Source organism: Mus musculus, chromosome 5 (assembly GCF_000001635.26).
Source record: "Mus musculus strain C57BL/6J chromosome 5, GRCm38.p6 C57BL/6J".
Taxonomy (NCBI): Eukaryota; Metazoa; Chordata; class Mammalia; order Rodentia; family Muridae; genus Mus; species Mus musculus.
This window is the reverse complement of record NC_000071.6, coordinates 33,324,487-33,468,015: the sequence shown is the minus strand read 5'-3', so window position 1 is coordinate 33,468,015 and position 143,529 is coordinate 33,324,487. Positions and strand designations below refer to the sequence as shown.

Here is a 143,529-nt window from a genome sequence, read left to right as displayed (position 1 = left end):
CCTGCCCTGTCTTTGAAGCCCTCTCCATTCTCAATCCTCCCAGATGTAAAAGAGTCTGGGGTCTGACGAGGATCTGGGAGGGTGGCCAATGGTGTGAGAGGGGTTCACTAGCACTGGGGTCAGGAGGAAGAAACAGGGGAGGTGGGGGGGGGGGTCCTGGATATTAGGGCTGTCTTAGAAGACTATAAAAGAGGCAAGCTGATGGGTGCCTTGTGGCTAGAGACACTCCTGATAGCTTCTGCCTTCTTTTACAGACAGTGGAAACTGGTAAGAAACACCCAACTTTGCAGCAGGTGATGCCTGTCTGATTGTCTCCTTCCCTGAGCAGCCGTGAAATTGATATTTAAAACTAATTGTACGGCACCCTGGAGGCAGCCAGGCCGGGGTGTGGGGGCAGGTAGTCAGACTGTGGCCATGCTCATTCCATCATGCTTTGGGCTCTGCTCATGACCCTGGTGGGAGATTAGGGCTGAGGATGAAGGTCTTATCTCCAGCGGCACCCCACCTCCACCTGCCAGCAGAGCCCCACCCCCGCTGCCCGCGGCCACTGAACTACCCCCTTCTCCGAGAGTGGCACTCCGATTTCATAACATCCAATTACTGTCCCTACTGCTGTCTGGAGCGCAGATCAAATCACTCAGCTGCAGAAAGGAGTCCCAAACAGGTCAATCTTGGTCGGTTAGACACGGTGTCCAGCTTGAGGCCGCATACTACCCACTTCAGGAGCCAAAGGCAGCAACCAAGAGGGTCGCAATAGCCACGGTATTCTCCCCCATGATTCGGGGTTCTGGCTGGGTTCAAGTCAGATAAGAGGACATCACCTGGAAGTGACTTCTGGGAAGGGTGACCAGCAATGACCTCTCTGGCTACCCACAGCTCCAGCAGTTAGCACTCTGGTCTTTCTGGGCATCAGTCCAGGCAAGGATATCCTTGCAGCGACTGACTGCAGCAAAAGGTGTTCTCCTAGAATCCATGTCCACTGGAACCTGTGGAAACAGGGTCTTCACACATATCATCAGTTAAGGTGAGGCTACACTGAAGCAGGGCAGCCTCAGCCATTGGCCAGTTTCCCTGGGAGACACAAAGACACGTGGGAGGACGGTATGACAAGCAGAGATAGAAACAAAGATTGCAGTGATGCCACTACAGGTCAAGGATGACATCATTCTCCCTTTCATGTATACACTCACCATCACGTACCACCCTCACCACCATTATCATCCTGGTCACTACCATTGCTATAATCACCATTGATCTCCTTGTTACCACCATTATTACCACCACTATCACCACTAGCACTACCACTGTATCATGATCACCAGTACAATCAAATGACCATCATTGTCTTTACTGTCACTGTCACTCACCATCATTAATCATCATCACCATTATTACCACCATCATCACCACCATCATCACTACCACTGTCATGCTCACCATTACTGTCATGATCACCACCACTGTCATGTTCACCATCACTTTCATGATCACCACCACTGTCATGATCACCATTAATGTCAGGATCACCACCATTGTCATGATCACCATCACTGCCATGATCTAGTATCATTGTCATGATCACCACTGTCATGATCACCACCCTGTCATGATCACCACCATTGTCATGATCACCATCACTGTCATGATCATTATCACTGTCATGATCACCACTGTCATGATCACCACCCTGTCATGATCACCATCACTGTCATGATCACTATCCCCACTGAGACCATCTTCACCATCACCATTAATCTCTCAGTGAGCTCCTGAATCATCGCTGCTGTCAACATCACTGTTGCCAACATCACCATCATCTTCCAAAACCAATTTCTAGCTGTGATGTCAAAGGCTAAAGTCACTAAGGGGCTCGTACACAGCCACCCAGCTGATTGAGGGTCGAGGACTCATCACTTGATTTCTATCGACCTGACTTCCCAGTCCCCACAGTAGTGCCTCCTAAGCTGCTCTCATCCCATCCCTGCTGCGGACCCGCTGTTTTCTGCCTGGTGCCCATAATATTTTGCTTGCGGCTTCTGATGCTCTCACTCCACAGTCATGCCCCATCTCTGTAAGGCCAGAGAATCCTTTTTCATAATACCCAATAAATAACCTGGATTTAATTGAATTAATATCGACAGCATGTAATTGCTCCTTGTTGCTCAAGCCTGCTGAGGAGGGGCGTGAGGGGGTGGAGCGGGGAGGTTATTGCTTTAAAAAATGCCCTCGGCCCCGAGCAGCATTTTGGCCTTATTATTATAGTAATAATGAGGCAGCTGATTTGATCTCTCCTTGCACAATAGCGCAGCACAGCCCCGCTAAATAAACAGCCAAAGTCCTTTGTCCCTGTGGGCTGTTTCTGGGTAATTAAAATCAATAGGGTCTTCCTCGAAGCCCTCCATGGCCTCATCAAGGCTCAGAGCTTGGGGCTGCCAGGTGAAAGACAAGCAAATGAACTCGCAGCCAGGCGAGGGGAAGAGCTGCTCACAGGGCGCTTTTTCCAGCTGGTGGCAGTCTCTCAGAGGCCTTCCCTGGCCCGGAGAGCTTCCTGCCACTGTCCCTAAAGTAAAGAGGTAGGCATGGATTCTGAACAGCTGGGCCTGAGTGGTCTCAGGCCATTCTCCCCACCATTTGGGGAAACACGCTTCCTCCACACAACCTACCTTCCCCACGGATCCTCTCAGATCCCTGTTCAGAGATGGATGGTAGCAATCAGTGTCTCAGCAGATAAACATCCAGTGGCAGCCAAATTCCAGGTTCTGCCCTGGGCTCCAAGGGGCCCTGCTCTTGGTAGCTCACATGGAGGAAGGGCGGCTTATCTGGCACACATGAAGCAAATGGAGGTTACTGGCTCCACACAAAGCAAGAGCCGGAGTGGGCTTGGGAAGCAGGGACTGGGAAGCTGCAACACAGGGCAGCTGGAGGAAGAGGGCTGGGAACCACATTAGCGGTTACACGGCAGCAACAGTGTACATGATGTGAGCAGAGCAGATGCTAGCTTAGGTACATGGACAGAGGGTAGCTGCCCACGGAGGTGCAGCAGGCAAGGCAGCTCGGGATATGCCAAGGGCAGAGACCTGCTGAACATTCCAGGCATCTGTACGGCTTTGCTCAGAGTGAGCTTTTGCACTAGCCCTGGGTCCCACAGCGGGCATCTGTACGGCTTTGCTCAGAGTGAGCTTTTGCACTAGCCCTGGGTCCCACAGCGCACACCACACACACACACACACTGTGCATACAGATTTAAACCTTGCCTGAGAAGGCGAGGGAGGACTCCAGCCACGGGCCCTTCCTGGTGTGAGGCAGCAAGTCTAGCCTCCTACTCCCCACCTCCCTCCTGCTGGTGGCGGCGATGGTCAAGGACAAGAGCTGCCTCCTTGCCCGGGTATCACAGAATTCCCTGTCTCCATTTCCTCAGTCTGCATTTAGCTTGTCAGTGGACATTACTCCCTGGTCCAGCCTGGAAGCAATTAGATTATTCCAACTGGGAGGAAACGAGACATTCGCTATGGCAGAGTGGGCATGACAGGTTTCTTTAGCTGGCAGCTGGTCCTGCAGGCTGCAGTTGTCTCCCTGAACCCCAGGCTAGGGTGGATTTAGACTGCTTGTGGCTTGTTTAGCAGGGGAATCTGCTGTCTCTAGGCTTGCCCCTGGCCCTGAGAGGCCCTCAGATCTGGCTGGCTCTAGGGTCCCATCTTCCAGCATGCTGGGATGAGATTCCTGGAGCCCAGTACAGAACTCTCCTCCACTCTGCAGGACCGAGGGTCAGGCATAAGGGGATGTAAACTCTCTCAGTCAACCTCAAGAGCAATTATAGTTGTTATGGAGGGTGGCCACTGCAGGGACTACCCTGAAGGGACCCTGGCTTGGCCCAAGTCCTTTACCCAGCTCATGTCAGCCTTTTTCTGCTGTCTCAGATATGCAGAGTGAGCAACAGTGACCCACAGAAGGACCCATTCTCTCTGTCCTCAGCAGCAGCTATAGCACCTTGAAGCCACGCAAGAAGGGCTATGAAGGATCATCTGCATGACAGTAGTCGGCCAGCTATCCTTGTCTACACTCCACACAAGGCAGTACTGACTGTAACCTGACTGAGGCTGCGACCCGGAGCCACTCAGCATGAGGGCACTGCAGGAAGGCCTCACCCCTGGACGGCCAGCAGCTACAGGCAGCTCTGTGCCAGTAGATGGAAGATAGACCAGGAAGTTCCATCCACCCAGGGTCCTTGGGGCACTGCAGAGGTGGTGGCTGGGTGACTAATCCAGTCCCTTCCCTTTGCTACAGAGCTGTTCCTTAACATCCCCTCTGTTGAGGCTGTCTTTGCAGGTCTTGGGGGCAAAGGGGAAGCCAGGCAGGAGATCTGCAGAGCCCAGTAGAGATATCTAAGACTGAGTGAGGATAGCATGCCCATACAGAGGTCCAGCCGGAGACCCCCACACACTAAAGGGCAAGGCGTGAACCATGGGCACGGAGGCCACTGCCAGACCACCAGCCTTTCTGCTCTGTTCAGCAGCAAATTCTCCATGGAGATCTAGGTCCAGCCCTTGACCTTCTAGCCACACAGCCTAAGTGTCCCTCAGAGACCCCAGGATCCTCACAGCCTGTGTGGCTTAATGGAAACCATGAAAGAGTCTAATTCCGTTCCGAGTTTGCACTCTGCTGCGTGATCTTTTCTTAATTAAATGCAACCTGAATTAAATTGCTTTCTGGGCGGGGGCAGGAACAGTGCTGGCCCGCCACAGGGGTACCTCTTCCCATCTGGGCTGGGCGGGCAGGCAGCCCTCGAAGGACAGTGATCCATGGACCAATATCCCCAGAGTCCTCGAGGCTGACCTCTCAGCAGTCATTAGCTGTGTTTTAATTAACTGTCCGCTCACCCTGTCCTGGCAGGCACCAGGGAGGACAGACAGCACTGTGGTGTCACAGCAGCCAATCCTTCCACAGCGCAGGCTGCAGGTACTTGCTGGACCAGCCCCCAAGGCTGCTGCTCCCATCTAAACCACTTTGGAGCCAGAAATCTCACATCTTCATCCTGTTTCTTAGTTTTCTGGGATGCAACAAGGCTTGAGTCATCTCTGAGAACACGCAAGCTAGAAAAAAGAATCTCTCTAGAGCGGTGACTTCTGAATGCCATGGCCTTTTAACACTGTTCCTCATGTGGTGGTGACCACATAAATTCATTTCCATTACTACTTCATAACTGTAATTTGTTGCTGTCATGAATCATGATGTAAATTTCCAATATGCAGGATATTTGATATGTGACCCCCCCCCAAAGGGGTCAAGACCCATAGGTTGAGAACCACTGCTCTAGAATCCCATTAGGAGTGAGGAGGCCTGAGGGAAGGAAGACAGAGGCACCTGGGGAGAGACATGGGATATGCATATGCCCAAAGGAGAGTGGGGGAGGGAAGGGGCTCAGGCCAGCCCACAGTGCAGAGAGGACACTAACTACCTTGGGGACTGTGGGAAATGTGAGCACTGTCTGTCCCTTCTTCACCAGGACAACACCTGCTGTGCTACTGTGGTAAAGAGTCCAGAGGCCAACAGGTCAATCAATAAGACCTAACTATCCCTTATGGTTCCAGAAACTTCCTTCAGCAAAGACCATCTAGATTTGAGTCTAGGCCCAGACATCGTCATGTACCTCAGTCCTGTCCCTTCATTCGCTGTGAAAATGTTGTAGGCTCCATGCTGGGCCACAGCCCTGCCCTTCTGGCGTCAGAAGGGGAAAGGAGGCCTGGGAAGGAGGAAGAGAGGTTTTAGCTCTTATGGAACAGGGGCTACACAGAAGGGCTTCTGTCGAGCTGACTTTAAATGGGTTTCTGAAGAGGCCTCGGGGAAGTAGTGGGGAAGGAAGGGCAGGACTGAGGTCCAGGGAATGACCCACCTCAAATAATTCAGTAAACTGGCCTTTCTTTGGGAGATTGTAGGAACCTTTTTTTCCTTAAGGTGAGGGAGCACAGATAGCTCAGACCCACAGGATCCAGTGAGTTCTGGACCTAGAACCTCTCGGGACCTTTGCCAGCACCCATTGTCTCAGTACCCGGGAGCTTCCTAGAAAGCTAGCATGGATCCTGTGTTTGGAGACTTCGCGCGCGTGCGCATATGCGCGCGCGCGCGCGCACACACACACACACACACACACACGAGCATGAGTGCACACGAGCATGAGTGCACATGCACACACACACCACACCAGCTCACACTAACCATGCCTACCATCAGGTGCACATGTCCTTTGCACACATGCCCTCTCACACTGTCCTGCACAAGTGGAATACTATCAAACGACAAGGTACACCTCTGATAGGCAGGAACACTCTGGAAATCCCTCCCTGGACACCAGGCTTTCTAGAAAGGTTTCAGGTGGCTACTGAGCTAGTGGTTCATCTCCTCAAACCTCCAGGCTATTCAGTTACAGAGGAATAGCCAATCTGGTGGCTCACTGAGGACTGACAAGATAATTCTCACATTTCATCAAAATGTCACTCCAGCCCTTGGTTGAAAACTAGTTGGAGTTCTTCTCCAGCTTCCCCCCTGCTTGGAATCCCAACTACAAGCAGGTATGGACCCCACACAGTCCTAAGGTCAGCCTGGGTTTGTCTGAGAAGTCTGAGTAGGTCTTGTTACCCCAGTGGAGCTGGGCTTTGAGTGGCTCCCCAAGGCAGAGTGAGAACTGGACCTTGGGAATTATGGAATCAGCCCAGGCCACAGGCATGAACTAACGCTTCTCTCCCAGGTTGGGCCCAGTGTTGCAACAGGGATAGGGCACAGTGTGGGTGACTTGTCCCTTCAGGGACCAGTGAGAGCCTCTGTTACTGTCCACTATGTGTACCAGGACCCTATGCCCACTCCTTTCTCTGGAGACTCAGGCAATGCCTAAATGAGGCATCCTGAGAGAGCAGGCATCAATATGGCCCCAACTACACCAGGCAGTATCCAGAATCCTACGCAGCAACTTCTCGCCCCAGGTAGGAGCCACGGGATGAGTCTCCCAAAGATGCCCCCCTCCAGAACCTCCTGGTCACAAACCAAAACCAGGCTACACCACATGTGCCTCAACAGAGCAGGACCCAGAGAAGGCTGGAGGGGGGATAACCTCCCAACATGGAGACACCCAAGCAGGAGGGAGGAGGGGGATGTGAGGCCAGGCTTCAGAGAAGCTGACCCGTGCCATGCAGTGAACATGTCCTCATGACTTCCCGAGTCGAGTCCTCTGGTGAGCAATCAGAGCCCCTGCTAAGGTTCAGGGGCGGGCGCAGCAGCGGCCAGAGGGGGAGGCCTCTGCCTTCATGCTTTATACTCTGACAGTATCCATCTTTCCAAATTGATTTTTGATATCCATAGTGACCTGGAAGGGAGACACGGCGATAACTCTCAGAAAGTGGAAAACAATATTATCGCCACAAATATGAATTACTGGCCGCCAGGTTAAATCTACTGTGCGATGAATTATGTGACCCTGCACTCCTATAATTCTCAGGGATTTTATAGAGTCGTGAGATGCCTGTGGACGCTGACAAGCACTTAACAGCCAGAACAGTCCCCAACAACTCTTGGGGCCATTTGATTTAGCCATTGGGCACTGCAGGCCACTGTCTGCCTTGGAAGCAGAGCTGGAGCTTGGCTGTTCTTGCCCGGCTGGAACTGGGGACACTCAGAGGTGCTCCCCTGTGGGAACTGGGGACACTCAGAGGTGCTCCCCTGTGGGAACTAGGGACACTCAGAGGTGCTCCCCTGTGGGAACTAGGGACACTCAGAGATGCTCCCCTGTAGGAAGAGCGGGATTAGCCTTGGATTCCCTTCCAGAGCTTTGGCCTCCAGGAGTCCCACTTGCCTTTGAAGGAAGAAGTACATGCTGTTCACCCTTGGGGACACCCAGGTAGCCCATCTGGCTTAGCTGCAGGGGAAGACAGCTCAGAGTCGTAGAAGAGACCAGAAGCCAAACTGTCAGGTGAGATCAGCCTGGCCTAGCTTGGAGTGACTACCACATGCATGTGCTGGGTGGGAACTTGGCAAGCAGAACCTTGAACAGCCATGCAAGTGGGTCCCCAGGGTGTGTAGGACCAAGAAGGGAGCCCTGAGCCCTCCAGGGAGGTCAGCACCGAGTCCTGTATCAAGGGCTGTCCACAAAAGAACAAAGGTAGAGAGGGGAATCGGAAAAGGGGCTAAATGAGTTAATGAAGGGGAAACTGAGCAGAGGGACAGACAGGAGCATCCATGCCAGCCAACAGCAGGAGCCTGGTAGCCTCTGCACCAGAGCTGGGGAGAGAGGCGTTGCAGACCTGAGATCCGGTTCTCAAGTGCCCAAATGTGTGGGGTGGCACCTGTGGGACTCAGAGATCAAGCATTAATCAGGGACAGGGCAGAAGGACAGCCAGTGTCCTTGCTGAACTGAAGGCTAAATTGAACTAAAGTCATTGAGGCCCAAGAGTAGTGACCATATCCTGGATAACTTTGTGCCCAATATTGATTGAGCCATCTTCTCTCTAAGAACAGTCAAGAACCCTAAGACTGAGCATCTGGGTGCTATGCTGAGGCCAGGGCAGGGGGAGGCAGCCTGGTCAGGAGGGGGTGCTGGCTAGGAGCCAGAGCTGGGATGCCTTTGCCTAGTCATCAAGGTTGTGTGCTGACCAGGTTCCAGAGAAGGTTTCACTGACCCCTAGCATGGTTTCATGTGTGATGGTCACTTAGCATCTCTGGATCTGAGTTCCAATACCTTGCCAAGAGAGCAAACTTGGTCCCATTCCAAAGTCACCAATTGAGAACACTCCAGGGCAGTCGCCAGGGCAGGGTCAGTTAGGGCAGTTCCAGGGGAAGAGAAGTGGAGAAGCCCCTGTTAGCTCTGCCCTCTCCAGTCAGGTCCCCAGGCCCTAGAAGGACAGCCATTTGCCTGGGCGTCAGGAGCCTCTCCTGATGATGGAGAGAGCCTCCACATATCCTGCAAGGTAAGCAGTCCTGGCTGGCTGGAAGCCCCTTAGTCCCAGAGCTTGGCAGGCCTGGCTATATGGAAGACTAGCTTTGCAGAGACTTAGATTTGGGCTTACAGGGGCTCATGGCATTTACAGCTTTCTTGAAACTAAGATGCAGGCACTTCCTGGGGCCCAAGCTTCACTCTCCCACTCTCAGGACACCAGTGGTCTCCCCGGTGTCTTTTCGATTGATGCCAACACCACCCATGGAATTGGTGCTGTAGGGCCCAGAGGTTAGGGCAGCTGAACTATTCTCCAGGCCCCTCATGCTCTGAAGGAGGGATTTCCAGGCTGCTGGGGTCTGACAGCGGTGAAAGGAGGCAGAGTGTCTACTGGTTGACTATCTCCCACAGTGTGGGACAGTAACAACACAAATGTCATTTAATTTACATGACAAAGTGCTGCCATTATTGCAAGCTGACAGAATAAAGCTCGGGGCAATTTCTGAAAATTATTTAAACAATGTAATGAGTTAAATGTCAGTGCTGGCTAATTATGTTTATGCTAATTGTTAATTAGCCCTATAATGGAGACAGTCTTAATTAACAATAGTTATGAGGGTGGGAGGTGGGCTCCCTGGGGTGGCACCAAGCCCATTCCTCCTGACAGCTTTGAGAGCCAAGAAGTCCTGGATAGGGTTGGGGGGAGGAGTTCCCACAGGCAGGTGTGGGACAGAGCCCACTACACCCACTTCCAGCAGGAAGTCCCCTGTAGTACACTGAGATTTCCTGAGCACGAACCCATCTACTCTGTCTGCCCCTGCTGCTTCACCCTTCCCCACTACCACAGGATAGGGAACAAGTGAACTCGGCAGCCACATGGTGGGTCAGACTCTGTAGGAGCTCTTCTGGAAACCAGAGTGAAGACTGTGGGGAGAGGGGGGCACACATTATTCCCTACACCAAGAGGGGGTGCTTAGTTCTATGCCAAAGACAGGAGACAGCCAGACAGCTGGGGGCAATTATCCAGGCCGCTGGCAGGGTTGGGTTAGTGGGGCAGGAACCTTTCTCTCTTCTGGTAGCACCCTCCAAATTCCGTCAGGAGCCCTGTCATTACTGGGGCCGGGCTTGACACTGCCGTTCTCAGGATTGCTACAGAACCTGTCACCGTGAATGCCCACACAATCTGGGAAGTACCAGGAAGGAGAGGAAAGAAGGGACCCCAGTGCAGCCTGAGGTCCTGGACTTGCTGCAGTGGCCAAGTCTTTGATATGGACAGGAGCAGAGAGTAGAGGGTACCCTGAAGCCTGGGGCCTGCCGGCAGGTCAGAAAAGCAGCAGGAGGACCAGGCGTACTCAGAAAGCAGTACAGAGAAGCGCTTAGCTGAGTGGGAAGACTGGCGGGACTGAGGGGAGGACCATGGCCTTAGCCTGATGCCCATCACGGTCCTGTGTCAGCTCCTCCCCTGTCACACAGAAAGGTACATCTGGACAGTTCAGAAACGTCCATGGGCACAGAGGCCTGGGGGGTGAGGGACACCATACACAGGTCAAAGGGTGTGTGTATCGGGCCCTGCTTCTGAGATCCCATCCAATCTGGCCCTGGAAGAGGGTGAGGTTCTGCAGGTCGCTGGGAGGTAAGATGAATGTCCAGCCAAAGGCCCTGAGGACCTGGCTGCACCATTCTGTCACTGTTCTTGGGCTCCGAGGCCGTCAAAGTCTCCCCAGAAGGGCATCCTTCTTCTCTGTTCCTGACACCACTGCCCTTCTGCATGTTGTCCCTCTGGTGCCCCCCTCTGAGCATAGGGACTTATCAGACTATAATCACCCAAGGCCCTGACTCTGCCAAGACATCTGCTCAGGGCTCTGTTGGGCAGGAAGGAGCCTCCTAAGACCTTGCCCTACACTGAGTCCTCACCTTCTCTCACAAATAACAGTGCCCCCACATCCTGAGACCTCCTCCTTGTCAACCGATCCCTGAGGGCATGAGTGTAGCTGTCCTTCACAGACCAACATGGCGATGGCCAGGAGCTGAGGGAACATGAGATCTTAAGTGTTTACAGAACAGTGGTGGCTCCCCGAGAGTGTTAGGGTCTTGTTTTCTTGTTAAGGGTGTTTCCTCGGCAGCCACAGGCCTGGAAATCTCTGCTTCTGCACAGCAGAGCAGTAGGTAAGCTACCTCCCCTCCATGCCGGTCAGCCCAGTACCAGCGCCATGGATCTCGTGCGTAGAACACACAGCCACAGGCCCAGTTCAAATCTCACACATACCCTACATCAAGAACACACAGACACACATTGTACCCCATAGAGACTAAATCACCCTGCATATCACAGCCCCACCAGGGCTCTCTAGGTCCTGGACCAGAGCCAGATTCTACAAGGTTCGACATCCTTGGGACTGTGTGGGTGTAAGGACACCACTGTGCTTCCCGGTATCCAACCCCAACCTCAGCCCAGGCTCACTGCCCCCACACACTGCAGGATGAGTGACAGGGACAGGGAGGTGCATCAGGGAAGAAAATGCAGGACTGATTACTGGAAGGATTTCACCACAGGAAAGATAAAACCACTGCCAGACAGTTCTCTATAAAAATCTGCAGAACTGGGGGTATGATGCTGGAGGCAGAGGTCGCTGCTGGCATTGGAAAGAGAAGGGCTGCAGGAAAGAGTATGTGGGCAGCATCCAGGGGCTGGAAATGGCAGGGAAACTTCTACAACCTCATGAACAGTCTCGATGGCCCCTTTTAACATTTTGTGCCCAGTGCCAAACTCACCATGAGCAAGACCGGGTTTTCTCTTCCTTCCTGGGAGCTAGAAACTTCCACACAGCTGTGGCGTGCACGAAGGGGTGTGCATATTCATAGAAGAAGAGTCACCAGTACATGAGGTGACATGTCCAGATTTGCTCAGGCTGATTTGATGACCACTTTGTACCATACATGAATGAACAGGGCTGCTCCTTATAATTCAGTGGCTGTCACAATGTCCGGTCCGTGCAAAACCGTGTCAAAGACCAAGGTCCACATTGATGGAGCGTGGCCCTGCCTCAAGAGACTCTACTAGACCAGGGAGCCCAGCTGGGACCCCTTTGCTGCTTGTTGCTGCTTTTGCAACAGCAGTGAAAACACAGAAGAAAGCAGGAAGCAGACTTCCGCACGTGGGGAAGAGGTGGGAGGAGCTGAGCTGGCTCCGGCTGAGACCGAGAGGACTGGCTAGGAAAGAGCCACAAAATGTGTTTGAGTCAGTGAGATGAGTTCTGGACAAGGAAAAGTGGACCTAAGAGAGCCCAGCTGTGTCCCAAAGCCATAGGTCTGGAGCAGACTGCAGCAGGACCCAGAGGATGTGTGATCCTTGAGAGATGACAAGAGCACTCAGACTGTCCGCCCCGCTCTACCCACGCAGGTGTGCATGCATTGTGTGGACATATGTGCAGGAACTGAAGAACAACCTCAAGTGTTATTCTCAAAGACGCCACCCACCTCTATGTAACAGGGTCTCTTACTGTCCTGAACTTGGCAGCTAGGCTAGGCTGGGTGGTCAGTGAGCCCCAGTGCTCCTGGGTGCTGGGATTACAAGCACGCACACCATGATGGTGTTTTTACATAGATGCTGAGGACTCGAACTCAGATCCTATGCTTGCAAAGCTTTGCCAACTGAGCCATCTCCCCAGCCCAAGTAACTATTTTCAAAATAAAACATCAATGCTCAGCAAGAGAAATCTCTGTTACGATCTTATATACGTGTATCAAAGTTCTTTCATCTGGATAAAGGTTACTGTGTGTTCTTTATGGAATTCAGTAACTTCTAGTGACAATGCAGTTGTCATTAAGCAAATTCATGGATTTACAGATAAAATGGCCCCCAGGAACCAAACGTGAAAACAAAATCTTTAGAAAGACAGAAAACAGGAAATACAAGAAGGTGAGCGGGTCACGGGTCAGAAGGCAAGCAGCTGGGCCCTGGGCCTCCCACTGGGGACACACTGGGGACAATGTGAATAGAGCATGACCAGTGCAGGCCAGCATACAGCGTAGGCATCATTTGCCCTGAGAAACTACATCCCAAAGAGAGATGGGGAAAAGAAACAACAGACAAAGGGGACCAGCAATCACACTCCTGGCCAGAGCATGAGATAGAAATTACAGTCCTGAGCATGGGAGATGGCTCGGCAGTGAAGAGCACTGGTTGCTCTGCCAGAGGACCCAGGAGCAATCCCAGTGCCACGAGGCTCACAGCTGTCTGCAACTCCAGTTTCAGGGGCTCTGATGCCATCTCCTGGCCTCTGGGCACTATGTACATATGCTACACAGAAGCAGATGGAGGCAAACAGTCAAACACATGAGATACATGAATCTTTTTTAGGTTAAGAATGATTGCATGCATGTGCATCTGTGAGGGGCTTCATGTACCCAAGTGCAGGTGCCCTCAGAAGCCATCAGAAACCCTGAAGCTGGAGTACACGGGGTAGGGAGCTGCCCAAACTAGGGTCTTGGACTTGAAGTTGGATCCTCTTTAAGAGCAGTGCTCACTCTTAACCACTAAGCCATCAATCCAGGCTCCAGAGGATATTTTTTAGATGTCTACAAAATAATAAATGTTTTAAAGAACACAGCATCAGGAGTGGGGAGGTGGTCCCATAGCTACCTGTTTGTGTCATCATGGGGACCTGAATTCAGGTCTTCAGCACCCACATAAAAGCTGGGCACAGTGGCACACACTTGTAATCCCAGGACTGGGGAAATTGGGTGGGGGTACAGAAACAGGTAGATCCTAGGATCTTATTGGCCAACTACTCTAGCCCAAAGGTGAGTTCCAGACACAGGGAGAGAGCCTATCTCCAAAAATAAGGTGGAGAGCAATTGAGGAAGACACCCAACATTGTGTATACACACACACATGCATAAACACACACACACACACACACATGCATACATACATATGCATACACACATATGCATACACATATATGCATACATACACACAAATTTTAAAAAGAAAAAAAAATTTTATACAGGCCAATTAGCACTGACAATCTCAACATAGAGAATCAGACCCAAGGGGCATCCTGGAAAAAGAGAGAGAGAGGTGGGATGGGTAAGGAAGGAAGCAAGCAAGGATGCATCCAGTCACCCATACTGAGAAAATCCAGGCTTCCTCGGTTACTTCAGTGAAACAGCCCAGATGGTTTGTGTCCCTCAGAAAGCTGTGCCCAGGTGATACCTTCTAAAAGTGTCCCACAGAGCTTCCAAGTCCCACAGCCAGTTGGCAGACCACGAATACAAGACGATGCTGACTCCGAGCATGGCGGAACCATGAACAACCTTGAAAAGGTGGCCAGAGAACAGAGTACCACGGCAGGGGACTGAGCCTGTTAACCAGGGGCTGAAACAGGTGCCGGAGGCTAGCAGAGCCACCAACTCTCCCATCCCTGAGACAGGGAGGACAGGTGCAAGAGCAGCCAGGGTGGTCAGAGAGGGGAGAGGGCTGGGGCCAACTGAAGATGACTTCAGAGAGGGCAGTCAGCAGCCTTGGCACAGGCCAGGGAGAGAGAGAGGGCTCAGCATCCATGTGTCCCACTGCTGGACAATACCCACAGGCACATTACAGCTCACACCTGATCTTCCAAATAATCCAGACCAGAGGTGACAGGGCTTGCCTTGGCTGTCTCTGGGAGATTACTATGCTCTATTGGAATACTCAGAGATCTGTTTTCTGTTCCCACCCAGGTTGAGAGATGGATTCAGGGCACTGTTCTGCCTGGGCTGTGTTACAAATGAGGGAGAAAAGGTAGCAAGCATACAGTGTGTACCAGACACAGGATCCTTGATCAGCTGCTATCGCAGCATCAAGAGAGCAGTAGAGAAAGTGATGATCATGGTGCTGCTGCTGCTGGTGACAATGGTGATGGTGATGATACTGGTGATGGTGCGGATGGTGATGATGATGATACTGGTGATGGTGCGGATGGTGATATCCCACCAGAAACACTTGATCTCTAGTTCATTTTTTGAGATACGGTCTCACTATGCAGCTCTGGTTGACCTGAAACTTGCCATGTAGACCAGGCTGGCCTTGAACTCCCAAAGACCCACCTGCTTCAGCCTCCTTAGTGCTGGGAATACAGCTGTACACAACCATGCCTGGCTTTGAATTCAATTTTGATCATTCACATTCAGAATCCTTTTTATTGTTGCCAATTTTTTTGTGACCCTCCACATTAAGTTTGATAACCTACAGTTTAAGAAGCCGTGGTCTAGCCGGGCAGTGGTGGCACACGGCTTTAATCCCAGCACTTGGGAGGAGGAGACTGGCAGATTTCTGAGTTCAAAGTCAGCCTGGACTACAGAGTGAGTTCCAGGTCAACCAGGGCTACACAGAGAAACCCTGTCTCGAAAAACAAAACAACAACAGCAAAAAAAAAAAGCTGTGGTCTAGGCCTCTTTGTAAGTTCTGTTGTGTGAACACAAGGGTATTCAGCCCTGTGTCCAGCAACTGTGTGGGTCCTGCCCATAGGGAGTCAGAGTGGTCAAAGCCTGCTCCACTGAGACTGGGGCTGGATCACGTCCTGGTCCTGGGTTGAGGAATTATCATCACCCCAGCACATCCAGGCCTCCACCCCATATAGACAGCATCCTTATATCCTGGCAACAGGCCTAACATTCAGTAAGTTCCCTTGCCAGGGGTTCATGGGGGTCAACTGCCTGAGCACTTGGCCATATACACCAAGCAGCAGTTGCCAAACAGCATTGACAGGACGTGGGACTGTCCCCACACATCCGCAGAGTTAGGATCCTAATCCCTAGGTTCTATAATTCCAGAACGAGGCAAGATAAAATGAGAGGGTTCTCATAACCCAGGCTGAAAAACAGAATGTCCTGGCACCCTATGCATCAGTCTATGTGTTGTGTAGAAGGTACTGGGTCTCATGCTGGGGTGCCAGCTCCAATGGGCCTCACCCCCCCCCCCAACAAGGCCAACTCATGTGGAGTGCTGGAGATGGTCCTGGAACAGCAGAAGTCTGGACATCTGGGGGAGGCAGAGAAGTGCGACTGAGAGAGGGGAGACTAAGGTAGACCCTGACAAAGAAGGGGTAACATCTCAGTGTGTAGTAGCAGAGCTACTCAGAGAGATAGAGAGATGGAGCCAGGACTGGGAGGACACAGCTCTCCAGGAGTGTGCTGCTAGAAATGGGGTCTGCTCTGTGGAGGACTCCCTGTTCAGGGGCCAGTGTAAGATGATAGGCCTGGAACTCAGAATAGCTTCTGGGGGGCAGGGTACTGGGACCAGAAGACCAGGAGCAAGAGAAGACATTTTAGTTAGTCATCACAAAGGGGGACAGCAGTGTCTAGGGACAGGAAAGCCCCATAGAGAAGATGCGAGAGCAGCAGCTTCACAGTTGGGCCCCTATTCCTTCGGGGGGCCTAATGCAGAGCTGCAACCCACTGTGACCCAGAGCAATAGTAACACAGACAAGAACCTGACCCTACTATCCAGTCGTCCCTGTCAGAGAATGAGGCTCCAGGGCTGATCCTGGCACAGCATGTGTGTGACTTTACTACATGGGATTGTCTCAGAGTAAGTCTGTTCTGGTACATTCTATCTGGTGCAAGGTCTGCTGAGCGCTCACCCACGTGTACACACACCCACGTGTATCTGGGCAAGCTCACCTGAGCTTCTTTCTGAGTGTGTAAGCCTACTTAAGCATGTTTCTGAGTGTGTGAGTTCATCTGTGTGTGTGTGTGTGTGTGTGTGTGTGTGTGTGTGTGTGTGTGTGTGTGACTGCACACTCCCATCTGCATACACACATCCTCTGGCCCAGCCTGTCCAGTGCAAGGCTTGACCTTGGCTTTCATACTGAGCCTTCTCTTTGCTACAAAAGGCAATAAACTCCATGGCTTGGGGGCTGACGGCCTTTTGCTGCAGGCAATTGATGGATCCCAATTGACTCCTGGAAGCCTATCTATCCATCAATTCGAGACCTGGCCCTGCTTCTCTGGTCCCTCTTATCGTCCTTTCTGTAACTGCAAAATCAAAATAACCGTGTTCAGCATCGATGTGGACTCAGGCTTCGTGTTGTTGCTCTTTTCCTGTACATCCTCCAGCAGGACTCCCGACTCCCACTCCCCACATGGCTCTGGGAAACGCTAACAAGATTCTGATTTAAAGCCGGATGGTGGCAGGCCCCTGAGCAACTGCCAAGCAGCAAAGACTCTTGGTATCACAGATACACTGAGTGGGGTCCTCTGGGCTCTCACAGTATTCCCTCTGCTGAGATCTCAGGGTTCAAGGTAGTTACCACACATTCATGTCTGAGGACCTCAGAGTGACAGGGTCTGCGTCCTTTGAGGTGATCTCCGGTCCTAAGCAGTGTTTCCCACTGCTGCCTATACTGTAGTGTATCACACAGGAACAGTTCTTGAGGTAGACAGGTAGCCTGATAGGCTCGCAGTAGGCCCGACACCGGCTTGGATATGAATTTCTCTTCAGGGAAGCTGTTTTTCTCTACAGGACCTCAAGGCTGGTCACCTTTATCAGTTGACCATAAATGCAGTACAGAGCACCTTCCCTCAGTACCAGGAGAGAGACCCCTACACCTGGGCCACAGCCTTTCCATGGCCAAGGGACCACTGGCTCTTAAGGACGAGGTGTGGCCTGGGGACACTGAAATCTGCTCTCTGCCCTGCAGTTCTGGTATCTGGCTTGAGGAGGCAGCAAAGCTGTGAGAGAGGAGGGACATGAGGACCCTGAGGTACAAGGCACACATGATAAAGCCAATGGCTGGCTGAGATGATGGGGCCTCTGCCATTGAAGATGAGGTTCCGAACAAGCCTGCCGCTCAACAAGAACACTTCGTGTTTATTGGCTGCCTGTCACTCATGGCTGGGCCTACATAAGGAGCCTACATAATAATGGCTCCTAGGCTACACATCCAACCCAGACCCTCACCCAAGCTTCTGACACCCCTCCTAAATCTAGCTACCTCCTCAAAGTGACCACATGGCTAGACACAGCACTCAAAATGGCAAGAACTCACTGTGGCTCCAGAGTCCTCGGCCCCTCCCTGATCTCAGCTACTCCCACCTGACCCCACCCTCAGCACACACAGAAACGAACTCAGCCTGCCTGGAGACCAGAAACTTTGGCCACATCAATAAACCTATAGATGGTGGCCCAACTCAACCCTTGGTCACCTCCTCCCACCAGAGGGCACCTCTTGCTCTAATTACCACTAACAGTTGGATTTCCCACCCCCTTCACCTCACTCCTGCATGAGGCTTGTGAGAACTCTGGCTGTCTGGGATCATGGGATGAAATTTCCACTGCTTCTGCTGTGATCAGTGCCCCACGAGGGCTTATTACCTGACTGTGAGATGTTTTCGAAACAGCCTTCCACTCTACCACTGACTGGGAGCAGGGGATGGACGAAGTCCTGTGTACAGGAAGCCCAGCCTAGGAATGATCCACTGGTCTCTCACAGAGCATCTTCCTTTGGGCTGCAACCTCAAGCTCAGTCTCCTAACGTTCTCCAGGACCACAGAGATCCAGAGAGGCTCCACCTGATCCCATGGGAGCTTCCTTCCCACAGAAGAAAAGACAGCCCAACCACTTGGACATAAAGGGAAATCAATCCACAAAATTTTACTGCAAACTGGAACTAATGGGCTGAGCTGTACAGAAAAAAAAATAATTATGTCATGTGTGTGTGTGTGTGCATGTGCACACAAGCCAAACAGGATATTCTAAGGACAAACGGCGTGCAGAAATCCTGCTTGATGATGCTATGGCTAATGGAAACGTTGATGCTGTTATTTGAAATTACTGCAGGTACGCTGCAGGCTGAAGCATACAAGTAATTATGCTGGTATCATTAGGAACCAAGAATTTTAGCATAAAGGGAAAAAAGGATGAAATTACAAATCAAAGAAATGAAGTTTAAACCCCGTAAGTTAATAAAGCATCTGAAATGAAATTGGGGAAATAATTCTATTTACGGCAGCATCAAAAGGAACAAACTACGGTAGGAATAAGCTCTCCTGAGGATCTGCAAGACTCAAAAGCTGAAAACACAAAATGTCTGAGTCAGAAGAAGGCTGGGGGGAGGGGGCAGACCCTCAGGTTTGCAAACGGAAAGATTCCATATGGTGTAAAGATGGTGGCTGCCATCACTGATCTCATGTTCTGGGACACCTTCAGGATTCTACAGACAATGGTCCAAATGAATATCAGAAACAATGTTTACAAAGGAGAGTGCATTCTCTCAGCCTCCTTGATACAGAGTCATAGAATCAAGACAGCATGGTCTGGGGCTGGGGAGCTGGCGCATCAGTTAAGAACACACCAGCTACTCTTGCAGAGGACTGAGTTCTGTCTCCAGCACCCAAGTAGGGGTCTCATAACCACCTATAACTTTAAGGAATATGGTGTCCTCTTCTGGTCTCTGCGGGCCCCTGCATACATACCCTTCACCCCGTGCATGATGCAAATACACACACACACACACAAACACACTTAAAAATAAGATAAATCTGGAAAATGAAGAAAATGAATCTGGGACATAGATTAAATCTACAGGACAACAGAGAGCAAGGGTGCAGGTGAGCACAGGGATGAGCAGAAAATGGAAGGGAACACTTCTGAATAACATATCTGACATGGAGTTGTAACTAGAATAGAGAAAGAATTCTTACAATGCACTAATTAAAAAAAAAAAAAACAACTTTTAAAATGGAGACCTCTAGGTTGAAGCGTGGCTCTGTGGTAAGCACTTGCCCAGCATTATAGAGACCCTCAGCGCTACCTCAATATTTTAAAATAATAAAATAAAGTAATATAAAGAGTCAGTGCGATGACTCAGCAGGTGAAGTACTTGCCACCAAGTCTGATGACCTGAGTTCAGTGCTCAGAACCCACACGGCAGGAGAGAATCAATTCCTACAATGAGAGCTGTGGGGTGTGTGTGTGTGTGTGTGTGTGAGTGTGTGTCCCCGTGTCCGTGTGGGTATGTGCACATGTGTATGGACCTTGAAGACCAGAAGAGCACTTTAGATGCTGCCTAGGAGCTGGAGTTACAGGCAGTGGGGAGCCACCTGCTATGGGTACGAGGACTGACACTAAGGTCTTCTGCAAGAGCAACAGGGCTCTGCTGTGTCCGAGCCACCCTTCGTTTTCATTCAAAAACACTTCTTTTTTCATTTATTTGCAAGTTTTACCTTCATGTATGTCTGTGAACCATACAGGTTCTGGGGATCCAATCCAGAACCTCTGGAAGAGCAGCCAGTGCGTGTAACCACTGAGCCACCTCTCCAGCCCACTCTTCAATTTCTTGGTTGCGTTATCTGAAGGACAGTGTTTGCTAACCTCGTAAGTACCCAGTTCTTCATTGTCACTGACAAACCTGAGACCATGGCAATTTATCTCTGTTCAAAAATGTCATAGTTTTAGCTTTTACATGTTTTTACATTCATTTTTAAGTTCTATTCATGTGTAAGGGCTCCATCTTGTTCTTTTTAGTGTGGTTATCATTTTCTCAGGATCATTGGTTTATTTTTTAAAAGATTTATTTATTTAATGTATATGAGTATCCTGTCACTGACACACCAGAAGAGGGCATCAGATCCCATTACAGATGGTTGTAAGCCACCATGTGGTTGCTGGGAGTTGAACTCATGACCTCTGGAAGAGCAGACAGTGCTCTTAACCACTGAGCCATCTCTCCAGCCCCAGGACCAGTGGTTTCCTTAGCCACTTAATGCCCTTGTCAAAAGCAAGATGACTCTGGCCCACCGATGTCCATGTCTTTTCTTGTGTGTAGACATCTAACCCAGAACATATGCACACTAAGCAAGGGCTCTACCATCAAGGTATGCTGCCAACCCTGTCAGCTGTGGACACCTGTGTTGTTGCTTGGCCTTGGATGGCTCCACAAGATTCTATGTTGGATGTGGTGGGAACTTTAGGTGGTGTAATGGGGATTATGCAAGCCCTTGCCCCTTTTTGTCTCCGTATCTTCTTGGTCACCATGAGGTAAAGAGCCTCCTCTCCCCCACCCCATGCTTTCTTGTCAAATGCCTTTACGCAGCCATAAGCAGCCCGTCTATGTGACAATTCAAAACAAACATGTCCTCCTTTTAAGTTGTCTCTGTTTTTTGTCATGGTAACAGAAAGTTGGCATGTTATTCTTTTGCCAGGACTACAATGTTTGTTTGTTTTTTTTAATAAAACATTTATTTTTACTTTTACTGTTACTATTAATTTTATGTTGTATATGATTTTATGTATAACTGTATATGTAATGTCTACATTGTATATGATTATATACATGATTGTATATGCAACATCTATGTTATATGACTATATGCATGACTAATATGTTGTATATAACTATCTGCATGACTGTATATGCAACGTCTATGTTGTATGTGTATGCACATTAGTGTATCATTTTATGTCTGGAGAATGTGTTTTAAGGCCTCCCTACATAACCAAGGCTAGTTTCAAATTCTCAGTCCTCCTGGCTCAGCTTCCTCAGTACTGAGATTACAGGCATGCACGCTTGGCTTAGAAAACCTTTATAACTAACTCAAAAAATATATGTAAAAAGCTGTAAAATATATGTAAACTCTAGTGACGTTTAGTGGGAATTTTTAAGCATAAAATGTTCACATTTGGAAATCATATTCATGATCTAAGCGTCTACCATAAGAAATCAGGGGAGAAAAAAGAGCAGACAAACAAAAAAACCACAACCAACCTAACCAAAAGCAAGTGTATAACAATGCAGGGAGGTGGGTGAGCCACTGGCATGCGCTTGTGGCAGGGCATGGAGACCTGAGTTTGAAATCCCAGCACTCACATATAAGGGGGGGGGGGTGTGACTCTGTAGGACCAGCACTGTGGCAGGGGTGAGGAAGGGCAGGTTTGGGGGCTCAGTGCCTATAGGTTAGTCAGTCTAACTGAAATGGCAAGTTCTGGGTTCCCTGAAACCCTGTCTCAACAAACAAGGTAGAGAGTGATAGAAAAAGCATTCCTGATGCTGGCCTCTGGCTTCCACATGCACGTACACAGGTGAGTGAATGCTCAGAAACAGTCGACACAGACACACACAGACACACACACAGACACAGACACAGACACACACATAGACACAGACACACACACAGACACACACATAGACACAGACACAGAGACACAGACACAGACAGACACACACAGAGACACAGAGTAAAGCATAAATCAATTACTTTAAGAAGAAAACCCTTGTAAAAGATCAAGAAAATCAGAAATTGAGACTTTGGATAAATTAATAAAATGGAAGAGCCTTTCAGCCAGGCTGACAAAGAAAAAGCAGGAAGGTTACCAAAGAGAACAAGACAGAAGCAGTTACTACAGAGCCCACCCATAGCCAGAGTGCACACCAGGTGTAAGATACTCTTCCCCAACCGCTGAGGAGAAGAGCCATCACTACAGCACAGCATACACTCAGGGAGCACTCCATGAAGAAGAGAGTGGGTTTCAACTCCAGGAATAAGAAAGGGAACATAAGTTCTGAGCTCACAGTCATCAGAGGGCATTCCACAGGGAAGGTAAATGTTACCAACCACAGAAACAAGAGGGAAGCCATCATCAACTCAAGAGATCACAGACATCCCGTGGGTGCTCCATGCACAAAACTCAAAGGCTGAGCTAGCTCACAAACTCTTAAGCTTCCCCCAAGAAATGATAAACTGTTCAGTCCTGTGAATTCGTAGTTACTAATTTAAAAAAAAAAAAAAAGGCAAGGCCCAGGCACTGTCACGGGTGAATTTTAGTAGGGAGTGGCTTCACCTACAACAGGGCCGTCACAAGTCTGGGCACCTCATCTCTCCCATCACTGACTACGTGTTTATTCTGCTATGAGTCTCAGCACCAAGGGTGAGGTGCGACCTGTGGGGACAGACAGGAACTGAGCAGGAGGCCACAGGAATTCCAACAAAGGTAAGATTGCTAGGATTGACCCCTGTAGCCACCATCACAGGAGCCTGGTAGAAGCTGGAGCCTTACAACAAGCAGCAATTGCAATTTGAAGTTTATGTACATATAACATATGTCTGTGTACACATTTCATATATATATACACAAAAATTCTCCAGTAGCCACAGCAAGTATTTAGAACTAGACCAACACGTTTCTTCTTAGGGAGTGTCCATCAGATGCTTGGGAATCATAGTATGGGTGGCAAGAAGCAGACAGACTGGTCACCCGTGTGTGTCCTGGAGGGCACCATCCACTTCCTAGGCCAAGCATAGTCCAGAAAGCTGGACTGGCAGGGGTGAGAAAGGGCTACAGGCCCCAAAGGGGCTTGTAGTCTCCCAGGAAATTCCCTTGGTCCCCAGAAGACCACTGGGCAGGGCCATTGCTTACAGTCACAGCCTGGCCTCACCTCCGGCCTTCTTTCCCCTAGAACCCCACAGGTGAAGGGCTGTACTCACTAGAAAAGACAGAGAGCCCAGCTCCTGACAGCTGCTGCTCACAGCACTGCTGTCCCCAGGCAAGCAGTGGCCAACCCTTGCCCTGGACCAGGGTCTCACATCCTGACTTTAACAAGCGCAAGATAATTGTGCTTGCTGAAACACACACTTCTGGGAACAACAGAATCAAGGCCAGCCTCCCCTAGCTCCTCTGGGCAGTGGTTACTGAGACCAGCCAGTCCAGGTAGTCTCTGAAGGCATCATGGTGAGTGAATGAGAAGAGAAGGGAAGACTCTGGGAAAAGGCACATCTAGTGTAAAGGTTTGGAGACAGGAATGGGCCTGGTGTACTCAGTAGAAGCAAGAAAGCCTCCTGGGAGGAAAGCGGGAAATAGGAGAGGTGTTCACTCACTGCTGCTGTGGGCTGAGGCCTCAGCCAGGACTTAATCCCGATGCGATGATACTGAAGGGGTGCGAGGAAAGAATTGGGACCCCTCCATCAGAGAACACACCTGTCGAGGCCTTCACATCAGAAAAAACAAATCAGGAAGCAAGCTCAGGCCATAGAAGACACCCAGGGACCTGGCCCTCGCCTGACCAGGCAAGATCTCTGGGCACTCACTCCGTGGAGCCCCAGGAAGCAGAGACAGGCATTGTCTGGCCTGCTGACCTCGATTCTGTGGGGCCAGGCTTGGCCAGGACCCAGGCTGGTGGCAGGGCTGGGCACAGGAGACATCACGCCTCAGGCCCCAGCACCAGGACCACGGCACCTGCCCCAGATTAGATTCTCCTTTCTCATTACCGCTGTAATGGGTCCTTCAGACCTCATTCCAGCCCTAGATATTATCTGACCCGTATAATTAATTAATTATCGCCCAAATATTATAGATTATTAAAAATAGCATAACTAATAGTGTAATATCTCAAGCTGTCGACTTTAATAGTCAACATTGTCTTGGCAGAGCTTATCAGCCCAGGACACCCGGTGAGAATATTGATTCCGGGTAATTTTAGCCGTCATCTGCCATCCTGACGGGATTGTCAGGCCTCACCCAGGCCGGCCTCATTTGAAATCGTTAAACCGCTGCTCGGCTCACAGCGGATCTTAATGTTTCCTTTTTCTCCCCTTCAATATGTTTCAGCAACAGAGAAGGAAATAAATAGAGAAGTGGAGGGGGGAGGACGACGCGAGGGAGAGGGACAGCCTGCACCCCTGGAGAGCGCAGGGGTGACAGCCTCGCCCCTGCACTCGTATTGGTCTTTTCTGGGGTTCTCCGGTCTCAGCCCCCTGTGCTGCGGAGCAAAGGGTGGGGATCCCCACAGACCGACACCCCGTTCAGCCACGCGCGCTCGTGCCCAGGGACGCAGGCGCAAAGCCAGGTCCGGCCGCACCGGTATGCGGTACCAGGACTCTGGCGTGTTCTCTGCACGGTCCGATCCGTGCATGCCTGACTACACTTTAGGCGTTTGGATTCCAGCCTCGGGACCCCCGTCCTGCTCACCCAGTTCTCCCGAGCGCAGACACGAATCGCTGCAGTTCTGCGCCGTGTCGGCAGGGGGCGGGCGGGGGCCGTGGGCGAAGCGATAGTGTGTCTTCACCTGGGCAGTCGCAGGGCCCCTCAGTGGCGCAGCCCTCCCTCGTGAGCTGTCTCCTCTCAGTACTCAAGCACCCAGGTCTCCGACATCCACCGTTAAACACCCGCTACATCGCAGACACGCCCCCATCCAGAGGACACGCCTCTCCGCACTCCACACTCCTTCCCCAGAACATCTTTTACCCCATGACATGCTCCCAACCCCCTAACTCCCACCCCTGCAGACACTTTTCTCTTGAAGATAAAGTCCCCTGACACCTGGACATCCTCCTACTCCGACAACATGCCCCCTTCCCAAGACACTCTCTCACCCAGAAAACTTGCCCCTTATCCCCACCCCAAGGATATGTCTCTCCTCAGGACACCCCGTCAGGAGGATAACGTCCACCCTGACAATACACCCCTTGACCTCGACGACATGCCCTTGGATCTCCTTTCTCCTCCCCTTGGATCTCAAAATCCCCCTTCCTGGTTTCCTGTAATGTAAAATAGTTTCTCAGCCTTCTAATTATGATTCATGTTCATAGTAATAATTTAATAATCAAGGACTGCGCTAGAGCCATTAACCTCAATTAAGCTCATTGTTTGGTGACCAGTTCCTCTCCACATGCCCTTCTGACCCAAGTGGCCCTGTGGGCACTTAGGTTGTGTGTGTGTGTGCCAGCTGGAAGACTTCATTGTGTTCATTTACTGAGCACCTTCTGTGTACTTGACCTGAGCTCCTTCCCTCACCTTCTTGCCCCTCTTTAATGTTGGGGTACAGTCTCTAGAAGTCCTCCTACTCACCCCTCCCTTTCCCCAGGGGGCCTCTCTATTTACCCATTGTCCCAGCTTCCCAGACTCCCCAGTCCAATACAAGCTAGCCCTCCTCCACAGTAGAGCAAAGAACCCCCCCACCCCCACTGTCTCCATTCCAGAGCCTTCCCTAAAGCCAATGGGAATGGGATGACATTCTCCCTGGTAACAGGAGCCCCAGAGCCTCCCCCATAACAAAGACTGTGCCAATCTTACTTATCCCTGATCCCAGACTCACCCTCACAAGAGAAGCGCTGAAGGTGTCTAAATAAATGATAAATGGAAGAAAGCCCCTAGAGTATCATGTGAGTCACACTGTCTGTAGGGGTGTCCAGTGGCCCATAACCACTGGACAGGACAGAGATGGGCAAGTCAGTTGATGGACACATGGAACTGAGACAGAGAAGCCAGGTGAGGTGGGCCCATTCTCTACGCTGGGTTGGGTGCTGACAGGTCACATGCTGACTCCAAGCTGCTGGGCCTCCAGCAGCTAAGCTGCTGCTGTGGGGCTGCAGTGTAAGAAGCAGAGAGCTCTACAGCTTGAGCCTGCACTGGTCCTGTGGCCAAGCTTGGCTTCAAGAGTACAGGACAGAGACAATCTCCAGCAGGCTATGGTGCAGTACGAAGATGAAAAGAATAAAGAATTACAGACAAATAAACCAACCTGCTACATTTCTGACTAAAGCTCCCCTGGTAATGTAGCGAACACCGGGGAGGAGGGACAAGAAGCATTATCAGGGTCAGCACAATGCAACCTGACCCTGGAGGCTGTGTGTTAGAACTGTGTGGTGCTGGAAAGCTGCCTTCCACCCTTCCACCCCTGTGCAGGCTAATTCCCAGGTCTCTTATGGCCTCTGGGAAGGCTGAGCCTAAGGCAGGGATTCAGATGCCTGATAGTCCCAAGACCAACCAATCAACAAACAAACAAACAAAAAAACAAAAAAAACCAAACAAACCAAAATGAGGGTATAGTAAACTGTGAACGGATGTTTCTTTGTGAAAGTCCATGTAGTCTGATTGGAAGGGAACTCTGGAGTGACTCATGCCAGCCTCCTTGTTCCCAATTCTCTCTGAGAGCAACATCCCTTCCAGACAATGGCACTGACAACAGCCAGCCAAGATGGGCATGCCTGGATATAGGCAGGCCTCACCTGCAGCCATAGGTGCACCATAGAGTGCCCAGTGCCAGACTACTCTGAAGATGTGGCAAAGCAGAGTGGATGGCAGAGCCAAGAGTCACCAGGGACATTTTCTACCCACAGGAGCTAGGCATATTAGTCTGATGGCAAAGGTGCACGCCCTTGGTTGAAACCCTTGCCCAACGCTGACCTCTTTTCCTTGTGTGTGCAAGTTTGCAGTTTTCATTCTACCTCTATCTTAATGAGAGGCACAGGACCAAGTCACACACAGTGTTCAAGAGTCCAGTTTGGCCAGAGCCACGTGAACAGAGAAATGCCCCTGCATGTGTTAGAGTAAGGCATGGCCATGGTTTACTAACTGCAAGACAAGATAGGGTAAACTAAGGCCAAAGAAGAGAATGATATGCTCAAAGCTATCCAATCAGTAGGCAGAGGGGTTTTAATGTGAACACTGGTACTCCTGACCAGTGTTTAAAGTGAAAAGTTGAAGCTGGTGAGATGGCTCAGCAGGTAAGAGCACTGACTGCTCTTCCGAAGGTCCTGAGTTCAAATCCCAGCAACCACATGGTGGCTCACAGCCACTCGTAATGAGATCTGATGCCCTCTTCTGGTACGTCTGAAGTCAGCTACAGTATATTTATGTACAATAATAAATCTTTGGGCCAGAGTGATCGGAGTTGACCAGAACAAGCAGAGGTCCTAAAAATTCATTTCCCAACAACCACATGAAGGCTCACAACCATTTGTACAGCTACAGTGTACTTACATACATAAAATAATAAAGAAAGAAATCTTAAAAAAAAAAATAAAGTGAAAAGTCACAGATAACCCGTTTCTCAGTGCCAGGGGCAGATGTCCTGGGCAATGCAGAGACTGAGTCTGACAAGGGGTTGCGATGAGGGGCAGGTGATGGTGCCAGTCTCACTGGGAAGAAACTGATGTGCTCCCAGGTCTGATGTTTTTGGACAGCTACAGAAGAGTACTTCAAGCAGTTAGCATCAGAAAGGACCTTGGGGGTGGGGCTCAGATGTGGGTCATTCAGGATGACCCAAAGGGTCTCGTAGGTAGGTCATTCAGCCCAGGCATAATTCTCAGACCATGTCAACCTCAGGAAGCTGTGGTGAATCACACTTCTTAAGAAGGACGGAAGATAAATGGGGGAGGGGGACAGGCAGTAAGAAGTGAGCAATGGGGCGCTGTGCTTTAATCCCAGGCAGAGGCAGGCAGATCTTTGAGTTACAGGCCACCCAGGGCTGCTGAGTAAGACCTTCTCTCAAGGCCAAGCAGTGGTAGTGCACACCTTTAATCCCAGCACTTGGGAGGCAGAGGCAGGTGGATTTCTGAGTTTGAGGCCAGCCTGGTCTACCAAGTGAGTTCCAGGATAGCCAGGGCTATACAGAGAAACCCTGTCTCAAAAACAAACAAACAAACAAACAACAACAACAACAAAAAGACCCTCTCTCAAACAAACAAAACAGAAAGTTCATGAAGCAAAGCACCAAGGCACCCCCAGCTCCCCCTCAAGGAGTCTCCTGGCCTTAGGCCTTCGTACAACACAGAAAACTTTCCCTTAAGGGGAAGCCTGTGAACCAGACAGGACTCACAGCTTTTCACGGTGAGAAGTCTGGAGTTTGTGTACTGTTGGGAGCCCTGGAGAGTAAGGGCAGGTGGCACTCTGGGTAAGCTCTGACCTGGACATCTCGCTTAAAACCTTTCAAGGAAGGCAGTGGCTCTATCTAGCTAAGTCTAGAGTAGAGTAGAGGATGGTGATAACACACGGGGCAGATTCCAGTGAGAAGAGGACCCCTCTAAGCACCCCAAGGGAACCTAAGAGAGAGATCTTAGAGAAAATGAATGAACAGACTTGTCTCCACCCTGGGATTTCCAGGCTGGTAATCAGCAGGTTGTGCCACATGTTGGGGAGTAAGGGTAGAGAAAGGCACATGGAATCTCCTGACCCCTTGTCAGACTCAGCCTCTGCATCGCCCAGGCCATCTGCCCCCTGGCACTGAGAAACTGATTACCTGTGACCTCTCACTTTAACACTGGTCAGGAGAACCAGTGTTCACAATAAAACCTCACCACCTACTGGTTAGATCACGTTGAGCACATCATTGTCCTCTTTGGCCTCAGTTTACCCTATCTTGTCTTGCAGTTAGTAAACCTTTCTAGGTCACAAGTTCAACGAGCAGTGTCCAAGAGAGGGAGCCAGCTGGCTACTGCCTGTGCAGCCTTCTCTCCATGAACAGTACTTTACATTCCTGCAGCCCAGGAGAGGTTCCTGGTGTACACCTCTTTATAGGAGCCAGTGACTGCTCTGTGTGTGTGTGTGTGTGTGTGTGTGTGTGTGTGTGTGTGTTTACTTGAGCACTCATGCGTGGGTGCATGGCTTTATATATACATATATAAAACCAGCAGCCATTGATCCTGTGAAACTCCCTAGCCCTTTGGTGTGAGGTGGATGGGTGGACATCTCAACTGGGTGTGTAATGTACAAGGGGTCCAGACACCCACATTGTCCCCACAGAGATTGCGGGCAAGCTCTGAAATGGGCGGGTTTGTAATAGACAGTGAGGGCGGTGCATGAGTGGAGAGCAGAAACGTGCTGGCTGGATCCAGTTGCTGAACCTGTCTGTGACGTAGTCTCTTGGAAGCTGAGGTCGGCTAGGGGGTAGGAGTGGGACTGGGGAAGAGGGAGAGGGCGGAGCGGCTGTCCGCGGTACTGACCTGGCAGGAAGCCGAATGCTCTCACCACGGTTCAGGGAGCTGTCCGCGGTACTGACCTCCAGCCTACTAGTTGGGCGCGGTGTGCAGTGCTGATAGCGGTTCTTCCTCTGTGGCCTCCGGGCGAAGGCGACGCAGAGGTCAGCCGCCCGAGCTCTTTCTTCTGAGTTTCTGAATGTGCTGTGCTCATTCTTGAGGGGATAGAAGACCCAAGGGGAGATACATCTTAGAGAAAACGAATTAGCAGAATTGCTCATTCATTTTCCAGACTGGTGAGCGGCAGGGGGTACCATATATTGATATGGGTGGGGGTCAAGAAAGGCACATGGAAGCTCCTGTCCTCTTGTCCGCCTAATTTCCTGCATTGCATCCTTCAATGGGGAGGCAGCCCACTCAGAGACTGCAGAATACCAGCAGCCCCTCAGTCCACACATGGTGGGCCAGGTGACTAAAGTGCCTGCCTCTGCATGTTTCAGAAAGGTTTCGGGGGCCTGGTCACTTGGCAGAGTGGGGGTGGAGTTAACAGGACATAAGGAAAACAGCAGTCAAAGTGAAAGGCTGTCTGTGGTTGTGCCCAACCATAAAGACCCCGAACACTACAGCCCTTACAGCCTGTCCATAGAGCTCCCAGCAGCAGAAATGAAGGATATTCCACCAATCACCATTGCTTTACTCTGAGTAAGTGGCTGTTACTGGAGCCCTTGGGTCCTTGAAGGGAAGTAAAAGGGGTCTAAGAGACCACTCCACAGTGGAGACAAGTCATTATCCAAGGTGAGTTAACAAGAGAGGCTGGGGGTTCCTTCTCTTGCCTCTTTCAGAATTTCAAAATGAACAAATCAGGGGTAAGGAAGCTGAGAAAGTCAGCTTACGCCCTCCTTTTGCTAGGCCTACTTCTCAGACCTCTGGTCACAAGTCCCCTGGTCATACTCTCACCCTTGCCACATCTGTTCCTGCCTCGATACCCCAGTCCAACATGACTTATCACCCTGACTGACCTGCCACGGTGGGGGCTCAGCAGGAAAGGGGATGTTTCCTATCCTGCACAAGCAGAGCCATCTTCACTCGAGGCTGGGATTTCACCTGTCAGTGCCCACCTGAGGCCCCACAAGTGAAGCTGGTAGGTTGGAGATAACCTGAGATGGCAGATGGGCAGAGATTGCACAGATGAGGGTCTAATTGACAATCAATTGTGATTAGGAGCTAAAGGACGTCCTTATAGCCCTAGACAGTCTGGTTGAGGCTGAAAGAGGGCTGTTGTTTAGAGTTCTGGGCGAGGAGGAGGGGCATCGGGCAACCCTCTGACTTGGTTGTTCCTCAGAGGCAGGGTGGGAACAGAGGAAGAAGTTGTCTCAGTCTCTCAGTGAGCTATGTCCACACAGCATTGTCCCAGACCAAAGGAAGAAGAGAAGCGGTGGCCCTATTCAGCTCCAGAGGACCCTTGGGCTCACCTTACTCCTCAGAGTTGGCTGTAAGCTTGGCTGTTCATTACTCTGCCTGCTACAGCTCATGTCAGAATATTGAGGGGCAGGAAGGGCAGGGGAAGTAAACCAGGGGCATACAAACTTCTAGACAGCCAAGGTGCTTTCTCTGCATTCTGCCCAGCTCTGACCAGTCCCCTACCCATCAGCAGGCAGGTCATTCGGCAGGGCCAAGTGTGAGTTTCGGTGAAAAACAACAACAATGACAACAACAAAACCCAACATCCAGTTGCCTGTTTTTCTATAACGTGTTACTTTATCTCACTTCATATCCTCTGTTAACACGTTGTATTACATTGTCTGTGTCTTAGCTGCAGTCTACAACTCACGTTCTAGGAAACACCACTTTGCTTGCATTTGCTTGTCCTGAAGGAAGGCTGCACAGAAAGGGCTACACAGGTCATTGTACTTCCTCACAGGCAGGTGTCATGGCTGAGAGTGCAGCCAGGCCAGCTCCAACCCAGTAAGGTGTGGGTGCTGCAGCTGCTGTTAAATGTTTGCCAACATTCACCCCTCTGCTGACTTGTGCTAGTGACAAATGTGTGTGTGGGGGGGTGTGTGGGGGGGTGTGGGTGCTTGTAGGGATGTCCCAGAGTCTCCACTACCCAGAGCCAGCTCTGCACATGAGGCCTGTCCTCCCCTGCCCTCCCCTCCCAAAAGAAGCTCCCTTCTGCACCCAGTGGCTCTGCTTCCTGGGGAAGCAAAGAAGATGGGGACTTGGCAGCCGGTCTGTGTGCAGTCCTCACCAAAGGACTTAAAAGAGACAGGAAGTGGAAGGAGGAGCAGATGGGGGAGGGGTGACGGGGTGCAGCGCACTGCCCTTTTGAGCCACCTTCTGACTGGGTGTGGGTGCTCATGAATGAATTCCTGCTTGTGTGTTGGCGGCTTCTGAATGAGTGTGACTCTCTCTCTCTCTCTCTCTCTCTCTCTCTCTCTCTCTCTCTCTCTCTCTCTGTGTGTGTGTGTGTGTGTGTGTGTTTGTAAGAGAATGGGGCGTGTACATCTATATTCAAACTCAGTTGAGAAGAGGAAGGGAGCAAAGACCAAGATGGGGGCGGGAAGAAGATAATTACCTCACTGTGATGAGAGATTACCCACCCTCCTTCCCCAGAGGTGATTTATAATTTAAAGATAAAGAATAATCAGGTCCTGGCAAGGAAGGACACAGTGTTGTGGGTCTGATTAGAATCTCAGGATGGACCAGCGCGGTGAGGGTGGGAGGGGGCAGGGAAGAAACTGAGGGGAGGAGAGCCCTGCCCCCCTCCTTCTGCCTCCTGTCCCAGCCTCCCAGAGGCTCAGCATGTCCGAGCTTGGCCCAAATTACAGGCGATCGGTCCCCCATTATTTCTCCTAACTTTTAATTTCTGCTTCCGAAGGATCATTGCCCGCGGTAATTGCAAAGGACCGTCCTTGTGCAGAGCAGGCTCTCGGGACCGTAGTGGGAGGAGGAATGCATACCCGCTGGAGCACACGTCGTAGGCGCACACACTCACACTCTGGGCACGCCAGTTCCATCGCCGGGTCCCACCTGGGTCCTTCAGAGGCGGGTCAGCTCATTGGCCTGAGCGAGAGGAGGAGGAAAACTAGGAAGCGAAGCATCGGCTACCTGACCCTCATCCTCCAAAGCCGGGCTCGACCTTCCGAGGTCGTCCGCCGAGACTGTCCTGTAAATCTCCAGACTGGACAAGACGGTGCACAAACGCTCAGGCCTCAAACGGCCCTTCTGATTTGTTAGGGATGGGGAAGAGGACAGTTTCCGTATTATTTCTGGAAGAAACACATATTTTCCCGTTACATGAAGGGTATCGATCTTTATGTAGGCCACCTGCTATTTGTGCGATTTTTCGGTCACCCTTTGGGGGGGGGGCGGGGACTAGGACGGCCGTCTAGCCCTACTCATTTCGATTCCACTTCTAATGAGCGTCACTCGCGGGCGCCAGCCCCGCCTCTTGCGGGGGATTTCGAGTCGTCCCTAATTTGATCCAGCCAAGGGGGCGGGAGTCAAAGCCAGTGAGGATGGAGGGACAGAGATTCTGACCAGATTGCTCCAGACGCGGAAAAACAGCAATCGAGGGCAGCGGAAACCGAAACTCTGGGAACACGCCCCACAAGGGGCTGAAGACCCTGGAGAGACTCAGAACCCGCAAGAACCCCTCTCTCCCTTTCCGTCCTAGCAGCGGAAGGCGCGAGAGCCCCTGGTGCCAGGATAGCCCAGAACCCCGCGTGCCACGGCAGCAGGAGAGACCTGCCTTAGCGGTACCCTGAGCTGGGATGTCCAGGCCAACTCGGGGCGCGTGGGTTCCCACGTCCTGGGGCCTCTGCAGCCCTCCACAGCCAACTGATCCCGCAATTATTTAAAAGGCGACTGTCTCCTCCCCCTTCGCCAAGGAGGCGGGCACGCAGTTTCCAGCCCCGCGGAGGCGCAGCGGCACGGTGCTGAGCACCCCAGCCTCCAGTGGACTGTGCTCTGGCTCCGGGCAGGGCGTCTGTCTGTCCGTCTCTGCGGCTCAGTCCGTGAGTCCCGTACCGGGCCCGCCTACTCCGCTTGGGACCGTTCGCAGCCAATTAGGCGTGAGCGCTAACGAGGGAAGCGGAACCCTGCGGCCGCCTGCGGGCGCACGTGTGTGCGGCGTGTGGGCGCGTGGGCGCCTCCGGCGGGGCCGCCATAAATGCACTGGCCCGGCGCGGCGGGCGCCTGAAGCGGTGGCGGAGGCAAGGCCAGGCAGCACCAGCAGAGCGGGAACAGCTGGGCTGAGGCTGATTTTGCGGGGCGCAGGGATGGGATCCCAGTAGGTAGCGGGGGCCCGAGCCGCCTGAGCGGCCCGAGGCCCGCATGAGTACCAGCGGCCCGGCGGCACCCGGGGACGTCCCCGCGCTGCCACCGCCACCGCCCGGGCCCGGCTCGGGGCCCGCACCGCCGGCTCCTGCGGCTACAGCTCGGGACACTATGGACGGACGAGCTGAGCTGCCCATCTTTCCCCGGGCTGGAGTGCCACCGCTCGCGGCCAGCGACACTGTTCCCGCGGTGCCAGAGGGGGCTGGAGCGGCCCGGCCCGCCGCGCCCCCGCGCCCCACCTCCTTCTCCGTGTTGGACATCCTAGATCCCAACAAGTTCAACAGTAGGAGACGCCGCTGCGTGCTACTGGGCCCTGTGGTGCCCGCTACGTGTGCCCCATGCGCCCCGGCCGCGTGCGTCGCGGTCCCCGCTGCCTCCGGACGTTCGCCGCGCGCAGAGCTAGAACGCCGAGCCCTCTCCGCCGCCACAGGAGTCGCAGCGGCCGCGGGAGCTGAGCCTACAAGTGAGTATAAGGGGTTGGTGATAGGGGCGAGGACACCGACTGCTCCGGAATGTTTATGCTCCCGGCGAGCTGGGCCTGACCCAAGCGCCGCCGGGCTCTGTGGAAAGTTCGCAGAGCGCGGGGTCCGCCCCAAGCATCCGTGGCCTCCTCCCGACCCGGACTCTAGGGCCCTCACTGCTGCACGCTTCTGGAAAGGTTCTGTTGGGCCAAATCTGGGGCCTTGGGGTTGCGACTACGGTCCAGGATTCATCTAGTCAATCTTTGGTGTTGGAGGGTAGTTGGTGCTGGAGGCAAAGGGACATGCGGCGACTGACTTGGTGACTTACCCACCCCCACCGTGGCCTTCCCGGCCCTCCCCCTTTGGACAAATCAGACTAATTGTGACAAAACGCTGGTTATCTCTGGAAAAACAATTAAATCCCTTCGATTACAGTTAAAGGGAAATGTGCTTAGCGGCGGAAAGCGGCCGGTAATGGGGCGGCCCGCGCCCCCTTTGCGGTCGATATCCCATTACGGCGCATGCATATCTCTTTCAAGCACCTTGCAAACTCCCCCCGAACATCTAAATTATAGGGTCAAAATTCGGATAATTACTCGATTAAAACCTATTACACTTATTAGGGGCCGCTATTGATCGCGAATTGCATTCGACCAGCTCCTGATTGCTTTTTGTGCCCCTCCCCCGTCCTCCTCTAACTTCTTGGCCCCTGCGCCTCTCATGGACCAGAACGCTCAGGGAGAACTGGACTGGGGCCGCCAGCTCTACCAACGCGGTTGCATTGACCTTCCGTTCCTAGAGAGAGGAAGGGCAGGCCATGCAGGCTGCAGTTGGACCCCTCTCTCCGCCAAGGGGTTGGTCTACGAGGAACTCGCGGCTGCCTGCTGGAGCTGTGTAGGGAGGGAGCGAGCGCTGCACAGTTGGGAGAGGGCAGCCAGGCAGGGCTGGGGCAGGGATGACTGGCTACGTGTCGCCTGAGGGAATAGTTGTCCTGCTAAGACCTGGGAGTTGAGGACAGGACACCCGCACTCTTCATGCGACCTGGGTCATTTGAGCTGGGTTATTTTCGAGTTGCGATTTTATGCTCCAGTATGTCAGCGTCAACTCGATCTGAGAGCTGAACACCGGCCCTGGGTCGGAAAACGTGGAGGCCTCCTCTGGCATTTAAAGACCACCTGTGGGTGAGGGGCATGAAAGGTCCTCAGATTCCTGCAGAGCAGACAGACAGCCTTGCAAAATTTCAGAGGCAAAATGCAGTCATGGCGGCAGCATCTCTCTGGATGCAGCGGGATTAGCGCTCATACTCCCTCCCAGGGCCCTGCTTAGAGGTTCACAATACGCTTTCCCAGCCTCCAAACTCAACCAGCCCACGGGAAGCTGGAGCCCGCTTAAGACAGAGTCGCTGGGGAGCTGGTTGGTGGGCCCCAGAGGTCCGCAGGGAAGTCAGCACTTTGCGACGCCTAGTTTTCAGGGCCTGAAGCCTGAGGTAGGGACAGCTCCCAGACGACCGATTTTGGTTTTCAGAAGTGGCCTCCTCACAGCCGGCCGACCCCACCCCAGGCCTCGCGCCCCTCCAGCTATTAACTGTGCGGTAATTGGCTGGCCCCGCGCCCGCTGTAATTGGAAGGTAATATACGCCCAAATAAATTAAATGGACTTTAACTAGTTTGTACATTACACAAAATGAGTTTAATTAAGTTTGTATCTGCCCCGTGAATCGATCGGAGCTCTTTCTCCGCTGTACACTCCGAGGGCCGCCCGCGCACCGCAGCCCTAAAGGCCAAGGCCAGGACTGCGGATGGGGCAGCAAAGCAGCTCGACACGGAGTGGGTCCTTCCGAAGGAAGGCAGAGAGGAAATGCAAGCAATCAAGGAGGAACTGTGGCAAGGAGGAAGAAAAAGAAAATCTTTGGTGAGGGGGCAAACGAGGAAGAGGAGAAACACAACAGTTAAAAGAGAATCTCTCCTGGGGCGGAGCGGGCAGGGCGGCTGGCAGCGGGCCTGACCCTCTGTTCTCTTCCTTTTCGCCGCCCGCAGGTGCTGGGGACTCTTACAGGGCGGACGAGGCCGAGGCCAACGGCTACAGCAGCGGCAGCGGTCGCAGCCCGACCGCGGACAGCGAGGATGAAGCGCCGGAGGACGAGGACGAGGAAGAAGCGCCCGAGGTGCAGGATGCTCAGGGCACGGAGGAGCCTCGGGGAGGCAGCGGCGGTCTCGGGGCCCGCGGGTCGGGCTGCCCCGGAGCGGCCGAGGTCGAGGCTTCCCCTGTGGACGATACTGCGGCCCCAGGGCCCCGTGGGAACTCGCCCGGAGCCCCGGGCCCGCCTGCAACTGCTACGGGAGCGGGGAGCGCGGGGAGTACCCCGCAGGGCGCCGCCGTGACCACCAAGCCCAAGCGGAAGCGCACGGGCTCGGACTCGAAGTCCGGGAAGCCGAGGCGTGCGCGCACCGCCTTCACCTACGAGCAGCTCGTGGCGCTGGAGAACAAGTTTAAGGCCACTCGCTACCTGTCGGTGTGCGAGCGCCTCAACCTGGCGCTGTCGCTGAGCCTCACCGAGACGCAGGTGAAGATCTGGTTCCAGAACCGCCGAACCAAGTGGAAGAAGCAAAACCCAGGCGCTGACACCAGCGCGCCGACCGGCGGCGGCGGGGGCCCCGGCCCGGGAGCGGGGCCCGGCGCGGGGCTGCCCGGCGGCCTCAGTCCGCTCAGCCCCTCGCCTCCCATGGGCGCTCCGCTCGCCTTGCACGGCCCGGCCGGGTACCCGGCGCACAGCCCAGGAGGGCTGGTGTGTGCTGCGCAGCTGCCCTTCCTGTCCAGCCCGGCCGTGCTGTCGCCCTTCGTGCTGGGCTCGCAGACGTACGGCGCGCCCGCCTTCTATGCGCCCCACCTCTGAATCTCGGTGCCAGGACCCCGGTGGGGACCGCAGCACGCGGCCTCAAGGCCAGAGGACCCAAGGCGAGCATGGGCGTCTCTTTTCTAAGGTTTCAGTCGTTGGTCCTGTATATAGATAGCCGTTCCTACAGAAGAGAAATTTATAAACGAGTGTGCGCAGGGGCCAAACGGGAGGCTCCCGTGGCCTGCTCCAAGCACTTTGTAGAACTCTTAATAAAGCACAGGAAGCCATGCGGGCGTTTTCCCGAAGGCTCTGGCGCCGTAGGATGCCGATCCCGCCTTCCTGTCCGCTCCGGTTCTTATCCATCTGTGTGTCGCCCTGGGCAGGGACTTCAGAGCGGTTAGGTATAGTTTCCTGTCAGTGTTTAGTGTCTCATGGTCACTCTAGTAGCTTGCACTCTGTCACCTTTCTCTCTTGGGGATCGCCCTGGGTCCAGCACGGGTCTGAGTCCCCTTCCCGCTCTCTCCGAAGTGAGGCCCTTTCCCCTCTTCTTGCAGCCTGGCACTGCTGACCTCCAAATCCGGTCCCACCAACTGCCCCCACTCCCACCCCCAAGCAGGCTACTTGTGGGCAGGAAAAACATCCCCCTTCCTAGAGGAGGAAGCTGGAGGGTTGAGGTGTAACAACCTGCCAGATAGTCTACTAGCCAGAATGGAAGTGTGTGTGTGTGTGTGTGTGTGTGTGTGTGTGTGTGTGTGTGTAGTCCCTATGTGCTGAACGCATGGAGCCCAGGAGTGGCCCGAAGCTGTGGCCCACACACCCCAAAGCAGATACCGAACCACCTATGACTACAGGGAGACTACATGGCAGCCTGTTCCAGCTTTGGAAGATTTTGTATATCAGTAGGGGTGGAGACTGGAGAAGGAAAAGGGGGTTGACTGTGGAGAGGGACAGGGAGGCAACTGTTCTCTGGTCTGTTCCAGGGTCCCTGACTCTCCCTAGAAAGAACAAAAGAGCCTGCTGTGCTCCACTGTGGGGCTAGGCTTCTCCTTCAGGCGTCCTGTTTCCTAGCACAGTGAGCTTTTGGAGGGGTCTTGACCGCTAGTCAAGCGAGCTGCCTTTGGGAGTCAGGCTGAGAGTGAACTGCAGTCACTAGCACTGGTCAGAGTGCACAAAACTGGCTTCATGCTCATCAAAAGCCAAAGGCAGGTAAGAGCAGCATCTGGCAGTGAGGGGGCAGGAAGCCAACCTGCCCCTTGAAGACTGGTAGCTTCCCTCACTGACCAGGAGAGACCTGGTATCAGATTCCAGCCAGCCCACATTCCACTTTCAGACCTTCTAGGCCTAAAGGTTCCTGTCCTGACCTGATGTTTGACAGCCCTAGATGGGCACCTGGTCCAGCCTTCTAGTTCAGTGGTGCAATACTACTATCCCTGTGGTCAGGGAGTGAGAGCCATGTATGAAGTGGCTTAACTGTGAGAGGTGATGGCTTGGAGGATATTCACAGCCTTGCTGCTGAGGGCTGGGCCTCTAAGACATAGATTGCCGACAGGGAAGTCCTAAAAGGCCCCAGAAGATTCCAGAAAACCCTTGGAATCAAATCAAATCACTAGAAGCCTGGCCTGTGCAGGGGCTGCCCAGCCAGAAGCCACAGCCTCCATAAATAGGAGACGACATGCCATAGTCCTGCCCTATCTTGTCCCACCTCCAAAACGCATGGCGATCTTCTCTCCCAGGCCAACACAGGCAACCCTCGCCCACACAGCAAGATACCACTGAGCGTGAGTTGGGGGTGAGGGTGACAGTGCCCTCACTGCAAGTTTCCTCCATGTCTGTGCTCAGGGGACCCTGTGCATGAGAGGGAAAGCAGCTGCCAGCTGACCCTGGAAAAAGACCCAAGGCCCCCTTCCAGTCCTGTTTCCTTTTGCCAGCCATGCTGAGCTGAGCCGAGGATGCTGATCCAACCCAGAGTTCTCCTGGGAAGATGACTAGGTAGAGCAGGTAGCTGTGCTTCCCGGGATCCTAGCTACTCCGGCATGTGGTAATGAATTTTGGCTGAACAGGGCTCTTCAACATCCAAATGGGGGTTGGGAGTGGGGGTCAGCTCATTTGCCAAGGCTCTGTCCCAAATTCGGCTACTTGTACTCATGGCGCCCTTGGCATCTACAGAAGGCTTTGGAACTGAGCAGAGAATGTGGGTCAGGGCCTGTGAGGCTGGGAAGCAGTGAGCCCACCACACACAGCACCTCCCTTCCATCTCTGGGTTCAATGCCACAGGCTACGACATGGAGTAGTGGCTACTTCCTGGCATTCCCTGAGTCCCTGTAGTCTTTCTTGCTGGCCTCTGTATACAGCCCTTTGCCTGTGATAGAATGTTGTGCGACAAGACATTTCTAGAGAGATGCAATACACACATCTACACATCTACTCACCACAGATAGAGATCCCATGACAGAGCAAAGTCCAGGTACCACTAAATGTCAACTGGTGAGCCAGTGAGGTAGGTGTGTGTGTGTGTGTGTGTGTGTGTGTGTGTGTGTGTGTGTAGACATGGTTTCTCTGTGTAGCCCTGGCTGTCCTGGAACTCACTCTGTAGACCAGGTTGGCCTTGAAACTCAGAGATCTACCTGCCTCTGCCTCATGAGTGCTGGGACTAAAGGCATGTGCCGTCATCACCTGGTAAGCCAATGAGTTATATTGCGGTTACTTACAGGAGTGTGGGAGAGGAGTTATTTACAGGAGCAGAAATGACTCAAAGACAGCTGTATCACCAAGGTTCACCCCAGCATAGATGGCCGCTCTCAAAACGTGGGAGCCTGGATCACACTGCATAGCCTGCAGACAGCGGGACAGGCTGAAGAATGTCTTTTCCAGGTGCCTCAGTTGGTCTAAACCTCGTCAGGAAGCTTAGCTGGCTTAGGCTTCTTCCAGGAAGCTGAGCTGGTCTGAGTCTTATTTGTAGCTTGGTTATCTGAGTCTCTTAGCAGCTCAGCTGAGGCTGGCTCTCAGCTTTTATTGCTTACTGTGGGAAGGAGGGGCTTAGTGACTGTGGTCCCTCATAGGAACTTCCTGAAGCTATTTTGTGTTGCTCACCTTCCTGTTTAAATGGCTTCTTGAAGAATGGAATGTTTCAGTCTCTGAGGAAACTGTGTGTTACTCAGCACAAAACTATTGTCATCTGTCTGTGACAGATGAAATCTAGAGGGTTAGTGGATGCCAGGGCAGGGCTTAGGAGGAGCCTAAGAAGGTTGCTCAGTTCTGGCCTCTCAGCTGGCTTTCTCCACATGTGACATTTGGTGAGTTTTGGGGTGTAGATTGTACTGTTTCTGGGGAGGCCTCTAATTGTAGAGTCCTACAACTCTGCTTTGATCAGTTTTGTACAGGCACAATTTGTCTAGTTTTTAACTAGGCCTGAGACCCCTGGATATGGTAGCACATGCCTGTAACCCTAGGGTTCATGTTAAACCCCAGGGCTCACCCAGTGGCAGAGGCAGGCAAATTTAAAGTTCAAGATTGTCCCTGGCTACATTGTGGGTTTGAAGCCAGCCTAAGATACACGAGACTCAGCCTCAAAAACAAGACTAAGTTTTGCTTCTTTGAAGGGCACATGGGCTAAGTTCTGGCTACACAGCGATGTGTGCTGGATAGGACACCAGAAGGTGATTCATGGCAAGTCTCAGAAAGCAGATAAGATACTCCATTCTCTCTTTGTAGACAATGTGATGACTGAAGCCAGATCCCTCTGGCTGTTGGCGTAGCTTGGGAAGATAAAGCTTGTGTGCTTGCCTGCTGTCCCACAGTATGGACAGAGATCAGATCTTAATGGTGTCATGTAGCCTCCTCAAGCCCAGCATGACCTCTGACAGAAACATCTTAAACCTACTATTTAGTTTTCAAATTCATTCCGATACTCACTTTTATAGCGGTGTGCTTTGCCTTCCCTGTGGCCTGACCCGTTGGGTCTGCACCAGCCCCAGCACCTCCAGGTCTGCACTCTCCTATAGCAGTCCTACAGCTGCGCAGTCTGGCCCTTGAGGGCCGGAACCAGCCAACCCTACTCACAACCCTAACAGATATCATCTATGAACCTGCAGCTGGCTCCCCCTGACCTTCCCAAAAGCCTGCTAGTCCTGCCTCTTCCCATCTCCGAACTCCACCCTGGGGACCCACAGCCTTGAGCGAGTGGAGAAGCCGTTGAATTCCAAGGGTCAGCAGCTGCCTCTCTTCCAGCTCTGAGTACCCCGCCCCCATACACCTTGGACCCAGATACTCTGACCTGTTTCTCCTGACTCAGAGGCCATGAAGCACAGCAATGACAGTGAGCCGGGGGCAGGGAGGGGGGTGGTGGCGAGGACTGGGTAGAAGCCCTGTGGATAGGGTCCAGCTGCACAGACCCTTCCTTCCCCTTGTCCTGCTCAGGGTAGCTTCATCCTGACAGTCACACTGGCAAATCTTTTTTTTAATATTCACTAATGGGTCCCAATTATGGACATTTTATTACCAATTATGAGTTCCCGGGTAAAGGGCAAATGTATAGTATAGGTCAAGTTAACAGTGATCAAGTACTTCTTATTTGTTTTTTTTTTAAATTAGGTATCTCCTTCATTTACATTTCCAGTGCTATCCCAAAAGTCCCCCATACCCTCCCACCCACTCCTACTTCTTGGCCCTGACGTTCCCCTATACTGAGGTGAAGTCAGGGAGATCCACTGAAAAACAGAATATAGAAATGGCCAGAGTAACTAACCAGTTAGTCTTGAGTCACACCTTACACTTTCTCCTTCTACCCCATCCCTGATGCTGCAACTTCACCTTCAGACAGAAATATACGAGAGCTCTCTGACCTACAATTGCATCACGAAGCTACATAAATAAAAAGGCTGCATGTATCTCACAGGTAGATAGCTCAAGGGCCAGACCAGAACCACTGCAACCTGGAGTTTAACACATAGGGCAGGTGCTCTTTCAAACCTGGGAAAAGGTTTATATCAGCCAGCTACGTGAATTGTAAAAATGGTATTTCCTAGTTCATATTTTTTAGGTCAGTGATTTAAAGGTGAATATGGATGCACAAAAGTAATAGAAGAGAGAGAGAAAAAAAGGAATAATCGCACAAACCCCAGGGCTCAGCAGCTCCTATTCCACATTGGTGTGCACCTGTATGCAGAAATGGGTAAGGACGGATGCAAGGCAGAGACTGGGGACAGACAGCCTTACCATCTTGTGAAGGAGCACATCCACCCTCACAACACTGTCCTGCAGGAAGATCCTTCAAGAAGGGGGAGTGAGGACCACTGGGCACCATAGCAACCAACAAAAACACACCTCAAAGCTCCAGAAGCCAACAAGGTTTCTGATACCCACCCCCACCTGCCCACCCCAAGACCCTGCAGTTTATTGTGACGGGTAGGGTGCAGGTCAGTGGCAGAACACACACTCAGCATGTGCAAGGCCTTGGGTTCAATTCAGTTCAGGGCAGAACTGAACAGTGGCTGGTTCCCTGACACACGGCTCAATGTGCTTCGGATGACTTGAAGAAATCACTAAAATAAGGGATGCCACAAGTTTATGGAAATTAAATAACAAACTCCTAATCAATTGAGAAAACAATAACTGGAAAACTAGAAAATTCTTTGAATTAAAATAAAAAAAGTCCAGGGTGTGGGGGCCACATGCCTGGAATCTCAGTATTTGAGATGAAGGCAGGAGAAGCAGGGTTTAACACAGCCTGGGTAGCATAAGGCCCTGTCTCAAAAGCAAAGCAAAAACTTTAAAGGACAGACAGACACATACACAAATAAAACTGTGCCTGGTAACACACATCTGGGATCCCAGCGTTCAAGAAGCTGAGGCAGGATATCCCTGAGTTCCAGATCAACCTGAAGTACCAGGACCTTGTCTCACAAACCCTAAGCCCAGAAAACCAGAGCCAGCCCCCAGCCCAGTTCTGTCTGACTTCCATGAATGCCTGGTCCTCTTGGGCTCTGATGCTCCTTCAGTCTTCTTCATTGTATCTCCAACCTTCAGCAGAGTGGCAGGGGCAGGTGGCCCAGGCATGTTTAGTAGCTGAAAACCTCCACTATGTTACTGGGAATACAGTTGCCGGAACAAAACACACTTTCCAAGGAGCTAGTGTCAATCACCAGAAATTAAGTGTTGTGTGGTCAATGTCAAAGAAACTCCTCCAAGACAAGTTGTAACTCTAGAACAATAGCTTGTGTTTAGAGACTGGTATTAAGCACTTGGTTGGGGTTCTGAACTCCAGAATCTTGTGGAGGCAGGAGCTTTGGACTTGGGAGATAAACAAACATCTATGCTGTTGACAACCAAAAGAGAGGTCATGAGGAATTACAAACTTGTTTAACACAACACAGAAATACAGAAAACAATAGGTCAAAGTCCACACCTGTCCCCAACCCAATGAAGAAGAAAGGGTGGAAAAAGACACCATGTTAGCAGTCTTCCAGAGCCAGCAGCACAGCTACATTGTTACCAGAGGAGGGAGACTTAGGCCCAAAGCCCAGGGCCATCCATTTGGAAGAAAGGGCAACAAGAAAAGCACTAAACACAGGCCCTCAAATACATGAAGCTAAAATGAACAGAGTAAGGGGTGTCTGAAGACAGCACCCCACATCAGTGGACTTATAGGAAAGCCAGGCAGCCCACTAAGGCAGGTGAAGTTTGCAGACATCACAGAGCTTCCCCAGCAGCAACAGGGCAGAACTGAACAGTGGCTGGTTCCCTGACACACGGCTCAATGTGCTTCGGGTGACTTGAAGAAATCACTAAAATAAGGGATGCCACAAGTTTATGGAAATTAAATAACAGACTCCTAATTAATTGAGAAAATAATAACTGGAAAACTAGAAAATTCTTTGAATTAAAATAAAAAAAGACCAGGGTGTGGGGGCCACATGCCTGGAATCTCAGTATTTGAGATGAAGGCAGGAGAAGCAGGGTTTAACACAGCCTGGGTAGCATAAGGCCCTACCTCAAAAACAAAGCAAAACTTTTAAAGACAAAATACACTATAAAAAACATAAAAGATGAACATAAAATAATGTTAAGACCAAAACTTGCAGCTATAAATAACTCTACTAAAAATAAAGATTTTTAAATCAATAACTGTTTCTAACTTAAACAGGAAAAGAGAAAAATTATATCCAAAGCAACCCAAAAGAAATAATTAAAGTCTGTAGAATAAAAAAATAGAAAAATAACATGGACTAGTAAACACAACTAAAACACTATAATTTAAAAACAAGAAAACAAAACCCAAAACCTAGCCAGAGCCAGGCAGTGGTGGCACACACCTTTAATCTCGGGGGGGGGGGGGGGGGGGGGGGGAGCAGAGGCAGGTGGATCTCTAACTTTGAGGCCACCCTGGTCTACAGATCAAGTTTCAGGACAGAGAAACCTTGTCTCAAAAAATAAATAAACTAACTAACTAACTAACTAACTAACTAACTACAGGTGACCAAGAAAAACTGGACCAGGGATGGGTATATGGAAATCATTAGACATCATGAGCAAAGGCAGTTTATCCAAGGACTGCAAAGTTAGTTCAACATATGGCTAGAACATAATAGATCACATCTTTCTAAACAATCACATGTCCATCTCAATAAATAACATTGAAAAAGCTTTTAGCAGTGGGGGGAAATTATTTTACAAAATTGAACCTTTTAAGACAAAACTCTCAACAACACACATAAAAGTTGACAAAAATAGATTAAAGCCTTTACACATACAGTCTATAACTGTACAGCTCTCACAAGGCCCAGTGTAGTGAGTGCTCCAGGTCATTAATCAGCATTTGGGACACAGAGGCAGGTAAATTTCTTGAGTTTCAGGCCAGCCAGGGGTACATACTGAAACCCTGTTTCAAAACAAAACCAAAAAGAAACATTGACAAAAAAAATCGACTCTCAAAAACAAAACAGAAAAACCACCTGCAGCAACAACAATAATAAAATAAAATAAAATAAAACCAGGCAAATCTTTCTGGTTCTTAGGCAATGGTTTCTTTGAAATGACACCAAAATTACAAGCAACAAAAGAAAAAATAAATGACTTAATTGAAATGAAAATGAAGAAACATGAAAAAGGACATCTACAAAACTCCACAGTTGGTATCACACTCTGTGTCTATGTGGGAGGTCAGGACAGGAGATTCAACATTCAACAGTGGACTGGAGATGCTAACCAGAGCAATTAAGCATGGGGTGGATTGTGCTGTGCCTGCCTGCGTGCGTGCGTGCATGTAAAGAAACAAGCACACTTCATATCTGGAAAGGAAAAAGGAAACATGTTTGTTTAAGGATACCAGGATTGTGCACAGAAAAAATTCTAACATACACAAACACATAAGCTATTAACTAACAGATAAGTTTCATTCACAGAGCTGCAGGATACAAGAACAAAATAAAAATTAACTGTATTTCTGTAAGTTAGCAATAAATAATCTAAATACAGAATTCTGAGAACCGTCACATTTATAAAAGCATTAAAGCATGTAGGAATACATTTTTTAATATAAGCGACCTATAAAAAACTGTAAAATACTAAAAATAAACGACAGCTCAATTAACTAGAATGCTATCAGAAGTTCATGAATCCTAACCTGCCTTCAGGTTCCTCCTGTCCTGCTTGAATTGAGTCCTTGTCCTGACTTCCTTTGATGATGAACTGTGATCTGGAAGGGTAAGCCAAATAAACCCTTCCCTCCCCAAGCTTCGCCACAGTTATGGCAAACCCTAGTATGACAGTGGTCAAGGCTCCCAGTGGCTAACAATTAAAAGAGTCAAGGACAATGAAAGTCCCAAATGCAAACAACGAAGCCGACGTTACCTCACAGCACAATTAATTAAAAATGGATCAAAGCTGTACATGTCAGAGCTAAAAGTATACAATTCTCAGAAGAAAGCTGACTGTAGTGGCACACTCATAGCACTTGGAAAGCAGAGGCAGGTGGATCTCTGTTAGCTGGAGGCTAGCCTGGTCTACAGAGTGAGTTCCAAGGCAGTTAGGACTGCATAGAGACTCTATTTCAAAAAAATACAACAAAAACAAAAATTTCAAAAAAAAAAACCTATGAGTAAATCAGTGTGCCTTGAAGTTAAGCAATATGTGTGTTTATATGTATATAATTAGTGTATACATTAGAAATTATATCAATAGCACAAGAAACAAAATAAAAATATAAATGAACTTTACTAAAATGAAAACCTTTGGGGCCAGTGAGATGGCTCAGTGAGCAAAGGCACTTGCTGTTAAGCCTTCCCATTTGAGTTCAATCCTAGGACCTGTACGGTGGAAAGAGCAAATAGATTCTTGAAGGCCATCTTCTGACTTCCTTAAATGAGCACGCACAGGCACACGCGCACGCGCGTGCGCGCGCACACACACACACACACACAAACACTGTAATTTTAAAAGATTAACAACTTTGAAGGGCACTATCAAGGTGAAAAGACGAGAAAACATCTCCAATTCATTTAAGGATGCAGTGTTTAGAACATATATAAAACCTCTTACAAGACAACTAATTGAAAATGAGAAGTTATTTGAACACATATAAGTGGCTAATAAACACAAACACTACCATTAGTCACTAGAAAAATGAAAATCAAAACCATAAAGTAATACTTTCCACTAAGATTGTTAATATTAAAAAAAAAAGAAAGAAAAAAAGTAACAAGATGAGAGTCTAGAAAGATAGTTCCCGAGGTCTCAGGTTCAATTCCCAGCACATACAAAGCAGCTACCAACTGTAACTCCAGTTCCAGGCCATTTGACTCCTCTCTTCTGGCCTCTGTAGGTACCAGGATAGAAACATGGTTTAGACACATATGTGCAGGCAAAACACCCATACACATAATTTTTTTGAAATTCTTTTTTTAAAAAACCCACACCCATACACACTTTTTCCTAAGGAGCCAAGGACGGTGACGTACACATTTCATACACTGCCAGCGATACAGACAGGTGGGTCTATGCTGGGCTCGAGGCCACCCTAGACTACCCAGCAAGTTCTAGATCAGTCAGAACTACAGCTGCACAGTGAGCCCTTGTCTGGGAAACCAAACAAAAATAGGATAAAAGGAGGAAACGACGGCCCTAGCCTTCACGACTTGGGAGCTGAGTCCAGTGCTCTGGGTGTGAACTTCCCTCATTGCTAAAGATACTGAATACTTTTTAAAACCATTTTTTTTTCTGAGAAAGTCTAGATCTACATAACTCTTTAAAGTAGGTTATTTTGGTTTTTCTGTATATCCTGGATATTAATTGTCTACCAGATAAGGTCTTATCTCACCCTGTGAGCTTATTTTTGGTTTCCTTTGCAGTACAGAAGCTTTGTGGTTTTATAAGATCCTATTCATAAATTGTTGGTCTTAATTCCTGAGCAAAGGGAGCCCTATCCAGAGAGTTCCCTACAGCTCTAACCTGGAGGATGTGGACTATGCTTTCTTCAGCCATCTCAAAGTTTCAGGTTTCGTACTGAGGTCTTGATCCATTTGGAGCTCATTTTTGTGCATGGGGATGGACATGGGTCTAATTTCATTCTTGTTCATGTGGGCGTCCAGTTTTCCAGTCCTTGTCTGCTGAAGATGCTGTCCTTTCTCTAGTGTGTATTTTTGGGACCTCTGTTTGATATTAGCTGGCTGTAGTCATGTGCACTCATGTTTGAGTCTGTTTTGTTCCATGGACGCACATCTGCTTTTGTGCCAGTACAAGACTATTTTCATTGCTCTATCTTTGTAATACAGCTCGAAATGTGGGATTTCTTCATACTTTTCATCTAGGATGATCTTAGTTGTGGGCTTGTCATATATATCTTTTATTATAATCATAATAAATCTTTTTATTATTAATATTTCATTACAAAGCCATTTGGGTGGTGGTGCAGGCCTTGATTCTGAGCACTTAGGAGTCAGGAAAGCAGATCGCTGAGTTTGGGGCCAGCCTGGTCTACAGTGAGTTCAAGGACAGCCAGGGCTACACAGAGAAAACCTGTCTCAAAATAACAACAGCAGCAATAACAAAAGGAAAAGTTTTATTACAAAAAAACTTATAAAAAACATCATACAGTGAAATTAACCAGACCCAAAGTTTATCCATCTCAATGAAAGCTGTGGAGCTTCACACTGGATTCCACTTTCACCATCAAATATTGTTTTATGCACTTAACCACACACACAAAAGAGGTAAAACTAGAAAGAAGAGTTAACTGTCTTCTTTCATGACTCAAGTGTTCGTCACCTACATCCAGTCCTTTCTTGGGTGAACTAATATGGCTATACTCGGCTTGCAGTGTTTTATTAGATTTTTGCATCTATGTCCATCAGAGATATTTGCCTATATCAGAGATATTGTTGTTGTTGCCTACATGGTTTTTGGCATTAAAAATGTTCCTTCTGGTTTTTTGTTTATTTTTTAGTATTGGCTGTAGGTCTGTGAAAATCTGGTGGAATTTTCCTGTGAATCTATCTGGGCCTGGGTTTTTTTTTTTTTTTTTTTACTGTTCCAATCTCCTTCCTTGTGACAGGTCTGCTTAGGAGGCACTGGTGGTATAATGTTATAGGTCTGTTTAGGTTGTCACTTTCTTAAACTTTGGTAGTTTGGATTACTCTAGAAATCCATCCATTCCTTTTTTAAATTAAAATTCATGAATGTTTTGCTTGCATGTGTGTGCACCACATGCGTGCCTTGTGCACTTCTTCTAGTTTCTAACTTAATGGAGACTAGGTTTTTAAAGTACTCCTCTACAGGACTGGATTTCATTGGTGCCATGATGGTTCCAGTTCAACTTGAATTCTATTCCTTTGAATCACGTCTTTATTTTTGTTTATTTTGATTTTGGTTAGCTGGATAGCTAGAATCTGCCAATGGCTTGTCAAAGAACCAGCTCTTAGATTCATTGATATTTTTTTTCTTCCAATTTCATTAATTTATGTTGTTTTTACTAGGTATTCCACTCTACTCAATTTAGACTTGTTCCTGTTTTTACAAATCATTGAATTACATCATTAAGTCATTTATTTGTGCTTTTTCTGATTTTTAATAAGGTAGTTAGTGCCTCATAGGTTGCCATTCTATGTATCCAGAGGTTTTGTTGTTTTTAGTTGTATTTGACTTCAGGATTAAAACATTTTTTCTTGATTCTTTTTTGACCCATTCACTATTTAGTAATGTGTTGTTCAATCTTCATGAATTTATATAATTACCAGGAATTTGTTTGCTATTGATTTGAAGCTTTATTGCATTGTGGCTTGATAAAATATATTAAAATTTTTCAATTTTCTGAACTTAAGATATGTTTTGTGTCAAATTATGTGATCTAGTTTATTATTTTCATTTTTTGAGACAGGGTTTTTCTGGGTATCCTTGGCTATCTTAGAACCCATTCTGTAGACCACTCTGATCTCAAACTCAAGATTTGCTTGCCCCTGTCTCCTGAGTGCTTGAATTAAAGGTATGGACTACCACCTCCTGGCCAATATGATCTATTTTGGGTATTTGGCCTGCTGTGTAGAATGTATATTCTTTAGTGTTTGGGTCAAACATTTTGTACATATTTGTTAGCTCCATTTGCTGTATGACATCACTTAAATCTGATATCTCTATTCTTTTTTGTTGTTGCTGTTCAGATGGCCTGTATTCTGGATAAAGTGGGGTACAGAAATCACCCACTAATACGGAACTGGAGTAATCTGTGTCTTTAAGTTCAGTGGCATGTTTCTTATGAAATTGGGTGTTCTAGAGCTTGGTGCATACAGAACTGTAATGTATTCATGGTCAATTGTTCTCTTGATTAAAACAAAGACTCCTTGTCCTTAATTCCACCATTTGGAAGGAAGAAGCAGGCAGATCTTTGTGAGTTCAAGGCCCACCTGGTTTATATAGCAGGCTAGGACTGAGTAGGAAGACACAGTCTCAAAAAAAAAAAAAAAAAAAAAAAAGGTAGTGAGTGACACCTGCTTCCTTCCTCTTTGCACTTGCTTGGGATACTTTTTTCTATCCTTGTGCTTTAAGGTGGCCCCGATCTTTAAATCTTTGTTCTCAATCCATTCAACAAACCAGTGTTTCTTGACTGGGGAGCTAAGGATATTATTAAAACCTTGTTCTGGTTAAAGGTGTGTGCTGGCTCCTGGTTCTGGTTTAAGGTGTGTGCTGGCTCCTGGTTCTGGTTTAAGGTGTGTGCTGGCTCCTGGTTTGCTCTTTGCATTCATCCTCTTTTGTGCTTCAGCAATTACAGCTTCACTTGTCTTCCTTGTCCTTTTTCCTCTCTTCAGTCTAAAGAATTGCTTTTGGTATCCTCTCTAGGACCAGTTTGGTGGGCATGAATTCTTTTGGCGTGTTTATACCACAGAGCATTTTCCTCTTTCCTTCAACTATGGCAGGAAGTTATGCTGGGTACAGTACTGTAAGTTGGTATCCATGGTCTTTTAGACCTTGAAGTACCCTGGTCCAGACTCTTCTGCCTTTTACAACTTCCACTGGGAATCAGCTGTTGTTTTGATGGGTTTCCTTTACATGTTCCCTGTTCCTAGTCTCTCTAGGACTTTTATTATTTTATTATATTGGATTTTGTCAAAGGTGTTTTCTGCATCTATTGAGATAATCATGTGATTTTAAAAAAATCCTTAAGTAGACACTATTTAACAAAAGTCCATGTATACGAACAGGAAATCTCCTAAGTTGTGGCCAGGGAGTTAAGAGACTATCAAAATGACATAGGTGAATGTTGTTGCCCTTAGCTGCCTCCCAGAACATGACGGTGAGAATGACTGCTAAAGATAACAGCAACTGTCTTCATATGTGATGACAAAGAAGAGATCATGAATTTGAAAAAAGGGCATGGGAGAACCTGGAGAAGGCAGGAGAGGTGGAAATGATGTGAGCACAGTCCTCTTGTATAGAATTCTCAGAAAAGCAAAAGAAACAAAGACACCAGTGATGGCATGAAGCCCTCAGGAAGCAGAGCAGAGTGAGTGTAAATGGTGCAGCCACCATCCAACAGCTTAGCCCCTCACAAGGAGGTTACTATACGCATCGGTGATGTACAGAAACAGTTGTCCACACACAAAAAAGCACAGATATTCACGGTAGCCCTAAGGTAGGAACAGACCAAACATCAATAACAAATCCATGGAGACAGGCCATGGTGGCGCCTTTAGTCCCGGGGCTTGGGAGGCAGAAGCAGGAGGATCTCTGAATTGGAGGCCAGCGTGATCTACAAAATGAGTTACCGGACAGTCAGGGTTCCAAAGAGAGACCATGTCTCAAATGAGAGGGTGGGTGTGGCAATGACAAAATATGACTCCATTCACTGTGATTTTGTGTGTGTGTGTGTTTACCTATGTGTGGGCAGATGTCTATGGGCATATGTGAATTTTCATATTATAGGCCAAAGGTTGTAGTTGAGTGTTTCCCTTCACTGTTCTCCACTCTATTTACAGAGGCGGAGTCTCTTGCTGAATCCAGAATGCACTGATTTTGGCTAGTCTCCTTACTGAGTTTGCCCCAGAGATCCTGTCTCCTCTCACCAAGGGCAGGATTACAAGCAGATTACCATAACCACTTGACTTTTATATGGACTCAGTCCTCATAATTACATGCAAGTGCTTTACCTGCTGAGCCACCTCCCTTGTCCTCTGCTGAGGTCCGTGTGTGTAAGAAGCAGGACTGAAGGACTGCTATCACAACATGGAAGAAACTTCAAAGGCAAAGAAGCTGGAACAGAAGGGCATACTCAGCCAGGAGCCATCGTACACGCCCTTAATCTCAATACTGAAGAGGCAGAGGCAGGAGGATCTCTGAGTTGGAGACCAGCCTGGTCTACACTGTGGGCTCTAAGACTGCCAGAGCTACATAAAGAGACCACATCTCAAAACAAAAACAAAAGCCGCAGACCCAATTACTCTAAATGCATAGGCATGGAAAGAGAAAGCGGGCTTCGAGGTGGTCAGGCAGTTTGTCTGAACACTAAAGTTCTGGAAGCCAGTGGAGTCACTTGTTATACACTGTGCATAACCTGGGTGACTACATGGTATGTGAGTTAGGGCTCAACACACCTGGTCCAGAGTGGTGCCAGGAGCTGGACATGTGTATTAAACAGCATATGCATGAAAGGGTGGATTGCTGAAGGCATCATAAAGTACATAGCACCACTAGGGACACACTTACTGCCCAAGGGCTGGCCAGATGGAGTGCCTGCCCCTATCCAACTCCAATGCAGGTACGTCATCCTGAAGGGATATTTTTTTCCCTCAGAGACATACTCTGCTTATGTAAGTTTGGCTGGCTTAGAATTTACAACTTAGACTAGCTTAGCTGTTTGTTTGTTTTAAAGACAGGGTTTCTCTGTGTAGCCCTGGCTGTCCTGGAACTCACTCTGTAGAACAGCCTGGCCTCAAACTCAGAGATCCACCTGCCTTGCCTTCTGAGTGCTGGGATTAAAGATGTGCCTACCATGCCTGGCAACTAGGTTAGCTTTGAACTTGTATTGATCTTCCTGCCCTGCCTGTTAAGTGTAAAAATTACAGGTGTGCGTCACCTCATCTGGCTTTTTGTTCTTGTTTCTCAAGCAGTCTTGCTCTGTTATCCATACTGGCCTAGGATTCAGGTCCTGTTTATGTCCAAGTGCTGGGATTACAGGTGAGGTACCACATGTGTGGTTAAAATGGTTGGGAATCAAACCCTGGCCTCACCACTAAACCATATCCCCTGGCCTCCTGGAGAGTATTTTAATGCATCACTACATTGTTACATACAGAAAAAACAAGCTCTGATTCTACTCAGACTTAAGTCTATTCTCCTTCCTATCCTAGTAAGCTAACGAACGGAGAAGAGCTGACGGCCAAAGGGGACCACAGCATATTCAGCACACCCACACCCTTTTACTTCAGCGCATAATTAAATTGGTTTGCAAACTTCTCGTGTTTCTTCTGGTCCATCTGGTTCATGGCAGCAACTACTCTCTGCACGGCTGCCCTATGGAGAGAGAGCACAGTAAGAAGTGACAGGACTTGACAGACTTGACAGGACTCTGGAGTCCTAGTTTGGCTTGCTGCTTCTGGACCTCATAAAGGTTTCCAGTGGAACTTCTGTAAGGTAGTGCTCAGACAGAGCAGGGGAACCCGGTCTGTTACCCACCACAGGTCTTGGCTATGTCTCCTTGCAACTGAAGGCAGTTGCAAGACCCCATGCTTGCTAATCCCAGGCTGCACTCTAGGATGAAGGCACAACTGAACATGGGTTGCAGGTCCAGAGGTAAGGGCCCCAGAAAGGGCTGTAGGAAAAAGCAGGAGGCCTATGTGGACCAGCCTCCACCCCACCCCAAGGCTGACCAAGGAGCTTACCGACTAGTACTATGATAAAGTATCTGGCTCCAGGAGTTCCTGACACCGTGCCTGTCTTCTCTGAGGTTACTCCAATAGACAGCATGGCACTAGCCCAGCATGGCACAGCAAAGCCAGCACTTGGCCTCTTAGGGCCATTTTGCTGTACCCAGCTCTACTTACAGAGAGGTGGCTGTAGACTCCTAGGAAGAGTGCTCAGGCACACAGCTGCAGCTCTGCTCCCCACCAGCTCTTGGTATGGCCTGTCCCTGCCCATCACCTTGACTAATACAGTCACCAGAAGTGCCTAGCAACTCAATGGCTCTCCCCCAACACATCCTAAAGCCTAAGGCCTTGGGCCAGTGAGTAGCTCTTACTTGGCAAAGACCTTCTTCTCAAGGCGGGCCCGGGCGGTGTTGGTGCGCTCTCGCAGATCCGTGAGGTTAGGGTGCTTCTTCTTTTTCCCTTTGCCTTTCTTGCTGGACCTGGATGAACCGAGGTCCACCCCTGTGGCTGCTTCCACGTCCTTCAGAAACTCAGGGTCCTGCCAATCTGAGCACAACTTGATGATTTCAAAAGATGTCTGGCACCAACCAGGAGTGACCCTTGTGGATTTCTTCTGGATGCAGGGCTGGAGCCTGCCTGCTGCATGCCCTGGTACCATAGTCTGAGAGGGTCTGTGCTGGGTGACATAGCTATCTTGGAATGAAATCCACTCAAAGACATCTCTTTCCTTATTCCCTTCTGTCACTTAGTCCCCTAGTATCCCAAGGGTCCCCTCAACTTGAACAAGCTGAAAGGATCCGGGCAGGCCTACCCCAACCGCCACTACTCCTGGCATTCCTGACCATTCAGGTAGGACAGTGGTCAAGGCTTTGGCAATGGAGTCAGAGTGTCTTCAGGCTACTTCCCTGCCACTCAGGCCAACCGTGGTGCTTTCAGACATATCTGGTACCTAACTGGCATGTGAAGCTAGGGTATCCAGTTGAGGTGCATGGTAGGCTACAGATGGGTTCTCTGATTCACAGCAAGGGTGAATTCTGGGCCTCCGAGTACAGAGCAGAAGCTGGGCACTGGCTGCTGTAGTCACAATGGTGGAAAGTGAGAGGGACTGAACAGCACCCAGCCCACTGAGCAGCCTCATCAGTCCCGGGCCAGCTCCCTGGTGTGATCACTGCTCATGTGCAGGGCTGGTGAGATTATTAGCCATGTAGATAAATACGAGGCCCTTCTGGGAGTCAGCGCCCAGGACTCCTGAGTTCCCTGCTCAGTCTGCTGGCTCACCTCCACAGGCTCCCCTAAGCCCCATTAGGATGACACCAGTCCAGCCTGGCTTGAGAAAGACAGTCTAATGAATCAGATAAAAGCAAAGTAAACCGAACTCTTTAGGCCGATGGGTGAGCCTAGCAGGCAGAGACCTGGCATTCTTTACTACAAGGGCATCCAAATGCTAAAGAGGTCCCATGGGCTGGGGCAGAGTGGACAGCATGCCTGGAAACAGAGTGGCCACAAAGCCAGACTGTAAGGGGCACGTCCACTGAGGGAGAAGCAAGCACACCAGACAGACAGATGGCGTGGCCTCTCCAAGCTGATTTTTTTGAAGTGAAGGAACTCAGGACTGCACGATTCAGATACAGGGACGATTAATCCAAGATTAAGGAAAACTGTCTAAACAGTTTATCTCCCAGTAATAAGAAGGCGTCACAGTTTAGGAACCTGGTGAATGGAGCAATTGTTTAAACACAACGAAAAAATGCTGGCATCCAGTGGAGATGGAATGAGCACCTCAGGAAAATGAAGGAGCAATTTAAAAGCCTTTGAAGAAAATCAATAGACGCTGGGGCTGTGCGGCCTTCCTGGGCGCTGAAGGGCCCTGGAGCACCGTGTGCATTGTCACTGAGGTTAGCACCAGGGAAAAGAAAATTGCCCCGTGTGCGAGGGAGGCGGGATCAATACTGCAGTTAGTAAAGAGATGCTATTTCACATCTGACTGGCCAGCACCAGGCTTGGCCCGTGGCCTGATACCTGTTTGTTAACAAGCCACCAAGGGCTGGAAAACTAGATACTCTTCAGGGTTGACACAAAAATAGGCACTTAATTTGCTCCTGAGTGTGAGCCACCAGGGAAGGTTTCTCCTGCAGATGAACAGGTCAGGCTCTCCCCACCGCTATACAACCCAGACTTGTCTCTGGGCACAAGATGAAACAAGTATTTGTGTCTTATAACCACAGGGCAAAGAGCTATGAAGGGACCTGCAGACATATCCCCTTATAGAAGGGCCTTCCAGGGACTGACTACAGCCCCTAAAATAGGTTTAGACACTAGACTGAGTTTGACCACCCATATAGGTGTGTGGGAGCAGGAGAGGGGCTGGAGCTGGTCGAGTCAGAGATGGCAGATGAAACCATCTAGAGTCTAGGCACAAGAACTAGAGTGGATGACTGTATCAGGAGAGAGATAGCCTGCTGCTCATCATCTGCTCAGGAAGCAGGAGTAAGAATCAGAACCTGGGGACTGTAGCTCAGTGGTCAAGTGCTCATCTACCATATGAAACTCTGGGTCCAGTCCCTTCATGCAGAGGTTGACAGGGTGGTATATGGAGTCAGAAGTATCTACTTCTTGTTGTGAGCCTTGAAGATAAATACCTCACCAGCCATGTGTACCCAACCTTGCCCAGGGAGCCTCCAACCTGCTACTCAAACAAACAGAATTTGTAACTTGGTGACCACAAGTTCCAGGGCTATGCCTGCTGCCCCTCTCCTGCTCCCACACACCTACCTGGATGTGCCTGCTGCCGCTGAAGCTGCTGCCTTTGTTCACGGGCTCTGTCTTCTGGGTTGAGAGGCTGCCCCTTGTCATCTCTGGGGATGATCTTCCCATGGAATGGGCACTATACAATAAGCACAGAGCAGCTGATGGCTAGGAGATCACACAAATAGCTCTAGGGGAGGGTGGTACAGCCAAGCCCTCTAATTGTGTGCCCTCCTCACAGAGGGGGAGATCTGGGGAGAGACAGCATCAGGAGTCTAAGAACTGGTCTGCTTATCCAAAGCAACTTCTCTCTATTCTGCTACTTCTGCATCATGTATGTACTGCCCCAACCTCAGGCCGCAGACCACACACGGCTCTAGCTGAAGAAAAGTACTCTGACTATTACAGATGGTCTCTCAGAAGTCAATGTCGGGCACTAGGACAAAGAACCCCACACATGATTCTCTGATGGCCAGTGGCTAAGCAATTATGACACTGCTTATAAACCTTCCACTACAGGGCTCCTCAGGGCTCACGAATATCCCTGGTCTAGAATGGAGGCAAAGAGGGCCAGCACTTCCCAGGCCCCTAGTCATGGCCCAGCCTCTCCTTGGGTAAGTATAACTTCATGTCCATAGCTTTGCCTATTGGCCTTACCTTCAGTCGATCCTGGCGCTCGCAGAGCCTGCCATTAGGCCTCAGGGCCCGGCACTTGTGCTGCACAGGCTCAAACGTCCCTGAAAAGGTAATGTGTCGGCTATGGAGCATCTCAGAAACATGGGCACTGTCCACCTCTTCCTCCACCTCGCTGGGTTTCCAGAAGCGGTGTTGAGAGTCAGATCTGCAAGGTGCACCAGAAACCCTCAAAGTAGCTCCTCTGGACTAGAAGAAGGGGGCTGGCCCAATCCCAATGCACCCCAATTACCCCTCAATCCTCGGGGAAGCACTGGTCTCTGGTGGCCTTGAGGACTTCCTAGACTAGAGAACATGATCAATACACTTGGGTTCAAATCCTCATGTTCATGAACCAGCCAAAGATGGTAGGTTTAACTACTAGCCTAGGGCTAGATTCCCCTTGCAAAGCAGGGCAGCAGCTCCAGGGCCTTGCAGCCATGGCTTTGCTTTTGCTCTGTGCCCACCTCCAAACCTTGTTTCTTTCTTTTTTCTTTTTTTTTTTTTTCCTGACAGTGCTAGGGATTGAACTTAGAGCCTCATGGATGTTAGGCAAGCACTATACCAGTGAGCTACGGACAAGTTAGTCCATCACCAAACCTTATGAAGGCCACTTTTCTCTGAATGCCACAGCGTGGCAAAGGCTCAACTTCTGATCCAACACACAGAGCATATTCTTTGGATATTCTCTGGGCTCTGCACATGGATGCCAGCTGCCTCAAGAGTGGCCCTCTGTGGATTGCTCAGAGATGATGGGGCACATGCAGACAGAAGAGTGATACGGCCCAAGATCCTGAGCAGTCTGGACTGTAGGTGGGTGAAACAGCCCTGACCAGGGAACACAGGCTGGCTATGATTTGAACTTGGGGAAGTTCCTCACAACTAGCCTAGCTGTACCAATATTTAACATCATGGAGCCTCAGGGCAAAGCCATGAACCAGGACTCTCGCATGGGGACCTGGCTCTCTTCCTTAGGCGTCTCAAGGTCCCAATTCCTGCCTTGTAAGCTTAGCATCCAGGCAGCCCAGCCTGAGGTTCACACATCATTAGCTTTACTGGTCTTAGATTCCCAGTGCTAGCTCTTCAGTACAGTGCCAACAAATGCAGCCTGGGCTTTTCTAGCCACCCGACTCCCTCCTCCTCGTAGGTAAGCTTTCGCCTGTACTCCTAGATGTGTCTTTCTCCCTCTATTTCCCACTAGCTATCTGCAGCCTGGTTTGTGCTGGGGTAGACCCACTCAGAAGGCTCTTGGGAAGAAGAATCCAGCTTCTGACCCAGTTAACCCTGGACCCATCTGCCTCCAGCATCTTGAGAGCCACACTTGTTAGGAGGATCTCAGAACTGAGTTTTAGCTATTCCTTCACACTGATTAATAGATAACCTTCATGGGGACCTCCTGAAGAAGCAATAGTAAGGCTCAAGTCTCAGCATCCTCAGGTTGTGCTCTGAGTCCTAGGAACCAGATACCATAGACTCACTTAAGAATCTTTCCAGCTGTTAGCTGCTCCTGGCCCCAGTAACACAGGTCCACTCCGAAGGGTACAATGGGTGCTCGGGCTCGCTCTGCTTGCTTCTGGGCTTCCTCTGGCCCAGGAAGTACCCTGAAAACAGATCAGTACATGTGGGCTACCCATTCCTTATGTGGCTACTTGCCTTTCCCTTCCACATCCCAGTGCAGTTCAGAAGCCTGGGATCAGCATTAATATACTACATTGGGCCTGAGCTGTCAGGTTGGCTGCTGATGTCCAGCAAACGACCTGGCCCTGCTGAATACTGGCTCTGATCTGTGATGTGAACCTGTTTAGAGGTCACCTGACATTTCCTTCAAGAATATGGTTTGGCTACGGGATCTCCAGAGGGCTGCTACAGGCCCAGCTAAGCACCATGCCCCACATTAGCAGGTGGGGTACTTGGCTAGGGCTACACACATTCCAGGATACCTCTCAAAGGAGGGTTCTTGGGCAACCTGTTCATACCAGCCAGTGCTTCTGACAGGTGGTGGCAGTACTAGGCTGTGGGCCCAGTGACATGGGACATCTAGAGTCACCTGGTAGAGGAGGGAGAGGGAGATGATAAGCAGTCCTGGAGCCGCAACATCTGGGCAGCTGCAGAGGTGGGGTCTGAGGCCTCCTCTTCTCTTCTCATCCTGGTCCTCTCCTGTAACTTACATACAGCTGTACCTTTCTCCAGAGTCTTCAGTGGGGCCTTTGGCTCCAGCCCTGAAATGACACATGTCCACTCTAACATCTCTCTATCACCCAGGGAAGACTGGGGAAGCACCATGTGGTCAGGCCTCAGATGCTTCCATGCATGACAGCACAAGAGATGCCTGTCATCCTGACCAGTCAGATACAGGCCACACTCTTATGTAGGGTACAGGGCAAAGAGCAACCCAGTCTCTGTGTGAAGTTGACACAATTCAGAAGAAACACGCACCACAGCAGTTCCTAACTTCTGCCCCAAACCTCAAAAGCCACAAGGATGGCTATAGCCAGGCCTCGGTCATGTGGCTGTAATATGTTTTCTGTGGCTGTAGGGCAGATGTCAAGCCCCTGACTAAAGGATGCCACCCTGAAATACCTGCCCTACCTCCTACCAGCTAGAGGAGGTTGTGATGTTGACACCAGGATTTCTATAGGATGTGGCAGATGACACCAATCTTAGCCCATTTTCATTCTCACATCCCAAAGGCAGAATCCTGCCACTTTGTTCCTGCCCACTCTTGGGTCTGGCTCCTAGCAGGTACATATAGGGCCAAGTCTGACCCTTGCTGGCCCCAGAGCATTGTCGGAACTGGGACTCCAGAGGCACCATCCACTTGTTACCTGACTTCTCACATTCAATGCAGGAGCAACCTCAGCTGGACACTAGCCGTGCCTGCCAGCAAGACCTGCACTGACACCAAAGCTCAGACTTCTGGGTACCCTGTCACCAAAGGCAGAGAAGATGATGCACCATTTCTGAGACTGGGCAGACTTCACAGCAGAGGTTGGGCAAGAAGGAAAAGTCACCTGGGGAAGACAGCACAGCACCATTCTGGCAGTCAGAAAGGAAAGGGGTATTGAAGACATCTTCTATCAAAGTCGAGGAGCAGGAGGGCTAGAAGGATGGCTCAGCACTTCAGAGCAATGGCTGTTCTTTCAGAAGACCCAGGTCCAGTTCCCAGCACCGCACGGCAGTTTACAACTACCCGATTCCATTCCCAGGGGACCTGCTGTCTTCTTCTGGCCTCCTCAGGCACTAGGCATGCACATGGTGACAAACATACAAGCTTGCAAAACACCCATCACATAAAAAAAAAAAAAAAAAAAAAAAAAAACTAGAGGTGAGGCCAGGAAATGCTGGAGAGGTTGCTTGCTGGGTGCCTGAAGGGCAGAGGAAGCAGTGGGAGTGCACATGAGCGAAACTGCACAGTGCGGTGATGTGAAAGGCAGACACACAGGTGCTGGCTGGGGTGCCTGTTTCTGGAATTCCAGAGGGAAAAAAATACAATTGGGATGTAGGAAACAGTTGAAGAAATGAGATAGTTTTCCTACATGCTAGAGAAGGTAAAGGGGCAACTGTGGTTCAAAGAGGAAGTTAGAGAACATTAACAATAACAAAGAAAAATGGCAGCCATACTTTCAGCCAAGCAGCAAGTTCGGGGCCTTAATAAGTCACCTAGAAGGGCACAGGGAAGGGCTGGGGTATAATGCTGTGGCAGAGCATGTACCCAGTATATGTAAGGCTGTGTCCCATCCTCAGCGCCACAGAAGAGAAAAAGGGAAAAAGAAAGTGTATAGGAAGATGAACCAAGCTTACAGCAGAATACCCAGCTGAGCTGCCATGCCCATCACGGGTCCAGGAGGGAGTCTTATGGACACTCTCCCTGCAGATTCTTTAAGAACATTCTTAGCATAGGTGATCTGTCAAGAAAAAGAAAATCCTACAGCTCTGAAAGGACGCTAGGAGCTCTAGACTCATCATGGGCTTGCTGTAGCAGAGGTTAGCCTGGCATGGCACAGAAGAAGCGACCAGCTGCTCTTTAGGGATTCCTGAGGCCCTGAAGGCAATGGGCCCAATCTGCTTTACTGCCTACTCTTCTATGTCAAGTTTTACTGCTCCTAGATACAGCCATTTATCTGTGCTACTTTCAGAGTGGAACTATGACAGACCTGATGCAGCCCAGACAGGCAAAATATTTCCTCTGTGTCCCTATATGGAAACACTTGTTGTCTCTGCTTTAGATCACCCTGTGCATAGGGAAGGGCCCCTGGCTCTTGGATTCTCATGGGTGGGGAACAGAGGACCTGGGCAGGGTCCACTCTGAGAGGGATGTGGAGTCACAGACAGCTAGCTACCTTCAGGCTCTGGAGCTCTGGGTCCCAAGGTTTGTATTGTGTATCACAAGATACCAGGCTGCCCCTTCTCTGGGCCAACTGTAAAAAACAGTGTCCCATGCTAGGCAGTGGTGGCTCATACCTCTAATCCTAGTAATCAGGCAGCAGAGGCAGGTAGATCTCTGTGAGTTCTAGGCTATCCTGGTCTACAGAGTAAGTTCCAGGACAGCCACAGACAGATACACAGAGAAACCCTGTCTTAAAAAAAAAAAAAAAACAAAGAGAACAAACAAACAACAATCAACAACAAAAACCAGTGTCCCAGGTTTTGGTGGCAAACACATGCCTCCCCGTGTTTCTCAGCATGTCACTGGCAATGTGGAAGCCAGCAGTTAGCCGAGCCCTGCATACATGCATACCCAGCAGGGAGGCGAGGCTGGTAAGTGAACAATGTGACATTTAGATAGATACAATCGCAGCCAAAAGATCAATATGAGAATTCCTAAGAGTTACAAGAATGAAATATATTTTTCATTGATTTGTTGTTTTAAACCATTAAGAAGATGGGTAAGCGTGTTAGAGCAAGGCAAACACTCAGGGCCTGAACACACCACTGTTTTCACACTGTCGTAGAAAATCAATCTCACTGACATATTTTCAAAGTTAAAACCCAAAAAGCAGAGCACATTCCTCAGGCTGGAGGGTGCGTGACCCTGAAAGAATGAGACATTACCCTGCTGACCACCATGCCCCTGCTGCCTTGCAGGGCCTGACTCCAGTAGTCCCTTGGCCAAAATGTACTCCCAAAGTTGCTTTTAGAAAGAGTCATAAAAATGTCCAAAGCTCCTTTTTTTGTTTAAATTGGCCAAGTGGCACCTATTTGCCTGAAGCACTAAAGCAGACAGTGCGGGCGAGATGGATCGATAGGAGGAAATGGAGAGGCTGGGGCTCCACACAAAGTTAGGCTGCCGCGCGCTGACATTATTGATTTTACCTAGTTCAGCTGGCCTTGTAATTAAAATGTAAATTTGAGAAAGAGATTATGTCCTGACAGAAATGGTAGGATTAAGGGGAAGATAAAAGCCCCTCAGTGAAAATTCAGAGAAAGAAATGAGAAAGAAAAAAGAGCCTGATTTCCTCAGCCGTGTGGATTTAGACTGAATCTAACACTTGAGATTCGCCTGTGTTTAATTGGAAAAACAGTGATGGACTATAAACTAGTATTATGAACTGAGCTCTCTGCACACTGTCTGTCTGTCCGGACCCTCCAGCCTAGGCTACTGTTCTCCAGGGAGCCTCCATTTAGTATAATGATGAGGGATTCCCACTTCTATCCATGCCACAGGTCTTGCCCATGGGCCAGTGCCCTTCTTGCCCTACCCCTCCTGTGAATGCTCCAGTAATTCTAGGTATGTCATATGTCCCTGGCCTCAAGGGCTCACCAACCCCTCCTGGGTTCCTGTGGCCCTCAGCCTAATGGTGGCACCATCAGCCAGATTGTGTGCACTTAATGTGGGTGCTGCAGGTCTACCCGTATACTCTGCCAACCCTCCCAGACTGTCATGTTCTCCACTTGATGTCATTGTGAAATACAAAGCAACATCTGGCTCGGACCACATCGGCCATCATTGCTTTCTAGGCTTCAAACAGATGCCTAGAGCCTTTCCAAGAACGGGGTAATTACAGACAATGAAGCAAGCCACCAGAGTCTCTGTCTTTCTGTTAGGCTGGGCTGAAGGAAGCCCCTTAGCAGCTTTGTAGGCACTTCCAGGTGTACGCGGAAGGCTCTGAAGAAAAGACAGTTACACACAGGCTGATGGGCACTGGGTGCTGGAGTTCTGGACAACATAGATATTGCTTCTGTGTGAGAAATCACCCCACACTCAATAGTGGAACCTGCAGTATTCTATTGAAAACCATGGATTAGTCTACATTAGGAACAGGTAGCAGGACAGCACAACTCTGTTGTGGGGCCTGAGCCAGGCTGGGATGATCATGAGTAAATGTGGGTTGTAACTCCCAAACCAGAACAACTTGTGACTTCTCTGTGTAGCCTCACAGCAGGCTGTTCATGGCTGTGTCCCAGCAAGTGGCAGTGGGAGATGCTTCAAAGCCTCTTTTGCTGGACTCAAATGGCCAACAGTCAGAAGCCATCTAGATACAGGCAGACACGGGGCTATCTCTGATCAGGAGGACTAAAGGATTTGCTCTAGCCCTGTCTATTTGCACTGGTGGCTGGAAAGGGAACACTATGTGTTGCTATCTTCCAGAGTGACATTAAGTAAACATCTGGGAACAGGAGCTGCTGTCCTCATTGGCACCATCACTGGCCATTCCCAAGCCACAGGCCAAAGACATCCTCTTTTGGGATGAAAGGAAATCTGTTTTGTTCTTTGAGGATAAACCTTGGCCCTGCTACATATGACCTGGAGCCACTCAAATCCTGTGTACAGTCAGACTTACTGAATCTGCTGGAAGGATATGGAACATCAGAACAGGATGCAGAGGCCCAAGCTAAAAAATTCTGGTACAACCATGACCCCTGAGTCAGTGCTGGCTCCCAGGATCTCCTGAAGACTCCAAGAGCCAGAGCCAGTCCTACAGCTTAAGGATGAAGTGTGGCTTCCAAGGAGGACAGAGGACATCATGGCATCTAAGAACTCAGGTACATAGGTGGGTGGTAACCATACTGTCTGGACCCTGAGAGTATCCCTGCCCTCACTGTCCACAGTTCCAGACTGGTGGCCTCAGAGACAGCCACAGCCACACCAGCATCTTGCTAGACAAGGATCTCATCCAGGCGAGAGTAAAACAAACAGGAGGCAAAAACCATTCTGGGCACAGGAGGATGGCCATGTTGTCCATTATACCTGAAGCACTTCCTGGTGTTGGCCATGACATATATCCTACCAGGTGGGAGACAATAAACTCCACCTCAGGTAGAGACTAGTGCTTGGAGAAGCATGTGAGTAGAGGTTTGGAAGGTCATGGGATTTGCAGGCTGAGGAACCGAGGAGAGCACTGTGAGACTGAGGCCTGGAGAAACTGTAATGGTAAACACAACTCAGCAAGGCAGGCTTGCCCACAAGCAGCAGGTGAGGCAAGCAAGCATAAGAGGACAGCTCTACTAGGCAGGGAGCTCTTCATGGGGCATCAGAATATTGGGACTTCTGCAGAGTAGGCCAGACCAGGCCACTGTGCTCAGCCAAGGAGTCACCAGTAGCCCTTGAGTGTGGGAGGTTCCTCCTGACCATCACACACTCACTGATTCCCAAGCACCCGGCCTGCCCAGGAGATGGCACTAGGCAAAGGGCTGAGGGGTGAGGGGTGAGTCTGCCTAGGCTAATTTGGCTTGACACTCCTAATGGGTCATGGCTTTACACACAAGTCATCTAATCATCTAAATTCTCTTAACAAATTCAAATTCCACCCCATAAATACCAGTTCAAACCCACTGTGTACACTCCACAGAAGCCAGACAACTTGATTTTACTTGCTTCTTCTTGGCATAAGTGGTTCCGTAACCTGAGGCTGTGACCTGGCCCCGGGATCCCCTTTAAGTCTACACCTGCTCTCTGGAGGGCACAGGTCTAGGGTACAGAGTGTGGCTTAGAGCTATCTTGGGAAAGAGGAAGCTCCTCGATGGGAAATGTCTGTATGTCACAGTAGTGCTCTATGTGTGATAAGCTGCTTCTTGCCATGGGGTCCAGACATTCCTGAGTCAGAGGCCATGTCTGTGACCTCGAAGACACGAAGCAGGGATGCTTTGGTCATGATATCTGCCTCCCCTCCACCCTGGTGTAGGCCCTATGTGGGCAAAGGCATCCCCATCAGACTTCATCCCTGACCCACAGCCAGAGCATCAAATGGCCCAGAAGACCCTATGTGATATCCCGCCATGTTCTGGCCACAGGGGGACTTAGGGCACAAAACAAAAACTCCACAACTTAAATACAAGCAACAGTTACTGACACAACAGCTGTACAAGGGAAGTTCACAGCTAAATTTCTTGGGTCAATGTCACAACCTAGAGGCATTGTCCAGAGTGGGAACCTGTCTCTCCAGTACCCTTGATGCCCAATCCTACCCCCTGTGGACTCACAGCTCACCATATTCAGCTCGTAGATGGTCAGGGATTCGAGGCTCATAACCCTCTTTCTCTGGGACCTCCACAAAGTCCTGATCCTCATCCTCACTGTCCTCCAGTGCTTCTGTCTGTGGAAACAATCCCAAATACAAGTAAGTCACCAGCTCTACCCAACAGCAGCTGTCCATGGCTGAGGACAGGTGTCACTTCTTATAGGGCTGTCTCTCCAGCTTAGGACTTCAACAACAGATGTTGATAGTCTTTAATTACAATGTCTCTAAGGCTGTTCTTATTCTTAAATCACAGTGCCTTGGCTTGGCTCCCACCTGGAGCTATTCCCTAATTACCACCAACCCTCTTGTGCCTGCTGAAGTGGGCATCACCAAGGACCTGCACAGCTGCCTCATCCCCATTAAGCAGGCAGCAGAGCGTGAGTTAATGGTGCTGCCATCTTACCTACAGCTCTTCCATGCCCAAGCAAGCCACCAAGTTCACAGGTCATAACATTTGCTATGCCTCAGACCCACTGCCCCTCCAGTCTCACTGCAGAAATGTCCTCTGATAAGTTTCCTCCCACCCTACTTCCCACTGACCTATTTTTCCAGAATCTTCCACACCCAGGATATGAAGACAGAAACCCAACCTATCATATGAGGGACAGGCTCAGCTCACCAAGGCAAGGAAGTCCACACCCTTAGGGATGTGATACCCCTTAAACTGTGGTGGTCCCTTGAATTTTGGTGCCCCTGATAAGTTTCAATGCTCTTGCAGCTTCCAAAGCTGGGCATGGTGGTACACACCTTTAATCTCAGTGGGTGTCTGTGTATAAAATAAAGGGGAAGGTATAAGGGCTGAGATAAAGAGAAGATTCTACTATAACAGCAATCCACATAACCCTGGTTGACCAGCAGGAGCATTGTACTGAGTATCCATCAATGTCTTAGAGTGGACTGGGCTGTCTGGAGGCAGAGGCAGGTGAGAAGGCCAGCTCGGTGTATGTAGCAAGTTCCTGGATAGTTTCATAACAGAGATAATAGAGAGACCCTGTGTCAAAGAGCAGATGGATAGAGAGATCGATAGATAGATCAACTGATAGATAGACAGACAGACAGACAGAGGCGGCTTCAGGGCAGAATTGAGACAAGGATGGTCCCTGTCAAGGGAATGCTAACTTATGGGACCTTCATAGGATTATAAGAAAAACTCTGAAAAACTTAAACAGTACATTTTAAAACCATTCCCAACAGCAACTTTGAATTACAGATGTTCCCTCATGCTCCTGACTTTCCTGAAGGGAGAAAGGCCATCTAAGGAGTAGCTTCTAGTCACAGGGCAGGCACTACTGTGCATCGGAAGCCACGCCAGGCAGATGACAGTCACCATGGAGGAGGGACTACAGTGCATCACCTACTTATGCCCCAGCTCAGCATGCTGCCCGCCCAGGTAGAGCCGGGCTCCTTCCTGGGGCTGCAGGAAGCATCAGCAGCCACATCTGGCCATGCCTGCTGGCCCCATGCCCCAGCCTGGGAGACTGCTGCCCAGAGAGAGCATAATCAGATGCAAATGCACTTTGTTTTGGTGCAGCCCACAGTCGTGCATCTGGGAAGCACAGGAGACATTAATCATCGGAAACTGTAATTTTTGTTATCAGTCTAACACTGATCAAAAGGGAAGCCTGTCTCCACCGCTGACCTGTGAAACGTCCCAATTATACTCTTTGGAAATGACAGGGGCACTTAACTCCCGAGCTGAGCAAATGACGACGATCAATCACGTTTGAATAACAATGAGCCGCGGACCTGAAAATTATTTTTGTATAGAATCTACCCAGGAATTTATGAAAGGTGGAAAGCAGCCCAAGGTTTTAGGGCATTACGGGCTCAGCTAGTGCAGTGCGTATCAAACACTAAACAGAATTTATGTGTTTTAATTTTCTAAAAGGTAGATGTGGGCTGGGTGCTACAATGCATAGCATATAGTGCCAGGTTTTAAATATGGGGGTCATTTTCATAAAATATTATGCTTATTGCCCACACCCTTGAATTCTGCTGGGGACTTTTTTATCAAAATTTTATTCCCTAAAAAATACTCGCCGGGCGGTGGTGGCGCACGCCTTTACTCCCAGCACTTGGGAGGCAGAGGCAGGCAGATTTTGAGTTCGAGGCCAGCCTGGTCTACAAAGTGAGTTCCAGGACAGCCTGGGCTACACAGAGAAACCCTGTCTCAAAAAAAAAAAAAAAAAACAAAAAACAAAAAACAAAAACAACAACAACAAAAACTCAACTGCTAACTATTATAATTTTATCTTCTTCCTTCCCAACTACAGTCATTTATTTTTAGATTAAATTTGAGGCACCAGGTTCTCCCTTGTTCTTAAATTAGCACTGATAAAGGCCTCTGGCTGCTTTCCCACCACATGTGTTTGCCCCCAAAAAGACCCAGGCACTCTCTGGAGCCACAGAGAGAGCCACCAGCCATTCCTATACTTTACTTAGCAACTATTTGGAGATGGAGTACTCCAATTGCAACAACTACAATTTAGAGATGTCACTGTTAATACTTAAGTGAAACTAAAGTGAAATTTTAATTCACACTTGGTAAATACTAGTATTGCAAATTCTTGGTGCTGAAGTTACCAAGGACAGCTGACAGATGAGCCATACCTGAAGGATGGAAAATTACTCTGCTGTGGGAAAGTTCTGAGCCCTAGCTGTCGGGACACTCCTTTGACCTGCTCAGGAGCTTGACCAGGAATATTGTCACAAAAGACAGTCCCTGGAAAGGTAACGCAGTGCACAGAGGAGAAGGCTTTCCTGGAGTGATCTTGAATCACAGTTGACTAGTCTCCACTCACTCACTTTGGACTTTAAATAATTAAGAGGTCGTGACCACTGTGGTAGAACCTGCTTTTAAGGTCACAGGGGAAGTTAGACAGATGCCAGCATCCAGAGGTGGTCTGCATATAGTGCCTAGATGCCAGAGTCCTGGGAAAGAGCTCACACCTGCTAAAAAGGCATCAGGATTAGTGATGAGGCCAGACTTTTGAAAGGTTCTCAGGAAGCGTTTGCTTTTATCCCAGGTGAGGGTCAAGTTTTCTACTGTGATGAAACAACACAAAATGAACTGTGTGAGACCAGGCAGGAGGAGCAACCCTTAATGAGCCCTGCACAGGGGACCACACACCAGCACAGGCTGCCTTTCTCACTCAGACCTCTTCTGATGGGTGAAATCCTTGGGTGCCTTCGAGGGATATGGCAGGTGGTCAGAAACCCTTCCAGCCAATCAGAAGACTTCTCCTAAGCTGGCCCTCAAGTGGGAGCAACAGACCCACTCCTACAGAGGGCCAACTCATCCACCCACAAAACAGAAACAAGCTTTCGCCCACCGCTGTTGTGTGGTAAGGGTACTGCTGGTTTTATACAAATTGATTCTCACCCACAGTTAAAAGGATTTAGAAAAATGAGTCGTCATGATCATAATTAAACAAGCAATAAAACGGCTAAAATATACAACGCAATCAGTTTACAGGAGTGGGGTGGTGAGTGCTAATTATTTGCGAAGGGATGGGAAGAGTGTCTCCACGTCTAGAAACCCATGGCCGCCGAGCTCACAGCCTACAGATACAGCTGGAACCATTAAATAAATTTTGTGCGATCTAATTAACTTGGTGCGCAATCTCAATTACTTTTCACCCAAGAAATCACTTTTGTTCAGTTTTATGTGTGTCTATTTCCCTTTTAAAAAAAAAATGATGTAAGGCCTCGTCAGACAAGTGAGTTCCAAACTGCATTTGTCTTTCAGCGGCTTGATGGCTATGCATTTAAAAACCCATTCTATCTTATAAACTAAAAATTAAACGTGCTCAGCTGTGATGGCCGTCATTGCATCTGCTATTTATATGCTAATGCCCTCCCTGGAAGGGCGTGCAAATTGCCCGGCCAGGCCAATATCTCATGTGCATCTCGGCTGCCAGGGACGCACCTTCAGAGGACAGAGGGCGTTGTGGTGCTGACCACGTGATAACACAGAACAGGCACCTGGTGGCCAGAAGGGCCAGCACTGAGTCAAACCTGCCCAGATGCAAGCAGGGCACCAGAGCATACACTCAAGTCCAAAAAACTAGGCTGGAGCAAAACATCATTTTCTGGAATGACCATCTCTCAACGTGTAAAGACCATACTCACAAGAAAGATTTCACAACAAACAGCATTGCAGGACACACAGGGGCAGGCATTTCTCCTCCTCCTCCTCTCTCTCCTAATCTCCTCCTAGAACAGTCCACAAAAACCTACCCTTGAGAATTCAGTTTGACGAAGAACCCCACTGTCAGAGAACTTCCTAGAAGTGGGGCCCAAGGGTTGAGGTTAGCCTACTACATAGTATGAGGCAAGAAACCTGGACACATATGCCTAGAAGTCCATTTCCGGAGCAAGGCTAAGGCTAGAATTCTCAGCTAGATCCAAACAAAAAGTTAGCAAGACAGCTAGGGAGTCAGATGCTGTCAATCAAACTGAGGGCTGGTAGCCTAGGTGGCCACCGGCAAGGTGCTCTGGGTTTTCTAATGTAACTAGCCTGTTCTGGGGACCATATATACATGCTCTCAATGACAAGGCTGTGTGAATGATCAGAGGCAGGGAGAGTTATCATGAATGAGGTTATGTGAACTCCACACTTTAACATCCAATGAAATGTGAAAGCACTAAGCATTCTTCCTAGGAGTTTGCAGAGAAGGCCAACCACACAAGAGAGAAGAATATCCTCTCTTGTTTGGGCCTACAACTAACAGCTTCCTTCTAGGATTAGAGCAGGTCCCTCTCTGTGCCTTGGTTCCCACCTCAGGTGAGAGCAGGTGGCTAGCCTCTGGAAACATGAGGCCATGCTATGCTGTGTGGCCTGCCTCAAAGATACTGGGCCATGTTCATCAGGCATCCTCTCCATCTAGGGCTTCAGGAGGGGCCAGGACTCATACATCCTTGGACTGGTTTCTCAACTGTAAAATGGAGGAAATAATCTAATAGGGGTACTCCTAGAGTAAAGAGGTAACATGTGAGAAGGTGTTGAGAGCTAGCTCATTCCGGAAAGACAAATGATTGGGCTGGACACTGGAGCCAGGGAAACCAAGACTAGATTCATACAGTGGAGGGTGGGAGGGTATAGGCTGGTCCAGAGGCTGCTGAGCTGTTTTCTGCCATCCTTGTGAGCTGATCTCATAAGAACTTGTGTTCAAACCCCTCCCAACTCTCTGCTGTTGGGCGTGCTTGGCCTTCAGTGTGATGGAGGGAGCATAGCCCTGAGGAGGAGGCTGTTTACGGGCCCTGCTGCTGCACAAGGTCCCGCAGGCTGATTTAGTTTCCCTGCTTTCCCCGAGTGTGCCTGACGGTTCAACATTTCATTCCCTGGGTTTTCTGCTTCTGTCCTTTTCACCTACAAGAAGCAAATCCTGCAGAGCCCAGGGAGCCTTCTTAACTTAGCCTTCCTGCAGGGGAGGATCTGGGCCTGGGGAGCTCCCAGTGTAGCACCCATAAGCCTGGGAGTGAGACTGATCTGAAAGGCAGGCTGGCGAGCACCCAACCCAGAAAACAAGCAACGCTGCACAGCGTGCACCAAACAGACGGATTCCCACTGCTGCAAGAGAGCGAAGATGAGACCATGGATCCATCAGGGTGGCTGCCACATGGCCCACGAGACTGACTTGCACAAAGATGCATTTATAATCACATGAACAAGTAGACCAACAGTCCAGGAAGGAAGACCAGCTGCTGACAAGTCAGACTTGCCGATGTCTGAAGTCACCGCTCTGAGCACCACTTGGTGAGAATTCGTATTTTGTTAATTACACAATACAAGCTAACCATGATCAGAGCTACATAATGAAAAGGCAGGCAATTTAAAAGTTTTCAAAGGATTTTTATCAGTGTAAATAATGAGGCCGCCATGGATTACTACAGCTCTTCTGTAACAGAGCAGTGGAAACCAACTCGACCAAATGGCCCTGCACATTGATCCGCTCGAGATTTATCCCCAGCCTGCCTTCAAACTGAGCTGAAGGGAGCACACTCTGTAAGGCAAATGCTTAGACGTGTTTAAACTGGTTTAAGTATTTCTGAAGACAGACCATCTGTGTCAAAAGGAAAGCAATACTGCACAGAAACAAATAGCAACATTCAAAGGGGCTGGACTCCATGGATGCCAGGGGGGAACAGGCTGGACCAGCGCAGCCTGTCCCCACCCAGCCTTCCAAAGACAGCCTGCACCCATACCAAGTCTCACCTGCTGTTTATGACTGGCATTACTGTATTTGTTTCAATCTCACACATTTGTTAGAAGTTCTAAAATGTTTAAATCATGCATTATTGAATTAGTGTTCCTCGCTCAGCCTGTTCTACATGAGGAGTTAACGATGCCAATCCCGTGCTAAATGGGGAAACACTAGGAAATGATTTCAACCCTCCGTAAATTTTATTTGGAAATTAGTGAACACCTCATCATGATTTCTAATTAAAACAGCTCTAATTAACATAGACATTCATTAGCCCTCTCCATGCCCTTCCCCCACAAGACACTGTGGTGCAGCAACCTTGCAAGGAGCTGCCCACCAGCTGCAGGAAGGGCGGGCGATGTGCAGATAGGCAGTTGCTGTATCTATTCTGAGAAGCACTGCTCACCTGAGCCTGGGCGCTGCCACTCACAGACCGGGAGCCGCCAATCACTTCATCTACAGACAGCGACTCACTCGCTCTCCAGCTGCGGCAAGCAAAATCTCCAAGGACTTCAGAACAGTGCCTTTCGTTAAAAATCAGTTTGTAGAGACAGGTCTGGGAAGTGTCCATTCAACTGACAGCAGCGCTGAGCAATACCTGCCTTCCTACTGAAGGGACGGAGGGCATCATCAATCCAAGGGCTACCACCTTCTCAGGCCTGGGCTAATGTGCTGACCTATGTATGTGACCAGAGGACTCCCATAACACCGTGAAGGGCCTGCCTTCACAGCAGGTCCTGCAGGCACAAATGGAAGTAGCCAGGCTTCAGCTGTGAGGCTGCCATCTATCTGCTGAGATGCACAAGGGGTACTAATCTGGGTAGGAACAGGCTAGCAGCCACTGAGTGGACAGTGGAAAGAGGACAGACCCTGGGTATCACATCAACCTGAATGCCCACTGTGTACCACAGAAAAACTGCATTCACAGTGTTACAGTGCTGGGTCTCCACTCTCATGCCTGTGTCTCATGGGAGTTAGGAGATGGCCAGTGAAACTGCCCTCAGTCCTGGCAGCCAAAGTACTGACATAGTCATGCTATGACCAGTGATGACTTACTATGAGCCCAATACCCCTTACGCCACAACAGAAATCTAGGACTGCAGCTGGATTAGGACAGCTAAGAGGAGTCAGGGCAAGCTACTTAGTCTCTTTTTGGTGTAATACTAGGGATTAAACCTAGTGCCTCAAACATGCTAAGCTGCACTCTACCACTGAGCTAAATCCCCAGGACTCTTTGTATTTTGAAACAAGGGCTTGCTAAATTGCCTAGTCAGTCCTTCAAATCACTCTATAACTAAGGCTGGTCTTGAAGTAATGATCCTCCTGCCTCAGCCTTTCAAGTAATTGGGAAGACAAGCTTCTATATCCAGATCCAGTTTCCACTCAGCTGCCTTGAATGCATGGCTGTTACCATACATTGCGGTATAAGCACACAACATGGATTTTTTTTGACCTGGGCTCTGGGAATGCAAGCTGCTGCCCCTGAAGCTGGCTGAACTAAACGCAGAACCCTGACCCAGGAGGTTGCATGTCTTCACCATCACCCACAAAGGCCTCATGAGTGCCCTGTAGGTCAGAAGAAGACTGCCCAGGTCTCCTCTAGCAGCCAACCACTCAGCAGTCAGGAAATATGGAGATAAGAGACGAGGGTAAGGCAACAGCACACACCACCACCCAGCTTTACCTTCCTGACAAAGCTGCAAGGCAAGGAGAACAGCCAGGTTGCTAAGACCCTTAGGGCTTGCAGTCCTGCCAGCCCCAACACTGCTGTTGGTCCCAGTAAGGAAATGCAGGCTAGCAATACCTAGGCCTGGCAAAACCCTTCTGTACTACCCAAGAGTATTCAGAGCTCTGTGGTCACTCCCTGGAGTACGAGCTATCCAGGGATGTTCCTACACTGCCAAGGCCCTCTAGCAAGGTGACTGTCCCACAGAATGAGTTCTTCAGGGAGGAAATGGGGTACACAACATAATAGTGACGTGGCCTCACGTCACAGGCTGGTTGTTAGGTCACCCTGAAAGGTAGCCCCATATGGCGCAGCCTTGGCCAAACTGATCGCTGATGACTACGGACACTGAGTTTAGAGAGAAAACAAACTCTTCCTGACAGCTGCAGTGAGGGCCAGAGTTGTCACTTTCCTCGTGGCTATAGAAATGTTCTCCGCTGTAAATATATTGCTCAAAATTAATAAAGTTGACTTAGCTAGGTAACATAACAAAATGTAACTCTCATAAGCTGTTAACGACACATACCACACACTGCCAGACAGCCTCAATTATGGCACTGTATTCCCATGATTGCCATAAACTCAAGCACGTTGGCTGACTGAAAGAGGAGCGAGGTCGCCCTCTGCTGGCCCACATCACACACGACCTCTGCAAAGCTGGGACCATCAAACAGCTGCAAAAGTCAAGAGCTCCCTCCTGTGTCCTCTGGCTCCAGCACCTGAACTGTATCTTCAATGTACCTACTGGCTGCCACAGACTGGTCAACATGGTGCTAGACATGGAGTGTTCTTGATTTTAGGCTGGAGCAATGGATGGCTTCAAATCCGATCTTTCCCTCAGTAAAGACAGAGTTAAGTCCACCTCAAAGCTACTTTCCAAAATAGAATTTATAAGTCAGACTGCCCAGGTCAGTTGAACCACTAACCTCTAAGGCAGTGCTTCTCAGCCTTCCTAATGCTGCCATTTACAGTTCCTTGTGTTGTGGTGACCCCAACCAAAAAGTTGTTTCCTTACTACTTCACTTCTGTAATGTTGCTATTCTTATGAATCATAATGTAAATATCTGATATGCAGGATATCTGATATGTGACCCCTGTGAAAGGGCCATTTGACCCCTCAAATGGTCGCAACCCACATGTTGAAAATCTCTGCACTAAGGCAAGGTCAGGGACTAAGCTCACAGTTCAGGTTTGGGATTTGGGTTCAGAACAGGAGTCCATGGGGATGTGGCAGCTCTGATGTCTGTTTTCTCTGTAAACCAGCTGAGAGGAGCCAGTGAGATGTCTCAGCAGGAAAAGGCACTTGCTAAGGACTTGAGTCCTGTCCCTGGACCTACATGGTACAAGGAGAGAACACACACACACACACACACACACACACACACACACACACACACACACACACGTTAAAACTGAGAGAAACTGAGAGCTGAGAGAAACATGGGATGATGATGAGCTTGGAGTTCTGGAAAGAATTGGGTGACACAGAGAGGCTGGACTGTGACAGTTTTGTGTCTTTCAACTAAATCCCAAGACCCAACTCCCCTAAGACCAGCCATCCCCTCAGCTCTGTGGTCACCTATGCAGAATGCCAGTCCCATGTAGCCCAGATACAGGCGCTCTACTCCTACTCCTCCGAGGGCAGCGCCTCCTCCAGGCGCAGCAATGTACTCTGCCTTCCAGCCAGTTCCAGCGTACCTCGCATGGACGGCCTCTGTGACCCCGAGGTCACTACAGGACTGTGTCTTTGCTCACAACTGGCACCCAGAACACATGCCTACACCTCTTCACCTCTCTCTGGCCCTGCCTGGACTCCCATCTCTCTAGCCTCAGCAAAAGGACCCATGTATCCCTCTCTGATCTATTTTAACTCCAGATCCTCACTTGGGGAGATACAGTACCTTGCCAGCCCCCTGAATCATGAGAGTACCCTGTTGTTGCTCACAAACAACCTGGCCTAACAGACAGGCAGTCTTCAGGTCTCCACCCAAAGTGCACGGTGTTCATGCTCATCTCTGACTGCTCCTGAGCACTCTGTAGGTTTTATTTTGCCCGACCTGCCCAAAGACACGAGTCCCTATTTGCTAGCAACTCCCCAGAAGTCCCCACCTATTTAACACAGCCTGATTCTTTGGGGGTCTCGGGAGGAGCCCTTGACACATGGGTTTTCAGTACTTTCAAAGTATCCTTGGCTGAACAGACACCAACAGCAGGAATGTAGCGACCATGGCATGAATGACTTCATGGGAAGACTTGCTGAGGGACAGGACAGAATCCCAAGCCAAGAAGAGCAGATGGGTCCTCTCTTGGGAGAGGCTGATCTGAAACTCCCATCACAGAACTTAGTAAGGAAAAAGCCAGAATCCTCTGAATCTGATGACGCCTGACTGTTCAAATGGCCGAGTGGAGAGTCCTGGGACCTTTCAGCCTCAGCTCCATGAACTGAACTCACCCTGCTCCTCTGTCCTCTCCCAGGCTCAATGTTCAGTTCTTCATACTTCTTCAGGGCAAGTTCCAGTTCCATTTTCAGGTCAATGGCCTGTTTTAAATGTGCACTGTAGGTCCCTGCACGGGTAAACCGCTGTAAAACAAAGAATGACTCACAATGGTTCCGGACAGTCCCCAGACAGCCCATGCCCCTTCCTGTAGGAAGAGACAGGGTGCCAGGGAGAGGGAGAATGCTCATTCCCACCCAGGACAGTGTTCTTGCCTTCCACAGCCTTGCCTTGCCTGGGCTTTCAGCCCAAGTTCACTGCTGCAGGCCGAATGCCCTGCCTCACCTGGACCCAGGAGCACACAGTTGGCAGAAACTTGTTCTGGATGAGTTTGAGCGAGTCCCGAGCAGCATGGAGCACAGCAAGGTTGTCTTCATTCTCCTGAACCTTCAGACCATCTAAAACAAGGCAAAGTAAGTATCGTGGTTTGAATATGCTCAGCCCAGGGAGTGGCACTATTAGGAGGTATGGCCTAGTTGGAGGAAGTGTGTCATTGTGGGGGTAGGCTTGGAGACCCTCCTTCAAGCTGCCTGGAAGCCAGTCTTCTCTTATCTGCCTTTGGATCAAGATGTAGAACTCTAAGCTCCTCCAGCTCCATGCTTGCCTGGATGCTGCTGTGCCTCCTGCCTTGATGGCAATGGACTGAACTTCTGAACCTGTAACTCAGCCCCAATTAAATGTTGTCCTTTATAAGAATTGCCTTGGTCATGGTGTTTCTTCATAGCAGTAAAACCCAAACTAAGACAGAAAGTCACAGAGGGATGCTGAGGCTGGACACATAGCAGAGGCCATTAAACCCACTGGAAACGTGACTCCTAGCTGGTCTCAGACACTGAGAGAAAACAGTCTTTAATCTCAATCATTCTGGCTCCATGCAGACATGGCTTCCCACCCAGAGGGCTAGATCTCGCAGAGCCGCCTTCTCTTGCCTCTTCTCTCAGGACTGCCCTCACCTTAGTCCCAGGGTCTCAGTGACCCCTGCCATTCTGCCTTTCCTTGACAGGTCCTTCATTTCTTTCACAAGCCCTGCTAGGCAGGGCCTCTAGAAAGGACCTCTCTAGCACCTGGATGAGTACGAGGCAAGGTGCAGTGCCTCAGAGACACAAACTTGAAGCTGTGGAATCTGGAGAGCTCCAGGCCCTTTCAACCATATCCCACATGGTGAACACATGTACCTATGAGGATACCTGATTCAGCAACGATGGATGGATGAACAAGAAAACACCTCTGTAGCCAGGCAGTGGTAGCACACGCCTTTAATCCCAGCACTTGGGAGGCAGAGGCAGGCAGATTTCTGAGTTTGAGGCCAGCCTGGTCTACAGAGTGATTTCTAGGACAGCCAGGGTTATACAGAGAAACCCTGTCTTGAAAAACGAAAAGAAGAAAAGAAAAGAAAAGAAAAGAAAAGAAAAGAAAAGAAAAGAAAAGAAAAGAAAAGAAAAGAAGGGCTAGTGAGATGGCTCAGTGGGTAAGAGCACCCGACTGCTCTTCTGAAGGTCCGGAGTTCAAATCCCAGCAACCACATGGTGGCTCACAACCATCTGTAACAAGATCTGACTCCCTCTTCTGGAGTGTCTGAAGACAGCTACAGTGTACTTACATATAACCAATAAATAAATCTTTAAAAAAAAAAAGAAAAGAAAAGAGAGAGAAAGAGGGAGGGAGGGAAGAAGGGAGAGAGAGAGAGAGAGAGAGAGAGAGAGAGAGAGAGAGAGAACGAACACCTCTGTAGCCCAAGGCTGAAATCCACGGCCAAACACAAACACAATGCTGTCTGTAACATGCTGTCATTCTAAACACAGCAAGAAATCATGCTTTGCTCACATTTTCCTCTTAGCAGGTGACCCTGGTGGACCTCCAGGTGGATGCCCATACAGCCTGCCAGGGACTTTATACCCTGATCATAGCCTCACTGGGATAGGACTCTAATAGCAGAGAATCCCAGCAGGAAAGACTAACCAGATGGAAGTCCCTCTACCCCGCATAGTCCAACCCAAGGAGATGCTGTCCCTACGTCTCAATTCTACCATGGGATAAGCCATTGCCAGTGAGAGAGTTACAGACCTGACGAGAGCAGAGGGTGCAGGCAGCAGTGGCCAGTTACCTGAGGGGACTTCAACATCCAGCGTGTACTTGTGGGAACCCAGTCCATGGCTCCGCAGGAAATCATCCGGGTCGCTGGGTTCGTCCTCATCCCTGGAGGAGTCTTTCATGGCTGTTTGGGGTAGTGCCTTCAGACCAACAACAGATCCTACATGGTATGCAGAGGCAACCAGGTCCTTGCTACAGCATGGCTGCTCTTCATCCTGGGGTCCAGAGAGACCAGACTCACGGGGAGTGGCCAGGTCCGGGCTCAAGGGGCAAGGAGCATAGCCCTCTGTCATGCTAGACGCTTCACCAAAGAATTTATCCTCTGGGCATGGTACAAAATCCAAGGGCACCAGCAGCTTAAAGCAGTTCTCCACTTCTGTCAGGCAGCATTCAATTTCATCATACATTTCTGCAGACATTGAGATACCTATTTACTCTGTCATCTTGAGTCAAAGAGCAACAGATGGCCAAGACTGCTTCCCAAGACACCAAGGGGACATGATATTTAAAAAAAAAAAAAAAAAGCCAAGTGGACTGGCATATAAACCATACTTTCAACTATTTAATAAGCTATCTAACACAGAAACTCAGTCTTTGAAGTAGATCTCTCATTATGGTTGTGTGGCAGCTCACAGAAGCCTACATGACCACTGAAGGCCAACCTTCCAAAGAGACCACACTTCTATACCATCACCATCACACACTTCCCCTCCTAGAGCCCTGTAAGCCATCCACAGCACAGCTGTCTGCTTGCAGCCCTCTCCAAGGCCGAGGCTTCCGAGGCTAACAACTAGGGCAGGTGTGAAGAAGGCTCTGGACACAGACAGAACCCAAGACCTGTATCTGAGAACAGAGAGCAGCTGACCCATCTCACAAGGACGAGCTCCAAGGAAGGATGCGGATCTGGGGAAGGGAACTAGCGAGAACAGATGCTGGACATGAGGAGGACAAGATGGCCTCCTGCTAGTGCAGACTTCTGAGATTCACACCTAGACTCAGCCTCTGCTCAGGGAGTCTTGAGACAAATAGTTACAGGTGGACCAAATCACAAGGAGAACACAAGCACTACAGGCACCCTGTGAAGGCTCAACCCCACACCAACCACTCTTGCCTTGCAAACCTGCCTGTGTGGGCCTCAGATTAGATTAGAGAACAACTAGGAGACAAACACAGGGCCATGGGGGCAGCTTCAAGGGCTTAGCCTCGGAACTTACCTTCCATTTCCCTCTTAGCCCGGTCTGCACTTTCTCTGTGGATTTTATCCAGGTGCTTCTGCTTCTCCTCTTCTCGCTTCCTTTCTGCCACAGTCCTAACATTTATATCCCGAAAATCTACCTGAGAAATCGAGAAGGAGGTTTAGGATTGCCTACAACAAACACAAACCCAAAGGAGGGGAAAAAGACACATTGCCATCAACACAAGGCCAGGAAGGATCTCAATGGCTGTCAGTCCACAGCACTTCAAACAAGGCTGCTTCATCTTGCCACATCTTCCACCAGACATCCAGTGCCAAGGGTAACATGTTAGGAAACAACGTGCTCCTAACTGCAGGTCAGGGTTACCAGATAGACCCAGAGGCTAACCACCACCCAGAAGTGAACCCCAGAGAATAGGGAACACCATACAGGGACCACAACCATGCAGAATGGCCCAGCCATTTGCCTGTGCTGCTGACAGGGGCAGGGCCACATGTAGGTAGTGACAGGAGGGGTGAAAGAAATAACAGAACGTGGTGTCTTATTAAGCACAGCACCAGTCAGAGCCCACAGCAAGAACTGAGCATTGCTTACTGTCAGGAAAAGGCTATGTCCCAGAAAGGGGAGCCCACCCTAAAGCAGAAGGCATCTAGGATTATGATTCTATAGGCTCAGCTCCTCCCTGGCAGGGGCCAGGTACCCCGAGGCTACTCTGACCTTTAGGAGCTTCCTCCATTCTACATGCTGATCCAGCTGCCCTGCCTACCCAGCCTGTGCAATGTCAAACACTCAGCGAAGTGAGCTCTCTCACCCATTGGCTGTCCCTTCACCCCAGCAAAGAGCACTTTACTGTCCAAGAACCACTTACCTTTTTGGTGTGTTTTAGGAAGTGGTAGCCCAAGGCTAGCTTCTTATAGGCCTGCCCAAACTTCTCATTCCAACCTTCCACAGCTTGCATGGCTGCCTGCCTTAGCCTCTGAGCTGCCTCCCGAGGGGGTGGCAGGGGACGGTCACTATCTGTGCCCAGTGTGAGCTCGAGGAATTCCTGGAAGTCAGAAACAAGCAGCATTCTGAACTGATGAGAGCGGGTGAAGAGCTCATCCACGATCTGGAAGGCCGAGAGGCGGATCTCGGCATGGCCCTGGGTCAGCTGTGTGATCAGCAGGCGGTAGGCATGGCTCAGCTGCTCCTCGGAAGACCTGGGAACACAGGCCAGCCTAACTGAATACTTACTCAGCAAAGACAAATCAGCGTCACATTTTGGGTGGGGACACTACATTCACAGGTCTGTGGGGGGGGGGGGACTGTGCTCAGCATCCAATCCTCATTCTCCCCTTCTAAAGCTGAGTAGACAGACCAGTGTCTAAGCACCAAGTGTGGCTCACTCCTGGCCTGTTTCTGTACTGCCCAGGAGACAAGAGCATTTTCTACATTTTCAAATGGCTAAGGCAGCTGTTGGTGTGGCGCAGTGGTAAAGCATCTGACTAGCTTGTGTGAGGTCCTCAGCTGGACCTCCAGCACTGTAAGGATAAACATGGTGAAAACACAAAAGAATACAAACGTTACATTAAGAATCAAATGGGGCTGGAGAGACTGCTCAGCAGTTAAGTGCACTGACTGCTCTTCCAGAGGTCCTGAGTTCAAATCCCAGCAACCACATGGTGGCTCAAACCATCTGTAATGGGATCCGAATCTCTCTTCCAGTGTGTCTGAAGACAGCTAAGTGTACTCATATATATTAAATAAATAAATAAATAAATAAATAAATAAATAAATAAATCTTTTTAAAAAATCAAATGTCAGGGGCTGGAGAGATGGCTCAGTGCTTAAAAGCCCTAGCTGCTTTCCTAGAAGACCTGGGTTCGATTCCTAGCACACACATAGCAGCTCATAAATCCCTACCTCTGGTTCTGGGAGATCTGACATACTCTTCAGGCCTCCCTAGGGAGCTGGCATAAATATGGTACACAAACATACATGTAGGTAAAACACTTGTACACATAAAATAAATGTAATAAAAAATGCCAATGGCTTCTGTTGAAACACATCTACCCTTGGATGGTCCCCAGCTACTCTGACAGCTGACATCCACAGCATGCACACATCCTTCACAGGATAGCAATAAGACAGAATAGGGCAGAGTAAGGGACTAAGGCCTTGTGCAAAGCCTCCCAAGATTAGCATATGAAAAAGTAAGTTGGAAAAATTCAGCTAAGACCAACTGAAACATGCTGATGCTACTGGCCCAGGAACAGAAGCACTCCAGAATGCCTGAGAATAGCCAAAAGTTCATTAGAATACTAAAATACATGACCCTGGGTGGAAACTTAAGATGTTAATGAGTCATGTACTATGTGAAGATGTATACAGAACTGTATGTAACAGGACATGTACAGGCACACACATGCCATGCCATGCATGTGGCAGTCAGAAGACAACTTTCAGGATTCAGTTCTCTCATTCCCAGTGCCAACTTAGGCTGTCAAGCTTGTAAGGTGAGTTTCTTTACCCACTGAGCCACTAACATGCCACACCTATCACAAGAGAGTCTGGCTAGACATCAGCAGAGGTTAGGAGTTAGCCCTTCATGAATCAACTGAATGTGCTGTTAAAGTCACATTCAGGGGGTGGGGGTGGGGTTGGGGGTGGGGGTGGGGGTGGGTGCATACCTTTAATCTCAGCACTCTAAGAGTCTGAGGCCAGCCTGGTCTACACAGTGAGCTCCAAGCCAACAAAAGCTACATAGTGAGACTCTGAATCAAAATATAAAACATAAAATAAAATAAAGTCACCTTGCCCTGTGGCAACTCCTTGGAAAGGACAAATTCAAAGGAGTCCACTAAGCCACACCCACACACAGCTCAGCAATCACTTTCCTGATGGCGGGCCTAGGGTAGAGAGGGTGCTGGCAGGATGCTCAGAGACTCAATCATGCAAGCATCTGTCCCGAGCACTTGGGCAGCGGCAACAGTGCAGTGGCTCCAGTCTGGAACATTTCTGGTCACTAGCTCTGGTGCATGTTTCTATCTCCTGGTGCGTCCCTGCACCATGGAAGCTGTGGCTGCTTCTCTCCAGCCTTATCCTTCATTGCAGACCATCTCACTGCTCTTAACTTCAACACTGCTCCCTGTGCCACCCATATTCTACCCCCTTTCACCTTGTCCTCCCTCGTCATTCCCAGTAGACAGTCCATCTCTACGGCCACTAATTGAGTTTCCCAAATATCTTATATATACTCCCTTACACATGAGCCCAAAGACAAAGAGAAAATCTGCCCCTTTCCACTTTTAACCTCAATGACAATCCGGAAAAACACAGAGCTACCCATGCAGGCAAACTTCTCTGACAAACCTAGCTGCCTGGGACGCTGTAGAAGCTCTGGTGAGAAGCCTCTTTTCACTAAGGTAAAGAAATGTGCCTGTAGCAGGGACTTGCATTCCATTACCTGCAAAGTTAAAGCAGGACAAGGTTCCTGAAGAGACATCACTAGCTGGCTCCAACTCTAGCTGAGAAGGAGAAACAGAAAAGCTGGTGGTTCAAAGCAGTGTTTCTAACCCTTGGGTAAGCTATACTCAATTCACCAGAACCCCCAGAGAGTATGATAGACTGGGGACACCCCAATCTGGCAAGCATCCTAGAGGATTCTGCACAATACAGAGGGAGGCACTTCCTACTCCCAGAGCCTGTTTCTTGTCTCTCCTCTTAGGACACACCCTATGTTACTTTGAATGCCCAGCTACAGTGCATCCTCAAGAACTGATTGCGTTTCATCATACACTGCTGAAATAGCTTAGCAGGTAGATATGCTTTCTGGGCATGTCTGGAGATCTGAGTTTGATCCCTGGAATACACCTAAAGGTGGAAAGAAAGAACCAACTCCACAAAGTTGTCCTCTGACCTCCAAAAGTTCACAGTGATATCTGCATACACCTGCATGCATGCACACATACACTCATGTGTGTACACGTACATACATTTACAAAATAATAAACTTTAAAAATGCAAATAAAGAAATATATTTGATCATGAGAACCTAAGGGGGCTAATATTTTACTGTAACATCTTCTGGTCTCAATACAGGCTGGCTGGTGGGAGGTTTGGCCAAAGGTTGGAAGGATCTCTACTTGGTCCTCAATATTTGTACTCATGACAAAAAGCAGAGGCTTTTGGAAGAAAAGAGGAAGTATAGAAACAAATTATTTATTCAAACTCTCATGGCTGTCCATTCTGAGTGAATATCCTCCCAGATCAGGAACCCACCTATTGGGATCATGATACTCCAACAGGGACCCACAGATGTAGGCTGGTGACAGAAAGCCTCCTTGTAGGGATGAAAACTTAGGAAACCTGTTAACTATAACAGACCAGAGAAGTTGTTCCATGTCTTCGTCACTGTTCTGGTGGTGATAAGACACCACAACAAAGGTAACTTAGAGAGTCAGGGTTAGAGTTGGGGCTAGAGTCCACAATGGTGGAGTGCTAGCTGAGCACTCACATCCTAAACCACAAGCAGGAGGCAGAGAGAGCACTGGGATGGCAGGGCGCTTTGGGAGCCTCAAAACCTGCTAGGTGACATACCTCATCTAACAGGAAATGACTAATGTGGGAGGGAAATGTTAATTTTATTTTCAATTCTGCTTTGTTTTCTTTCTGTCCTGATTGTTTGTTTGTTTGTTTGTTTGTTTGTTTGTTTTCTGTCAGCTTGACACAAGCTAGAGTTATCTGGAAATAAACCTAGGTTGAAACAATGTCTCTATCCAATTACCTGTAGCCAAGTCTGTGCGGCTATTTTCTTGATTAATACTGATGTGGAAGAGCCCAGCCCACTGCTGGTGTCCCATCCCTAGGTAGATGGTCCTGACCTGTATAAGCAAGCAGGCAGAGGAAGCCGTGGGGAACAAGCCAGTAAGCAGCATTCCTCCATGGCTTCTGCTTCAGTTTCTGCTCTGTTTTTCCTCGGTGGGCAATGTGACCCGAGAGTTTTAAGATGAAATGAACCCTTTCCACCACCCCACCCCCCCTGCAAGTTGCTTTTGGTCATGGTGTTTTTATGACAGCAACAGAAAAGTAAAACACAGCCTTTAAGCAATAATGCCAGATCCCTACTAAATAAACTTGTGCATAACCAGGGTTGATGGGAATGCTCGAAAGCCAAAAGAGGTACTGTTTTCAGCCGTAGCCTTTGCAATCACCCAAAACATGGTCCAATAACAAACACACCACTGGGGGGCCCTCACCTAAAAGTTAGGAGCTTTCTTATATCCATAGATTACTTCTACAGCTAGGCTATAATGTGGATATCCAGGGTACTTGCAAGCGATACCAGCCACAGCAATGCTCAGACATGAGCCTGCTAAAGATGTAAACAGCTTCCATTGTTTACTGATAACTCCTCAGGGTAGACAGAGGCCTATTCCATCCAGACTAAAGAACTTAAGAATGTACTCTTGATGTCTAATAATGAACTAATGAAAGAAGTTAGTCTCTAGGATAAAACCTGTTTTGAGTCTTCACAGTCTCCTGAATACCTTAAAGAAGGACTGGAGAGATGGCTCAGTGGTTAAGAGCCTTTGTTACCCTTGCAAAGGACCTGAGTTCAATTCTCAGAACCTATGTAATGGCTTACTACCATCTGTAACCCCAATTCCAGGGAATTCAACAAGTATACACTTAGAGCATACACACATACATGCATGTGAGCCAAGTAGTCATACAAAGTAGATAAATAAATCTTTAAAAAAATAAGAATCCTTAAAGACAATCTTGTTTACATAGGCAAACTGTTTTTTAAATGTAAAAATTCTCTTCAAGCCAGGCAGTGGTGGCGCACACCTTTAATCCCAGCACTTGGGAGGCAGAGGCAGGTGGATTTCTGAGTTTGAGGCCAGCCTGGTCTACAAAGTGAATTCCAGGACAGCCAGGGCTACACAGAGAAACCCTGTCTTGAAAAACAAAAAACAAAGAAACAAACAAAAATCTCTTCAAACAAATAAATAAAAAAGTGTCTTAACTTCCTAAATATAAGGTAAGTCCTAAAGGTAAGTCCTATTTACAAATCCATCTATAGTTGTAACCTTATGCTTTTCTTCATTACTTGTGGGGATATATGCAGGTGGGCTTCCTTGTTCATGTGTGTAGGTACATGTACATGTGCATATGTACACATATGTGTGTGTGCGGCATGTGGAGGCCAGAGATCAACATCAGATGTTGTTCCTCGGATGCTACTTTGCTTTTTGACACACAGTCTTTCACTGGGATCTGGAGTTCAGTGATTAACACAGGCTGGGTGGCCAGCGAATGCCACTGATCCTCATGCCTGTCTTCCCAGCACTGCCATTACAATGTATGCCACTACACTCAGATTTCTGCATGCACGGCAGGGATCAAACTCAGGCTCTCATGTTTAGCAGTACCTGACCAACTAAGACATCTCTCCTGCCCTCCATTACATTTTTTATACTGTTGTATAGTACAAATTCAATGATTATAACCACACGCAATTTTCCCCTTACTCTATTCTAACGGTGAATTCCTTTTTGAAATTATTCTTTTGCACCCTGTAAAATTTTCAATATATAATCAACAGTTTTTTCTTTTCCAAGCCTAAGGGATATATCTCACTCTTAAACTCAAAAGTTAAGATGAGGTCAGCTGTCCTCCAAAGCTTGATAGCTCTTGATGTGCTAACAGAAGCCCAGAGGTAAGCCTACCTCATGCTCAAAGAGAAATGCCAGTTTGGTTCCACAGCTTAAGATAAGATCAAAACAGTATTTCAAATATACTGGGAACAAGCAGCACAAAGACGGCTCTCCTGGGCAAACACTCGGTTATGCTTTTCCTGATTATTGCCCTTTGAAGGCCTGTGTTGTCTAGGTGCGTTTTTTGTTTTTGTTTTGTCAACTTGACACAAGCTAAGTTAATCTGGGAAGGGGGAACCTCAATTAAGAAAATGCCTCTAGTAGATGGACCTATAGGCAAGTCATGTGAGAAGACCCAATTTTAGCTGGAGAATCCAAATTCTTCTCTCTAGTCACTGGACAGCAGTCTTGTGGTCCCTCTTACATGGCCTGAGCTATCAAGGAAGCACTTATAGAAGCTAGATGGGAATTTTTTTAACTTGAAAAATTATTACTGTGTGTTTGACTATATGTGTGGGTATGCACTCCACAGCACATGTGTGAAGAAGATGGAACAACTCTATGGAGTCAGCCCTTTCTTTCTACCTTTGCACAGGTTTCTAGGATTGAACTCAGGTTACCATCTTAGCAGGCCACCGGACTATCATTCTTTAGCTTCCTTAAAAGATTCCTAGATCCATAGATCTCAAGTGGAAAGGGAGGTCCAAAAGGGCTTGTACAAAGCTTACATAATTAGAATAAAAAGAAAAGTTGGCAAAGAGGAAAACTGAAATTCTCTCACCTAAAACCAACTAAAACTGACTGGAATCACTAACACGGGCCCTCTAGAGTGTCTTGATGGCAATCTATAGAATAATAATAGATTATCTATGGGATAATCTATAGCTCAATAGAATACTAAGACATGTACTTCCCGGGGAGGGGAGGGGCTCAAGATGCTAATGAGGCATTGTCTTAGTTAGTTTTCTATTACTGTGATAAGACACCACAATCCAGGCAATTTAGAGAAGGAAGAGTTTATTGGGGCTTATGGTTTCAGAGGGTGAACCCATGAACATCATGGGGGAATACATGACAGCAGACAGACAAGCACAGTGCTGGAGCAATAGTTGAGAGCTCAAATCTTGAGACATGAAGTAGAAAGCTAACTAGAGATAGAGTGGGCTTTTAAAATCTTGAAGCCCACCATGAATGACCTCCTCCAACAAGGTCACATCTTTTCCAAGCCATTCCACCATCTTGGAGCCAAGCACTCAAATACATGAACCATTCTCATTCAAACTATCAGACAGGGAATGCATGAGGTGGTAATGTAGAAATACAACAGACAGAGCAGCAAATGCTCACAATAAGATATAATAAGCCCAACTCTTTGTATAGCAGAGACATCCGAGCTGTTAAACTTTTCCCTGCTTGAGCCAGCTTTCTCCCTTGGAAGGATCCTCACTCTTAAGAAACTTTCTTGCTTTAGTTGCTACTACACAATCTTTGTTCTGATACATGAAAGCCTAGAACCCCTCTAGAGGTGCCCTCTGAGCCCCAGTGTCAGCCAGACAGGACTGAGTGCATAGACCAGAATCCTCTACAGGAAATGGAGCAAAAGGTTCTCAAAGTCCTCTGGGTTGCTCCTCTATTCCCATTTCCATACCCTATGTAAATCACACTTGGAGGTTTTTCTGGGGTGTACAGCTAAACCAGGCCCAGAATTATTGCAATGTGAATACTCTACCACTTCAGAAAGAATCATTTAAGTTCTCTCATTTTATAAACAAAGGCTCATTAGTGACCAAGGCAATGAAGGAATTTTGCTTCTTAACCAAATAAGACTGCCTTGAGTAGCAAGGCAGGGAGCATCACAGTGCTTCCTTCCGAGGGATTAATAAGGATGAGAACGACTACTTTAAAGATTGGGTCCGGGCTGGAGAGATGGCTCAGCGGGTAAGAACACTGACCACTCTTCTGAGGTTCTGAGTTCAAATCTCTGCCACCACATGGCGGATCACAACCATCTGTTATAAGATCTGACGTCCTCTTCTGGTGTCTGAAGACAACTACAGTGTACTTATGTATAAAAATAAATGAATCTTTTAAAAAAATATTGGGTTCTATGATGGTACATGCCTATGACCCCAAAGGAACACTTAAGTGGAAGCAGGAAGATCAGAAATTCACAGCCAGCCTTAGCTACATAGTAAAGAGGTTAACCTGGGCTACATGAGAATCTGTCAGAGAGAGAGAGAGAGAGAGAGAGAGAGAGAGAGAGAGAAGAAGAAGAAGAAGAAGGAGGAGGAGGAGGAGGAGGAGGAGGAGGAGGAGGAGGAGGGAGAGGAGGAGGAGAAGGAGAAATAATAATAATAATAATAATAATAATAATAATGATGATGATGATGATAATAATAGGTAGCTCAGTGGTACAGTTTGCTTGGGGACAGCATGCTTGGGGCTCCTGAGCATCCCTGGGGGTGGGGCGGGGGTGGGGAGGCCAGAGCCACTGACCCAATCATGAACTCTTTACTCCAACGGAAAAGAAGAGGATCTACTTTTACTGACATAGTGTGATAGCTTTATACCTTACAGAAATCGTCAGAGGCACCAAGTTCAGAGTTTGCGCGACATTCTGGACCCAGGTACACCAGGATTACAGCCCCAGAAATCCTTTAGTGGTTCCTGAGACAAGGCCTTACTATGTAGCCCAAGCTGCGGGGAACTCATGCTACTCCCAACTCTACCTCACAACAGGCAAATGCCACCATGCCCTGGTGATCAGATAATTCCTTCCTAGGTAGTGAATGCAGGAGGTGGCAGAGGTGTACAAGAGGGCAGAGGGTCCACAATCTCCACGGTGTGGGTGCTCAGGGGACATTGGCACATTTAGCCTCAATACATACTTGCAAATTTTCTTCAGTTCCTTCATTTTCTGAGCATTGAGTTGGGATTCTCCTGAAGTTGTGAGCTCCTCTATCAACTGTGAAAGTTTCTGATCCATATCTAGAAACAAGGGACGCGGAGATGCTGAGTTAACATACAATAAATACTTCACGGTCTTAGTTTTAAGTTTATGGGGGACTCCAAATACTGGGGATTACGGCAAAGGCCCTAGGGTGTCTCTGTAGGTTGTCTCCCAGGCGAAGAAGGCTAGCCACCACATTCCCACGGAAGGCCATCAAGCCCTTCGGTGATAATTAGCTAAGGTTTTAAAGATGAGACTAACTCCGGCAGTCTTCGGTCAGCTGTGTGGGTGACGTTACCGCGGGCTAAGGGGAAATGTCACTAAATTTTAAGCAAACTGGCCGCACAAGAAACTCGCTCTCTGCAAGCGACAGTCTCTGGACAACTGCGGGGGCGACTGATCCGACCCTGCGGGCCGAGAATCTGACCAGCCACGACCCTCAGTCCGCCGCACTCGCTGCCTCAGGAGACGTAGTACCAGCGTCCCTCAGCCCCGGTGACACGGCCCGCAGGATGCAGCAGCTTGTTTCGCCCACCCCTTCCGGTGTAGACAGAGCTCTCTCTGTTACAGGCCCCAGAGAGCAGCGGGCACACACTCGCGAAGACCCGCGGCGCAGGAGCGGAAGTCACCGCGACGCGCCCGCTCTGGTCCAGTCCCTTTCAGATGAGGCAGCCACCCGTCTCCGTCATTTGCCTGGAGCGGCTCCACAGCGCAGGCGCGAGGACGCGGCAACGCGGTGACGCAACGCTCCTCCAGGGGGCGGGGCAGATCGAGAAGAACTAAGCGCGAGAAAAAGGAGGCGGGAGGGCCCGGCAAGTTCTTAAAGGGGCGGTGGCTTTGGGTCAGGAGTATGAGACTGAGGTGCAGAAAGAAGTTTTGATCTGGGGATCAGTTCTCTGGCCACCAGGAGGCTCGCGGCCTATGTACAGCCTCTGTATATCTGCTAAGAAAGCTCAGAAGGGAATCTGGGCGCAAGTCCGGTTGGGAAGGGTCGGCCCGCCTCCCTGACCGGGTCAGTTGTCCACCCCAGGACAGGCTATGGTGGGAGGCACCGTTGCAAGGCTGCCCTGGGGTAGTGGTGGTTGCACTGATTGGATGTTTTAAAATGTCAGTTCAGTCTCAACGTAGATGATTGTAGAAGATATGTCAGCTCTCGGCTAGAGCTGCTTGCTCCCTTCCTACAGCTTCACAGTGTTCAGGACTCTGGCCTCTACCAACCTCACGCTGCTTCAGCCCAACTCTTGAACGCACAGACCCCGGATACTGCCGCCTTAGCCGGCTCACAACTCGCTCTGCCTTTCCGCTGTCAGCTCCTGCTTCGCTTAGCAAAGGAGAAGCATACACCGGTCTCCCTGTGTATCCGGTTTGGGGTTCGGGTCTGCACCCATAGAGCGGGCATTCAGCCAGTTTGTGTGTCCTGCAGGACGGTCTTGAGCTTCTGGACTAGACTGTTAAAAGCATGGTGTGCCTACTGTCCCACCCACTTACCTACCCTTCCCTGAATCCGGGTCAGTGAACAAAGTCAACTGGACTCCCCCGACACGTCCGTCCCCTCCCCCCCCCTCCCCCGTTCATTTGTGTTGTGTTCAATATGTGAGGATCTGGCAACTCAACTTGTGATGTTTGGAATCTGAGCTCTTCCCACCACCTCTTGGCAGGTCCCAGTCCTCATACACTCGTGAGATTGATCGTGGACTGTAGTTTCTCATTTTACATGCACAGATTGCCCCCACCCATCCCACCCCCAAAATTTAAAGAGAATGAAATGTCTTTAAGATATTATTACATTTTTTTTTATTGGGGGGTTAGAAGGTGGGACCCTCCCTAGTATGATCAGGACAATTTCTGAGAGGTGGTTCTCTCCACCATGTGGGTTCCACTACTCAAACGGAAGTTGCCAGGCTTAGCAGCTGTGTGATCTCAGGAGTTGGAAAATGTCTTTTAAAGAAGTACAAGAAAAGGTTGTGTCAAGCCAGGCTTGTACATATGTGCGGCGGGGCGGGGGGGGGTGGGGGGGGTCCGTCAAAAGTTGAGCTTGCTGCAGACAGGAGCAAGAAGTGGCCTGCCAGCACTTCTCAGGGAGTCCTGGGAAGGAAACGAGAGCAGATCCAGACTCTGAGCAACTCAAGAACTGTAAACAATAAAGCTGATGAAAGGATTGCAAATCTCTTTTATAAGCCACAGTTCAATAGATTTTGAAGTTCAATATTGAGGAAAAAATTATGACAACAGCTACTCAAGTGATATGGAGGGAGGAAATGGTAATATATGTTCCAAGAGTTGTATTCTTACATAAATCGGTATACTACTTGAAGGTATATTGTGATAAACAGTCACATAGTATATGATGTCATTTCAGTTGATGTCAAACCAAATTCGACACCTAATGATATAGCAGATGTTTAAGTACATACTATGGTCACATAACGATGTAACTGCCTAATGACCCATTTCTCAGAACATACCACTATCATCAACAGAACCCCTAAAGTAAAAAAATTAATTAGATGCAACAGGGCAGAGAATGGCTTACTGACAGCATTTACACAGCTTGTGTGAGGCCCTAGATTTGATCCTGCAGAAAAGTGGGTCATCACTCCTAAGATTGCAAAGACAGGCCAGGTGTGGTGGCACATGCCTTTGATCCCAGCATTCAGGAGGCAGAGGCAGGTAGATCTCTGTGAGTTTGAGGCCAGCCTGGTCTACAGAATGAGTTCTGGACAGTCAGAGCAACATAGAGAAACTCTGTCTCACCGCCTTCCCCATGAGACTAATTTAAAATAAACAAAATGGATACAGGTGAAAACAGAAAAGGGAACAAAGAGCAGATGAGACAAATCAGAAACAAGTAGCAGATAACAGACTTAAGTCTAATAGGAAGAGTTACTAGTCAAAGACAGATATGGTGGCACCTGCCTTTTAATTCTCATACCCAGGAGGCAGGGGCAGATGGATCCTTTAAAATTAAAGTCCAGCCTGGTCTACATAGTGAGTTCCAGGACTGCTAAAGCTATTGGGGAATAGGGAGTGCAGAGGGAGGCTATTTCAACAACAAAACAACAAAGGCAAAGGCCTGTATGTGGGGGCTTCACTGGCATCCAGGCCAACAGTTCATGAGGTAGTTTGCCCATGGCACTGAGATTTTCTTTCAATACCCTATTTGTTCTCAGGCCTAATCCTTTTCCCACTGACACAACCTTTAATGTCTTTAAAAGCTGCTTTTGCTGTTCTTCCAGATGCTTTGCCAAACTCGAAAGTCACTTTAAGGCTAGCATTAAATAATAGGGCCTTTATATAGAGGGTGGGCAGGATCTCTGAAGGTCCACTGCCTTTCACTCAAAGCAAGTAAGAATTGGTCTTGAGACTATGAGGAAACTAAACAAGCCAGCAAGGTCTATAGTAATAATATATCCCATCACGTACATGAGTTATTCTGTCAAGAGTCTCGTTGGGTGCAGCACCACTGACTGGAGGCACCATTCAGTCTATCCTTCTAGGATCCATCTAGCTCCCTAATCACACTTTCAAGCTCAAAAGGCCCGAGGGAGGGGGGATGGCTGGAGAACAGCACTCAAATGCACTTGCTTCTCTTGCAGAGAACCTGGGTTCAATTCAAACCCAACACCCACATGGGAATTGTGGGCTCACAAATCTAATTCCAGTTCCAAGGGATCTGATCCCCTTTTCTGGCAACTGTGGGCATTGTAAGCATGTAGTACACACACATCTGTATACACATATATAGGGAAACACTCATACACTATTATTACCCAAACATCTCTCAAGCTGGGTTATCCAAAGGTTGTATGCATGGTATATTCCCTTCCTGTTTTTAATTTTTAAATATTTTATGTATTTTTTTTACATGCAAGTATGTGCACACTATGCATGTACCTGGTGCCCTAGGTTAGAAGGCACTAAATTCCCAGGAACTTGGCATCAAAGATGCTACCATGTGGATGCTGGGAACCAAACCTGGGTGCTCTGCAAGAATAACCAGTACTCCTTATCAATAACCCTTATTCCTGGAGCTTTTGGGTGTTACCATAGAGTTGGCCCCACTATCCACTAAAGCCCAAGTTTTGCTAATTAGAAGGGACCAACAAATATGTAATTCAACATGGGACCTTGGATCACCCTGCAATATCCTCACCTGCAGGCAACACTGACCACAGTATGAGTGCAGCGGAGATTTCCATCTTGAGAGCTCCTACCTCCACAGTCATGGTAACATACCTCAAGAATGATAACGTTATCCTCTAACCTCCAATGAGTACACGCATACCTATACTCATACAAATCTGTGGTGGTCTGAGTGAGAATGGCTATCATAGGCTCAAGTCTGAATGCTTGGTGAAACTGTTCAAGGAGGATTAGTAGGTGTGGCCTTCTTGGAAAAGGTGTGCCACTGGGGGGTGAGTTTTGTTTTAAAAGCCCATAACATCCCTAGTTCTCTGCCTCATGGTTACCTCAAGATATGACCTCTCAGGCAGGTATTGCTCCAGCACACCTGGCTGCTGCCATGCCTCCCACCGTGATAGTCATGGACTATAATAATGCTCTGGAATCATGAGCCCTCAATGCTTTCTTCTGTAGATTGCCTCCATCGGTATCTTATGGCAATAAAAAGTAACCAAGTCGGTATCTTAATTTTGTCCTAATATCTACTTCCTGCCAACTCAGAAGCTAGCATGTCACCTGCATATTCCTTCCCACGTGTCCTTCACGCAGGCAGGATCCTGTAAGGCTTCACCTGTATGTCTTCTCACCCAAAGCAGAAATCCTGCAACTGCCACTACAGCAGAGGGACATGCCAATTTATAGTACAGGAAAAGCCAAGGCAGCAGCAGACCAGAGACAGGATTCAAGTACAGGTTCACGAGCCAATGAGTTCATGTGCACTACTTCCAGGAACATGAAGGCAGCTTCAGTGCCAAGAAGCTCCCCGTGTAGTTTGTTTTTCAAGACAGGATTTCTCTGTGTAGCTCTTGCTATCTTGGAAATCCACACTGGCCTAGACCTCACAAGCGCTCCATCTGCCTCTGCCTTCCGAGTGCTGGGATTATGTGCTATGTGCCACCACCTCCCTGTGTCGCTTATAAGCAGCTGTAACTCTCCACTTCCTTATCTGTTTACCTTGGAGAACCTCGGTGAGGGGAGAAGACTCCTGAACCTTCCCTTTCCCCAAGACAATGTTAGTATTCGTAATCACATGTCATGTCAGGTAACTTCATAATAATCAAACTCAACCCAAAGGACAGCTACACTGCACGAAGGTTTTTAAAAAAAAAAAGTGCTGGGGTCATTCTGCTGCCCTCTCTCATTGGTACCACGGGTAGAAGGCAGCGGCCCCAGACAGGCTGTGACTTCAGGATGATAGGTTGTCAACTGGTGCTAGGTCATGGAGACCCCAAAATAGGGCAAAAGAGAGCACTGGGAAGCAGTGGGTACCTGTGTTTGGCCACACTGGCAGAAGTAGGTGATGTGGCCAATGCAGCTGCCATAGAGGAAGAATCGGAGCTAGAGTTAAAGAGAGGGTTAAAGAGTCAGAGAAGGACCCGCCCAGGTAAGGGGAAGTGAAGAGAACACACAGAGCACCTGCTTGGCACTGTGTACAGCTTGAAGCCTTGCCTCCAACCCTGGTTCCTAAGATCCCAAGAACAGAGATCAAGATCCAGTTTGGTCCTCCAAGAAAGCCTGCAATGCTCTGGCTCCAGGTGGGCACTGGCTAGCCCAGCAGGAGCCAAATGTTACCTTAGGACTTTAGATATTTATGCCCTCATTCCTTAGAAAAGCCCTTTGGAGGTTAGCAGACAATGTTTTGTATACTGCACCAAAATAGGTATGCTGAGTGCCCTTCACTGTTGTGACAGACAAACTCATGTCCCACAGAGGTGCTGCATGGCCTACTGGGTGGGGTGGCAGGGTTAGCAAGGGACCTGAGGTCTTACAAACACCTCACACACAAATGAGAAATAGAAAGCTATTTTATTAACACACTTTACATTTACAGTTCATTAGCTAATCAACATCAACATGCAAAAATAAGCGCTAGATACAAACCTCTACAATATGGGTGTGTGTGAATTACAATGGTTCATTTGTTTTGAAAACCCGTCAGTACTTATTTTAGCTGAACTATCAGTTTCTGTAATGAAAAGCATGTACACTCTAGGACTACGGAACCACCTGGCAAGGCCTCTGCAGAAACTCAGTCCAGTGGCTTTCCCGTGAATACATTCTCAAAGCAGGAGATAAGGCGGTGCTGGAAGGTGAGATGCTGAACCTGTGCAGACACAGCCCCAGACACTGGCCACGTGGGCAGAGCCTCCTCAAGTAGCAGCCCAGGTGCATGTGGTGCACGGCGCTTTGGCAGCAGCTAGACAGTGAAGTCAGGAAAGGCCTCGGCACCACGTCACAAGTCACTGCAGCCAACCTGGTGTGGCCAGCACCTTGCCCAAGCTGTGACCAACAGGAGTTGGCAAAGGGCCAGCCTGCTCCTCAAGCTCCCCTGAGTCCCATCACTAGCAAAAGGAAGGAAACGGAGAAACACAGGGAAATAACCGATGAACCAATTCCTACTTCTGAGATGCTCTGGATTTCCTGGGTGAACCTCCAGGTCACACTGTAGAGAAAGTTTCCTTTGAGAGGTGCAAGACCCTGCAGAGGCATCGTCGACTTATGTTACAAATCCTACCAATCAAACGCTGTTCTCAAGCACAGACTTATTAAATCTCACTTCCTCTTTTTCTAAGAGTATTTGTCGTTGCTCACTGATCTTTGGTCGCAAGAAACAAATGTCGATGCAGGCTGGGGTCTGGGGTCAGGGGTCAGGGCAGGAGGGCATGGCTCCCACCCACCACCGCCTCTGGCCAAGGGCGTGCCCATAGCAACTCGGGGCCTACATGATGTATACTTTCTCAGCTTGGGAGAAGTGGAAGACTTCTTTGGTTCTTGGGCAAACAACTTTATCATCTTGACGAATAGAAAGCAGAGACTGGAAAACAAGAGCAGAGTTACGCATTAAAATGAGAAAATGCCATGCAAACTAAGATCTGAATTAAGGTTCATTCCAAAAAGTAAGCTACCATAGAATAAACCAACTAATGGTATTTACTTCTGAGTATTTTGTCTGCATGTGTGCATGTGTGTGTCTGATGCCTGTGAAAATCAGAACAGCAGGTCAGACCCCATGAAACTCAAGTCACTCCTGGAACTAGATAGCTGTAGATGGTTGTGAGCCACCAAGCAGGTATTTGAAACCAAACCCAGGTCCTCTGCAAGAGCTACAAACTCTCTTAACTATGGAGCCATCTAATCCTACAAAGTCACTTCTGTCACATGTGGCATGGCCCCACCCTGGTGCCCTTACCCTCACACACATCTGCCCTGCCCTGCCCTGCCCAGTCCAGCCCAGCCCAGCCCAGCCCAGCCCTGATATTCGGGCCCCTCACATTGTAGCCATAGACATAGCCATTAGGCAGCATCATGGGTGGGTTATTCTCATTCATCACGTCACCAGAGATCTTGCAGACCAGGCGGGAGTTGGCACAGTGAGCCATGGGCAGGGGCTGTGCCAGTTTGTTCAGAGAGCGGCTGCACACAGGGCAGTCAGGGCTCTTAGAGCTGCCATCCTCCTTGTAGCACTGTCTGTACACAGGATTAAGGAAAGGCTGTACCAACAAGATCAGCAATAAGGCAGGAATGCTGTGACTCTAGCCACAGGGCATCCTTATGACCACAGGGACACCAAGCAGAAAAACAGACAGAGCTAACCTCCAAATTAAAAGAATGCATAGTCATTCACTATCAATGTTCACAGAGAGCCATTGGTTTTGTCACCCAGTGGCACCCTCACACCCAACTGAAGTTTCTTCAGAGAGCAGGCAAAGTGTGAGACAGGGATGTTCTGGTGGATTGCCAGAAGGTGGCAGGCAAGCACATGCTTACTCTCCAGTCCACCAGAGATGGAGAAAAGGATGGTCCCTGAGCCTGAGCTTGGAGCAGAGCATTAACAGGTACCAGCTGTGATGCCAGAAAAGTCACTACCTTTACCTGGGGCAATCATACAGAATGGATTTGGCTACATGTAGCAACCAGGCCAGGCACTTAAGGGACAGGTTCAGTCAGAGAGGTTTAGCCATACAAAGGAGAGTCGCCCTTGGTGGTGGTGGTGGTGTCTGACCCAAGAGGTTAGCCTGAGTTCTGACTATAGGGACCATACCAAGGGATGGAATCAAACATATGAGCAAGAAGCAACCATACAAGGAACAAGATCAGCCACACCGAAGATGAATATCTACCATGGGGGGGAGGGTCAAAGTGGGGGGTTGGAGGATTGGGAGGTGTCCATCTCAGGAAGGAATAGGTCAGCTATGCAATGGGGAGTCATACAAGGGATGGGTCAGTCACCTTCATGGTATAGTAGGCCAAATATAAACAAGGAGAGGTCAGCCTTTCTTGTCTTTCCTGCAGAGGAAGGCTGCCACCTTTCTGGAGTCCTGACCATTATGAGTCAAGCTGAGAAGTCAAACTGGCTGGACAAGTCTGCAGGACTCTTGGGAAGCCAGTATCAGGTACCAGCAACATTTGAAATGGAAAAGCCACAGAGGACACACAGACCAAAGAAAGACCAAGCTGCTAGGCCTCAGGCCCTCTCAACCTTTACCCCAGAGAATAAGGTAGAGCAAGAAGGATACGGTGTCTTTATTGCTGAGAGCCCAGCCTGCAGGGTGAGGGTGAAGACTGAGCTGTTTCCCAGCTGGTGCAGCCGGTAGTTATCATATCGAAACTGCTGGATCAGCATTCGCCACCGGGCTGGGTCCAGGAGGTCCTGAAAGACAAAGCAGAGGTGCTGGGACCCTCCCCTGGCAGTTACTAGGAGGCCCAGCCAGTACAGATGCCCCAACAGCCATACAAGACACTTGGTGGTGACACTTGGAGAACACTCCCTGGTTTGTATCCTGTGGTCTTGAAACAATGAAACAGAATTGCAGAGAATTAAAGCTGAAAGAGAGGTCACTCCAGAGAAGAAATGCTAGACAGACAATAACAAACAACCTCAGCTCAGAACTATCCCTGGTTAATGTTGTGATTTAGGCAGATACGGTATGCACATGTACAAAAGCAAGAGATAAAGCCTCCAGATCATTAGGGTAGCAACACACTTCACCTCCACCTTTCTCATAAATGCACTGTTCAGCATTACTTCTATAGACGCAGTCAGTGGAGGACGGTGCCCAGTTTGACAAGCTCTAAATAAAAGGGACAGCATCAGCCTTCAGGGTCCTTCTGAGGTTCAACCCCAACTTTCTTCTAAAGGAAGCTTCCTCTCTGCCTCCCTCACTACTGCCCTGGTTCTTCCCTCCCTAATTTATCAAAGCCATTCTTTCAGTTCTCTTCTAGCTCTCTGCACCCTAAATTTCCTGTCTGCCCCTAAGACTAGGGTTTCTGGTGTGATCTTGGTCTTTCTCTTTCATGTCACCAAAAATCTGTCACTGACAGGACTTGATGGGCTAAGCCTGTTACCCTGCTAGCTTTGACCCCATGAGCAGGCTTCTCCTTGTGCTCACTGGTGGGACAGCAGGTATAAGTTCCATGTGCCTATCTATGTACCATGTACCTGCTGTAATCCTCCCTGAACCATAACACCTTGCATCTGAGAGATGGTTCATCTTCCAACTCGGATGCCTCAGGCCCAAATCAAACACCAATGCAGTGAAGAGAAATTTAAGACATTAATTTAAAATACGAATTTAGATATTTCTGACACTCTCTGGCCTGATGATATTTCCATACAAGATGTCCCACATCACAAAGTTATATGGGTTTACTAGGGCCCAGAGCCAACCTAGCAGTATTAACTGGATTATCTGGGGAAGGAACAAATAGCTCTCCTCTGCTGGCTACTAGAGTTGGGCCAACTGTGGATGAGGCTGTAGGGCAGACACAAAGGTCTTTGACAGAGGCCAGTCTCAAGGCTCAGGGAACAGAGTATGTAACTCTATGAGCAAATCCCGTACTTAACGCCTTCTGAGGTCTCGGCTTGGTGAGACATCATTCACTCGGGCTGAGGTTTGTACCTCTTCCACCACGGGCCAGACAACAGGGGCTGAAAGCAACAGACCTGCACCAAGGAAAGAGACCAGGAGCAGCCAAAGGAGGGCAAGATCACCACTGTGACCCTCTAGTGCTCTGTAGACCTACAACTCTGGACTTATAGAAAAAGCAAGAAGGCCAGGCTGCTGACATGACAGAAAGACTACAGGAAGAGAACACCAAGGAAGGCTGGCAGGGGGAGGAGACCCAGACCCTTTCAGGCCGAAGCCTCTGGCCTCTGCCTCAACGTTCTCACCAGCTAGATGGGAAGGAAGCGAGAGCAGCACAGCTGAGTAGAACAAGCTATGGCAGCAGATGGGCCAGCCCCAGGAGCTGGCCAGCACTCTCTAACCCACCCCACAGGACTCCTGCCTCCAAGGACCAGCAAGAACACAGATGAATAGGGACATGAGCATTACCTTGTATGGGGAGATATGTGTGTCTGGTGGGAAGGCCAACATGCCCATGACCTGGCGGACCTCATCCAGCTGGCTCCCTTCAGCCTGACTGAAGTGCTTTCTTGCATGTCTAAAAATCAACATTTTGGCACATTTAGGTTTATATTCCCAACTTTTTAATAATGAAACAAACAATTCAGGTCAGAAGACAACTTGTCAAGAGTTAGAACTTTCCTTCTACCATGTAGTTCTCAGAGGTTAACCTCAGGGTGTCAGGCTTGGAGGCAAGTACTTTTATCTGCTGCTGAAGACTCTCTCTAAGGCCCAAACCTCCAATTTTAAGGATCTGGACTAACAGGTCTTTCAGAGTGACACAAAGGAATCCCATGTGCTGGGGGATGAGGATGGGGCTGTGTGTGTGTGTGTGGTCAAGATATCAGGAGATAGGTTCACTTAGGGCTAGAATTACTGCTTGAGCCTTGAGTTATTCCAAGTGCCCTGAGTGCTTACCCTTCATGTCCAGGGACTTCTAGTCCAGTATTTTCCATAGAAAGTTGTTAGGCTGGAGAGATGGCTCAGTGGTTAAGAGCACTGGCTGCTCTTCCAGAGGTCCTAAGTTCAATTCCCAGCAACCACATGGTGGCTCACAACCATCTGTAATGGGATCTGATGCCCTCTCCTGGTGTGCCTGAAGGCAACAACAGCAAGTGTACTCACATACATTAAATAAAAATAAAATCTCACTGGGCAGTGGTGGCACACACCTTTAATCCCAGTCCTGGGTTTACTAAAAGCTACACCTGGGCTGGGCCTGCAGGACTCTCTGGTGGGACACGTTACTGCTGAGTCTCAGCAATCACAGTGGAAATGTCACCGGCTCAGCACAAGTCCAAGGTCTACCACATGAGGTCCCCTGCTCCTCACACAGTTTCATGTGGCAGTCTAAACACTAATAGCTGTCAAGTGAGCTAGGCTGGCATCCCAACCAAACCATGTAAACCATGTGATCAGGCTATGTCCCATCTTTTCCACCTGAGGAATAGTTATCAGCTTTAAGTAACAAGTAGGCCCACCAATTCAGTTGCTTGGTCTGACGTTTTACTCACGGCCACCTGAATGTTCTTCCCTGCTCACACTCCAGGACTGATCAGAAGCCTTGGGAAAGCTAGAATTGAAGAACCCCAACTACAGAAGTCACTGCTCCAGCTTTGGCATGTACTGACTAGACACCTGGTAGAGACACCAGGAAGGCTTTACAAAGCTGACTAAATGCAAGTGGGTCAGGAGAAGGAAACTGCCACATGGAAACTGGTGCATGGTACTCTCTGCAACATTTCAATCAAACAAGAGTAAGCAGGAATGACGGCTGGCCCTTATGCTTGACTGCTAGAGACCCATGTGAGGGTAGAGACTATCTGTGAGGGTAGAGGCCACATGGGCAGCCAGCCACTCTTTCCTGTACCTTTAGGGCAGAAATAGACCTCAGAAGCTCAGATATGCCTGCAGAAAGCCCTCAGATAATCTTCCTATTGTGAGCATGCTCTCAAATGGTCATGTAGAAAACATCAGAACAGAAACTTTGAACTGACCAGTTCAGTTTCCCTTGGAGCATACTTGTTACTTAAAGCTGAGGACTATTTCCCAAGTGGAAAAGATGGGACACAGTGCCTAGATCATGTGGGACCGTGAAAGGCAGCCTGTTTTCTGGCTGAGCTAGGTTTAAACCCCAGAGACCCAGAAGATAACTCTGCAAGGGATGGAAGAAAGTTTGCCATGCTCCCAGACACTAGGCTCCTGACATGAGGCTTCAGCTCCATAATTCTGTGGCCATCAGTCCCATAGGGCAACACCCCAAGCCCCCGGTGTTCTGTCTGGACTCTATCCCGACAGTTACCTGCCAACAGCCAGGTAGGCCTGACCCACTATAAAAGAGGCTGCTTGTCCCCTCCTCCCTCTCTTACTCTTCTCTCTCTCTCTTGCCCTCTTGCTCCCCCTCTCTCCACATGCCCTTCCTCCCCTCTTTCCATGTGACCATGGTCAGCCTCTACTTCCCTCTTAGCTCTCCTTCCCACCAGGACAATAAATGCCTTAAAACCATGGACTGCCTCTTCCCATTGGGACCACTGTGCTGGAGCAATGGAGAAGGTCTTCCTCTAAAGAGCCATGTATCTAATCTCCACCCCCCAACCCCCCAGGCCTCCCTGTGTTCCCAGACACTGTCTCCACCAAGCCAAGCAGCCCACCGAAGCAAGCCCAGTACACTCTCTCCTCCCTGAGGGGATCAGCCAGAGTTCTCTTCTCCCACCCTTTTCCCTTCAGTCCTGGGCTAGAGCCTGCTCGCAGGCCCCCACTCTGTTCTCAGCATTTCTACAGCATCCAGCAGTGTCTGAGAGTGAGAACCTGCTGTCCCTGGCCTCCGTGCAACTTGGGGACCCCAGAGCTGGATCTTTCAAGGCACCCAGCAGTGTCTGTGGTGCCCGAGAATCCAAGCCCAACACCAGCAGTTCCCAGGGGACCTCAGACTGCGTATCCCCACCCCTGGAGCAGTGTCCTACGGCTTTTCACAGCACAATGGCTACCCTACAATGGCATGGAGTGCATGCAAACTTCCTAAGTCCACCTCCATGAGCAGCTCTAGCCCCATGGTGGGCCAGACGCAGGACACTATTCTAACCCACAGGATCACACAGGTTTACATGGGTGGTTGGGATGCCAGCCTAGCTCTCACTTGGCAGCTATTGGGGTCTACAGTGCCACATGAAACTGCCCGATGAGCAGGGGACCTCAACCTAATCTCTGGCTTGGGAACACAGAGATTTAGTAGGCATGCACGACTGAGGCCATCAAACTGGAAGTGCATATCATGTGTTTCCCTGTCCAGCACTCCAGCCATGAGGGTGGAGAAGAGGCAATGGCACGGAGTGTCCTGCCTTACCATAGAAACCTTGTATATGGCATATCCTACCTACCTCACAGCATCCAGGCGCTTGTTCTGCCGGACAAGTTCAATGAACTCCTGAATCCTGAGGCTGAACTCTAGGCAGCTCTGAGGGAAAAGACAAGAGTTAGAAGGTGCCACCTGTCAGCATTGCCATGGCCTAGGATCCACAGGTCTCACAATTTCTACCATTGAAGCTCCGGGTGCGGGAAGAAGTGGGATTACCACAGCTTCTATTCTGACAGAAGTGGCAAAAGTTTTCTTCTGGCAGGCCAATGCATTATGCAGATGGTGAGCCTAGTCCCCCGAGGCAGCCATGCTGCATCCAAATGGGCAGCCGACAGGGACTGTCATCAGTTCCCAGAGTACATCAGATAAGGTGAGTGACTGTATAAGGAAACCCTGCCAACTCCCCAAAGGGCAGAGGTCTTCCAGGTCCCATAGTGCACAAATACTACAGAGCACTGCTCCTCTAAACATACTTCAGCTGGCACGGTGGTGCACATCTTTAATCACAGCACTCAGGAGAGGCAGAGGCAGGCAGAGCCTTGTGATTTCAAGGCCAGATTGTTTTATATAGTGAGTAGTTAGCTCCAGGACAGCCGCGGCTGTGTAAAGAGGACTTGTTCAAATAAATAAATAAAAATAAAGTGCCCTCCCTACCATTACCACCAGGCTTCTACTCAGCACATTTCTTGTCTGTCCTGTAACTGCCTGAGCTGGTGGCTGCTCCAGAATAGGTGGGTCCTGTGAATGGCAGAAGCTCCACGATTTGCAGTTGTGAGGAAGCTCTAAGGTCAGCACTGAAGTGACTCTTAAGGATAGACAGTACAGGGTGCACTGGTAGACGCAGTTTATATAGAAGCCCAGAGCTGAGCTGACTCTGACAGCAGTGCTACAATCCAGTGCAGCACAAGTTCCTTAACAAAGAAGCCAACCAGCAGAAAGATCAGCTGCGACCACCTCACACAGAAGCAAGCAAGAATCTAAAGATCTTCAGGTACAGGCAGCAGAGCACTTGCCCAGCATATACAAAACCACATATCAATCCAGCACCTAGGAGGCCAGAGGTAAGGCCTCAGGAAATTTGAGGTTAGCCTGGGCAATGTCCCCTAAAAGCCACTCAAAACCTTCAGCACACATAAAATACTTCCTGCCAGAAACAGGAATGAGGACATAAAAACTCATCTAAGACTAATTATCATGTCCTTGACCGCATATAAGACTTAAATTCAATCCCCCAGTGCTGCATCCTTTCCCATCTAGCTGCCTCTGTGTGCCCAACTCCCATGGCCCATTTCAGTGTAAGCCCAGCAGAACATACTCCACACAGCTACACAAGGCAGCTGCTTCGACACTGTATTCCATCAATACAATGTAACCGTACCTACATTGCTCTGCATGGGGATACCAAGATGAAGGGGAATGTCGACTCCTTCTGATCCCTGCACTGTACCCTCTGCACCGAGGCTGAAGGCAAAGCAGGCTGGAAGCACAGCACAGTCTAACCCAGAGCAGGAACTGTCCTGAGTGGTGGGTAGCAAGCTTGAAATGATCAGGAAAAGACAGGGTATCCCAAGACTCCACAGGGCCAGTCTGGCCCCACTGATGTGTGGAGAAGTGCTCGTGGCTCTCTGTTCACTTTAAAGCCACACAAGCCTGCACATTAGAGCCCTGTAAGCTACAGAGTAACACTGTTCCTTCTATAGTTGGTGGGCACCAGTGCGATGTTTAAAAACAAAGGTATTAAAGGAAAAGCAGATTTTTGTTTTGTTTTGTTTTGTTTTGTTTTGAGACAGGGTTTCTCTGTGTAGCCCTGGCTGTCCTCGAACTCAGAAATCCGCCTGCCTCTGCCTCCTGAGTGCTGGGATTAAAGGTGTGTGCCACCACTGCCCGGCCAGGTTGTTCTTTAGTGTCCTGCCAAATCTAGAGTTCTAAGCTAAATTAGAGATCATCTCTTGGTGCCCTGTTATATGGTATTCCCAACTTAGTGAAACTGAGTCTGAGATGCTCCTCGTCCCATCCATCAGTGTCTGATCTGTAAGACCTTAGTACATACAGTGTGGCTCTCTACCCTGACTGATGGGAGAGGAGAGCATACGTGCATGTGCACATTCCGATCATACAGGCAGTTGTGATGGGCAGGCCTGTCCCTAGGCACCATCACAGATGTTTCTGGACAACTGGTAGCATTCCCGTATACCTGCCTCTCGACACCAAAGCAGTGCTCACCCCTTCTCTCAGCACTCATTCAGCACCTCAATTTGCTTATCCCTGGCCCACATGAAACACCTACAGTAACTTTGGCAAGCTTGTAGACTGCTCCCTGAAGAGAACAAAGCTTAGGAAGATCACTCACACAAGAGGGTGGGCAGGTGGGCGGGCAGAACCGAGCAGGCCAGACTTATGTGTCAATTCTGGCATTTCTTTTAGGAATTCTGTACCAAGATCCTTTCTTTATGGAGCCCTGAGTGGCAGTGGCATTCTTGGCTGGTAACTCTATGCACCCCAAAAACCTTAACCAGATGGGTTAAAGCAGCGCTTAGCTTAGATAGAACACAAGAAACATAGCTCCTCTGGGGGAAGCAGGCCTACTAATTAAAGCTAACACATTTCTGCTACAAAACAGAGCAGGTTTAGGTTCTGTGGCTCTGTGCTTTAAGTGTATATTTGGTAGACACCACAGTCCAGAGTTCTGCAGCCCTTATCTGACTGTGTGGGGAATCCACAGGCTGCCTCAACTTTAAGTGCAGCGGAGTAAACATGCTGTACACCTAACAGGGCTCCATACTTCACTGCTGACCAAAGCAATACAAGAGGCTCCTCCTGAGGAGGCACCGTCCCCATTCCAAACCCAACACCTCTGCCTCACAAACTAAAACCGACCCAAAAGACCACAGCAGGTGAAGCCATGGTAGTTCTGGGTAGGTAACACTGCTTCCACCCAACCTCGGCCTCCTCCAATAGAGACCCGTCCATTCCCACCAGGCCCAGCCCAGAAAGCTCACACACCTTCATCTTCCGGAGTCGGGACTTGTTATCATGGCACCAGGCAAGGCAGGTGGCTGTCTCACGCCTCTCCAAGGACTCCTCCACTTCTTTGGCTGTCAGGAACATCTCGATATTCACAAGGTCCTTAGAGGAAGGGGCAGTTCAGGTCACAACGTGCCTGTGGCCTACAAGCAGGGGCAACTAGTTTCTACCGTCTTCACCCCAGCCTCCCACCCTGAGTTTAGGCTCAGCCGTAGTACTCCCTACATTTGGCCCAAACTGTCTAGGGCACTGCTCATAGACAAGGCAGTAAGATTCCAGGGAAGAAAAATGGTCCACGAGGACTGGGAAGCTGACATATGGCAGATGCCTACTGGCTAGAGGAACCAGAACCATCCTGCCTTAGTAAAGGACCAACAAGGAACACAAGCATTATGCACACCAGGACTGGCTCCCAGCAGGCTTCAGGCTCTCTATGGTTAATCTTGTCAACTTGATGAGATCTAGAATCACCATGGAAATTAATCTCTGCACATATCTTTAAGGGATTATGTAGATTAGGTAAACTGAGATGGGAAAATTCATCTTAAAATGTGGTTTGTACCATTCCAAGGGCTATGAGTCTCAAGACTAAAAAGGGAGAAAGCAGGCTGAGCCCTAATAATTACCTCCATTTCCTGACTATGTATACACATAACCAGCTGCCTCCTGATTCTGCTGCCACGCCTTCTCTGACAGGATGTACTATCTCCTGGAACTCTGTTAACCCTTCCTTCACTAACCTGCTTTTGTCAGGCATTGTTGTAGCAACAACAAAAATAACTAACACCCCCACCAGGTCCCCAACATAAGGTATAACCTCCTCCAAGTCCTCAGCAAGGTGTACAATGCTTCTACAGCCTACACACTAATGTTTTGCTTTGTCTATTCTGAACACATTTGAAAGAGTGTGTGTGTGTGTGTGTGTGTGTGTGTGTGTGTGTGTGTGTGTGTGTGTGATACAACACTCTCCCTAGTGGCTATGCTCTTTGAAGAGGGCCAAAGACGGATCATCTGCTGAGCTCTGGAGGATTCATCCAAGGTCAGGAAAAGGGTCCCATCAAGATTAGCAAAAAATGAGGGGCTGGGCTAATGAGATATATGCACATTACAGGAAAAGCAGAAAAGTTATCTGAAGAAAATGGACATGCCTTCAGATTTTTAAAAATCACACTGATTTATCTATTAGTGGGCAGACACACGGAGGACCACTTGCAAGAGTCAGTTCTCTCTTTCTACCATGTAGTCCATAGGGCTCAAAAGCAGTTACTTTTTGGCAACAAGTGTCTTACCTCCTAGACCATGTTACCAGCCTGAAAACATCATTTCAAAAGCAAAATTTCTTTCTGAGGTGTACTCTAACAAAAACGTTTCTCAACTAACAAGGAGAATACCAGCACAAGAAAACTGATAATTTCTAGCTGAGCCATAGGCAGTATGCTCTGGCTAGGATCTACAGAGACCTGATGTTACTATCATATCCCACCACTGGACACTATACATGCATGACAATGACCAGGGGAGGGGAGGGAGCTGAAGTTATGGGCCGCTCCTTCCAGAGGATGGCTAGGCAGGGCATGCAGATCCATTTGCTGAACATGGTGTAGAAACAGCCTTTAAGTAAAAGGAATCATAATAAAAATCTCCTATTTTTTCCCATGTCAAGATAAACAATTTTAATAAGCAGACTTGAGTGATGGTATGAGATAGCTCAGTTGGGTAAAGACACTTGCCACCAAGCATGACTACCTGAGTTCAAGCCCCACAACTTCCATGGTAGGATTAAACTGACTCCCAAAAGATATTCATGATTGCCCAAAGATATGCAAATTTCCCAAGAAATTCATCATGACATAATAAATTCAATAAAAATTAAAAAAAAATGGATTACAAGAAAAAAAAATAGGGTAACCCATGGGCCCAGTGATGCACTCTGTGGTGGCCAAGCACAGGCTGGGTTTTCAGTGTCTAGCAGCAGTGGCCCTAATAGTGGTCTGGTCAGGGGCAAAGGCAGCAAGCAGTACCTTTCCCTGGCTATGTCCATGTCATTGACTCCAGAGAGCTCTGTCTAGAGCACCAACCTCCTGGCCTCCTCAGGCACCACAAGGCTAACAAGTTCAAGTTGTCAAGTCAATTGTATCCTGTGACTGTCGCTGACTGTTGGGCACCCACTACAGGTAGGAACAGAAAGGAATGCAATAGTGCTCACACCCCGGGAGGGGCCCGGGAGTTGGAAAAGCCCACCTCGATGCCACTCTGGCGAGCCAGCTTCACAGCTGTGTTGTAGTAGCCACAGCGTAGCAGATGCTCCACCATCATCCGGTCCATGCGCTTCCGCTTCCACATGCTGGCTGCTGCTGGCTGGTCACTGCTGTGCTCCTTGAGGTGCTCGATCCTACGTTTGCAGAGCTTGGCGCTCTCATCCTCGGCCTGGATGGACTCTACTGCCTAAGTCATAGCAGACACAGTTGAGATGGTTTGTCCCATGAACCACACTACCAACCATGAAAACGTATGTATGCGCCTCTCCTCTGAATGCTCACAAAAAGATAAGCAAGGAAAAGTAAAAGCTGGGGACGTTGTAGGACTAGATACAGAAATAAAAGAAATCGGATTCTACCTTTCTTTGGGGTGAATTTGTATGAGACAGTGATGACCGAGAGAAGTATGACACACCATCGACCACTTCACGTGCTTGTCAAGCACATGGGAGGCCTCATTTCACTCAAAAAGGTTTACCATAAATATCTATTTTGTTTTGGTTTAAGCTGCATTGTCAGATGCTTAGAATCTGAAATTTGTGTACTTCCTCTCTTATTATTTACTATAAAGTGATTCTTCATTCATTCATTTTGCGATAGGACTCAACTCTGTAGCCCTAGGCAACCTGGAACTTGCTATGTAAACCAGGCTGTCGTCAAACTCAAAAAATCCTTCGGGCTCTGTCCCCTGAATACTAGGATTAAAAGCATGTGTCATCGTGCGGAGCCTGGTTTTTAATCATATATGTTTATTAAAAAGTCAACTTGGTTCTAAGTAAATCCTAGGTAAAAATGTTCTCAATGTGCGCTGTTGCCCAACATGGCTGTCATAACCCTGTGTGTCACTGAATTTCTGAAAGGCCAGTGTCACCAAGGAACCAGGTCTCATGTCATTAAGGGAAACTTTTTATAGTCATATAGCTAATAGCTAAATGCAAGAGACCACAAGGCAGGCCCCTACTGGCTTTCTTTCCTCCCAAACCATCACTTTCTGCCCTTTCCTTGGCTATTGTTGAGGTTGCTCAGTCTGAGCTCTTCGCCTCATTGTGTAACACACTAGGTAAGTTTATCTTCACCTGTTGTTCAGGTCTATGAGCCAATGACTTTAGTAGCCCTATCATTCACCCTGTCCTGTCTCTACCCTTCTCTGGGCAACCACATCAGAAGTCCATGATCTCTAATATATTTTGCTCTTCTATTTACACTGTATTCTACACAATCTCTTTGGAACCACTTTCCAAGTCTTGGTATTGAGCTAATACTTTAAGGCTGGTTATTATTTGCTTGTGACAGAGTCTCACTATGTGGCCCTAGCTAGCCTGGAGCTTAGTACGTAGACCAGCTAGCCTTAAAGTCAAACAGATCGTCTCTTCTTCCCAGATGCTGGGATTAAAGGTGTGTGCCACAGTATTCAGCCCTGGTTAACTGGTTTTTTAATCTGGCATTTTCACTCATTCTTTTTAAAACTCTAAATAAACTTTTATACTTTCTGTTTCCTATAGGTTTTCAAGTTGTTTTCTGGCCCACTCTCCTGGGTGCTCAAAGTCATCTGTCAAGTCACGTCACATGTTCAGATAATGCTCCAAGGCAGCTAGCTGCAGTCCTCTGGCCTTTTCCTATATCTGACTCCTATCTGTGACTGACTGCTAATTCTCTTCTGCTGTCTGAGTTCTCTAACCCCTTTGGGAAGAAGTTTTAAAGGACTATTCATGTCTTCATCCTCAGAGCTAGGTCATTTTGACAGTTCTAGGAAATTCTAGGGTGAAACACCAGTAGTCTCTGCAAGTCCTAGCTTCCTCATAGGTCAGGCTTAGGACACTTTCAGTTCTCTTTCTAGCAGCATGAGGCCAGGACATCCTGCCCACAGTTTGCCTGTCTCAGATCTCCTAGCCAGGGCCCACTCCCAGAGGACAAACCTTCCTCTTGAGGACACTCAGCTTCTCCACCACACCATCCAATAGGCTGACCACAGAGTCCACAGCTGGGCAACTACTCAAGGTCTTCTCAAGCTCAGCTACCACCATGGTGACGTGGCTAGTCTCTCGATCGATGTTTTTCTGAGCAGCTCGGAAGCGTTTGTTCAGTGTCTCATAGGGCACCTAGACAAGAAAAGGCACAAAGAACCTCAGCCCTGACCTTCAATATATAGATACAGCCCTGCACATGGGCCTCCTTCACATCTGGCACAGGCAGCCTACAACTCACAGCACCCTGACCAGGCCCCACAAAGTATGATGACTAGAGGCAGTCCAGAGCCTGGAGGGGAGGCTGACCTAAGACAGGCACACGACGCCCTAGCCCTTGAGCAGTGCTAGGCCACAGTCTTTACACAGACAGACAGACAGACACACACCCCCCCCCCCCCCGCTCCTTTATGGGCAAAAATAACTCCAAAGTTCATCTAGAAAAGCAGTTTAAAAAGTGACCAAAGAGGAGGTAAGAGAAGGAGGCTTCTCCCCATTTGGCAAGTGGGGAACTGGAGGTGAGGATCACACTGGACAGGACAGTCAGGATGAGTCCAAAAGCTTCACATCATTCAGGGTTAATGTGAAGTCATCCTATTTCATGTGGAAGTACATATGAACATTAACATTTCTCTTCCATGAGAATGTTTTTATTGCGATTGCAAGAAACAAACAAAACCAACCCATTTCCTACATAAAGAAGAGAATGTGAGGAATAAGGTATTTTCTGCCTTTCCAGAGAATCACTGCCACACCTCTCTCCACACTTTTCACTCATTTCCTGGCCAACTGTGAGCACAACACAAGTAAACTATGCCTGAACACCATGCCCCACCTCTGTGACAGGCTAAGCTACAGCCACAGCTCATATCTCTACTGTCAAGTATGGCTAGTATTAACTGTGCTGTACACCCAGTCTGATCTACACAGAAAGTTCCAGACACTGATCCTATCTCAAAGCAGCAACAACAAAATCACACCCAAACCACAGAATGTATCCACAAAGTGTCTTGCTGGCAAGGATGGAACGCTGCTGAACCACTAGAGGATTACTATGAACAGACAACTGTATTTAGTAGCAGGCCCACTCTTGGTATGCAACTAGGAGCACATCTCTACAAGATGTTGGCATACATGTTCACTGCAACATCCCCATCTGAGTGTTCACCAACAAACGAACCAAGAAAACGCAGCATAGACACATAATTCGGCTTGACAATGGAAAAGCCTGCCATACACCAAGATACAGGTGAAACCTAAGGGTATCATGCTAATGAACTGGCCACAACATGACAAGTGTTTCAGTCCACTGAACAAGATTCCTAAAAAGATCAAGCTCTGAGAGAACAAAAGTAGGGTGCATAGTGAAACTCTCTAACGGCAGAATTTCAGTTCTACAAAATAGAATGTTCCAGAGACCATGAGGGCACACGCAAGGAACAGCACAAACTGTACAGGTAACAATTCTAAGCTGTGCTTTCACTACAGATAGACAGGTAGGTAGACAGATGATAGAGAGATGGATGATAGGTAGATAGACAGACAGACATGTGGCTCAGTTGGTGCTGACAGCGCTTGTCCAGCACAATATTAAGCTCTGACTTTGATCCCTGCTCATTACAAAAACAGATTGTGCATAGTGGTGCTGTACACCTGTAATCCCAGCACTCAAAAGGTGGAGGCAGGGGGATCAGAAGTTCAAGATCAGATCCTTGCTGACTATATAATGAGTCTGAGGCAAAAGAAACCAACTAACACTTTGATAGAATACAACCTGATAGACTGGGACCTGATATCAACACTATTATACCTGAGCACGGTGCATACATACCTTTGTGATCCCAGCACTCAGGAGTCAAAGGCAGGAGGATACTGTATTTGAGCTTGGGCTGCATAAAAGTAATTCCATCTCAATATCACCACCACACCACACCAAGCCAAGCCACAGACAGCATAAGGAAATAACTAATTTTTTTTTAATTATTTATTATTTTATCTAAGTATACTGTAGCAGTCTTCAGATACACCAGAAGAGGGCATCAGATCTCATTACGGATGGCTGTGAGCCACCATGTGGTTGATGGGATTTGAACTCAGGACCTTCAGACAAGCAGTCAGTACTCTTAACTGCTGAGCCATCTCATCTCTCAAAGGCCAAGAAATAACTATTAACCTTTGCAATAGTTGGTCTATCCCCTTAGCAATGTGCTGGTCTGAGATTAGCTATGGGTCAAATGAAGGTGGAAAACACACAAATAGAGCCCCACATCCACCCATACATGTCCAACCACAAGGCAAAGGAAATAGTAGTTTTTGCAACAATACTAGGACTAGGTACTCCCTGAGAGCAGTGAAAACCAAGCCATGCCTAGTCTATCTACCAAGACCATCCTGAAACAGATCACAGATCTAAACATAAATGCTGAAACTCCCTGTAAATCATCTAAGGAAGAAACAAGTCACTGTCATGACCTTGAAGAGGTCACAAGCCTTGTAAATGACACTAACCACACAAACTATAAATGAAAACTCATCATTAACAGTCTTCACCAAAGCCAAGCTTCTGCCCTGCAGACAGACAACCACCTAAGCAAAGAGAACAGAATCAGACACCGGAAAGAAGCCATTAGAAATTTACACATCTAGCATGACCCCTTCCAAGGAAAATATGGAATGCCTAAAAAAAAAAAAAAAATTTAATTATGATAGCAAAAACCCCATTCTCAAAACAAGTCAGAGAGCTCAAAAGAAATGCCTTCCATGACATACGGAAGATCTATATAGCTGCTTGTCACCAGGAAATATAAAAGAAAATGGACAATGGCTACTCTTAGGTATCACGTTTTCTTTTTTTAAAGATTTATTTATTTATTTATTATATGTAAGTACATTGTAGCTGTCTTCAGACACTCCAGAAGAGGGGGTCAGATCTTGTTACGGATGGTTGTGAGCCACCATGTGGTTGCTGGGATCCGAACTCTGCACCTTCGGAAGAGCAGTCGGGTGCTCTAACCCACTGAGCCATCTCACCAGCCCAGGTATCACATTTTCATGAGCATGTTTCTGGATGAGCCAGTAGGCCAGTCCTCAGTAGAGCTGATGGCTTCTTAGGTGTGGGTTGTGTTCAACCAGGTGAAGAAGTAAACAGAGTGCATAAGTCAAACCCCGTGTGCACCCAGCTGGGCTGCTGCTGCTGTCAGTCTTCTGGCCTATCATACATAGGTCTCAGATCTGCACATCTTTGGATTAGAACTCTACCATGGACCTTCTTTTTTCTGAGAATACACCATGCCCTGGTTTGCCAGGTATCTTGAAATCTCCCTGCCTTCAGACTCCCACAAGACAATTCACTATTTTTAATATTTCTATAAACACATCCCATTGATTCTGGTTCTCTAGAGAACTCTGGTTCAAAGAGCAATTCAATCAAGCTGAGAAACAGTTGACCCCTGTTGGCACTTGAATAATTCTCTGCAAAGTTGGGCAGTTTCTCATGGAAAGAGACTCCCACAAGATGATTCAGTAACCCCATCCTCGAGGAAGGAAGAGATGGCCCAGTTCAATGCTCATCAACAGGGATGAAGTAAAGAAGCCATGGTGCCCCATCCACAGGAACTGTCAGTCAAAGGGACTAACCACTGTTGTATAAAGGAGTGGAGACTAGGCTCACAGCTGTGTTCCCAGAAGCAAGCTCCCTGGGAAGCTCTTCTCTCACAGACCAACTAACAGCAGGACTCCTCTGGGCACTGCACACCCAGCTGCATCTGACAATGTGTGAGGCATTCATTTGCCTCAACTGAATGTGGCTATGAACTATGGTTTTGTAAGAAAAAACAAACAAACAAACAAACACAAAAGAACATCCCTATCAATGTATCAAAAGGGAAGAAATGAAGGAGAGGGGAAAAAAAGACACAGGAAATGGGACAAATTAGACAGTATGGCTAAGTTTGTGGCATTACCATTATTATAAATCCAGACAGGAAAAAGAGAAACTTCAGAACAAGTGCCTACTTGCCCTTTTTTTGAGACAGGATTTCATGTAGCCCAAGATGCCCTAAACTCATAATCCTTGGGCCTTGGCATCTTAAGTGCTTATATTGTAGGCATATACTACCACAACTACTGCTTTCTTTTTATAAACAACGCTGGATATCAGAAATAAAAAAAAAAAAAAAAAGCTCACTAGCTACCATGAACTGAGCTCCAGGTTTGACCCCCCACCTCCATCATAAAGTAAGACATCTATAAACAGCAAGGCACCATGAGACCCACAGCTTTGGTTATCATAATAACAAGTTACATGAAGCCAGGCAAGGCAGTTTATGACTGTTATCCCAGCTACTCACAGCACTCGGGCAGGGAAATCATACATTTGAGGCTACCCTGGGCTACACAGCAAGGCTGTCTGCAGGGCAGGGAAGCGAAGCCCTCCTCTTTCCATACAGGCGTTTTCTGTGTAGCCCTGGCTGTCTTGGAACTTGCTTTGTAGGCCAGGGTGGCCTTGAACTCACAGACATCAACCTGTCTCTGCCTCCCAAGTGCTGATATTAAAGGTGTGAGCCAACACCCCGTGGTGGGAGAGTGAAATCTGTTCTTAATATATTTTAATTCAATGGAATCCAGATATTTTAATTTAGATATACAATCAAATTGTGTTTTCCCCCTCTTTATACTATGTCTTTAAAAGCAGAGTCCTCTTAACTCAGAGCATATAACATTCCCAGTGTTCATAGCTTCCCTGATTGAGGATGGTACACACACACACACACACACACACACACACACACACACACACACACAGAGTAACTCTTCACTGTCTAAGATTCCCATTACTGATGTGCAAGGGCCACAAGTGGAGCAGATGTGATGTGAGCCGCAGACCATGCCTGGTTTCTTGACCCCATCAATCCACAGACCTATTCTGAAAATTGCTCATTATGCAGAGCCGTGTACACCAGCCAATCAGCCATGCTGCACCTTTTCTGTTGTCAGTAAAGCTAATCCTTACCAAATTTTAAAAAAAGGAGTATGCTGTTATTTTTATTTATATAATTCACAGACTCTAACTCCCCCTAGAACGTACCACTTAAAAGGTTTTAGTGTAATTGCATGGTTGTGAAATCATTACTACTATCTACTCGGAGAGTGTTTTCATAATCATGTCATAGCCATCCCTCAAGACACAAGCACGCAGACATGACTGTCTCTGTTCTTGAAACTTCACACAATTGAAACCTTAGGTTATAGAGACTTTCCCTGACCTTTGGCTTAATGTTGTTTCAGAAACCGATCCACAATGTAACCATGATGAACAGTGTTCTGCTCTCTGTCTGGATGCATAATCCTGTGTTAATACCTCAGTTTATGTACACAAATTGAGACCACATGTACTTTGGGGCGGTTATGAGTAAGGCTTTTGTTCCTTGTATGGACAGCAACTACTTAATAAATGCCTAGGTTGTTTTAAAAGGTAGCAGGACTGTTTTTCACTCCTATCAACAGTGTCTAAGGGTTTATAATTTCTCCACATCTTTCTTCTGTAGCCATTCTAGCAGAAGGAAATAGTATGTCCCAGTGGCTTTCTGGAGAAAGCCTTTGAATTGTTTTAGGTTTTGGAATGCATGTAGGTACACAGGGCCAGCATGTACAGGCTAGAAACTGGTATTAATGGTGTCTTCTTAATCACTCTATTTTATCAGGGCATTTGGCTAGTCTACATAGCCAGTTGCCTTGGGATGCCCTGTCTCAGCCTCTAGGACTAGGTAGGCTACAAGTAAGCTCCCACATCATAGCTTTTTGTGGGAGGGTGCTGGGGATCTGAACTCTGGTCGTCCAGCTTGCGTTGTTGAAATCTTTGCTTTATCTACTATGTCTGCTCATTTTTAAAATTTAAATTATTACTCAACAGTAAGACTTCTTCATATACTCTAAATACTAGCTCTTACGAGAGAGGTGATTTGCAAATGTTTCTTCCTATTTTGTAAGCAGCTCTTTTGGTCATCTCAGGAAGCTTACACAAACAGTCTTTACTACATGAAGTTAAAAAGGTTGCAAGTCTCTGAGCACGGTTGAGCGGCTGGCTGAGCTAAGTCTGGCAAAGACACTCTTGGTGGTTAGTTATGACCTCACATTCTTTTGGTATGCACGCAGAGGAAGACGGCTCAGTGGTAAAGGCTTTGTTCCCAAGCCTGATCATCCGAGTTTGATACCTAGGACCCATGTTACAGAAAGAGAACTGAATGCTGTTCTCATCTCCACTCGTGCATGCCACACATAAGCCCACGTTAATCCAGGCTAGGACCAGTGCTGCACAAGAATGCAGTGCCTGACAACCATGCATGAAGCCCTATGCTCTATCCCCAGCAGCACACAGAACCAAGTAAGGTGGCATATGCCCGAGTGCTTGTACTCAAGCAGGAGAATGAAAGTCCAAGATCACTTGATAGTAGAACACATGTGATATGGCAGTAAATAGGGAAGTGACTCAGGCAGAAAGGTTTAAGGCGAGATGGGGAAGAGAAGGGGTGGGGGAGGGTTAACCAAAACTAAGGGTGTATTAAAAAGTCATGTGAAAACCCATTTTGTAAGCTAATTAAACACTGAAATAAAAATTTAAAAAAACACTTTGAATGTAGTCACTTTGCACTGGTGAATAATATTGCTCCCAAAGCCATAGGTTATTAAATGAAAATTCCAGTGCCAGATGTGGGATCCCTCCCCAGTTGTCCCCAGTTGTTGGCCAGGCAAGTCCTAGAGGTCCCTAAAATAATACAGGCTCTACTGCCATTGCTCATGGTTTGTGAATCAGAATTGGATGGTTAAGACCCCATTGCTGAAAACACCGCACACTCTGGTGGCAGAAATAGAAAATCAAGATAGAACTGAGCTGGAAGCTTCCTTCTTGCTGGCTAGCTTTCATACAGTGCTGGAAGGTGCTACATAGCCTGCTTGCTAGAGAGGAAAAATAGTCATTGGTAGCCTTACTCAGCTGTGGAACCCATGTGCTACACTACCACCCTTCCAGGAAAGACCTGACCACTGTTGCAATAGTGGTGTGAAATGTTAGCTAGGATAACTAACCATTTTCTGACTGAGTTTTAGACCCACAACATAGGAGGAATTGACATTCGGTACTCTAAACCTGGTCAAAAGTTTATGGCTGGTTCCCTAGTGGGAAACTTATTATAGCTGCTTTGCTAAATGGCCATGCTGTCATGCTGCCTTCTAACTATCTATAACTATAGACTAGCACTGTTCTCAGTCCTGGTCAGAGAAGCTTCTCTTTGTAGCTAGCAACAGTTAATGCAAAGACTCATTTAACTGACCAAAGTGCTGAGAGTACATGACTGTTGTGTACTGGGCCCTAAATGGGACATCTGTGTGTCACCCCCTCCACAGCTTAAGGAACACTGAAGAGGGAGCAGAAAGAATGTAAGAGTCACAGGATGGGGAAGAATGCTGTGGCTACCTGCACAAGATGGGGCCCATTAGTATCCCATCATGGATTGAGAAGAGGTTCATAAAGCCCTACACTCCACAAGGAGCCACTGGCAATTAGAGGTTGCTGCAGGAGTGGGTATCTCTTTCTTCAGTGGTATACTGCCTATGCTCCAGTAGATAATTCCCTCCCATGCTCACGCAAGCAACTCTAAATTAAACTTACTAGTTCACAAAAATATAAAACAAAATAAGTAGGGGGACTAGGGGGACTTGTTGAAAGAAGATAGATTTGATAGGATAAGAGGGGATAGGGTAGTGGGTGAAAATGAACAAATATATTTATATTCAAAAGGAGAACTGGAGATGGCTCAACAGTTACAAGCACTTACTGCACCAATGTGTGGTAGCTCACAACTGTCTGTATCCAGTTGTAGAGGATCCCCTACTCTCTTCTAGACTCCACAGACATGGGGCACAGATGTGTGATACACTTACTACTTCCAGGGTAGCTAAGGCCACACAAAGAAACCCTGTGTCAAAAAATCCTAAACAAACAAATGGCAAATGGAACAAGGGGTTAAAATAAATCTCGAAAGAAGTATGTTTAAAGTAAAAATGCAAAACGTAGAAACTTCATCATCCTTGGACATAAACTACACTTCAGGATCAGCCTGAACTGCAGAAGACTCTCAGAAATACAAACCCTAAGAACCCTAACTTTATCACTGGGGCTCTGTCCCAAATCCAATCAGCTCTCAAAGGCCATATATGGGCCTTCAGCATGTATAATCTCTTCTCATGTTCACAGCTCCCCATAGAGCAGTCTTCCACCCAGGCTTGTGCTCAGGGATAGAGAATCCAGACTCAAGGTCAGAGCTATCGCTATCGCTGATATTATTCTAGCTTTCTAGAAGTTTTTAATTTTAGATCTTTCATCTGGTTCTTTGACTTTTAGTTTTTGTGTATGATTGATGTAGGGACCCAACTTTACTTTGTATGTGAAAACCCAGCTGTCTCAGCAAGGTGTTGAGTTCAAACTGTACAGTGTTGGGATCAAACCTCAGCAATGCAAAATAAATAAATGCCTACCTTCAATTTGGGTAGATTTGCCTATTGTTTTGCAAATATCACCTGGTCACACCTCCATAAGGAGTTTTGAAACCCAAAACTCCAAGTTCTATAACCACTATTTACAAGTTATCTTGGCTGGTTTGGGTTCCTGACTCATACTGTGGATTTACAAGCAGCTTGCCAATTTCTAGCGGGGGGGGGGGAAGCCAGCTGAGAGTTTGATGCAGCTCACACTAACTCTGCGCATTAGTTCAGGAAGTAATGTTAACCTAACAATACTGTCTTATTCGTACATGCCGTATTATTTTTGTGCTACAGTAAATCAAAAATTGTTTTAGGCTGGTCACTTCTAGGGTACAGAAATATAGCTTATTTTTATACACTGCTTTTGTACTCTGCAACACCGATGAACTATTTATTATTAAGTCTAACTGTGTGATAACGTGCATTAGGCACCCATGATCATGTCATCTTCCTTCTTTCTTTCTGCTCTGGCTGTGTTGGCCTCCTTGTCTGTCTGCACTGGCTACAACCTACAGACCAAGGGTAGAATCTAAGTGGTAAGGAGTGGTGTCAGTGCTGTTGCTGACCTCAGGGGCACTTTCAACTCTGATGTTAGGTAGTATGTTGAACTCACTCTGTAGACCAGGCTGGCCTCGACCTCAGAAATCTGCCTGCCTCTGCCTCCCCAGTGCTGGGATTAAAGGCGTGCGCCACCGCCCGGCTAGGTAGTATGTTAATACCCCTAGCCCCTTCCCCACTGTCATGGCCAAAAAAAGGTGCTTTAGCTTGTCATTGTGTTTCTAGCCATTTCCACCAGTATAGGAAGGAAAGGGGGTTGTTTTTGTTTTGTTTTTTGATGACATGAGGCATTTACTGTTCACAATTAAGCTAATTTACTGTTAACACAATTAGTATGTTAATATGCTGGTTTTTTAGAAGCCCTTTATAAGGTTGAAGAAGTTGGTGTTTTTAGCTTTAATAGGTGTTACTTTGTCAAGTGCTTTTTCTGCATTTCTTTAGTTGGTCATGTGGTCTCTGTCCTTTATTCCAATAATATGTGCATTATACTGATTTCCACAAGTTAAACTAACTTTGCATTTCTGGGGTAATATTCATTTGGTATTTTGAGGAGTGTCAGCCCAGACTAACTATAGACTTCCTAATCTGATTTTCCTACTTCTACTTTCCAAGTGCTTGGGATACCAGCCTAGCTCAGATGTAGAAACTGCCAGGGCTTTAGCTTGTACTTATTCATAAAGAACACTGTTCTGTAGTTTTCATGTGTTGCTGTCTGACTTTGCTATGAATAATACTAGGCTCACAAAAATGAGGTTTAAAAAAATGCCCTTTCTTCCTTATTTCTTAGAAAAGTTTGTGTAGAGTTGATGTATTCCCTTTTAAAATGTCTAATAGAATTCACCAGTAAAGCTATCCAGTACTGGGCTTTTCCAGGCAATTGGGAAGTTTTAAACAACTGCCGTTGCATATTACAGGGTCATTAGTTATTGCTTTTTAACGAGTAAAAGTGCACTTTGTATAGCTCAACTCAATACATTTTTCCTTTGATAACACATTGTTTGTACCCCCATCAGGTCTGTACAGAAACAAAGGTCCTACTTTTTCTTATACATTTGAATCAATTCTTAGTTTATGTCTGGAGGATTCTTTAGAAGAGTATTTGAGTTTCAATTTAGCCTTATTTTATCTGCTTGTGCCAATATTTAAAATTTTACACTTAGTAAACATACTTGATATCTCTCAATGTGTCTGGGCAGTAGCAGGAGTCAGTGACAATATTTTTTTCTTTCTTTTTTTTTTTAATATTTACTTATTCTGAGCATTTGGGAGGTAGAGGCAGGAGGATCTGAGATGGAAGCCAGCCTGGTCTACATAGCAAGTTCTAGGACAGCCAGGGCTACAGAGAAATACTGTCAAAAAAAAACCTAAACCAAAACCAACCAAACAACAATCAAAGATTTATGTACAGTAGTGGTTTGCCTGCACCAGGGGCATTCCCACTGATGGCTGTGAGCCACCATGTGGGTGCTGAAAGCTGAACTCAGGTGTCCTGTCAGAATAGCTGTTCTTAACCTCTGAGCCATCACTCCAGCCCCCATATGATAACTCGTATTTAAGGTCAGGCTCTCTCTAGTTAGCTGCTGTTGGAGTCACCAAACATCCTCATCCTTGTTTCCACCAGTGAAGCCCAGTCATGACTTGCTGAGGCCGGAGAGAAGCAGCTGCACTCCCACCTGCCAAGCAGCACTCTCTTGTGCTGTCGTCTACTTCAGGGCCTCCTTTCCTCAAGCTGCCTCCCATACCTGCTTTGAGCTTTCTGACATCATCTGCTGAATACTCCCCTTCCCCACTGCCATGGCCAAAAAAAGGTGCTTTAGCTTGTCATTGTGTTTCTAGCCATTTCCAGCAGTATAGGAAGGAAAGGGGTTGTTTTTGTTTTGTTTTTTGATGACATGAGGCATTTACTGCTCACAATTAAGAAACCTCAAAGGTACTGGAGCAATAGCTCAAAGGTTAAAAGCACTTAACTATTCTTCCAGAGGACCTGAGATCAGTTCCTATCACTCATTTGGTGGCTCACAGCCATCTCTAACTTCAACTCCAGGGGGTCCCATGCCCTTTTCTGACCTCCATAGGAATATACATGTATGCAGGCAAATACTCATTCACATAATATCAATAAACCTTAAAAAAAGCCCCAGCGTAAGCATCCCAAGTATTTGCTAAGAAGCCAGCCATACCTTCTGTGCCCTAGAGAGCATACAATAGCATCTCTAGCAAATCACAGAAGTTCTGTGCTACCCAAAGCTACTACTCCAAGTATGGCCATACCATGAAGACAGACAGCAACAGCCTAAACCCCTATTTCAAGTGGACTTCTTTAAAAAACAACTACATGTTTCTAGTCTAATTCTAAGAAGCCATAATACAATGTGGCTGACGATGATCAAGATGGAAAGAGAGCCTGCAACATCATCACTCCTTTTTCCTAGGCCCACCTTCATGTCCATTTTTTTGTTTGTTTGTTTGTTTTTGTTTTTTTTCAAGACAGGGTTTCTCTGTATAGCCCTGGCTGTCCTGGAACTCACTTTGTAGACCAGGCTGGCCTCGAATTCAGAAATTCACCTGCCTCTGCCCCACAAGTGCTGGGATTAAAGGTGCGCCACCATGCCCGGCTCATGTCCATTTTTAACCCACTGGTCACATGCAGACCTGTTTTATGCCAGCAGTCCATTTGAGAAAAACCCAAACAGAGCAACACACAGGCAGCGCACAATGCAGCATAGCATGCTCTGCTAAAGCTGGCATGGCATGACACCAAAAGGCACTACAGCCAGTCTCATGTGGTCAGAAGTCTTCATCCTTGACATAATTCAGTGAACCAACCTACAGCAAGCCTTAACGCACCAGTGACACCTCACACTAGTGAGGCTTACTCTCAGTCTGTAGGTAGCACAGAGCCCACCAGCAGTCCCAAGTAGCCTGGACTCTCGGGGTCAGTAGCGTTCTGCTCTTGTTGGTGTTTCCCTTGTTCTAAGTAAAAAGCACTGTCCTATGCACAACATGCACCAGGCATCATTACTAACTCCCACAGAAGCAAGACACTCAATGTAATAATGCCTGTCTTCCACCAGCTGTGTTCTTTCTCAAGCTCCTTCAGTATCACCACTGTCAGTCCAAGATTCACCCTGGCCACTTCTTCCAATTGGCATGCTGTCGTGAATAGACATCTCCTCAGGATATGATACAACTGGCCACTGATGGTACAGAGGGCAGTGGCTAGGCTCAGTGCCTACTGCATGGCCAGCTGACCACTAAACTTTATCAGTGCCTACTGCATGGCCAGCTGACCACTAAACTTTATTTTACAAGTTTTGTGTTGTTGTTGTTTTATATGTATATGGGTGTTCTGCCTGCCAGTATGTGTGCTTGCCCTTGGAGGTCACAAGAGGGCATCAGACTGCCTAGAACTGGAGGTACAGCTGGTTTTTAGCTGCCATATGGGTACCAAGAATTGAATCCAGTCCTCTAAAACCAAGTGCTCCTGTTAAACCCTCTCCCCAGCTCCCCACTAAACCTTCCTAACAGTTGTTCCTAACTTCTACTTCATACTTTTTTGTTTGTTTTGTTTTTCCAGCAACTTTACTGAGGCATTATTCATACTTCAAAGTACACTCATCTAGCGACTATGATTCTTTAACTTTTCTTGTTTACAGAAAACTGCATTTATTATTACAATCTCTTTTTAAAACATGCTTTTAATCTCGCGAATAGATTGCTATAATTCTATTTCTTCTAGTCTGGGCAAATATTAATGTACTTTCTGTCTTTTTAACCTCTGGTTGTTTTCTCATTTGCAACCAAGGTCTGTAAAGCCTGACATCATAGCAGGTCTTTGAGAAGCATGCCATTGTACGCCCTGGCCCTGGAAATGAGACTTGGTCCCAAGTCATAGCACACTGGCCAGAACCTGCCACAGGGTCCTGCTCAGCTATGATGAGTCAAAGAAATCTATCTTCTATCTGGAGAGGGGATGAGGACTGGGAATATTAGCAAGCATTGGAGTGTTTGGAGTTCTGGCTTCCCATATGGAATGCAGGAACTCAGCACAGCATCTACTGCAGGTCCTTCACAGCTGCCTACCTCACTAGCTTTGTCTGCTCTTCTCCAGATGCTTTTTGTTCCACTCATATTGAGCATACTTAGAGTATATAGACTCGTCCTTCAGCATATGACCCCCTACCTACTGTCTGGACTACTCTTTAAAGATTATTCTTATAGAACTTCTTACATGCATACATGAAATATGATAGTCACCCTAATACACTCATCCCAATTTCATTATTTTTTCTTCTTCCTTCATCCCTCATAACCTAGTAAATCCAGCTATGTGCATGGGCGTGGGGCCATCCAAAGGAGCATGGGGAACCTATCAATGGCCACACCTACAAAGAAGAATTCTTCTACTTCCCCAGGAGCTACTGACAACCTCAAGAGTTCCTCTCCTAGCCATGCAGGAAGTTTGAGTCTGTGATCTTCTGCAGGTCCTATGCAGGTAATCAATCATACTGGTGTGTGCTGATGAGTGCCTCTTGATGTCCTCTGAGCCTTATGCCACTGCACCGGTAGAATGGCCAGAATAATACTTAGAATTACCTTTACCCTTCAGCAGAGTTTCCATGAACAACACAGTGCAGTGGATGAAGTACTGGCTGTAGGAGAAGGCAGAAAGAAGCAGAATTGCCATTTCAGTAGGTGACATGAATGAGAAGCCAAGAGACAGGACAGAGGGCTGAGAAGAGAGGCTGTTGTGGTAGTAGAGGAAAGGCATCATGAAGAGCTAGGCTGACTCCTCTTAAAACTCTTGACCTTTACTTAAGGAACCACGCGTCAAACTGTATGGCCTGTGAACTGTTAGCTATCTGCAAAAGGATATGACGGGCAGAGATAGAACAAGCAACCACCTGGGAGCCACATCCACTCTGCAGAGCTGAAATCACACCCATTCTCAGCAGCAGCAACTGAATTAGGCTCCCACTCGGGTGTTCATAAAATACATCCAAGAATAGGTGTGGGGTCAAAGCTTCCTCCAAATTTCTGGCCCCAGTGGCTGTCCTTTACTGTAGGAGGAAAGTGGGAGATGGATTTGGAGAAGGCAATTAAGTTAAAGCCTAAACCAAGATAACAGAACTCAGCACTCAGGCATCCAAGGCAGTAAGATTGAAGAGTTCAGGGCCAGCCTGGGCCACACCTATAAAGAATGATTCTACGTCCCCCAGTAGCAGCTATCAACTGCCAACAGTTCCTCGGTAAGGGGATGGGACCTCAAGAGTCCCTCCCTTATCCATACTGCAAAACCCTGTTTCAAAAGTAACCCCACAAACAGATTTACAAGTTCCACTTTTGGGGCTGGAGAGATGGCTCAGCGGTTAAGAGAATGGCTGCTCTTCCAGGCCCCATTCCCAGCACCCTCACACAGACATACATGCAGACAAAACACCAATGCACATAAAAATAAAATAAAATAAAAGATTTTTTACAAAATCCACTTTAGCCATTCTAAACTAAGCAACTTACAGAGTTTAAGGTAATGCTTTTCAGGCTCCTGGAGCAGGGATCTAGGGCATATCAGCCATGTGGATAGAGAATTCCTTTAAGTCCACAAGACTCATGTGATCACCAAGAACACAACTAACAGGATCAAGCTTGGGTGCTGTTCCAGTATTCTGCAGATAGTTCAATAATGAAGAATGAGAGTTGGCTGTGAGCCTGGGGAAGCCAGGCAAATAACTACTGTGGAAGCCAAACAGGAATGTACCTCAAGACTACAGAGAAGTCACTAGCCTGAAAAGGTCAAGATGAACACCAGGATACCTGTTAGCAGGTTGCTGTGAATGGACATGTGGTCAAAGGGTCTGAGCAGCCCTATAAGGTTGCCCAGTGGCCCTAGCAACAGCATGACCATGGACAATGTGAGCAAGAACAGAAGTGAGGCTATTCTAAAGACAGTTCTCAGGGAGAGGGAGGGAAGGAGGAGAGAGAACGGGACACTTTGTTCACTGGATAACTGGCAGCCATTATTTGCACATCTTTTAACTGTGAGGGATGAAGATGAGCAGGGGTAGAGAACAGATGACTTATTTCTAAGTCACTGGAACAAGGCAATGAGTATAGGCAAACAGGTCACAAATGAAAAGCAAGCCATGAACACAGCCCATGGGGTATGGCACAAGCATAGGAGCTTAAGGTGAATGAAAAGAGCAATACATGAAACAGCTCTTGGATGCAAGGGACCCTCCAAGTGAGCCTCCAGGGCCCCCAGAAGTGAGCAACTACTGGGCTAATGCAGAATTCACACAGATGGCTGACTCTAGGCTGGAATTTATCAGTAAGAATGCCAGACCTGTATGGACAGGAGGTTGATGTTGCAATCAGGCACAAGTAGGTTAGAAAACTGATTTAAAGGAAACAAAGAAGGGATGTGTCTGCCTAGAAAAGCATGCTGGAATTCAAGTGAACAAAAGTGACACTAAGTTTTAAGGAATTTTCCAACCAGACAGTGGAGAATTTCATTTGGCCAATAGCTGTTTATCATGACTCTGTGCCAGGAACTTGGATGTGCAGGGATACAGCAGTGACCAACACATATTCTAAAGGAGATGTCTAATAGAAAGAGAAGGAGAAAAAAGGTCACAAGTGTAGGTAATTCTGTTGAATTGTTAATACTATAAAGAAACCAAAACAGGGAAGGGGGTGGGAGGCTAGAGAGATGGTTCAAGGGTTAAGAGCACTTGGTACCCCAGAGGACCTAAGGTTTGGTTCCCAGCACCCAACCCAGGCAGCTCAAAGTACAACTCTAGCTCCAGAGGTGACTCCTCTGGCCTTCTCAAATAACCTGCACTCAAAAGCACATACCCACATGCAGATACACACACTTAACTAAAAATAAACCTTTAAAAATTAATAAATAGGGTTGGAGAGGTGGCTCAGTGGGTAAGAGCACTGACTGCTCTTCTGAAGGTCCGGAGTTCAAATCCCAGCAACCACATGGTGGCTCACAACCACCCGTAATGAGATCTGGCGCCCTCTTCTGGTATGTCTGAAGACAACAACAGTGTACTTATTTATAATAATAAATAAACTTTAAAAAATATAAATAGGGAGGATGCAGAGGTGTATGCCCTTAATCCCAGCACTCAGGAGGCAGAGGTAAACAGATCTCTGAGTTTGAGGCCAGCTTGGTCTACATGGTGACTTCCAGGACAGCCAGAGATATATAGAGAAAGTATCTCAAAACAAACAAACAAATGGGAATTTAAAAACAAAAACAGGCTAAGAAATGACCACAAATCTCTCTTTTATTTAGGCAATAGTAAGCTACAAATGGGCTATGTATTTCCAGGTTCTGTAAGTCGAGATAGATGTGGCCAGTCTATGTTTATAAATGTTCCACAGGGATTCTGGAAAGATGCCCCACAGGAAACTGGTCCACGTGGCATAGCAGTGTTCTCAACCTTCCCAGCTAGACATGAAGCCTGTCTCCCAGCAGCTACTATTAACTATGGATTTTAAAGAGAACAGGAGACTTGGAGGTGTGACTCCATGTGTGTTGAAAGGATAGAGTGACAACCTAGGAGTTGTAGCCTGCCATGGAACAAGTCAAGAAGACACTGTCTTCAACTAGGATGGTAAGCAGTAGGTCTGAGGCTTTGAGGCCAGTATCTATTGTTCATTTTGCAAGTGGCACTCCTGACCTACCTCCCAGATAACCAAAGAAACATATACACTGCAGTAGTCACTAGTAGAGTGAGAGCTGGAGAAGCCTAGCTGGAGGCAGAAGCCTGACGTCAAGCACTAAGGCTACCTCACCTCTCAAGGTTAATTGGTGACACCAATGAGCAAGCAAAATGATTCCTGATTGTGGAGAAACAGTAAAGGTACCAATAGACTACCCAGAAAAGAATGGAGAAAACCTGGAGAAAAGTGGGGCAGAGCAGTATGATAGAGAAAGGAGAAGATGGGGAGAGCAGCAACAGCTGCTAGCTACATACTCACAGACCACCCCAGTAAGGCGGGAGCTGGGGAAGTGCAACACAACAGGAAAGCAGAAAAACAAGCGGATGCCCTAAAGTTAGGTTAAAGTGGGACATGTGGAACCCATAACTCATGATAGGCATGGACAGCTGAACTGGTAAAGGTCGACAGACGAGTAGGAAAGAGTATCTAAAAGGACAGCAGGAAGAGGCTGGGCGTGATGGTGCACGCCTTAAACCTCACCACTTGGGAGTCAGAAGTGGATCTCTGAGTTCAAAGCCAGCCTGGTCTGCATAGCAAGTTACAGGACAGCCAGGATTACAGAGACATTGCCTCCAAACAAACAAACAAACAAACAAACAAGCAAGCAAGCAAACAGGATAGGAGGGAAGGTAGCCTGAGATGGAGGCAGGTACTGGGTAGCACCAGAGGATCACAATCAGAAAAGTAAAGCCAGGCCCAGTGTTTTCTCCAGCCAGTCACATTCTGGCAGATATTTACTAGTTATTACAACAGTGAATACTTCTTTTCAAATTTTCAAAGGAATGGTTCCTATGTCTAAAGATTCTGTAGCAATACACACCAGCACCGGCAGAGCCTGAACTCTGTGACACTGAGCCCCATGAGACTAGTGGTAGTCAAGGAACTTCCACAGATGGATACATACTGGATATAGATGCTGGTCAGTCTCCTTTCTTCTAGGCCTACAGTCTCACACACTGTCTAGGTCTTTACCAGCCATTATCATCCTGCTGGCCTATGTGCCTTCTAAGGCAATGTCAGCTAAGACTTTACACAGTCCATGGCTTCAGAGCGCCAGCTATTATTTCCATGCTCACTAGCTGACCATGTCAGCCAAAGGAGCCCAGTCCCCTTCCACTACTCAACTTCACTTTGGCTTCAGTAGTATCTTTTTCAAAAGTTATTTTTTATGTCTGTACATGTGAGAGGACATGAGTGCCAGAGTGTATGCAGATGTCATGTAAGTAGAGGTCACATTACAACTTTTAGGAATTGGGTTTCTTCTACCACAAGGCTTCCAGGGATCAAAATCAGGTCACAGGTTTGTCAGCAGGCGCCTTTACCTGCTGCGCCATATCGCCCATTCTGGTTACCTTTTACCAGATCTATCTATATATTAAACACTCCCTTGTTAAATGCTATCTTCAGGCAGGGTATGAATTCCGAGAGGACACGCATAAGTACCTTTCATAACACCTGAGGGCCCTCGAAAGGCCTGATAGGAAATTCATCAACAACTGCTATCACAGCAAAGGCCAAGGGCTTGTCCTGGATATGGCCTACTCAAGTCCCTTGCCACTCTGTGCCTCAACTTAGCAGTGCCTCTGGCATGGTCCACCCACCACACAGAACTAGGCATTACAAAGCACTTTGTTTTCCTAACTCAAAATCTGTTTAAGGCTGGGCAGTGGTGGTGCACGCCCTTGATCCCAGCATTTGGGAGGCTGAGGCAGGCGGATTTCTGAGTTTGAGGACAGCCTGGTCTACAGAGTGAGTTCCAGGACAGCCAGGACTATACAGAGAAACCCTGTCTCAAAAAACCAACCAACCAACCAACCAACCAACCAACCAACCAAACAAAAAAACCCCACAAAATCTGTTTAAGACAATAACATGTAAAAAACAAACCCAGCAGCTATCAAGGTATTCAAGACTGCACTTTCTAACCTCAGTAGACATCTGCCTTTCAGAAGGACAGAGGTATGCCAATTGGACACACAATCACTCAAATGTCCGACAAATCAAAAGCAAGGTGATTGAGGGGGTAGGATACATGCATCAGGGCACAGGTCCTTAAGAACAAAAGGAACTCAGACTGGCCCACTGACAAATGGCAGGATCTAAAAGGAAGTAAAAGGAGGCTGCTCCAGACTAGAACACAGAGTGTTGAAAAGTGGCAGGGTTTGGCAAATGAATAAAATTACAGTTTTCTAAGTACTTAAGGGCAAAGAGTGGACCAAGCATCCTTAGTATCAAACAGCCTGAACACTGAGAACAGCTGGCTCAAATTTGTATATGAAAAGGTCTGGCCTACTCTAGGATTCCACTATGGCCACCACCTAGCAGTAAGTGCATGTCCCAAGTCAAACTTTTATGGCTATTAGCATCTCTCATACTTGATGATCCTCCCAACGCAGCCAAGATCAGGTTTACAAAACTGCTCTAGAAGTTTAATCCAGGGTATGCACTAGGCACTCACATTCTCTGTGATAATTCAGGCTGTGAATTTCCAAAGCAGTATTTGGTCAATCAGTCTGTTATCAAATGCAAGGCAGGAAAGGCAAGGAAGTATTTCTGTAAGAACAAACTTCAAGGACACGAAAGATTATGCTTGAGAATACTGTACCCAGGTTTCCGTAAAGCAGCAGCAGCTCTGTGTGTGTGTGTGTGTGTGTGTGTGCATACTTGAGTGTCTGTGTATAAGAGAACTGTGGAAGCTGGGAACCTGACTGGGCTCCAAAGAGGATCAAGGTACACCACCAGGGTGAGATTCAGAAAGAAGCTGGGGTCCAGGGCTGGCTACCCCAATATCTTCAGGTCCTGACACTGGACAGTTGCCACCTGATTAGGTGGCAAGTAGAAAAGGTGACACAATACTATGCTACAGCTACCTGAAGGGGGGGTTAAAAAAAAAAGAGTAGAAATATTAATGGAATGATGATCACTTCAGTAGACTAAAGAAGAAAAATCTCCCTTTATAACAACAACAAAAAGCTTAAAAAAATAATTCAAACAGGGGATCTTAGTTTATGATTCTGGGCCACGAATCCTAGTCTCCCCTTGCTTCAAAGACCTGTCACTTTCAATCTGGCACCAGTCAGACTTCAACAGGAAAAAAAGCTACAGTCAGAATACAAGAGGATGTCTCATGAACCACATTCCCAGAGCTCTGAAAAACACAGAAACAAGTTCCCTAAAGCAACATTCAGTCCAGAGGTCCTCATGCTGGTGACTTTGTATCCAAGGCAACCTGGCAATGTCTGGAGGTATTCTGGGGATACTCCTACACCTGGTAGGTAGAGGCTAGGGATACCACTGGGATAATGAAGCTGGAAGGTTCCAAGGCTTATAAAGAAGCCTGTGCCAGGCCACCACTATGGAGGAAACACAGGAACAGAAAAGAGCCATGCCCAGGGTCAGGGGATGCCACCATAGCCCCTCACAGGAAAAGAAGATGGCTGCCAGGTGCCTGAGACTGCAAAACAGACATCTAGGTCCACTGCTTAAGCCACCCGCCAGATCCCAAGGCTGCACATCTGAAGAGGCCTTGCTCTGCAGGTGAACAATCTGTCAATAAACATACATAAGTTATGAAATGTTCAAAGAATAAATCTTAAAAAATTTAAGTCTGTCCAGTATACTGCAGTCCCAACTGCTTTTGGGGAGCCCTCCAGCCACCAGTCTTCACTTCTGGGAGGGATCCCAACCCACATGCCATACATGCATCTGGACCCTCCTAAGGACTGACCACAAACACCTCTCTCCTGGTATTCTGATTGATTCTGTCATCAAACACTTCTGAATCAAAGTATAAAGTGCCCACCATCAATTACTGTTGAAAAAGTACAGAAGTGCAGCTAAGTATGCATCTCAGTTGGCAGGATGTTTGCCCATCATGCAGATGTCCTGGATCTGATCTCTCTCACTGCACTGCCTGGAATCCCAGCATTCAGGAGACAGTAAGAAGGATCAGAAACTCAAGGTCATCCTTAGCTATCCCAGTGAGTTACAGCCCAGCCAAGGCTACAACAGACCTGTCTCAAAAAAAAACAAGTCAAAACCAGCCAAACAACAACAATGTAAGGGGAAAACGTGAACAAAGCAAAGATACACTGTCAACAAAGCAGAGAAGTTATAAGGCAAGGGTCTGCAGGACCTGGAGGGAGTAGCATTTCTACTCACAAAAACTTTTCTTTCTATCATTCGTCAAAGAGAAAAAAAGAAAAGAAAAGGTGTGATTCTGTTTCCATGACACCACCACCTCTCTGTACCTGCACAGAGATCCACAGAATCGTTTTCGTCAGAGCTGTGCAATAGCTTTGGAATGCAGAGTGCATTCCTGGTCACCAGAGGACGGACTGGAGGAACCCTGACCATCCATTTCACTGCCTAATGCGTTCAGTAAGCCAGAGAGGGAGGGAGCTCTGAAACCTTTCCTGTCTGTGGGTCCCAAATTCACCAGCCAGAACAAATAGCCACGTTCTCCCAAAGCAACCTCATTGCAACAGGTCTGGAAGTCCTGGCGAGGCCCAGACGTCAGTGGTTACAGGTCTAGTGATAGAAGGCCCCAAGTATGACCACTGTTAAGAGTCAGGGTTTCCATCTGTCAATCAACAGAAATCCAAGAGTGCCAGGAAACTACAGGATTGGTAAGAGTCACCTGTAATCCCAGCACTCGGATTCATGGCCTACAGAAGCCTGCCTCAAAAAAAAAAAAAAAAAAAAAAAAAAAGAAAAGAAAAGAAAAGAAAAGAAAAGAAAGAAAGAAAACAAGGCCTGAGGATGTAGCTCAGTAGCAGAGCATTGGCCTAGCACGTACAAGACCGAGGTCTGTCACAAGTACCTCCTACTCCCCCAAGCCATACATTTTGAACATCTGACAAAAAAGACTGGTGGTGTTTGCTCCCTTCCTTAGTCAAATAAAGCACAGGATACAAAACATTGATCAAATATGGCTGCTCACCAACTATAGAAGAAGGCCAGCTGGGCCTTGCTTCTGCCCTCCTGTGAAGACAAACTACTCCAGAGCAGTCAGATGTCACAGGGACAATGACAAGAGATGCCTTCCAGGGAATGCCAAGACTTCCATGTGCAATATAAGCTCGCTCACTTCACCCTCGGGGAGGAAAACAAGTGCTCCCTAGGGCTTACATCAGACAAGGGAACACCAGCAGAAGTCAGGTGCCTCCCATACAATCTGGGTCTCCCTAAGCACAGAAAAAGCGGTCTCGCCTAGAACCTGTAGTCTTCAACCTTAGCTAAACGACCCACCCACCCACCACCAAACAACCACTGGGTCACCAAAGAGATGGATGAGGTGCCAAGAGCTCCAGAAGAAAAGCTGCCCAGACCTCAGCCAAGGAATGTAGAACACGAAGGCTCTGCCGGCCTTCCTTGGAACCAAAGAATTTTTTTCTTCCTCTTAAGGCTTTTCTTCCCAGGTACTTCACCGCAGTCCATCCGGTACCATCAAGCCCTCTAGCAACTGAAGCCTCCCAGTCTTCCGGCGGGGATGAACGTTTGTCCTAAAGGAACGCACTGGCGCAGCGACCACCCAAGGTCACGCCCCGGAAACCAAGGGCAGGAGCTGCGCTGGAGTTCTGGGGACGCCCAGCGAGGCGGGGTGCCACCGGGTCGCCAGTGCTCCCCACTGGCCCCCTAATTAGCACCAGAGGCATGCCCGCCACGCCCCAGGCCGAGCTTCCGGAAGGACGCCCCGGGGCCGCCGCGACCCACCTCCGCGTCCAGGGCCCCTGGTTCTTTAGTGCCCGCCGCCCCGGCCGTGGCCTCGCTGCCCGCACTCGCACGGCCCGCAGCCTCTCGGCTTTGAAGGCTGGGTGGGAGGCAGGGCTCAGGCCCCGCCGCCCGGGCCTCGGAAGCCCTCTGACTCTGTCGCCCCGCACCACCTAGGTCACAGTACACCGAGAGGTCCCCCTTGGCCCCATCGGGAGGCCCCGGCCCGTGCCCATCGCGCTGGAGAGCCGCAGCCCCACCGCCCCCGACCCCGCCCCCGGCCGTGCAGTCCCTCCAGAAGCGACTCCGGCAGCGACCCAGCCCCTGCACCACCACGACCCCTCCCAAGATGCGGTGGCGACCCTAGCCGCGCCTAGAACGCACCTTGAGGGTCGGGTACTCCTGCACCTTCAGGGTCATGGACAGCTGGGCCGCCGACTCCTGCACCGCCATCTTGGGCCGGCCGAGCGGAGGAGGCGGGTACGGGGCACGCCGGATAGTGACGTGCTACGTACGGGAGCAGGCGGAGCGGCTATGAGTCTGCACCAATCGTGTCACCGGGCCGCCCGAGCGGAAGAAGGCCAGAGCCAATCATCTTTCACGGGCTCGACCAATCGCCGGCAGCTCTAGAGAGCGGCTTCCTCATTGAATTGTCCGCTGGCGTAGGCCGCAGATGCGGATTTAGTAGAGCGGGGATCCCGACGCCATGGACGTTCGGAGGGTTGGGGCTGAGACGACTCACGTTGTGGTCGCACCCCCCCCCCACACACACACCTCCGAAGTCGCCTCCCGTAGTGGTCACAGGCCCTGCCTCAGCGCTCGGTGGCCGTTATCTCTGAATGGTCACTTAGGGGTGCGGTTTTTGCCATCCGGGAACTACTTTCCTTCATCTCCATTTTCGCCGATTAACAGCTCTGGCGTCCAAGAGCGGGCTTCCCAATAAAAGATAAAGAATGTTTACAATAGAATAAGACAGGGAGGGGCTATCGAGCAGCTGTGCTTTCCTGCCAGTAATAACATAAGGAACACTTGGGAACTGCATTTGTGAAAAAGCGATGAATCCTTGATTTGGGGTCCAAAAGGCGTCTGAAGGTGTCCAGTCCCTGACCTAAACTTGTAGTCAAGTTGAATTCCTGGAGCAATAGTAATGATCAGTTAACATCTTTCTGATAAACTAAGCAACGTGGATCTTCCAGGGCTCCTGAGTGAAAGCAATTATCTGTGATGTAGGCTTCACCCTACAGCACATGTCACAAGACCTGAGAATCAGTCTGTTCCCTAAGGCAATGAGGACTTCTTTAAACCACCTGAAAAACAGAATTGAAGTAACTATCAACCAGACCACACCTTGACTGAGATTGCTTAATTATCATGCCTTTTACCTACATTCTAATTCTTCTATTTTGAACTCAATTTGGCCATTTGTTGGTAGCCAGACAATAAACTTGAGGGTCACTAAAACCCTTTATCTGAACTGAATGGCTTTTTTTTTTTTTTTTTTTTTTTTTTTTTTTTTTTTTTGGTGAATTGAACCTACCTCACGTTTGCATGATTTCTGCAGAAGCCAGAAGAGAGCGTTAGATCCCCCAGGAACTAGAGTTACAGATTGTTGTGAGACAAGCACATGGGTGCTGAGTACTAAACTTGAGTTCTCTACAAGACCAGCATGTGCTCTTAACCCATGAGCCATCTCTCCAGCCCTCCTCGCCTGCTTTTAAAATTAAAAATGGAATTACATTTCATTCCTTAGGAAATGACTTCTACATTAAGTTGTCTTTTGTATTTTACAGAACTGGATCTTTGTTTTGTTTTTCCTTGAGACTCTATCTTGGAACTCTATGTAGACCAGGCTAGCCTCGAACTCAACAGAGATTCTCTTGTTTCACAGATCTTCTGTGCCCCTTCTCAGATGATACCATCTCCCATGCAGGTTCCATGCCTCCCTCCCCCTAGTCTTTAGTCTTATAGAGTTAGATGATGAAGAAATCAGTGACTGTGAGTCCTCCAGTCCACATTTGCACAGTGGCATTACATATTCCCCTCTGTAGCCATTCTGTCTGACTCTCTTACATGGTCACATTTAAGTCCAGGGCTGTAATATATGATGTTGGCCCCCTTAGAGGCCAACTTTGTGGCTTCCTGGATTCAAAACTAACCCAAAGAGAGAAACATATATTCTTCTCTGATGCTGTCAGTGAAAGAGCCTAGTGGGGAAACCCCCACTCAACTCCCGATTTGGCGTGCACCCAAGAATCACGAACAGACGACCATCTTGATGTAAAAACACGAGGTAGTTTAATGGCAGAGCTCTGGGTCGAAACATATCTCACGCAGGAGACAGTGGTTTCGACCCCTGTTGCGTCCAACTCAACCAGCAAGGAAAACAAACCACCAGTTCTTCTTAAAGCAGTTTGCTCAGGCAGCTTCTCTCTTCAAATCCCCCGCCTCTCGGGGTACAAGAGTTTTTATCCACTCAAGCCACAACCATGCCTCAATCAATCACCACAGGTCACATCACCTCACCAGGCAGGCTTGCTCAGCCAATCAGGGATTAAGGGCAAGCCATCCACCAAATATGGGCTTGTTGACTGCCTGGCACAGATTTCTGTCCGGCTGACCAGGGAGTCCGGAATGGCTTCCCACAGACCCTTTAATGGCGGAGCTCATGAAGGAGACAGTGGATTTGACCATGAGGCTTGGAAGCTAGTGGTTTCTAAAGAAAAGGGGTGGGGCTGGGGGAGGAATTGGCGCAGTTTCACATGATTGGTTCATTTAAACATCAGCAGGGAAGAATTGGCGTGGTTTCACATGATAGGTCCATTTAAACATCAGCAGCCTGTTAACATTTAACTTAGGTCAGAAGGGTGGGAGATAGGGAGGCGCCAGGCCAGTCTGGCATGTCATTCTCTTTATCTTTCTTTATCTTTATGGCCAAGCAGCCTCAGGAATGTCTTAACGACAGGCCTGCCCAGGCATGTCCTGGCCTGTTCTGCTATGTTCTCAGCCCCAGGTTTCAAAGCACACAAACAACTCTTTGGGCTATTTGACATACATTACATGAATCACAGGTCTCAAGTTTTATTTTCTTTCATCAGGATGGTATGTCTAGGGTTGTAGGAATGAATTCTTATTCTGTTGATTTAAAGAATAAAAAGACAGGAAAAGCAAAGCCTTACCATTCAACCATGCTTTGTTGAAAGCAGAAGCGCATACACAAAGGCATGACAAAACACAAAAAGATGATGGTCTCCCCAGTAGGGAGGGAACCAAAAGATTGCGCCAGAGTCTGCTCAGATGGTAGGGAGATTTTATGTTTGGGCATGTGTTGGGAGCCGCCCCCACATTCGCCGTCACAAGATGGCGCTGACATCCTGTGTTCTAAGTGGTAAACAAATAATCTGCGCATGTGCCAAGGGTATTTTACGACTACTTGTACTCTGCCTTTCCCGTGAACGTCAGCTCGGCCATGGGCTGCAGCCAATCAGGGAGTGATGCGTCCTAAGCGAAGGATAACTCCTCCTTAAAGGGGACGGGGTTTCCGCCATTCTCTCTCTGGCTCTGGCGCCTGCTCGCTTGGTCCTAAAGATGTAAACAATAGAGCGCGCTCTGCGCTTTGGCGCGCCGGAGCTCTGGCTCCTAAAGATGTAAGCGGGGCGCTTTCGTTTTGGGGCTTGGGGGTTTGCGCTCCTGGCTCCTGAAGATGTAAGCAATAAAGTTTTGCCGCAGAAGATTCTGGTTTGTTGTGTTCTTTCCTGGCCGGGCGCGCGAACGCGAGTAAGAATTGGTGCCGAATTCCGGGACGAAAAATTCCGGGACGAGAAAACCCCGGGAAGAGAAAACCTGGGACGAAAATTACCATCACCGGCGCAAGGAAGATCCCTCATTCCAGAACCAGAACTGCGGGTCGCGGTAATAAAGGTTCCCGTAAAGCAGACTGTTAAGAAGGATTCAACTGCATGAATTCAGAACTTTTCAGCTGGGGGAACAGAGTACCAGTGAGTACAGCTTTACAAGGTCAGTCTGGTCTTGAACTTTCTAAGGAAATTCAAGACAGTCTATCAGAAGTAAAGTGGAAAATGGCTTTACAAGGTATGTTTGGCCTTGAATTTTTTCTAGTGTTAGAAGCCCTTTTGTTCCTTTTCACATGTTATCAAGTGGTTAAGGCAGGGCGGATTCTAGATGAAATTCAGGACAATCTATCAGAAGTAAAGCGGGGAGAGAGAGTAGGAGCAAAGAGAAAATATGGTACACAAAATAAGTATACAGGCCTTTCCACGGGTCTTGAACCTGAGGAAAAGTTTAGGTCAGGTAAGAATACCTGGGGAGAGATTGGAAGGAAGGAGAAGAAAAAAGAAAAGAAAAAAGATCAATTAGAGAAGCCAGTTCTTAGTAGTTCTGAATCAGATGAAAAGGCTATTAGGGCCTGGAAGGCGCTCTCCCGAGCAGGTGAAGCCACTGGACAATAATGACAGAGACAGGCTCTTGCAGCCTACAAGGTCTTATTGTCCACCCTGGAGTTGTAGATCAGGATTATAAAGGGGAACTTCAGGTTCTCTGTTCTTGTCCTCAAGTTGTCTTTTCTATATCACAAAGAGACAGAATAGCTCAACTAATAATTTTGCCAAGCCTACATGGCTGTTTTTTCTTCCTCTGGTATTCCTAGAGCTGCAAGAGGGATTGGTTCTACTGAAAATGATTCTGATTACTTAATAATGCCTTTAGATTGTTGTCAAATTTTATCTACTCACGTAGGGGTAAACCCTCGTGGCGTCAGGCCATTACAGGTCTGACAAATGGATGTCACGCATATTTCCTCCTTTGAGAGAAATCAATATTTACATGTTTAGATAAGAAGAGATCACCTCCATACCTTAAATGATTTTCAAAAGCTGTTGGGAGATATTAATTGGCTCAGACCTTTTTTAAAGATTCCTTCCGCTGAGTTAAGGCCTTTGTTTGGTATTTTAGAAGGAGATCCTCATATCTCCTCCCCTAGGACTCTTACTCTAGCTGCTAACCAGGCCTTACAAAAAGTGGAAAAGCCTTACAGAATGCACAATTACAACGTATTGAGGATTCGCAGCCTTTCAGTTTGTGTGTCTTTAAGACAGCACAATTGCCAACCGCAGTTTTGTGGCAGAATGGGCCATTGTTGTGGATCCATCCAAACGTATCCCCAGCTAAAATAATAGATTGGTATCCTGATGCAATTGCACAGCTTGCCCTTAGAGGCCTAAAAGCAGCAATCACCCACTTTGGGCGAAGTCCATATCTTTTAATTGTACCTTATACCGCTGCACAGGTTCAAACCTTGGCAGCCACATCTAATGATTGGGCAGTTTTAGTTACCTCCTTTTCAGGACAAATAGATAACCATTATCCAAAACATCCAATTTTACAGTTTGCCCAAAATCAATCTGTTGTGTTTCCACAAATAACAGTAAGAAACCCACTTAAAAATGGGATTGTGGTATATACTGATGGATCAAAAACTGGCATAGGTGCCTATGTGGCTAATGGTAAAGTGGTATCCAAACAATATAATGAAAATTCACCTCAAGTGGTAGAATGTTTAGTGGTTTTAGAAGTTTTAAAAACCTTTTTAGAACCCCTTAATATTGTGTCAGATTCCTGTTATGTGGTTAATGCAGTAAATCTTTTAGAAGTGGCTGGAGTGATTAAGCCTTCCAGTAGAGTTGCCAATATTTTTCAGCAGATACAATTAGTTTTGTTATCTAGAAGATTTCCTGTTTATATTACTCATGTTAGAGCCCATTCAGGCCTACCTGGCCCCATGGCTCTGGGAAATGATTTGGCAGATAAGGCCACTAAAGTGGTGGCTGCTGCCCTATCATCCCCGGTAGAGGCTGCAAAAAATTTTCATAACAATTTTCATGTGACGGCTGAAACATTACGCAGTCGTTTCTCCTTGACAAGAAAAGAAGCCCGTGACATTGTTACTCAATGTCAAAGCTGCTGTGAGTTCTTGCCAGTTCCTCATGTGGGAATTAACCCACGCGGTATTCGACCTCTACAGGTCTGGCAAATGGATGTTACACATGTTTCTTCCTTTGGAAAACTTCAATATCTCCATGTGTCCATTGACACATGTTCTGGCATCATGTTTGCTTCTCCATTAACCGGAGAAAAAGCCTCACATGTGATTCAACATTGTCTTGAGGCATGGAGTGCTTGGGGGAAACCCAAACTCCTTAAGACTGATAATGGACCAGCTTATACGTCTCAAAAATTTCAGCAGTTCTGCCGTCAGATGGACGTGACCCACCTGACTGGACTTCCATACAACCCTCAAGGACAGGGTATTGTTGAGCGTGCGCATCGCACCCTCAAAGCCTATCTTATAAAGCAGAAGAGGGGAATTGAGGAGACTCTACCCCGAATACCAAGAGTGTCTGTGTCTATGGCACTCTTTACACTCAATTTTTTAAATATTGATGCTCATGGCCATACTGCGGCTGAACGTCATTGTTCAGAGCCAGATAGGCCCAATGAGATGGTTAAATGGAAAAATGTCCTTGATAATAAATGGTATGGCCCGGATCCTATTTTGATAAGATCCAGGGGAGCGGTTTGTGTTTTCCCACAGAATGAAGACAACCCATTTTGGATACCAGAAAGACTCACCCGAAAAATCCAGACTGACCAAGGGAATACTGATGTCCCTCGTCTTGGTGATGTCCAGGGCGTCAATAATAAAGAGAGAGCAGCGTTGGGGGATAATGTCGACATTTCCACTCCTAATGACGGTGATGTATAATGCTCAAGTATTCCCCTGCTTTTTTACCACTAACTAGGAACTGGGTTTAGCCTTGATTCAGACAGCCTTGGCTCTGTCTGGACAGGTCCAGATGACTGACACCATTAACACTTTGTCAGCCTCAGTGACTACAGTCATAGATAAACAGGCCTCAGCTAATGTCATGATACAGAGAGGTCTCATGCTGGTTAATCAACTCATAGATCTTGTCCAGATACAACTAGATGTATTATGGCAAATAGCTCAGCTGGGGTGTAAACAAAAGTTTCCGGGATTGTGTGTTACTTCCATTCAGTATGTTAAATTTACTAGGGCAGCTAATTTGTCAAAAAGTCTTTTTCAGTATATGTTACAGAATTGGACGGCTGAATTTGAACAGATCCTTCGGGAATTGAGACTTCAGGTCAACTCCACGCGCTTGGACCTGTCCCTGACCAAAGGATTACCCAATTGGATCTCCTCAGCATTTCCCTTCTTTAAAGAATGGGTGGGATTGATATTATTTGGAGATACACTTTGCTGTGGATTAGTGTTGCTTCTTTGATTGGTCTGTAAGCTTAAGGCCCAAACTAGGAGAGACAAGGTGGTTATTGCCCAGGCGCTTGCAGGACTAGAACATGGAGCTTCCCCTGATATATCTATGCTTAGGCAATAGGTCCCTGGCCACTCAGCTCTTATATCCCATGAGGCTAGTCTCATTGCACGGGATAGAGTGAGTGTGCTTCAGCAGCCCGAGAGAGTTGCACGGCTAAGCACTGCAATAGAAGGGCTCTGCGGCATAAAATGAGCCTATTCTAGGGAGACATGTCATCTTTCAAGAAGGTTGAGTGTTCAAGTGTCCTTCCCCCAGGAAAAACAACACGGGACCAGACCAGGACCCCTCTGGGTGATGAGCCTGGGAGGAGGTTATGTGTACGGCTCCTTTACGTACACACTGGGGATTTGACCTCTATCTCCACTCTCATTAATATGGGTGGCCTATTTGCTCTTATTAAAAGAAAAGGGGGAGATGTTGGGAGCCGCCCCCACATTCGCCGTCACAAGATGGCGCTGACATCCTGTGTTCTAAGTGGTAAACAAATAATCTGCGCATGTGCCAAGGGTATTTTACGACTACTTGTACTCTGCCTTTCCCGTGAACGTCAGCTCGGCCATGGGCTGCAGCCAATCAGGGAGTGATGCGTCCTAAGCGAAGGATAACTCCTCCTTAAAGGGGACGGGGTTTCCGCCATTCTCTCTCTGGCTCTGGCGCCTGCTCGCTTGGTCCTAAAGATGTAAACAATAGAGCGCGCTCTGCGCTTTGGCGCGCCGGAGCTCTGGCTCCTAAAGATGTAAGCGGGGCGCTTTCGTTTTGGGGCTTGGGGGTTTGCGCTCCTGGCTCCTGAAGATGTAAGCAATAAAGTTTTGCCGCAGAAGATTCTGGTTTGTTGTGTTCTTTCCTGGCCGGGCGCGCGAACGCGAGTAAGAGGCATGGGGTGAGTCCCCTCTCTCCTTTAGTTGGTTTGGGCTCTGGCAGGGAATTGTATGATCCATACATAGGGCAACTGATTGGTTCCCATCACAGGAGCCCTCCAGTGGGGGCACTGAAAGTCTCACTCAACAGTTCCCTCTGGAACAGTGGGAGTCAGGGAAAGCCCACCAAGTCTTTGTCTTAAAGAGGGAGAACCCAAGAAGTCAGCCATCTTAAATTGTACCGTGAAATCATCTTAAGTAAAAAGCACACTGATCTAATTAGAGCCTCTTTCCCGTTTGTCTCCTGATTCCTAGTTGCTCATCTGCATACCAAGCAATCATGTTTTAGAGTTATTGAACTTAATCAAGAATGTTCAGCAACAGTAAAGTAACAACAGTAAAGTAACAGTTAGTACACTGAAGCTGTAGACCTTACACAATCTGATTGGATCCTTCTCTCTAAAACAGTAGTAAATATCCAACATGCAGGATATCTGGTAGGCAACCCCCCAAAGGGTTGCAACCCATGGGCTGAGAATCACTCTTTAGAGTTTCTTGTATTTGAAGATAAAACCATTGGAACTATTTTTCTCTGGGTGACAAAATGTTTGAGGAGGGTGGAATTAAAAGGAAGGAGAGATTTAGTTTGGCCCATGGTTGGCAGAAGTTTTAGTCTTTGGCCATGGCCACCTGGCTTCTCTGCTCCTGGGCTTTAGTGTGGTGAGTCAGAACATCGTGGCAGGGAATACGTGGGGGAAGTAAGGTGTCTCTCTGTGGCTGTGTAGAGGCTGAGAAACAAGAGCCCTCAATTGTAATGCGTTCAAGAGACTACAGAAAGATGAATAGTTTTTACTTTCTTCATTTTGCAGAAACAGTGGACATCTGCTTAGAAAAAAGGATAAGATGGCTGATGCCCTAGTTTGACATGAGATAATGGTTTTGTTTTTTAAGTCTCTGATCATGAAAACTTCCTGCCTCTTATTCCCATAGGCTGGTACACCAGAGAGTTATAATCTTTGCACTTGTCTACCATAGCACCCTCTCCAAATCTGTATCCTTCTGAGTCAGGGCACAAGGCCTTACTTAATGAGTATACTGGAGCTTGGGATGATTGTGATCCTGGGATCTGTCACATAGGAGACTGCCTGTGACTTTTCAAACCTAGGATGGACTGAGAGCAAGTAGAAAAGCAGGGACAGCTGCAGCTGGGAAGGGCCTAATGCCTGCAGCTTATCATCCTATGACTCTCTGATGAGCTTTGAGTGATCTAAGACTAAAATGAATTATTATTTCTTACAGAGACCAAGAGAAGAAAGGTTCAAGAACAAGGTATGTTCTTTAAAAGCATAGTCTCTGTACCCCCTTCCTTCAACTAAACCCCACCTCCTAGTTACTCATTCAGGGCTCCTGTTTAATACCTTCAGGATCTAGTCTTTTCTCAAGAGTGCCACCAGTGAAAACCAGGTCTTCAAGGGGGCACCAGTGAAAACCTTTAAGGGGGGAGGCAGGCTACTGCATAGGTGTAGTGGCTATTGCTGGTTGTCAACTTGACTATATTTAGAATGAACTACAATCCAGAATTGGAAGGCTCACCAGTGACCCTTATCTGGAGGCTTGGAGATAGAAGTTTCTGATCTGGATCTTGGTATTGAGATCTTGAGGCATAGCGCCTATGGATTCCAGAAGATTAAATCTCCGAGTTCAAGGTCATCTGGGACTACAGGTGTGGTGGGACACACCTTTAAGCTGAGCTACACCTTCTGCTGGAGACAATATAAGGACATTGGAAGAAGGGAGTCTTGCTCTTGCTCCTTCGCCTGCTTGCTGTGTGAGACTGAGTAACTGCTAGATCCTTGGACTTCATTCACAGCTACTACTGAACCATTGTTGGGAATTGGATTGCAGACTGTAAGTCATCAATAAATTCCTTTATTATATAGAGACTATCCATAAGTTCTGTGACTCTAGAGAACCCTGATTAATACAATAGGCAAATAGTAGAATTCTGCCTCTGCCTCCTGAAGACTTACATCTATTTCACAGTGCATTTGACCTATCTCCACGAATATCCAAATGGTCCCAACGTTGCTTAAAAGTCCAAAGTCTTCTGTAATCGTCAAAGCAAACTCTTAGCTATGACCTCCTGTGGAAAACCAAACCAAGTTGCATGCTTTCAACATACAATGGCCCAGGGTAAACAGTGGCTAAATTACACCTGGGACACAAAGAATCTGGTACTCAGTCCTTCAGTCTTAGAACCTCAACAACTGTAGTAGTTCCAGAATAACTGTCCCTCACTGAAAGCTATGATCAGTAGTCACTCAGTCCACAAGACAGGAAGCCTCATGAGTCCTAATCTGGTGCTGGGAGCCTAAGGGCTCTGGAGAGTCACTAGTCCCTATCCCACAATAAAAGCCCGGAATCACCAGTTCTCCTGTTAATGAAGGAACCAGCAGCAGAAACAATGGGCAAATCAGCTTGGCAGAAAGAAGGCAGAACAAACTTCCTTCTGAAATAACCACTTTTTGAAAAGAAAAGAAAAAAAAAAAATCAGGGCTCCTACCAGAAGGTGCCACCCATACCAATCAAGGCAATTGGTGAATATAAATTGTGGCAAGTTGACATTAAAACCAATTGTAATAAGTCTTATTCCAAAACAGAGTAATAAAGGGGATAGAAAGGAGTCATGAGACCAGAACAAGGCAGATGTGCTGCTCCATGCTCCATGTTCAACACCCAGACTCTGTGAAAGTACTTTGGGGGGGGGGGGTCAGTCCTGTCCCCATGGCCTCTGTAGTCAGCTGGCTTTTCTCAGTGTCAATGGCTTTCTTCAGCAGATGTTCTATACCCCTGGCGACTCCAACATCTAGAGGTTTCTATTGCTCACAGCTTAATACAGCAGGCTGGGCAGTGGTGGTACATGCATGCCTTCAATCCCTGCACTTGGGAGGCAGAGGCAGGCGGATTTCTGAGTTCAAGGCCAGCCTTCTCTACAGAGTGAGTTCCAGGACAGCCAGGGTCACACAGAGAAACCCTGTCTCAAGAAAACAAACAAAAGCAAAAAACAAAAAGTCTCACACCCAGGAGACTGAGGTGCCTATTTAACATATCAAAGCAGACCGGGCCTCCAGCCAGGTTCTCCTAGCATCCCTCAGTTTTTACCTACTACAGCCTGTGACTGCCATATCCTGTCCTATACCCCAAACTCTCCAGCTCAGGGGCTGGCTGCTCTTCTCTATATAATCCATCCATGTTGGTTACCTGTTCCATTTGTACCTTTACCCTCTTGGCTGCTGCACCTTTTCCCTTTCTC

At 48.1% G+C, this 143,529-nt stretch overlaps 3 protein-coding genes across 12 annotated transcripts; 1 reads left to right on the top strand and 2 right to left on the bottom strand.

The window, feature by feature from the left end:
- Nucleotides 1-33,925: 33,925 nt before the first annotated feature.
- Nkx1-1 (NK1 homeobox 1) lies at nt 33,926-37,282 on the top strand. Its single transcript, NM_011320.1, has 2 exons — nt 33,926-34,391; nt 36,426-37,282. Exons 1-2 carry the CDS (start codon nt 33,926-33,928, stop codon nt 37,280-37,282), a joined length of 1,323 nt encoding a protein of 440 aa, NP_035450.1.
- Nucleotides 37,283-47,116: 9,834 nt separating this feature from the next.
- On the bottom strand, nt 47,117-89,493 carry Uvssa (UV stimulated scaffold protein A). 9 transcript variants are annotated; one of them, XM_006504109.2, is made up of 14 exons: nt 89,014-89,492; nt 88,691-88,790; nt 80,030-80,360; nt 79,180-79,300; nt 77,979-78,180; nt 76,160-76,272; nt 75,832-75,960; nt 65,417-65,522; nt 59,036-59,207; nt 58,467-58,589; nt 56,974-57,157; nt 56,344-56,455; nt 53,943-54,117; nt 47,117-53,218 (listed from the first exon to the last, which is right to left on the bottom strand). In XM_006504109.2, exons 4-14 carry the CDS (start codon nt 79,279-79,281, stop codon nt 53,125-53,127), a joined length of 1,512 nt encoding a protein of 503 aa, XP_006504172.1. In that variant the 5' UTR covers nt 79,282-79,300; nt 80,030-80,360; nt 88,691-88,790; nt 89,014-89,492; the 3' UTR covers nt 47,117-53,124. The 9 variants fall into 9 exon arrangements, 4 of the variants coding, with proteins under 4 accessions (XP_006504172.1, XP_006504171.1, NP_001074570.1 ...); XM_006504108.4 differs by having other exon boundaries at nt 77,979-78,374; nt 89,288-89,492; NR_153107.1 differs by having other exon boundaries at nt 48,262-53,218; nt 56,974-57,053; nt 77,979-78,374; nt 89,014-89,320.
- A 5,228-nt stretch (nt 89,494-94,721) lies between these two features.
- Nucleotides 94,722-132,444, bottom strand: Maea (macrophage erythroblast attacher). Of its 2 annotated transcripts, none has more exons than NM_021500.2 (9): nt 132,371-132,444; nt 109,394-109,576; nt 107,461-107,664; nt 105,199-105,321; nt 102,218-102,294; nt 99,270-99,378; nt 97,452-97,585; nt 96,207-96,402; nt 94,722-95,749 (listed from the first exon to the last, which is right to left on the bottom strand). In NM_021500.2, exons 1-9 carry the CDS (start codon nt 132,437-132,439, stop codon nt 95,654-95,656), a joined length of 1,191 nt encoding a protein of 396 aa, NP_067475.2. In that variant the 5' UTR covers nt 132,440-132,444; the 3' UTR covers nt 94,722-95,653. The 2 variants fall into 2 exon arrangements, with proteins under 2 accessions (NP_067475.2, XP_006504104.1); XM_006504041.2 differs by lacking the exon at nt 132,371-132,444 and adding an exon at nt 131,605-131,908.
- Between the last annotated feature and the right edge of the window lie 11,085 nt (nt 132,445-143,529).

Coding starts and splice junctions, on each gene's coding strand:
- Maea (NM_021500.2), bottom strand. CDS start 132,439: ATGGCGGTGCAGGAGTCGGCGGCCCAGCTGTCCATGACCCTGAAGGTG. Junction 107,665..109,393: donor TGAGTGTCCTCAAGAGGAAG/GTTTGTCCTCTG, acceptor GCTATGACTTAG/GCAGTAGAGTCCATCCAGGC. Junction 95,750..96,206: donor GCTATGTCTATGGCTACAAT/GTGAGGGGCCCG, acceptor CTTGTTTTCCAG/TCTCTGCTTTCTATTCGTCA.
- Uvssa (XM_006504108.4), bottom strand. CDS start 88,788: ATGGATCAGAAACTTTCACAGTTGATAGAGGAGCTCACAACTTCAGGA. Junction 80,361..88,690: donor GAACTGAAGAAAATTTGCAA/GTATGTATTGAG, acceptor CTGTGTTCCCAG/GTCTTCCGAGGAGCAGCTGA. Junction 76,273..77,978: donor GGATGTTGAAGTCCCCTCAG/GTAACTGGCCAC, acceptor GCCTTGTTTTAG/ATGGTCTGAAGGTTCAGGAG.
- Nkx1-1 (NM_011320.1), top strand. CDS start 33,926: ATGAGTACCAGCGGCCCGGCGGCACCCGGGGACGTCCCCGCGCTGCCA. Junction 34,392..36,425: donor CGCGGGAGCTGAGCCTACAA/GTGAGTATAAGG, acceptor CGCCGCCCGCAG/GTGCTGGGGACTCTTACAGG.